The sequence below is a fragment of the Telopea speciosissima genome, chromosome 7 (assembly GCF_018873765.1).
Source record: "Telopea speciosissima isolate NSW1024214 ecotype Mountain lineage chromosome 7, Tspe_v1, whole genome shotgun sequence".
Lineage (NCBI taxonomy): Eukaryota > Viridiplantae > Streptophyta > Magnoliopsida > Proteales > Proteaceae > Telopea > Telopea speciosissima.
The window spans coordinates 60,989,021-61,123,939 of record NC_057922.1 but is presented as its reverse complement, the minus strand read 5'-3'; the positions used below and the strand labels follow the sequence as shown (position 1 = coordinate 61,123,939).

Below are 134,919 nucleotides of genomic sequence, written 5' to 3'. Positions count from 1 at the left end.
TCTCTGCTTACTTGCTGCCACGCCCGAGCGGAAGAACCGGTCAAGTTTAGTAGGGGTGGTCATTTTGCTCTTCCTGTGTCTCTGTCTGATGCAAGTGTAGATACAGGTGCTACGCAATCTTTTTCTCATAAACTTATTTATCAAATCCAGATTGGCTAAATAGATAGGCAGAGTGGAATCGTGAATCTAAGGACAATGGCATTGGGTCGGATCGGGCTCCCCTCTAGGGCAGGACTTTGTCCAACACACATCCGACGATTGCGAAGCTATGATGTGCGTCAAGATGTATGTTGGTTGCAGCCATTGGATGTGCGTTGGACAAGAGTCGAATCCCATTACGGTCTTGTTGCTTGTGTTGAATGATAGAGAATTGAAGAAGACAAGAAGGTGAAATATTGTTATATCCACTACTCCACTAGAGTTGATGTTTAAGTAACAAATTATATAGATGAATTTACAATTTTTATTTTTATTTTTAATTTCTTATTGAGAAAAAGGATTTTGTCCAGGAGTGTAGCTCTTGCACGGCTGCACCTAGACTCAATCCCTGGGAAATGACCATCCTACCCCTATGAGAAGTAGAATTTCTGCCCATGTTGATGCTTTCACGTGCGTTTCCATTAGCCCCACCTTAGTACTATAAAATATTAAACGGGACAGATAATATCTAGATTGGAATTGAAATATCTATATCCACATCTGATTAGTTTTCGAATGAATTCAAAATCGAAGTTTCAAATACGAATTCCCTTAAATGAATACAAACACAAATTGAATACTGAATTATGACTATCCATTTACATCTTGGAGTTTATCTATGTTTTAACACATTACAACTATAGTTCCACTTGCATTTGTTGATTACATTCTAAACACATTACAACTCATCACCTCTATCCATCCACACAACACACCACCTCTATCCACGCACATCTCCAGCCACAGTCCATATTTTTCGCTCCTTGATCTCTGTAACCATATTTTATCTTTCCTTTATTATTTTATTCTTTGATGATTCTTTGGAATTTATCTTTGTACTCATACATTGTGATACATGGGGAGGTTACTCTACACCCACACATGCTGGCGCACGATATTTTCTCACTATTATTGATGATTTTAACTGATGTATGGACATTTTTTATGCAATTCAAAGCTGAAACTTTTTCTTACTTCAAACACTTTTGTGAAATGGTTCAAGCTCAATTCAAAATCATATATAAAACTCTTTGTTTTGATAATAGACAGAGTTCCTCTCTAGCCAAATGCATAATTTTCTTTATGACAAAAAGAAGGTATTTTACATCAACAATCTTGTGTTGACACACCCCCAACAAAATAGGGTGGTAGAACGCAAATATCATCACTTGATTGAAAAAACATGTGCTCTTCGCTTTCAAGCAAGCCTACTCACTATGTCGGCGAGACCAAAAGCCACGAGGTTAGGCTGTCTTGTTTTATCTACATACTGGAAGCTCTGTTTGATTGCCATGGATCACTTGTTCCCCAGTTTTTCTGTTGTTAGGGAGGCCCTTGCACTCAAGATGAAGATGGATATTCAGTATGCTTTTCAAGCTAGTAAAAGTCATTAAATGGATAAGTCATCAATCCCTAAAATAGACTATGTAATGCACTTTATCGGGTGAGCTACAAACGAGCATTGTACCATAGGTTTCTATTGTATCAAGCTACTTTTGTTCTACTAGAATTTTGGGTTGAATTTAGGATACTGTTTTTGTTCACTCGTGGAAAAGGAATAATCTCCTTAAACTGGTGATTTGACCTTGAGATTGGACTCTTGTGTCATTATAAAACTCCTATCCCCTATTGTACAAGGTCGAAAATACCCCTCCTTAGTCCAATAAGACAGGATCGATGGTAGTGGCGAGAGGATTCTTCCTTCACTTAGGATGAAGGAAACCTCGGTCTTTGAGTTTTTAATAGACAACACTACTTTAATTCACCAAAGAAGTGGTTGCCTTCTTTTTTCTTTTCTTTTTTTTAAATAGGAGAAAGTTTTCCTTCACTTACGATTTTGGCTTCGCTTTGTCTACCACTATGATTTTATCATTACTCTCACCCCCGATGATGAAGGATCAAAATAGATCTCATCGAAGCAAAACCTACAAGTGAAGAGATTCTCTCTTCATCAAAGGTGACGGAAAACTCAACCGTATTTCAGCATGTCTATTATCATTGTTGACTTTTTTTATATATATTTTTACAAAACTATCATTGTTGACTTAAATCTAAGGTTCACACCATAAAAAGAAGCTCCCACGCCATCAATCATCATCCTTTAGCTTTTGATTTAGACTTTCATTTTTCAAGAGAGAAAAGGGGAAAATTTACCAAAAAAATTTGTTGATCATCTTTAAAAAAACGAAAATAGCTAGAAACCAATCACTTCTTAAGTGAATTATATTAATATTATTTCTATAAATATGGCATGAAAAGGGTAATCCTAGTGTTGCATGTTCAAGAGGGTCAACTTGTGCACCGGGGTGAATGTTCATATACGTGAGCATACGTAAACGACTCATAATCGTTCAAACCCCTCCGGTCTCCCCCTGGGGGGAAATTTCATTGAGTCTCATCGAGCAAAATTTGAATTACAATCTTTAGAAGATTCACAAATCAAGAGAACTCTCAAACACTAATAAAGTAACTCGCTACCCATTTAGAAATAGAGTGAGCTACAATGTTCTCATACCTATTAAAATGAATGAATGAATGAACAAGACTCAAGACATGCCTGAAAAAGCTGAATATCTATAATAATGATGGAGATCTCAAATGATGTTTAAAAATCATCTTCAACCAAACAATGAATCAGGACTTTGACTGTTCGAGTGAGAGGCAATATGTGAATTATAAACCTTAAGATTTATCTGTCCATAAAATTTTTATCCTATACGAATGAAGAAAGTTTTCATACATACCGTGTAAGCCGTGTATGTGAGAGGACACGCAACAAGCAATTTCGCAAAGAAGTTGAATTTCAAGGCATTAATTAATGGGTGGGGTTTATGACTTTCCAACTCTTTGTGAGAGGGACACGACGTGCATGCTTACACGGCCGTGTATGAAAACTTCCCCCTATACAATTTTAATTTTTTTTTTCCGATAAGACTATCCCATACAATTTGGTACATACTAGAACTAAGCATGCTTCCATAATTTCTATATTTAATGAGTCATATAGATAACCTACTCCCAAAAAACAATTTCTAAAAATGCCAATTGTTTTTCTTTGTGCATCTTCCATGTACTGCTTTTAAGTTCAAGACCCATGTTGATCTCCACTAGGTCATATTCCAATACATGCCTCCTAGGATGTGCCAATTTTCTTCTATAGTGACAGTTATTTTGATGCACTCAAATTTTTTTTTTAATTATACTATTATAAGCCACTTTAATTATATAATGAAAATAATTTTAATTATGAAAAGCATTTGTCAAAATTTAAATACTATTAAAAATTTTTAATTTCATAAATTTTTTTTTTTTGGTGAAAGTACCCACAACATTTCCCTTTTTTAAATGAATATAATATATATGCTTGCTTGAAAATTTGATTGTTAGTAAACTGCATTATACCAACCTTTCATAGATAATAAAAAATATTAAAAGTAAAGAAGAAATCCTTGAAACATATCAAAAAAGTAGGTATCAAATTAATCTCACAAATGAGATGGATACTAGCTTGCCTTAGGATATATATAAAAAAAAGGGAAAATTATTCTAACAATCCATCACCTCGAAATAGATTAATAGTTCATGTGTTTTTTGCCACGTGGAATGGTGATCTAGAAATTTTGACAATTGGATGTCTAGAAAATAATGTGGATTGATCTTATGTCAAATTTCAAAATGAAATTCAGTTTATGATCCTCTCGTACATAGGCATTCCCTCCTCCCATATATGCCCATGCACCCCTTGATAGTTCCTAATTTTTCAATATCTTGTTTTGCTATTTGATAAACTTAGATTGGATTAAAACTAGACAGGTGAGTAGAGGATTGGAGGGCGTGTTATTCAACTTCCAGGTAAAGGTATGTCATGCCTCATTCCCAAACCCCAAAAAGAAGAAGAAAAATGTTATTAAAAGAAGGGGAGACGTTCCCCACGATGCCAGGCTGTAGTTTTCAACCAATAGGCAATATGTGAATAGTCGTCCAATAAAGGGCATTTTTTAAGGACAGAGGGTGTGAGATCAACAGGTAGGATATGTGAGAAGGTGTACGCAAAAATCAACACATTGGCGTCATGCACTTCCTTTTTCCTTAAAAAGTCTATCAAGTTTTTGGATCAATGAATATAACATTTCCATATGGCGCATCCAAAACTTCTTGAATCTAGACCGAAAAGGCCTATCACACATATGTAAGAACATATATTGAAGGTTTATTTATGGGATTTTCTTATTGACACCTCCCAAGGTGTCTAAATAATTTTTAACCATATTTTTTTGGCCTTTTAAGTGCAACACATTTTTCCTTTCAACAAGGGTAAAAGTTTGTTATTTTACATTAGTACTCAAAAAGTGTGCTTGAGAGCCCTGAGGTTCTTGAAAATGAAATAATGATGAGCCACTTTAAAATAACTTTGAAAATCATCTTTTACCCTTGAATTAAAGAATTTTTAAGCATAAAACAAGGGATAATTAAACAATTCAAATCCTTTACAGCGCAGGTGCCCGTAGCGGCCGATGCGGCGCAGACTGGGTCACGCATGCAATGACCGCCTTACCCCTACTAGGGCAAAGAGTTTGGACAGGGTAAAACGGTCTTTGCGCACGTGGCTTAGTCTCGCTCAACGTTAGGCACCGCACTATAAAGGATCTGGGTCCGTAATTAAAAGAAAATCACATGTTCTAAATACACCTATAAATGATTCACTTAAACGATCTGTTTATTTAGCGATATGGCACCACCAAGGTAGGTTGACTCTGGATCCTAAAAAAGGTCCAAATAGTTTGAAATGAGTCATGCAGAAATATAGTCCACCAACTACCACATCATCAAAAACAGATTTATTAAGAGTACAATTTTCAAAATGACCCAAAAATATCTACCATGTGGTAGATTAGATGGGCCCAAATTTTGGGGCCCATTCTCACAAAAAATTTTAACTCAAAAAAAGATTTTGAAAAATTCAAGACTATGTGTCACAATAGTTGTATCCAGATCTTCTACGGCACACTGCTGTAGCGGTGCGAGCGGCGGACCGAATCACGGGTGCAAAGACCGCTACCCCTGCCCAAATGCCTTGCCCGAGCGGGGGTAAGGCAGTCATTGCACGTACGGTCCAGTCTATGCCACACAGCCCACTACGGGTAGCTGCACCGTAGAAGATCTGAATTGTGTGTCACAATAGTGGTAGTAATAGTAGTTCGAGTACTGCACCCGTACATGAATAAGTGCTGCTCTTGTTGCATACCTAAGGTGAAGAGATTCACCAATGGAGGTGATGAGATGCTATAATTTAACCCAGGGATCATCATTAACTACCAAGAATGAAAGTTCTCTGAACCAATTTTAAGGTAATGTATACATATATCTTACAGGAAAAAGGTTATCTAATATGTGTACAAGGCAGGGGCTGTTACAAACATATAGAACCATAAGAGGAAAATGGTGTCCTGCTTCCACATAAATTCTAATTAAAAGCAATGAGAAAATGAAACTCTCCTCTTCGGATGGATCCTGGAAGGATTAAGTTTTTCTTCACCAATGATGAGATGATGCTATGATTGGACTCTGGGTTCATCATTTACTCCCACCGCCCCTATTTCCTTCTCTATTCCAATCAAAGGGTTAGATGAGGTGGAAGAAGATATTTTCTCTTCACCATGGGTTGAGAGAAACTAGGTCCGATCAGGGAAATGCATTCTTGCTAGCATTTTGCGGGCATTGGTGCAACGACAAGGTTGTTCTATTGTGATCAAGTGGTCACAGGTTCAAGTCTGAAAACTATGACCCTCCCCAGACCCCGCAGTGGTGGGAGCCTTGTGCACTGGTTATACCCTTAATTTTATTTACACATGGTGTAACCAACACCCCCCCCCCCCAAAAAAAAGGATGTAAAAGAAAAGAGGAGAGGGCGGGAAAGGGTATTGGGAGGGTATTTTGGAATATACCGAAACATACTAAAACCCTAGGAGGGGTTTGTAAACCCTAGGAGGGGTTTGTGAACCCTAGGATGGTGGGTGAACCGTTCTCTATGGGTGGAGAGAAACTTAGTCCTAAAAAAATGGGGGAAAGGGGGGAAAAGGAAATAAAGAAAAAACCCTAAAGTTATGTCCTATTTTAACCTAACTTTACAAAAACTTAAAAGCTATCCTAACCTCACAAAAGAAGATGGATACAACATGTGGATCTTAAATTTTGCTACACCAGCTCTGAATTCTGGAAGCTCATTCCAGAATTTTGTCATTGAACCGCCTTCTGTCTCTCACCGGTATCTTCATGCTCAACCTAACACGGCAAGAGAAGAGTTTGAGGATATTTCAGTTGTAATAGCCATAACAAAACTTGATAAACATACACAGTATTACAATTAAAATGGATAGCCTGTCTTTTACATAATTCCAGTCATCAAGCACAGAGCAGAGCAAGTTGTATGATCATTAATAAAGTCTGTCGTAGAAGCTTGGTGAAAAAACAGGTATTATTTCAACTCAAGGCATTGCATACAATTAAAACTGGAAAATGGTGCCATAAAATCACACTCCACCCCCAACCTTAAAAAGCTATAGGTCTAGTTGGTAAGTCCTCTAGCAAAGATATCTAATATACCCATGGAATCTTCCACTTGGTTAGCTGAGTTGGTGCCACATGTTGGTCACATCAATTATCCAGTTGTGGAATATTTAAGCTTAAAAGCATTAAGTGTCATGCAAAGAATGGGAACAGAGGAGAGAATAGAATTCACACAATTCAGCAATGGATCTCCAGGAACCCACTTGGAGCAGAATGAATTCACCTTTCACCATAAATCCATAAGCAAGAGAAAATTAGTTCTTCAATGTCTATCTCTATTATCATGTCTAACTCTATTATTTAATAAGCAAAATCAGGTAGAGGCATAGAGCAAGTCCTCTTTACAAAGAAAATGACTAGACTCAACTCTATTCGAAGTCCTAACATGACTTGGATAACTAGAACCAGTAGAAGACCAGACATACAGGTCTTCCTTTTCAGAATTAAAAATTAGATCTTTTATAAGAAAATCCAATTATTACTTTACCAAGTTCATGTGTCCAAGCACAAGTTCAACCCTCTGAAAGTGTCTGCACCCATTATTTATCATCACTACCTCACCTACACCAGAAGGCCATACAAAATCAAGGTGGAAACGAGCAAGAACCAGGGGGAAACCCCTTCATCCAATTGCCCACCATAAACCACCAATAAAGATGAAATCATCAACCCACAGTTTCTATGCTCCACTGATCTCTTAATACCCATAGCCCAAACCGAACCTTTGGTTTTCTCATATCACCTGCATAAAGCCTCTCAGTTAATCCAAAGAGCAGCCCCAAAACCCCAACCACCAACCAAATTCATCATTTACTCCCATTTCCTTGAGTTTTCTATGATCCGGCATCAACCTTTCTCAGAATTTAGGAGTATGGACATCAATCTGGCTGCTATTCAGAGAGGCCTGAACTTTTGTATGGTGGTTCATGAGCTCCACGAGTTACAGGTCTAAAGTTCTGTTGTTAAGTGAAATCTATTCTGCAAGTTGCACACAGTGATCAAGCAATATAATCCAGGTTCCAGAGAAAAAGTTTGAAGCATGATGTATGATATGGTAATATCCAGAGGGGCTCATAGCACCAACCTGGGTTACCTCCCAACAACTAAACACTGACCTGCTCCCCTACCCCAAAATGAAAAGCCAAAATCAAGGAACTCTCAACCAATTATTGACAGAGAGTAGATATGTGCTAATTGGATGCACAGCAAATTCTGGCTCTGACCTTAATTGGCCTGCTTTTTACACATCTCCATACCAAATCCACTTCTTTGTGCTTCTATTGAATTGAAAAATACAGAATATAGATGGATACTGTCCAACTAAAACATAGGTAATCATGCCTGTACATTCCCTGCATATAGAATGTGAAGAATGTGACAGACTTTTACCTCAACGAGTACCCTTGCCTTCTTTTTCAATTTTGTACGCATTTCATCTTTCTCAAGCTCCACTGATCCTGAGCCTGTCCTCACTCTCTTTTGCTGAACTGTATCCATATCTTCATCATCTTCATCCATGACACCTGTATAGGCATTAAAATGACAAGAAACATGATTTATATCAAAGTGATGATAAAAGACATTAATGATCTCAAGTTAACAAAAACAGGACCCTAGATAGATAGGAAATGCCAAACAGGATTTGCATAGCTGACCCCAAGAAGTTGGGAAAATGCTTTAGTTGAGCACTGGGTGTAACCGCAGACATAAGATACTTTTAGAGTCCAGGGTATTTAGTAATTTCACACGATCTTTTTCCTATGTACTAACACAAAAGATATATCGCATGTAAGGATATTTTAGTCATTTCATAACCTCTGGACTGAGTTATTACCATGGGGGCATAATAAGTCCAATTAATGCTACCAAACTCATTCAGATGTATTGGTTTACCGATACCTTGAATTCTAAAAGAACCAACGAGTATGTTGCGCAACGGCAATGCAAATATAGTGAGAATGGAAAGACAAATACATCCAATCTGAGGATCACAATAGGAATTATAGTTTTAGTGCAATATACAAACAGCAATTACCATAGTCATCACCCTTGCGAGTCTCATCAATCGCAAGACTGCCAAAATCTTCCATATCTTCTTCCTCTTCAAGTTCATCATACCCTTCAACATATTCTACTTCAGGTTCCTGCTCAGCTCATATACAAATAGAGAGGCACTCGTTATACAGATCTTCAATAAGTGTAAACCATATACTTTTCCTTTAGTTAAGAAGGTGGGTTGCCAAAACCATACCATCTCGTCTTCTTCCTCACTAGCAATCTCTAGTCCTTCCATATCAAGAACTTTATTGTATTCTTTAACAAGATAATTGTATATGTCATCATAAACTCCACGCTTAAGACGCTCCAACAACTCTTTCTCGATACTCTGCAATAGAACCACCAGTTCCAGTAACAGCTTCAGTGAAAACTCAAAACTGGTGAAGCACATTCAAAAGATAATGAAGAAACCTTCCAAAACTGCAGCCTTTTCAGCTTTTTCCTCTCGCCTCGCCTCTCTCTTTTTCTCTTTTCTTGGTGTAATCATTATCTTTTCCCTGCAAAGACAACACAAACAAAATCCATCAGGAACGGATATTAAAAGTGGGGAATGAAAGTTTCTTAGTATAAAAATGGCCTCCATAACAGTCAGATATGGTCAGAATAACTAAATCATAGTGATTAACAATTAAAATCAAATGATTGATTCACATATGTGGCTAACAATTCAGAAAACCCCAAAAAGATCACACCAGGATGGAATTGAAGTTGAATTATAAGGTTCATAAATTGATTTATTAAAACATTACAATGATTTGGAAACCAAGAGGCAAAGTCTGTGGGTGCATGTGTATGATCTAATTAGTGCAAGTTTGTATTTATTTCTCAAAGTATTTTGAGGTTTTAATTTTTAACTGCAAAAAAAAAATGAGATTTATGATTTTGAACGGTGTTTATGCAGATAAATCACCTAAACGAGTTTATTTTATTAGAAATAAGCTTTGGGTTGGGTTATGTATGTCTTGGCCTTTGATCCTACGTGTTCTCATTGTAATGGGCCACTTTAATGGGCTTATAATATGGGTAGAGGCTAGGCATACGGGCTTAGTTAAGTAAATGTCTTTATTTCTTTAATTTAATTGTTATTAAGTGTTTTAGTTAGGCCTCCTATTTTGAGTCAGTTCAGTTTACCTTATTAGTTCAGGATTGAGTTAGGCCTTTCCTTTTTAGTATTCGAATCTATTTTTGAGTCTTCTATATAAGTTTGTAAAGGGGTCCAGCATTGTACATGAATTTTTATTAATGAAAAGCTTTGGCTGCTCTTTTCTTACATGAAGAATCCGTTGTGTTTGATCAAGGATCCTTCTGTGTGATCAAGGTGGTTGCTGTTTGATCCTTCCAACCATCTTGTGGCGAGCCCAGGTGTTCTTCCTTCTTTTCCTCCATTAATCAAGTAAGCTTTCTTCTGATTTTCTGCAACCCAAGTTCTGATCTGGAATTCATATGCAAGTGTTTTTTGACATGAATTACAGTTAAGGAAATCTGGCCAACAGATCAGCCTCAAATTTTTAAGAGTTGTTCTTAGACCTAAAAGAGACCTTTAACCAGAAACTCTGGATGATCAGACCTGCAGATCTGGAGATATTTTATATTTCCCATTCTACCCTTGTGTTCAGATTTGAATCCCTATTTGTCTAATTGCTGAATCGATTTCCCTATTCTGTTAAATAATTAATTCTGAGATTTATTTCATAATAGCAGTGTTTGTCTGAGTTATAATTCTACTGTTTGATCTTTAATCAGAATTGTGAATTGACTGATATACCCTTCTCCTTGTGCAATTAGATTGATCCTTAATTTCAGATCCACCCATCATATTGACTGAAATTTTCTGTAAGGGTTCCTTACCATTAGAACAGAACTTAATTGGAGTTCTGGTAATATGACCACCTGATTTTGTCATATCATATTTCTTCCTATTCTGGATTTTATTCTCTGAGAAAAGATTCTGTTTTGGTACTATTTTGAACATTCAAATTCAGTTTTACATTAGTTTTCCTTGAGAGAATTCAATTCTCCACTTGCTGCCAATGTCTGCATCAAAGTAGGATCAATTAATTGCAAAAGGTTCAAGATTTGGTGATATATGAAAACTCTTGCAATTAACAATACCATCCAGGATCCAAATTTCTAATTAGAACTCTCTAGGATTCACCATCTGATTTTCAGAAAACTTTGTCTGATGATGCTTTCCTGTGCCGTGTTACCAAATATTGAATCTTGAGTTGAGTTTCTATGTCATGGTTGTTGTACATGAAATATTTATTAAAAAAAGAAGAAGAAGAAGATAATTGACCACATGAGATGGCACTAACCTTGTTTTCAATGCAAGCTTCCTCATGCGTATCCGCATTTGAGTCATTTTGGTGAGCCGCTGCTTTGTTTTGTGTACAAGAAACTTAGGCCAATACATCTGGCAAATCCATCGTAAATGCAAAACAAGCGTAAGCATATCTTCCAAATTCATCACAAAGTAAAATAATTTTTAATCAAAATTGAAGGTAAAGTGGAATACCAGATGTTTGTCGATGATTTCAAGTGCCTTCTCATAATTTCTGGGCAACTTCACTCTCTCCCATAGTTCATTAGGCTTATGAGCTCTTTCTATACTTTTCATATACAAATAAAATATCCCTGCATATTACACCACAGTCAAAATACAGCAAAATTTTCCTTGCAAAAACACAGTGGTATGGAAGATTAACACTTTCAGCATCCAAACTGCTGGAATAACGAAAATGCATATAAACATTGAAGATTGTTCTCACATGTGTGCGTATCATGTGAGCATGGACTTTATCTATCTATAAATGCCATCCAAATTAACCTAAAGTCCATGATATTTATAGTTGTGAAGAATCCAAAGTCTTTAAGCCATTTTGATGTTTCACATTGCATAAAATGATGTGTTCTAAATGCACCATCAAAGGAAGTAATAGTAGAAAGCTTGACATTTTAACACTAGAACAGCTAACATTGAGCTAATAAAGAAGATAATCAAAGCATCACTAGGATTAGATCATGAAGAACTCCACAATTCCAAAAAGAAGCTTTTGAAGTGGAGCTGCGACATTTTAAACATTCTCCCATCTGACTTATGCTCTTGTGAAGTGGAAATGTGGAATGCATAAGCTCCTTGGGGAGCCCTAGTCTGGAGGAAAGTAGAGACTTGTGATGACAACTTTTTAGTATTCCTTTTCACGATTAGTTCTAAGGACCCTAAGAGGCATCAGATTAGAGCTCAAATATGCCGCAATGTTTATTAAATTGTGAATCCATCTCTTGGGTACAGGGAAAGCATTATGAACCACAGTTGTCACGATGCCTAGGTGAACCAAGGTGACGGGGCAAAAATTAATGTGACACCAGACGCCTAGGCGACGAAGGCGCCAATCCAGACAAAGCGCGTCCAGGCGTTGCTTAGGCGACGCCGTGACAATGATTATTTAATATGAACGTATCAATTCAAGTGGGACTTCCCCAATAATCTTCTCAGAAACATCTGAGAAGAGCTGATGAGCTTTCTTACTCTTTGGATTAAGGGCAATGAAATAGGAAACACAAAGCTAGCTCATAGGTAATTCTATCTCCTGATTCAAACAACTTGTTTTCCTGAATTCTAGTTCAAAACTCTCAAGTTCCCCTTGATAGCAAAACTCAAAGCAAATGAAAGATTGACACGAAAATCAGAACAAGCTCCTTAGCTTTTAAGCAGAAGGCCTTGAGCTTTGGTTGAACTGACAATTACAGAACAGTCAATTCAAGAAAGGGTGAGGGGGGGGGGGGGGGGGGGGGGGGGGGGAATCAGATTTAAGCAAGTTTGTACCATCATGGTCTCGGATGGTGGCGTAGCGACTGTTGGCGAGCGGGCAAGAGCTTCCATTGCAAATACCAGTCACATTATATGGGTTGCGACAGAAAACCCCCGTTGGGATTCTGAAACCAATCCAAATCAGATAGAGAAAGAAAGAGAAGGACATCAAGAAAAAGAGAGGCGTAACAGAAAATCGAACGAGTGAATTACTTACTTTGCCATGAAACTGCAGTTATTGTTGTGTCTGATGACTTGCCAAATGACCTCATCGTGCTGCATCTCGAATTCTACTCTGCTTCTCTTGGGCCGTAGCCGCAAATTTCACTAACAATACCACCCATACAGTCGACGTCGGGGAATTTGTACTACAACTTCTACTTCTTTAAACTTTTTCTCTTCCATTTTTGAGTTGTAGGGAGGGCCAAACTGCAGAGAACAGAAGGGCACACAAAACCCAGATGCCAGAGCAACCGATTCAGCCGCGCGTCTCTGTTACAGACTCGACTCGTGTCTCTTAGAGAGGAAGGGCACACAAAACCCTGATGCCAGAGCAGCCACGCGTCCTGTTCCAGTCTCAACTCGTGTCTCTTTTCTCTTCTCCTTTATCATTTGCCTGAAGGACTAAGGAACATGTCGGAATCGCAGTTGCAGATGGTCATATAGAAATAAGCTGCAGGGGAACCAACAAGGCAATAACGGATGTCGACGATGATAGGAAATAAGAAATCGTCTGAAATAACAAAACAAGAAGAGAGTAGTAATGTTAATGTTGATAAAATTGAATGATTTTCTGTGTTCTGCGAATTCAACAATGCGAAGCTTAAGAGGTAACCCATGTAGAGCTTGTTGGAGATGGAAAAACTATTGAACCATGTCAAGAATTCGGTGGGAATGTCCAATATCTGTAAATTTCTTTGTTCTTATATCTTTGCTTTCGTTACTGGTGGCTTAGATTGAAGGGTATTTGAGATTTCATGTCTGGAGTTTGCCTGGGAGAGGATGAAAACCTAATTTCAATAGAATTTGTTTATAATGGCAACTTCTTTTATTGATTGGTTTGTGTTCTCTGTTTTATGCAAATTCCTGCTGAATTGTTCCATAGAGTGGAAATCATGGGTTTTCTGGTAAACTAATGTTGCTCCTTGCACAAAGTATGCATACCATCATTAATAGAAAGGCTGGAAACCTGCTCTAGGGTGTGCAGATACTTTCAGGAATTCAGGGCTAGTGCTTTTGACCAGTTGAAGCAGAATGCAGCTAAAGCAAAGATCCCATTTTATGGAAGGTACTGTTTTATTGTACTACATCTTTCTGTTATTGCAGCTGCTATATAAGACTCTTACAGTAAAGGTTTAAAATCATTGATAATATCTGTCTTATGTTTGTTGATAAATGTTATTATATTGCATCTGTGCCTAGATTATATTGCCCATGTTAGTTGTGTTACTTAAATCAAACTGAGAAGCAATTAGCTTCATGTTGCTTGAGGTATTCCTTCTTCACTTTGATGTAACACACTTGAAAACGTAGCTTACTCGGGCCTGGTAAATGGAGGCTGGTGCTCTAGCCAATTTAACCACAGGTTGCCCCCAAGTCCTGGACTTGTCATTCTGCTGTACAATGAGAGATGGTTCTCTAATTAAGTATTCTCTGTGCAATTTTGGGCCAATTTCATTGAAGGAATAGGTAATCAAGAGATATGGAATTATTACCCAAAGTTGAAATTATATAGGTCTGTTTTTCCATTATTTTGCATTTATTTATGTGCTTGTTAGTACTCTATATGTTCTGTGTTTTCTTTGTGGATTTGACATCAATTTGGTTTTCATCCACATATATATGGAATCAGATCCTGTGAAAATTGCAGTGGAAGGTGTAGAAAGGTTTAAGGACAACTGCGAATCATTATGGACACAAGTGGGCACCACAAGCAGGAAGCTGCTCTCTTTGAAGAAATGAGTCTAGTGTCCGAAGCAACAGTACCAAGTTTGCTTTCTCCTTTTGTCCATAGTCCTTTTAATCATTTATTCTGTGTTTGTGAATGTTAAGGCTCTTTTAACTCAATGGTATGGAACCCCGACATGGTTATATTTTTTATGGGTAGCAGTATTGGTCAAGCTGCATTTGATTGAGCTCGAGCATTTAAACAAAGTGTTTCAGTTGGGGCTGTTATTGTTATACCAAAATGGATGGTCATGCAAAAGGAAGCTGTGCTTTTAGTATGTAAGTTTTGTTGCATTCGGAGCTACTTCATCTGCTTCATCTGAACACATTCAATAAAGGGAAGAACTTATTGTCACCAAAGCGGTGAACTAAAAAGTTGTAACCTCCTTTTAATTGCCTCTCGTCTTATTCCCAAAATTTATTTAATGCAGGGGTAAAAAATTTCAAAAAGTTGAAAGTCATTTAATGCAGTTTTTATGTGAAATGACAGAATTTACCCACATTGAGAAAAAAGTGTATTGTACTGAAAGGGAAAAAAATAAGGTTACAATCAACAAGATGTCCCTTCAATAAATGTGGTTGCATTTCACAATTTGCTGTAGTAGTTGCTGAAATCCTGTAGATGCTGTATTTCTTTTTAATTGTATAGCTAGTTAGCATGGTCTGGTAATTCATATCTTGTTATATCATTGTATTTTTTTTAACATATACCCTGACAACACCATTTAAGGTCATACGCTTTAAATTAGGTTGTTATGTATTCAATTTATGCATGTTATTGTGCTCTGTTTACATAACTATATCAGCTTAAGCATTTGATTAATTCTGTAAAGTTTTTTGTGTTGGCACTGGATCTGCAAGATGATACTTCACATGTTCTTGTTTATATTTCCTTGATTGTTCCATTGGCAGGAAGCAGATGCAATCATGCAAACCCGATATACATAAGTTTGTGCTGTCCTCCTATCTAAAAGGACAGATGACTGTTCTATATCATTCCCGAATCCTTTAGTTGTTGACTAGCTACCAAACCCATGCATCTCTTTCATTTGGGTCTTACTCTTCCCCTCAAGGGAGTCCAAAAATTTTATTAGCTTCTAGCCGTCAGATCTCTCAATTGTTATGACTATGTTTCAAAGTTGGGTTCCAACCCAAACACTTAATCATTTAAGAAGCTTTCAGACAGATTGCTTCTCTGTTTCTGGTCACCCTTTGGACTTACATAGCTGATCTAGATAGTGGAGTTATGGCTATATTGGTTGATGGATTTCTGTTTTCAGAGATGAGAAAGTAGAAATTGTTTCTTGAATCTGTTAAGGAATATGATAGAATGTTTCCCCCCAAGTAAGCTCACCAATAGTGTCTAAAGCTTTTTCTCTAACATATTTGAGGCTGGAATTTGGTAGTTCATTAATACTGTCCCTGCAACTCTTACTGTTAATTTGATATTGAAGATCACAAGATGTCTTTCATTGAAAAGGAACACAAGCAGATCTATTCCTACAAAAAAAAATAAAAAAAATTTATTTTAATATTTTCATATTTATGTGCAGCCTCGTAGCCACAAAGAATCCTGCATCATTCAATCGAACTGGAGAAAACATGGATGAGTTTGAAGTTTTTTATGTTAAACCATTTTGTTAGCTGCCTTTTAGGTTACTTCTAACTAGACTTCATCTTACTGTTGTGGCATATTTTGTTTGTAGTCATATATCAAAAGTGTTTGATTTGTCTTAAAATAACAAGTGAAATTTTATCATAAATAAGCATTATACAACTTTTGTTTCAACTAGGCATGGAGGACTGATAGGGATCTATGGACAAAATTCATGAAGTTGTGTCCAAGGATCAACAGCATGAGCTGCTGCAGAAGCTTTGTGAAGGGAATTTTACTTTGGGTATCATGTATGAGCAATTCCAGAACACCTCTTGATGTTCTTACCTACATCACAGACAGGGTAAGGTTACTGTGTGGTTATGGTGATCCGTTGTGGGATAATCAGAAGGGAAAGTAAAGATTTATGTCAGTTACGAGGGTTTAACAGTGAAGCACCTAGGATAGATGGGCAGTCATGAGTGACATTCAGTTTTTATTTTCATAGTTCTTGACTTATTTGGTTGTTTTTTAATAAGAAAATTACATGATCAGCTACTTTTGGGTTTTTATTTACAAAACTGTTCACCCTATGTTTGAGTTAACAAAAATAGACAAAAACAAGTTAAGGTTTATAAAACTGGACAAAATAGTGTCTCTCCCTCCCACACTTACTTTTTTAGACATTTTTACCCCTGTCATTGCCTTCTCGCCCAGACATCCTCCATTCCCTGCAACCCTACCCTTGTCCCAGCCACCGCCATTCTCTGCTACCCCAACCAACAGAGGAAAAAAAAAGAGATTTTTTCAGAGGGGAACTACCGAGGAAGGAAGGAGAGTCGTTGTTTTGTCCAGTTTTGTAAAACTAAACTTCTTTTTGTCTATTTTTGTTAACTCAAACATAGGGTGGACAGTTTTGTAAATGAAAACCCAAAAGTAGCTAATCATGTAATTTTCCCTTTTTTAATTTTGTTTATCTCTAGAATATGATTAGAAGGCTTGTTGAAGTTTTTGTTTGTTAGAGGGTTTTAGTGTTAAAGAGTCAATTAGGAGAATTAGTTTCTCACTTTTATAGTTAATTAGAGTAAGAAACCAGTTTTCTATTATTCACAATGTAAGCTGTCTTTGAGCATACTGTAGGATATGATTGAGTTTCAAAATAATTGTCCATTTCAAGTTTTTAATACATTAATTTTTATTTTTGCCCATGTTACTCCCCACATTTTTAATGAGGGTATTGCCAAGAATTCAAGTTGTAGCTGAAGGGTAAACTTGGAAAATGAATTATATAAAGTGGGACGCGATTGGTTCTTCATATATAAGCAAGTATAGTTCCTTTGTATATTGCTATCTTAATATTTACAGAAAGAAGCAGTTTCCCTTCACCCACGGCGAAGGAGGAATGGGTGTCAGTGCCTTGGGATGGGCATCGGGAAATATGGAGATAGGGGAGGGTATTATCGACTTCATGCGGTAGGGGTGGAGTACTAATGGACTTCGTGTAGTAGGAGTGGAGTATTAATGACCCAAGATAGGTGTACTTTTCCTTCACCGACAAAATGAGCAATATTTATGATAGGATATGTTTACCGTCTTCAATGTTTATCCGTGACATATAAGGTCCATATGGTTTTTCATTTTATTTCATTTGTGTATATATTTTTTATTTAGAGCTGAGATGGACTTTGTATTGTTAGCTTTGAGGAAAATCAGGAAGTCATTGTAGCATTTTATTTTATGTATCAACATTTCACCATATGCAATATGGGAAAAAAAACGCTAACCAGCCGTGTGATTCTCGTGTCTAGACATAGGATTGCATGAAATTACCGTTCAGTCCTCAGTAAACTAAAAAATCTCATTCAATCAAATGCTCCTGCGTGCATTCTTTTTGGCCCCCGTGCTGGTGCAAGCGCTACACGACCAGATAGTGATCTCTTGCCCAATATAATATATCGTAAATGGTTCCTAAATAGTTTACTTAGGGAGCCGGATACCCACATATCAAGTTTCAGCCCAATCTGAGTTTGCTTGAAAAAACTCTAATACGGAAAGATATTGTTTGGAGTAAAGTAACTCTTTATCATCATACATTGGGACGCAAAACATGGGAGTTTTTTTTTTATAAAATAAAAAAAGAAGAAGATAAATTAAAGGAAAGGAAGAAATAACAACATCAATGTTTTCAGAGGCTACCAGCCTCATCTTGGCATCAGGAGGGTATTTTGTTGAATCATTTAATTAGGTTTTGATGAAATTTGATCATGTGGTTAATCTATACGATGTCTTCTTTATCTACTACCTAGAATTCCACATCATTTTTTCATGTGGCAAAAAAATCTTAGATCATTTAGGAAGTCCTTTCAAAATGGAGCTTGTAAAGGTAACTTTTTTTTTCCTCTAGGCGTCACTATGCCTAGTGAAGTATAACATTTCACTATTTGCCATTTGGCAATACATGGGTTAATCTATGTGATAGAGGATTTGACATACATCTCAATGGCCAAATTTTAATCCAAATTAAGTAAGTAAAGTTGCTCAAATTCTGGTTTAAAGTTTTAGTAAAATTATAAAATTTCCACTAAATGGTGATGAATATAAAATACAAAAGGGTAAAGTACACGTACCCCCCCTTATAATGCACCCAATATTCCTCGTACCCTCTAAGCGTCTGATAAGTCCACGTACCACCCCTCAATATTCCATGTATTACCCCTGCTTTACCCCCCTAATGCTAGATAAGTCCAAACTGTTAAGTACCACCATTAAGTCCTAAAAACTTGACCATTTTACCCTTTGTTCCATTTTTATAAATTTGAAAAGACTTAATTACCCTCACTTAGGTATTGCCCTAACCTAATTAAAAAAGACCATTTTACCCTTTGTTCTATTTTTATAAATATGAAAAGACCTAATTGCCCTCACTTATGTATTGCCCTAACCTAATTGGAAAAGACCATTTTACCCCCAACTATTTGTTCTTAAAAACCAACCCAACCTAATATTACCGTTGCATACCCAGTGGAGAGAGAAACGAAAAGCTTGGGAGGAGAACCTGCTGCTCCAGCGAGGCGTCCAACTCCCTGCTCCCTGCTCCATCCACTTCCTTCTCCGGCGACGATCTAGGCCTGCAGGTAACTTCTTCTCAGCTTCTCCTTCTTCTACTTCTTCTATGCTCTTTCTTCTCTGCTCCTTCTCTGTCTCTTCTTCTGCTTCAATTCACATTCCCTTCTCTGTTTCTTCTTCTGCTTCGTCTCTGTTCCTTCTTCTGGTTCTTATCTGCTCCTTCGTTCTCTGCTCCTTCTTCTGCTTTCTTTCTTCTTCTACTTCGTCTCTGTTCCTTCTTCTGGTTCTTATCTGCTCCATCGTTCTTTGCTCCTTCTGCTTTCCTTCTTCTTCTCCTTCTTTTGATTTCCTTCTTATATTAAAGGGATATAATTTAGGGGAAAGAGACAACAGAATCTTCCAAGAGAAAGAAAATCAAAAAGATTTTTTTTAAAAAAAAGAGTAAAATCAAAGAGAAAAAAGAAAAATTGAACCTAAAACTAGTGATTGATCCTAGCTACTCTATCGAATTAAAACGATTGATTCTGCAGCCTGAATTGAATCGAACCCTAATCATTTTGGATTTCGGATTGGGGTTTTATGTAACTGATAGATCCTAAAACGAGCTGGACTTATCAAAACCATCAAAACCAGAAGAAAACCCAAAAAAAATCGATTCAAACTATTATTTTCAGTATATATATTTTTTTAATATATATGGGTAAAATAAAAACTTAACCGATAACAGCACGATAAGAGTCCATTAACAGTTTGATTTGGACTTTACCCATTTTCACTCCAAAACTGATTCAGAACCTTATCATAACTTGACCAAACTGAGTAATTGACACCCACCCCCAATGATCAAGTTTCCATAGCCTCGATTCTCAAACATCTCATGGTTTCACGAGGCTACCACTTCCCTAGCTGTTTGCTCAATTTGCTTTACTCTGTTCCGGTGAGAGTATCGATCTTAGCTAGAATTGTAATGTTAATTCGAATTCTAAAGTTCAGATCAGCATACCTCCTGAACAAACTTCCTTTCTTTTCCTTTCTTGGAGAATAGTAAAAAGTATTTAGAAGAGAAAGAGAGAGAGAAGATGAAGGGGAGCTCCAAACCTCCCACGAGTTCAACAATGGGGAAGATGAAAGGGGGTGACGCTGGTTCAGGGAGTTCAATCGTGAAGGGGGTGCCGCTGGTTCAGGGACTTTGATCGTGAATGAAAGAACACTGCTGGTTCATGGAGTTCGATCGTCAAAGGGGGTGCCGTTGGTTCAGGGACTTCGATCGTGAAAGTGCAAGGGAGATTAGGGTTGAGGGAGGTCGTTCAAGATAGGAGAGAAAGGGTAAAATGGTCTTTTCAAATTAGGTTAGGGCAAAAAGGTCTATTCATTTTATGAACAAATAAGTGAGGGTAATTAAGTCTTTTCAAATTTATAAAAAATGGAACAAAGGGTAAAATGGTCAAGTTTTTAGCACTTAATGGTGGTACTTAACAGTTTGGACATATCTGGCATTAGGGGGGTAAAACAGGGGTGGTACGTGGACTTATCAGACGCTTAGGGGGGTACAAGGAATATTGGGTGCATTATAGGGGGGTACGTGTACTTTACCCAATACAAAATGACATCTTTGGTAATTGAAGCTGAAATTATACTGATGAGATAATTGCCTGGTCCTATATCACATGGACTAACCAATGTACTGCCATGTGGTAAATAGTGAAGCGTTATATTTCATGAGCCATATAGTGACAAGGGAGAAAGCCCTAATTTTTTTTTATGCAAAGAAAGCCTTGAAATTAATGGGACAGCACTCTTAAAATGGTCTGTTTAGGAATCCTAAATGCTCCCTAAATTTTTCTATATGGTAGATAGAGGGGACCCAAAAATTTGTGCACGAGTAAAAACTCAAATCTCTTTCATGTCAAGTTTGAGCTCAAATGGAGTTTGTCAAGTAGCAAAATAGTATGTTGAAAATTCTAGGATTATAAGAGTGCATAGTCAGAGACTCAGAGTACCATAGATATGCATGTACAGGGATGCATACCGAAACATATATAGGATGTTAATTATTTGACTGAATTAGGGTATAAAATTTTGACATGTGACTAATCCAACCATGTCCTCTCTATCTAATGGTCAAAAGCCACATTATCTGTCCACGAGGTTCCATGAGAGTGGATGATTTAGGTAGCACTTGCTAAACCCAAAATTAATTTAGTCCATAATTTTTAGGAGTTCCTTCAGCTAAACCACCACATCTTTACCTTGTTTTTTTCAGTGGATTTTTCACATAAGTTCTGGGAGGTCCATTGTAGTACCAATGCTGAAACTTTATTTCAAAAACCTAAGGACTTTCCTAGCTAAAAAAAAACCTAAGGACTTCATTTCCTTCTTTTTTTGTTTTATGGTAAAAAAAAGATTCATATTAACAAAGGGAAATTAAAGTGTCTACAATATTTTCATAAAGAAACATATCATGTTTGGAAGAAATAACAAAATCCAAAACATGCATATAATGTGGATAATATTGTTGTCTGGAGTACAACATGTAGGAGTTCCCGAGACCTAAGGACTTCATTCTTGACGAAAACCGACTCCCTCAAAAAGAGAATGCAGCTCTGATATCAGATGTGAGAAGGCTATCGTCTTCCTTTGCTTCAATTTCTTTCATATGTATCCCATGGACTATCAATAGTTTAGCTAATGCCCTGGCCAGGAATGCCCTGTCACTTGTGTATATGACAGATTTGTCATTCTGTGGCTTCATAACTTTATTGTGAATGAAGCTATTGGCTGTACACACTCTCCTTATTAGTAAATTTTCCTATTATTAAAAAAAAAAAATACTAAAGCTTTATAGTCTTTACAAAACAAATAATTGTGTAACTAACTAAACTACATCTTAAATATGATAACTAAATTTTACATGTTATTGAAATTTTTGAATAATAATTTAGATGAAAAGTGAAATCTCCCTTAATTTGATTTGGAGTACCAAAAACAAAGGGTGGGAGGGAGAGAAGGGGGAAGGGGGTGGAGGCATCGATGATCTGAAAATAAATGGAGATTAAGAGACTTCCAATGTTTGACCTAATGAGGATTTTAAGTTCAAAGATGTCAAAATTAAAATTTCCTTGAGGCTTCATTCACAAAATGGATTTTATTATGAATCATTCTTTCAATTAGGGTAGAGTCCTAATTGTAACCAACCATGCTTACAATTTACACCTACTAAGACCCTTACTTTTTTGCATTTTTGGTATCACATGCACATTCTTTCAATTAGGATAAAATTCTGTCTATTTTAAGATTTGGGATCTTGGCTGAGGTCGATCCCAATTATGGTTGATCCGTATTGGATTTTAGGGTTAAGGTTTATTTTGGTCGATTTTGGTCCATTCTTGACTAATCAGACCGATTCCAATCTAATCCCAAACCGATTTGGATCTTGATTCCTTTTTTTAAACCATGTCTATCATTTCACATGTGTATTAGAAAACGTATAAAACAATGATAATTCTTGAAAATGAGAAAATGATACATTGCTTTCAAATTATTTTGAAAATCTTTTTTTTTTAATAAATTTAACCTTGATTAAGAAAACTTTAAGAATACAACATAGGACAGATGAAAAGAAAGTTAGAAGAGACTGTATACAGAATAAAATCCTCGAATTGCACCACACGGCACTTTTAGGGAATTGAAGAGGATTTTTTCCATGGATATACTACAACTAATTAGCCTTCCTTTCTTAGAAAACCTGTGTGGTACAAAATCTATGTACTCTGCTTACAATCTAATCTCACCTGTATCTTTAACCCTTGTGAAATCATATGTACTTCACTCTTACTTGTTATTATCAAATCTCATTAATTTTTTGTATGAATTGTTACTCTTTTTCTTCACATAATAATAAATAAGGCGTGCCCCAGTGCGCGAGGCTCCCACCACTCTGGGTTTGAGGAGGGTCGTAATGTACACAGCCTTATCCTTGCTTTCGCAGAAAAACTGTTTTCAGACTCGAACCCCTGACCACTTAATCACAATGAAACAACCTTTACCGTTGCACCAAGGCCCACCCTCAATTACTCTTTTTCTTCACATACATTCCATATAATTGGTTCTTTCCACTCAGTAATTCTCTCTACAGAGCCGCATGGATTGTGCAAAAAGAAGAGCAATGGGACTTGTTTTACACTCATGCTGTCCAGCTAGTGCTGTATCTTACATACAAAACAGCAAGTTGTAATGGAAAAGAGCAGAACTTGGAAATCTGAATCAGCAGACTCCACCCTTAGCCAATTGTTTGATCGACACATGAACCAGACAATACTTTATTAAAAGACAAATCAAACTTTTCTTGGCAATTACCAGTTGCCCATGATAAACACTTTTTCACTATTGTAATACACATGTAATCATCTTTTGCTTTCTACCCAAAAAAAAAAAAAAAACTAATCATCTTTATCTGATACAACAACGACAACTCAGTCTTATCTTAACTAAATAGGATCGGTTACATGAATTTTTTCAAATAAAGCAGGAAAAACTGAGGTCCTCATAAAGGGAAAGAAAAGTAAAAGAAATAAAGAAATGAGATAAGAAAAGTGAAAAATGAAAAATGAAATATGAAAGTAAGAGGAAATAGGATAATCAGCCAGTCAGGAAAATCTGAGCTACATGTTGTTGACAACATGGATCCTTGCCCTCCATTAAGCTCTGTTGTCATTCTTAGCACAAGATCCAGACTACACATGTCATTCTTCACAACCTCACATATGGTAATTTTAAGCTTGCCCCTAGCTCTTTTAGCTCATTTAGCTCCTTCAATCAGAATTAGATCACTCCTCCTTATTAGGGCGTCCCTATGCCTCCATTACACATGACCAAACCATCTCAGACGACATTCTCATAGCCTATCACTGATCGGGACAACTCCCACATTTATACGATCATCAGAATTCAGAATAAACAGATAAAAGCAACAATGATGAATGAATTAAGGGAAATTTACGCATACCCCCTTGAGGTTTGATGAAAGGATATTTTCACCCCTCAGGTTTGGAAAATTCTGCGTACCCCCCTGAGGTTTGCAAACGGTAACAGATAGATCCATTCCGTCAATTCATGACTAACACTGTTAAAAAATAAACTTGAACTGACGGATTTGCCCTTATAAGAAGAAACCAAAAAACAAAAACCTGCAACTCATCTTTCCCAAAAATCGATTGGGGAAGATGAGTTGCAGGTATGGGAACACCACTTTGTCGGTCTGAACTTGGAACAAGGCGTTAGCTGTCAATCCATGGCAAAGAAAGACCAAAACCGCCACTTCCACCTCTAACTCACCACTCTACACCATCAATAGATGCATCAGTTTAGAGGTTCCCTGAACCTTTTCTTCTAGCTGTCTTCATGTGCACATCCTACAGACCATAGCTTCCTATCTTTTTCAAGAAGAAATAAAGCAACGATTGAACTGAACCTCCAAGGCGGCCAGGCCCCATTCCTCCTCTCTCTCTCTCTGCAATCTCTGTTTCTCTATTTCTCTATTTCTCTCTATCCGATTGAATGGTTACAACTTCTTTTCGGCTCTGTTGTGGGTTTTCTTCTCAGGGAAAAAAGTGTTGAAGGAGATGATGGTTTGAGGACTGTAGAGTGTTTGAGAGGAAGATTGCTTGCAGAGAGAACAGCTTCAAAGGCTGCAAAGGAAGAAGCAGAGCTAATGAGTAACAAAGTCTGTTGCTTTTGCAATCTGTAGTAATCTTTGTAACCGTTTTGTTTGATTCGGTTGATTCTTCTCTCCCTAAGGTCCATGCGGTTTCTTCAAATTCCCAACTCGATTCTCCCCGTCTGCAACTGGACAACTCGGAGAATGTGTTTGCAGTCCGAGAAACCTGATTAGAACCTAAACCTTTAGGAAAAGTAAGGTCTTGGTTGTTTGATTTTGATCTCTCTGCGACGTCTCTGAATAGCTTAACGCACCTTAACATCAATATGAGTTCTGAAGATTTTTGGGTTGAAAAGAAAACTGCCCAAGTTACTTCGCCTTGGTCATGGAGCCGAGTTTGCTCCTTGTATCCTTTGCCCAAGTTATACATTTTATTGCAGTAGATTGAATATTTTATTTACCCTAATTAGATCTGCAACTTTTCATTGCTTTAGTTTGATTTGGATGCCCTTCCTTTTCCATTGTTGATTCTGTCTTATAGTTGATAGAGTTGGAGAAACACATAAAGGCAGAGATAGAGGCGAAGAACAGAGTAGGCGAGCCTCAGGCATAAGAAATTTGAGGCTATTGAGACCACTGACATACTCCGGCAAGGAACCAGAGATGACGATGTTGGAGAGAGCGAGTGATTGAAGCTCAGTAGCGTTGAACAATAAGACAGGTAGAGTTCCATTGAAGGAATTATTGGAGAGATCGAGATGGCGAAGGTGTTCGATCATGCCCTGGCCTTGTTCTTATAGTCCAACAGATTGCCCCATCTCACTCAACATCTGGTCGATAGATTGCCCCATTACAGGTGAACAAATCATAGTTTAGGATTAGGGTTTGATTATGAGGATCTTGAGGGAGATGGTGATGAGGGTGGAGCAAAGAGTGATGGTGAAGATGCTAATGATTCGGTTCAGGCAAAGACGTTGAAGAGGAGTGATTGAGTGGCTAACGTTTAAAAATCAAAATCAATGGGGCACTGGGATGGTTGCAACTCATCTTCCCCAAAATTGATTGGGGAAGATGGGTTGCAGGTTTTTTGTTTTTTTTTTTTTTGGTTTCTTCTTATAAGGACAATTCTGTCAGTTCAAGTCTATTTTTTAATAGTATTAGTCATGAACTGACGGATGGACCTATCTGTTACCGTTTGCAAACCTCAGGGGGGGTACGCAGAATTTTTCAAAGCTGGGGGATGAAAATATCCTTTCGTCAAACCTCAGGGGGTATGCGTAAATTTCCCATGAATTAACAGACAAAAGCCTTCTGTGTAAGGTTCTTATGCTTGTCCTCTGAAATTCTCTGTTGAATTGGAATGTTACCCAGTGGATTTCATCTGCCATACCTACCGGTTGCTGTAAAGAACTCAACTTCTACTGTGACAAAACCAATTCAGGTCTCTTAATTTTGGTTTATGGATGTAGTAGAAATAAAGATATTTCAAAAACAACCACAACCCATCTGTTTCTGCAAATGAAGAGATTCATATTAATTAAAGGAAAAGCCCCAAATTATTGGAAGAAGTGATTGGTTCTGAGAATCTCATTTATCCATCCACATGGCTAACTTTTAATCCTTATCTGTTTCTGATTAATCAGTCACTTTGATTCTTTTCAGATGATTCTAATCACAAAAAAGTGGAAAAGAAAAGTTGCCAAATGACAAATCTGCAGAGATATGGCCAATTACATCCTCTATGTAGAGATGGCTTTTTACAATTTGTAAGACGAAGAAGCTCTACAACGAAAGACACGAAAATCACATCTGGGCAAAATGGACTGCAACAGAAGCTGTGCCGTGCCGGCTTGCACAACCACCGCTCCTTCCTTCTCCACCAAAACCCCCGCCACAATCCTATCGTACCCACCTCCGCCCCCGGCCGCTACATACTCAATCAGCGCCGCCTGCACCGGCCCCAAGCTCGGGTTATACGCCGCCGATTCTCTGTACGACCCTTTATAGATCTTCCCCTCTACATCCATGAGCGCCACCCCAGATGGGCACCCACTGTAGGGAGCATGTGATTGGTTGGCCGCATCCAGGGCTGCGCATTTCAACTCTTTCTGTTGATCTGCAACATCGCCGTTACTGATGACGTCACCGTTCATGACGTTGTTCTTGTGGAGATGGTGGTGGTGGTGGTCATCGCCGTCGTCGTCGATGAAAACGAGAGAGTTGTGGTGTGGCTCTAAGAGCAAGGGGACATCTTTGTCGAGGAGATCGTCGGGGCCGAATCGATGAGGGAGGAAGGTGGAGAGAAGTCGGAAGGAAAGGGCTTCGTCGTCGTCTTGATGGTCTCCTCCACCGTTCTCGGTGGATGTGACGAGGATCTTGATCTCAGAGGCACCACGGATCTCTTGCATGAACTGGCGGCAATGGCCACATGGGGCGGATGAAACGGCGATGTATTTCAGTTGAGTCTCGCCATGGATGGCGGCGTTGGTCACCAAGAACTGCTCCGCGTGGATGGAATGATGCAGGGGAAGGCCTGAGAACTCGAGATTTGCACCCAAGAAGATCCGGCCATTAGAACCTAATCCGACAGCTCCGACATGATACTTAGAGATTGGGGGCCTCGCCAGCTTCTGCGCTGATTTCACGAGGCATGGAAGGAGTTGCAGAACGGACAGCCCTGACTCTTTCGCCATTGATTCTACTTCGGCTGCTTCGATCACGAATTGATTTTGCTCCATTGTGATACTAACCCTTCTCTCCTTGACTGTCTTGATCTCCCCCAAATGATGAAAGATGAAATTTTTATTGAAGAAGATGAAGACAAATTAAGGCTCAAATGAAATTGGGTTTTTGTCTACTGTAAAGGATTTCAAATTTGTGTTGCTTTCCTAAATAATGGAGCCTTGGATTGTAAGAGAGAGAGAGTTCTAGTTTTTGTTGTTTTCCTTTGTTGTAGGGATTTGGGACTTTTGAAAGAGAACCAGAGAGAGAGAGAGAGAGAGAGAGAGGGGTTCCCTGAAATGTGGAGAAGAGGAGGGGGAGACAGAAAGAGGGGGATTGCATGATATATATATTGGAAAGTTGAGAGAGAGAAGAAAGTAGTACAAATTTTATGGGCTCTTTTATTGGCTTAATAAAATATTGGAAGAGGGAAGTTCTATTTTGTTGCTTGAGCCATGCAGAGGTATAGTATGTATTATTTGGTGGGGGGCAACTTATTTGGATGTAATATAAAGTTTTAGCAAAAGTTTTCATGTATGGTCGTGCATGTGCATGATTTGCGTTAAATGTAGTCAGATTGGCATAAATGTCAATTCTAAAATAACATAAAATCCCTTGCACCTCTTATTTAAAGGAGTAGATGAGAGAATCTCTATTGTATGAGGACGGAATATAAGGAGTATAAGATACAATGCATGCATGCATCCATCCACGCAACCAAATAAGAGGTCAGTGGAGATAGGACTAATATTTACCAAAAATAAAGAGATTGGACTAATGGTGGGATCACAAATCAACCCATCAACCATCATTTTTTTTTGAATAGCCAAACTTTCTTTTAGAATATTGGATAAACAATTGTTTTTCCTTTTTTTTAACAGCTCCCTTGGTATCATCCTTAAAAGCGAATGGATTCAAAACCCAAGTCTACCAACCCTTGTTTTCCTAAATATAAAAATGGTGAGGGGCTTTATAGTGCAAGAAAGAATCCGCACACTACAATCAATAAGGAGTTAGAAAATAAATCAATAAGGAGTTAGAAAATAGTATCATCCATATGAGGTCGATATGGGTCTACATGATCAGAATAGGAGAGAAAAATGTGATTGTAAATTTAATTATGTGAGGAGGATATGAAGGAATTTGTACAAAGGCAGTGTAACAATATTTTTCCCATAAAAATATTTAATATATAACAATCAACAACAAAAATTATTGTCTTTTTCTAACAAAAAAGTTTTAGGAAGAAAAAATGGGACACGCAACTACATGTCCATGCCCCATCCCCTCTCACAGATTCTCTCTGTTATTGGTGAAGCCTAATCTCAGGTTAATCCAGGAAGTATTGTTGATTTTTCCCTAATATTGGGAATCATTTATACTGTGGGGGGTAATTTTGTTCTTCGAGGATTAAGGTTTCTTTATATTGAATTGTACGAGACGCTATATATAGGGTGTTATCTCGTAAGGAGGTGTGTCAGGGTTTTTGTAATTTCTTCATTAAAATAGTGAAAATTGTAGTTTATCTCTTGGCCATGGATATAACTCATCTTGGGTGAATGATGTATTATTTGTGTATAGTGTGTTATTCTTTTTCATTTTGCTTTTGCAAATTGTTGTTCTGTTGTATGATAAATTCTTAACAGTCTCTCGTTTTTCCTCCCTCTTTATTTAATGATGTGAGGCCCCAATATATGATTAACACCCATCCAAACTCATCTCTCCTTCTAATTGTGTATGATGTCCATATAAGAGAGCAAAGTTGTTGATGTATCTCCCCTATTTTATTTATAAATAGGTACTACTATTACCTCAAATCATGGCTCTGCTTTTGGACCAAGTGAAGGGTGGATCTTGAGGGATTTATGGTTGGATAGTTTGTATAACTCCTAGAATAGCCATGTCATATTCAGACTCCCATCCCAAAATTAATAAAGCTGAACTTTCAACAAGATTTTGAAGCTTTATATCTCCATATGGAAAAATTAGGTTGGAGTAAACTTAGTGATGATGTGTTCAATTGGTCAAAAAAACAATATTACCATGGAACAAGCATGAAAATTTGGGGGCACGCCACCTACTCCAAGTAAGCTAGAGGGTTGCAGACGCAAGGGAGGAGGTCTTTTCGCTAGGAGGGAGGAGATAAGAGGGAGACACAAGGCTGGGCACCCCAGCGGTGAGTCGAACCTTTTCTTTTGAAATAATTGGTTTTTTTTTTTTTTTTGTGGGGGTGGGGGGGAGTGATCCCAGATTAGATGAAGAGCATGAGGTCTCAAACTCGAAACCTCCTGGGGGCTAGGCTCTACTGCTCTAGCCCCAAACCAATTGCACTATCCCCAACATTTGGGTAGTTTGATTGATATGTTTCAATGGTAAAGTGTTTCATTTTACAGAATTAAATTGACAGCCCGGTTCCTACCCGTCAATCGTAGGAATTTGTTTTACATATCCATTTTAAGTACCAACAACTATCATATGATAGATCAGATAAAACCTAAATTTTGTGGACAGGTAGACTCTTTGGTTCTTCACTCAAATGTCAAGTTTTAACCCTATTGAGTTTTTCCACTTAACAACACAAAGCTGTAAAGTACCAACACAAAGCTGTAAAGTACCGTAGAATCATTGATGCATGGACATACATGGAATACCTGCCGATACACAAGGCATTAACTTGAAGAGAAAGAGTTCTCTAAACAAACGGCATAAATGAGTGCACGGAAGTGGATTGATTCCACCAATTCTGCCAATTCTAATCCAATTTATAAAACAGTGGGTGGTGGGTAGGCAAATATAACAGGAATCCAATTCCCTAATATCCATAAAGGTTAGAATGGTTGTTGATGCTTGAGGGGTGCTGTAGACGGGTGGCTCACCTTCTTTGTTTTTTTTTTTTTTTGGTGAAAGTGGCTCACCTTCTTCACTATTGACATCTTGAGATCTTGAGATCCCAAAAGTAAAGTTTCACACACGCAAGGATATATTTGCATTGGTAGATAAAGGCAATATATGCTTTTGCACTTATTGAGTTATGATTTATGAATGCTCCCTCCATCATGGAATATCAAATAGTTGCTGCTAGCTTGCAAACATTATTCCTTTTTTGTCAACAAGTGTTTAGTGCATTTGGTACCATGTGGTGTCTGGAAATTCATTGCTACTAGGAGGTATTGGGTTCAAGTTTTATCAAAAAAAATAAAAAATGTATTGGGTTCAAGTCTATTACGAGTCACATCTCTTCTTTTCTATAGAGTAGGATAAAGTAAAACCTATAAAAAAAATCTCTTGGTTTTTTCTTCACTCATGACAATTGATGAGAGGATTGCATTTATGGGTGTCAATCAATCGGTTAAGTCTGGTTGTGGTCAATTTGAATTGGTTTTGATTTGTTATTAGGTCAATCCAAACCAAATTATTTAAAAGTGTCTGAGTGCGGTTTCGGTTTGATTTGACATGATTTCTTTTTAGTTTTTATTATCGATTTGTAATTAGGTTACTATCGGGTTCATTTTGATTTCGAGATTTACATGTATCATAAGGAAAATAAATGGAAAACTCCTAGTTTTTTGGGGGGTTTTGGTTTCTTATCGGGTTACTTTGGTTTTTTGTCGGTGTATTTGGACAGCTCAGTTTGGTTTCTATCAGTTCCATAAAACTTCAAATTGAAACCAAATCGATGAGGTTTGATTATGTTTGGTCCGGATTGAACCAGTCTGTTTTGGTCGGTCTGACGATTTAGGCTGAACTTTAATACCCTAAATTACATCCATATAGTTTAAAAGAGAAAGGAGTAGGCAGCCTTTGAAATTGGTTGGGTGGTGATACATCCAATATTCATCGGGCCAATCAGTGGCCGCCACATGTCACAGGGCGACCCGCCTCCAACCAAGGGAAACGAACCAGGGTCCCAATACCCGGCGCGGCCAGCACCAAGGCGTGGCCTCCACTGGCGCAGCCTCACCTAGGCGTGGCCACAACCGAGGCCTCTCACCCAGCGCTGCCACACCCAGCGCGGCCCGCACCCAGACGCTGCCACACCCAGCGCGGCCCGCACCCAGCGGGCTTGCACCCAGCGCTGCCCGCACCCAGCGCTGGCTCGCACCAGCGCTGCCTCGCACCAGCGCGCCTCCGCACTCCAGCGCTGCCTCGCACCCAGCGCTGCCCGCACCAGCGCGGCTCGCACCCAGCGCGGCTCGCACCCAGGGCGGCTCGCACCCAGCGCTGCTCGCACCCAGCGCGGCCGCACCAGCGCGCCTCGCACTCCAGCGCGGCTCGCACCAGCGCTGCCTCGCACTCCAGCGCTGCCACCACTCAGCGCACTCACCAAGGCGTGGCACACCCAGCGCTGCCACACCCAGCGCGACCACCACCCAGTGCGGCCACATCCAGGAGCGGCTCACCCAGCGCGGCCTCACCCGGCGCGACCACATCCAGGAGCGGCCTCACCCAGTGCACGGCCACACCCAGCGGCCTCACCCAGCGCGACCTCACCTAGGCGCGGCTACACATCCGGCGCGGCCTCACCCAGGCACAAAGATCGTGGCACAAACGTGAGGTGGGGGCCACTCACCTATGACCCGATCGTATCGCTACAAGACTCATGTCACCACCAGGACTCTAGACCACCGCTTAGAAGTCACGTCATCCGCACGGATTCAAGCACCAAGGACGTTATCACCACACGCGGATATCTATCCACCAAGGATCCTGATGCCACCAGACACTCCTCCCCGCGAGATGGCCAATCGTGATAGAGCCCCGCTACCAGGGCCTCTATCCACTCAACGGCACAATCGTCAATCAAACGGGACTCTCCACACCGCCATATGCTACTATAAAAGGCAAGGTACACAACCCCATAAGGGGACATCTAAACTCATACTAATAATCACTATTGATCCGCTTTTGCGCCAGGAGATCTAACTTTGGCATCGGAGAGCCCTAGGCCGGACCACACCGGTTCTCTTTGATTGACCCCTTTGGTCCACTTGCAGTGACGGCACTCGCAGACCGCCGATGATTTCTTGACGCAATGATTGGCGCCGTCTGTGGGAACGACGCTAGCCATTACAATGCACTAGCTCGCTCCATACTCATTCAATGGCACGAAGCAAGACTACCACCACCAACAACGGAGCAAGGAATGGATCACCACCCCCGAGTGCTCTCGCCACAGCAGCCAACGACCAGACCATGTCCCTCCGGAGGAGGAGATCCCCCTTAATGACCAGCCGTGATCGCCGAGCCCAACAATGACGAGGCCAACGATGTGGTGGTGGAGGTGACACCGACCCCAATGCTCCACCACCGTGGGTCGATCAACGACCTGCAACGACAGATCCTTGGTGAACAACGACTCTTTCGAGAATACCCGACGCAGCGTGCGACATCTCACCGTCTGAGGACTTCACCAAAGAGCAGGGTGGAGTCCATACCTCAACAAGAGCCAAACCCTAGGAGATCATCTCCCGTGGGCGCGAGATCGAGAGACTGCGCGACAGGCAACCCCACTCCGCAGCAGGGGAGCCTTCCCAAGATCCCAGGAGAACAAGAGACCTCTCACCACGGTCGAACGTGGGAGGACGCCAACACCCGTGGCGAGGGTGTCTAGCCCGCAGAGATCGGTCCGGAGGTCTCGTGTTCGACTGACGACTAGAAGAAAGTCACATACCACGACGGCCGGACCTACAGAGAAGAAAACCCCTCACCTTCACGACAGGATTCATCACGGCGTGACCATTCCCCATCCTACCAACACTCAAGGCGGAGGGGACATCCAGGAGAGAGCGTGAACGAGGTCGCAGCGAACGTCCGGCCAGCGTGGGGGCGACACAGGACGAGGAGCTCGATCAAAGACTCCGCGACCTGGATGAGAAGTCGGAAGGGTTGAAGAAGCAAACCAAAGGCGAGACACATTCCATACCCGGACAACACCCCTTCTGCAGAGATCATGTCACCACACTACCTTCCAGGTTTCGACTACCCACCTTTGAACTCTACAAGGTACCACCGACCCTAATGACCACATCAACTACTTTAATGGCATGATGACGCCGTATGGGGGCCTGGACGTGGTATCCTGTCGGGCATTCCTCGCGCCCCTTAAGGGAGCAGCCACATCATGGTTCTCCGTGCTACGACCGAGATCTATATGCTCATTTGCGAGCTATGTGAACAGCTTCGTCACCCGTTTCCAAAGCAACGCACAAGGTAAGAAGACCACCGTCCAATCTACTAAACGGGTACGTAACCCTGGGAATCTCTCAGGGAATACGTTACCAAGTTCACCAAGGAGTCCCGGAGGTTCGAGACTTGGATGACCAGACACAAGCATGCAGCCCTAGCAGGAGGTATTAGGGACCCGGACTTGATCAAGGACCTAGCACGCAGTCATGAGACCAGGACTATGAAAGAGCTCCTGGAGCGGTGCAACGAGTTTGCAAATATGGCCGAGGTACTACAAGCTAGAACAAAAATAATCGAGGCCAAGCCACAGACAACAAGAGGCCAGCACTCGATGACCGCAAAGAGGGTAAGAGGTCGAGGACGAGCGCCGACAAGAGCAGAGCGATCGCCCATCCAGAGGACAGACCGCGCCTGTGAGAGAAGTGAGAGGGCAAGCACCCCCGAGTTCACACCATCAACACCACCAGGTCCCGTATACTCATGCAGATCAGACCGTGACCTACTCCATTGGCCACGACCCATGCTAGCAGCGCCGAGAAGCGAAACCCTAACAAATATTGTCTCTTCCACAAAGAGAATGGGCACGACAGAGGAGTGCTATCAATTGAAGAGAGAGATAGAACAACTGGTAAAAGCAGGAAGCTTGAACAAATATGTGAAGGGGAGACGTGACAACCGCTCGTGCCAAGGAGATAGAGGTCGCGACGGAGACAGAGTGGAGCCGAGACGAGAAGAAAGAAGAACAGACGAGAGAGAGACCGCCTGTAAGAGCGGAGAGATGCCACGTAACCTAGTGGCACCAAGGGACCTCCCATCCTCACCATACTTGGAGGACCAGGGCAAGAGTCCACCGAAAAGCTAAAGCTCATGCCAGGTTCGTGGGAGTGGCAGAGAAGCCCAAAGAAGATAGCCAAGACCGAGGCGGTGATCTCCTTCTCGATGAAGACTTGGAAGGACTAAACTTCCCGCATGAAGATGCCTTGGTAGTACAGTGGAGGTAGCCAATCGACCTGCACACGTGGTACTCGATAGACACAGGGCGTCTGTTGACGTACTCTCCTTGACGCCATCGACGCTCGGGTTCGGGACGACCAGCTCAAACCAGAGCCCACTTATCTCCATGGATTCTCAGTGCCACCGCCTCCATCGTAGGTACCATAGAGCTACCCGTCACCTTCTGGGTACACCTCAACAAGTAACCATCATGGTAAATTTCATGGTAGTCAAGTCCGTGGTGTCCTTCAACGGCCTCCTAGGGCGACCATCACCGACAGCCCTTAGAGGAGTTATATCACCAATTCACCTGAAGATGAAGTTCCCCACCGAGAATGGGGTAGGCGAAGTCCGAGGAGATCGAAGAAAGCAAGGAATGCTACGCCACCTTCATGAAAAAGAATAATGGCAACACCCGTGGAATGGCACTCGCCTAGAGAGCATGATCATGACTGAGAGATGAACTGACAGAGAGAAGGGGAAGGCCAGTGGAAGACCTCATCCCATGGCCACTCACCAGGATGACCCCTCCAAGGTCGCTCAGTGTCGGCTCACGCTAAGCAAGGAACAGAAAGAAGAGCTTGGACACCTCCTCCAAGCGAACATAGATGTCTCGCATGGTCGACCTCCGACATGCCAGAATACCACGCTCCATAGCGGAACACCGACTACATGTCGACCCACCAGAAGCCCGTTCAACGTAGCGGCGTAATCTCGCCTCGACCGACAAGCAAAGAATCAAGGAGGAGGTCGAGAAGTTAGCCGATCGTGGTTCATCGAAGGAGAAGTTCCCAACCTGGCTCGCCAACGTGGTCATGGTACCAAAGCCAAGTGGGAAGTGGAGGATGTGTGTCGACTACACCGACCTAAACAAAGCATGCCCAAAAGATGAATACCCACCGCCCGGATCGACCCATCGATCGACGCCACCGCCGGCCATGAGATGCCGAGTTTCATGGACGCCTACTCCGGATACAACTAGATCCTCATGTATGAGGATGATGAGTCTTACACCGCATTCCGGACGGACAAAGAGAACTCACTGCTACAACGTCATGCCGTTCGGGTTAAAGAATGCAGGGCCACCTACCGAGAATGGTCAACAAGATGTTCGAGGAGCAGATCTCGCGAACATGGAGGTATATGTGGATGACATGCTCGTGAAAAGCGTCCACACCAACCAACACCGACCGACCTAGAGGAAGCATTCACAAGATCGAGGAGGAACCAGATGAAGCTAAACCCTACAAAGTACGCCTTGTGTAACGTCAGAAAATTCCCGGGTTCATGGTCTCATCGTGGAATAGAAGCCAACCCATCCAAGATCAAGGCCATCCAAGAGATGGCACCTCCTCGAACGGTCAGGGAAGTGCAGAGGTTGAATGGAAGGGTTGCCGCCCTTTCCAGGTTCGTGTCACGATCGTGATAAGTGCTTACCATTCTTCAAAACATTGAAGAACCTTCAAGCCCTAAGGACTTCACATGGACGAAGAGTGCCAAAAGGCTTTCGGAGAATTGAAGGAGCACCTAGAGAGCCCACCGCTTGGGCGACCGGAACCTAACGAAGAGTTGTAGCTCTACCTCGGCCGCCACCCTGTCGCGGTCGCGCAAAGATCGCCAAGGAAGAGGACAAAGTCCAGAGGCCCATCTACTACGCTGCCCCATGTCCCGATCGATGCAGAGACCAGGTACACTAGGATCGAGAAGGTAGCCTATGCATTGGTAATGGCAGCCAGAAGCTACGACCATACTTCCAAGCCCATACCATCATAGTCCTCACGACCTACCCAAGAAGATATCGCACAAGCCGGACGCCTCCTGGGAGATTGATAGCATGGGCGGTGGAGTTAAGTGAGCATGACATCGTGTTCCAACCCGGTGACTGCCATCAAAGGCCAAGCCTTGGCGTACTTCGTCGTTGAATGCACCTTACCAGAGACAGAGCGCAGAAAAAAAAAAAAGGAAGAGAGAGAGGCCAAGTGGCTACAGCCTAAGAGGCCATGGCCAAAAGACCACGACCAAGAGGCCACGGCCAAAGGGCTATGGTCGTCACCTATCAAGAGAAAAAAAAAAAAAATTTTGGGTGCCATCCGTCAAAGGTCACTAAAAGCAAAGAAGAAAAAGAGAGAAGAAAGAAAAATAAAAAGGGGGTCTTTGGCCATGGCCAAGGGCCACAATCGACAAACCATGGTAGAAGTTCAAGGTTCGAGGTTCGAGGTCCAAGGTCGTGAAGTTCGAGATGGTTCGAGTTCTAAGGATCGAGAATGCAATCGTTGATGCAACCGTCCAGTGCTAGCCAATGATGAACTCGTAAACCTGGCCAATGCAAAGGTACGTGAAAATATTACATGAACTAACATGCCGAGAAGCAAGTTAATGAGATTGAGGAGGGGCCTAGCTAGATGGACCCTATACTCAACTACCTACAGTGACTACGCCTTACCAAGACAAGGCCGAGGCAAGGAAGATCGATGATGAGTCGCAAGCACACCGTCCTAGACGGGCACTGTATGCGGGGGCAACAACACCACTACTCCTGCCTAGGACCCAAGGGGGCGAGTACGCCCAGCCGAAGTCCATGAGGGGATATGTGGAAGCCACATGGGGGACGAGCCCTAGCCTACAAAATCCTCCGCCAGGGACTATATCGCCACGAATGCAAGAGGAGGCCATCCAATATGCCAAGAAGTGCGAGCAATGTCGCTTGTTCGCCCCAGACCCCATCTACCCGCCACCAAGCTGAAATCAATCCTCAACCCCATACCTTTTGCCATGTGGGGACTAGACATCTTGGGCAACTTCACCGCAGCACCAGGAAATAGAAAGTACCGGTCGTCGCGATCGACTACTTCACCAAGTGGGTTGAAGCTAAACCTTGCCAAGATAACAGACAGAGATGGAGAAGTTCGTCCGCGACGACGCCATCTACAGTTCGGGTACCACGGATCCTCGTCTCGCACAATGGAAAACAATTCAACAACCCTAAATTCCAAGCATTCTCACCGCTACAACATCGACTATCGGCCTGTGTGGTAGCATACCCACAAAGCAATGGTCGTGGAGGTCACCAATGTAACGCCACCGAAGGAGTCAAGAAAATGCTAGAAGGAGCCAAAGGCAAGTGGGTAGAAGAGCTACTGCAGCGTCCGTGGGCATACCGAACTACAAGCGGACTCCCACAGAGAGATCCCATTCCGCCTAGCATATGGCAATCAAGCATTGGCGCCGGTAGAGGTTTGCGCTATGTCCCATAGGGTTCGCACTTCAATGAACGCACTTATGTCGACGGACTGCGGCGAACCTAGACTTTATAGATGAGATCCGCGAAAGAGCACTACTAAGGAACGTCGCCACCAAAGAACGTGATCGCCAGGTACTATAACGCCAGGGTCAAGGAAAGGCTATTCCACCAGGGAGATTTAGTACTACGGAGGGCAAGTGCATCGCAGCCACGATAGGCGGGAAGTCACACCCAATCGGAAGGACCCTACATAGTCTCCAAGCGTATACGCCTGTGGACTTACCGCTTGAAGACTCTGTGGGGCAAGAAGGTAGACCGCACCGAACTCGTAACATCCAAGAAGTACTACCAAATAGAAGCATAAGCGAGTAGTGGTAGTGGTAAAGCGTAGCAGTGAGGAGTAGCAAAGAGACAACATCAAAGACAATGTGAATTTCAATAAAATAAAGAAATGTTGCAAGAATACTTGTCTTCTCCTACCACTCAATCGAATCACGGCCACTACATTAAGGCGGTATGCCAACATCGAGGCTTCGGGCCTAAGGCGGTATGCCAACACCGAGGCTTCGTGCCTAAGGCGGTATGCCAACATCGAGGCTTCGAATGCGATATGCCAACATTGAGGCTTCGTGCCTAAGGCGATATGCCAACACCGAGGCTTCATGCCTAAGGCGATATGCCAACACCGAGGCTTCGGCCTAAGGCGGTATGCCAACACCGAGGCTTCGTGCCTAAGGCGGTATGCCAACATCGAGGCTTCGTGCCTAAGGCGGTATGCCAACACTCGAGGCTTCGTGCCTAAGGCGATATGCCAACATCGAGGCTTCGTGCCTAAGGCGGTATGCCAACATTGAGGCTTCGTGCCTAAGACGATATGCCAACACCGAGGCTTCATGCCTAAGGCGATATGCCAACACCGAGGCTTCGGCCTAAGGCGGTATGCCAACACCGAGGCTTCGTGCCTAAGGCGGTATGCCAACATCGAGGCTTCGTGCCTAAGGCGGTATGCCAACACCGAGGCTTCGTGCCTAAGGCGATATGCCAACATCGAGGCTTCGTGCCTAAGGCGGTATGCCAACACCGAGGCTTCGTGCCTAAGGCGGTATGCCAACATCGAGGCTTCGTGCCTAAGGCGATATGCCAACACCGAGGCTTCGTGCCTAAGGCGATATGCCAACATTGAGGCTTCGTGCCTAAGGCGATATGCCAACACCGAGGCTTCATGCCTAAGGCGACATGCCAATATTGAGGCTTTATGCCTAAGGCAACATGCCAACACCGAGGCTTCATGCCTAAGGCGACGTGCCACCACCGACGCCGTATGCCTAAGGCGTCATACCAACATCGAGGCTCTACGCCTAAGGCGTTAACCCACCAAGGTCCAAGGATCACCAGGGCACGACGCCACTACCAAAATCCTATGACTATCAAGGGTCGTAAAGCATCAACGCGCAAACGATCACCAGGAGACAATGCAATCAATATCAAAGCGACAAGGATCAAACCATATCAACATCTAAAGAAAGAGTCAAGTACATACAAAAGCAAGCATCACAATCCAAAAGTTATCATCAAAAAAGTCAACATCCGTAAAGAACATCTATAAAATCAGGGGGCATCTAATGGAGGAGCAGCCTCGATCCGTATGGAGACATCATATCACCTCACCGACAAGCAACACTCTCCTCCGGTAAGACCGCACCCTCCTCTGTCACCACAACATCATCCTCAGGAGAGACACGAGCCACTATAGCAGCCTCGGCAGCAGACAGAGTGACCTCGTGGGAACCTTGAGAAGTCATAATCACGGGTCTTCTCCAGGATACGAACCGCCAAGTCCGAAGAAGTCAAGACGCTAGGAATGAAAGCCAACTTACTCCTAAGGTCACCAACGAAATAGAAGCCTGAGGCCCTACGACCCCTACTAGGGGTGGAATCTCCAGAAACCTCCTCCTCTCCTTCACTACCAACAGGGGAAGGCAAAAAAGAAAAAGTATCCGCGGGGAAGAAGACTCCTCAAGGGATCCAACCACGACCGCATGATCGATCGAGTCATTAGGTGATGACATGGATAAAATAATGAAGCGCACTAGCTACTTGCTCGGAGCAACGATCTCCCGCACAAGAAGCCAAGCAAGAAAAATGAAATGAAGACCACCTGCAAAGTATAAACAACAGATCCATCACGACAAAGAAGAAGGGGAGTGGACAAGCATGAGGGTCCATCACACCCACGCCGTGGCCACCATAGGCGGCCTCACACCACCGGGCACGATCAAGTAACAGAGATCACAAGAGGGAAGGCACTCAAGCCAAGCACCATTCAAGCTTTCCAAGCAAACCAAGGCACCAAGACAACACAACCTCAACACAAGGACCCAAAATCAAGCAAAATGGATACTAGTGGAGGTGACCCAAAAACAAGCACATGGTGGGCGACCAAAGAGAAGACAAAAGACAAAAAAGGAGAATTAAAGGAGAGCAAAAGGGGAGACAAGAAGTAAGAAAGAGAAATGAAAAGTGAAAGAAGAAGGGAGAGGAAGGAACATATACCTACAAAAACAAAAAGAAAAAGTGTAGGAGGTAAGGTTTGAACCCCCAACCTCTCCTACCTCATTACTAGAGTTACAGGTGCAAGCCCGCAAGGAAAGTCTGCTTGCAAGCTGACCCCTCACTATGTAAAGGCATCTACTCTCTTGGACATCCTATCCCAAGAGAGTGGGGGCAAATGATACATCCAATATTCATCGGGCCAATCGGCTGCCGCCACGTGTCACGTGGATCGACCCGCCCGAACCAAGGGAAACGAACCAGGGTCCCAATACCGGCGCGGCCAAGCACCAAGGCGTGGCCTCCACTGGCGCAGCCTCACCTAGGCGTGGCCACAACCAGAGGCCTCACCTGCGCTGCCACACCCAGCGCGGCCACACCTACCGCAGCCCGCACTCCAGCGCGGCCGCACTCCAGCGCGCCGCACTCCAGCGCGGCTTGCACCCAGCGCTGCTCGCACCCAGCGCTGCCTCGCACCAGCGCTGCCTGCACCCAGCGCGCCTCGCACTCCAGCGCTGCCTGCACTCCAGCGCGGCCGCACCAGCGCGCTGCCGCACCAGCGCGCCCGCACTCCAGCGCGGCCCGCACTCCAGCGCTGGCCTCGCACCAGCGCGGCCGCACCCAGCGCGCCACCACTCAGCGCGCAGCTCACCAAGGCGTGGCCACACCCAGCGCTGCCACACCCAGCGCGACCACCACCCAGCGCGGCCACATCCAGAGCGGCTCTCACCCAGCGCGCCTCACCCGGCGCGACCACATCCAGAGCGGCCTCACCTGTGCACGGCCACACCCAAAGCGGCCTCACCCAGCGCGACCTCACCTAGGCGCGGCTACACATCCGGCGCGGCCTCACCTGTGCACAGATCGTGGGCACAAACGTGAGGTGGGGGCCACTCACCTATGACCCGATCGTATCGCTACAAGACTCATGTCACCACCAGACTCTAGACCACCGCTTAGAAGTCACGTCATCCGCACGGATTCAAGCACCAAGGACGTTATCACCACACGCCGGATATCTATCCACCAAGGATCCCGATGCCACCAGACACTCCTCCCGCGGGAGATGGCTAATCGTGATAGAGCCCCTGTACCCAGGGCCTCTATCCACTCAACGGCACAATCGCCAATCAAACGGGACTCTCCACACCGCCATATGCTACTATAAAAGGCAAAGGTACACAACCCCATAAGGGGACATCTAAACTCATACCGAATAATCACTATTGATCCGCTTGCCAGGAGATCTAACTTTGGCATCGGAGAGCCCTAGGCCGGACCACACCGGCTTCTTTGATTGACCCCTTTGGTCCACTTGCAGGTGACGGCACTCGCAGGACCGCTCGATGATTTCTTGACACAACAGGTGGCTACAATATAATGGCTCGAAAAGGATAGGAAATCTTGGGTTCTATTTGTCCACAGATGTTGGCTTCCATCTGAACTGGCATGTGGCAGATATTTAGGTGTCTTTGGAGATTCCTTTCAAATGGACCATTTAGAGGATCCTCTCCATAAACATTATCAAGTTTAGGTTTGCCTAACCATTTTCAACATTATTATTATTATTATTATTATTATTATTATTAGGCATTTTAAAGTTATAATACTTATTAAAATCAAAGCTAACTGCTAGCTATTAGAGAAAAAGACAATTAGATAGAAGTAGTCATTTTCCTTACCATCCTTTTCATTGTCTTATTGTGTACTATTCACTTAATCATAACACTAAACAATAAGAAAACATTAGTATAATTAAAATTAAAAAAGAATAAGTTGAAAGATGGACTTAGTTATTCTTGGTCATATTATACTTATTTTTATACCTAATTTGTAAAAGGCAAACTACGCGCATATTCCTTTCAAATTCACTATCATTGATATGCTTGGTTGTCAAATAGAATTAAATTTGTTTGATCTAAAGTTGGGTAGCACCATGATTCTTTGAGATTTTATGGTCCTCGCTGAAAAAGGGTTCATTTTCATTAATCACCAAAATGTGAAAAATGAATATGAAATATGTATGTCTTTTATTGTAAACTCTCTATGTTGTGTAGTTCAATTCATCTTCTTTTCGTTCTCTTGTGATATATATATAAATGTTATAAACTAAAATTAATTATATATTTTTTTCTTTATGATCTCAACCCTAACAAGTGGAATTCATGTAGGAAACCTCATAAGAAGAATGAAGAGACAAATCAAATGAGAAGCACATGCTTACTACACCTTTCTAATTACGTTTTGCGAATTAATTTCTTATAGTTAATTCCAACATGGCCTAGTTTCTATCCTTGCAATCCAATTGATATCAATACATGGGATGATCTAAAACTTAAATTAGTGATGATAATAAAGTAAATACAAATGTCATTACATTTTATAGTATGATATTACTTGGATTAATATGTGCTTTTAAATTAATTATTCGAATCAAATTTAACTGAAGAGAACTTATACTAACTACATGGAATACTCTGTTTGGACATTCCACTCTTATGGCCTTGTTTATTTAATCATGGATTCTTGTTCTGTTTACTTCAAAGTTTTTCTTACTTTTCTCTTCCCCCCCCCCCCCCACCTCCTCTGAAACCTAATATAGTTTGATGGAAAAGGAATTTTTCTTAATTAATCTAGAAGAAAGATTCCATTATATAGCGTCTGTCAATAGACCATGTATCATGAAAAGAAATATTAAATTAATTTAATCAAAAGAAAAATTTATCTCCCTCGTATGCATGGCTAGTTTGGATGTTTTAACTAGATCATTAACGAAATGCTATCAAGATTTGAACTATTAGATTTATGCTAAATTTAATTCAACTTTCTATATATTTAACATAAATGCCTCTTTGATTCCAATCCTACCAAAAAAATGGTCCATAGAATCTCCTCATATTTCTACTTAATCAATACTCCTTTGAATATTCACTAGGTTTGTTGTGATGGAGATTAGCCATGTGTCAATTTTTTAAATTGGATAGCTATGGTTGATTCAAATACTACCAATCCATGTATTAATGTTTTCATTATAATACCAACTAATTGTTTTTAAGGAAGAGGTTGACTTTTCAGCCTTTTTTTGGAAGTGTTCTTTTTTGGTGTATGGTGATACTTTTGTTTTTTATAAGAGTGTATGATGATATGTAGGACTGAAACTTGGTATATAACTAGAGATTGGCATGGAAAATGGGTTACAAAGTTTTAATGTTAGGTGAATTAATTATCACGTGGTTTAAAAATAAAGCCTATGGACGGAGTCTATACACAATTCAAAAAATGGATTTCTTTCTCTAATTAACTTTTCGATTATTGTTTGTATATCAATGTTAAAGTTAGAATGCCTTGGATTACAAAGGGAGAAATACCTAAACAACTATCGCCAATGGATCTTCTTTCTCCTTTCACTTAGAGAATTCTCGCCCTACACATTATCAAGTTGAGGTTTGCCTAACTTTTTTCAACCCCATGCCTAAGGGGAAAAACAGGGAACAAATGGAAAAAAACATTTCTTTATTACTAATACTTTCTATTTAAAGTTAGCTTGCTTACCAAAATCAAAACTAACATCTTACTATTAGAGACAACCGACAATATATAGAAGTAGTCATTTTCCTTACCATCCCTTTCATTGTATTTTTGTGTACTATTCACTTAATCATAACTCCAAACAATAAGAAAATAATAAATAAATAAAAAATTTTGGTAATGAAAATAATAAAAATAACTAGTTTAAAGATGGATTTGACTTATTATAATTCTTTTTGATACTTAATTTGCAAAAGACAAACATTTCATATTCCTTTCAACTTTCACTATCATAGCTGTGCTTGGTTGTCAAATAGAATTAATTGTTTAAGTTTAAGTTGCCATAGCATCATGATTCTTTGAGTGTTTGTGGTTCTCACTAAAAAGAGGCCCAATTTCTTTCCCATCAACAAAATATGAAATGAATATGATATATATCTATGATCACTTCTTTCTTATTATTTCTCTCTGCCTTTCAATATATGTATAAATGTTATAAGTCTAAATTAATTATGTTTTTTTTTTAAGTTTGGTATGATTAACTATCCCAAACTTTACCAGTGGAACTCATTTAGGAATTTCACCTCATAAGAAGGAAGAGCTTGATGATCAGATAATCAAATACACATGTTTACTAGACCTTTTTATTTACATTTTGAGGATTAATTTCTTATATTTAACCTGGCCTAGTTTCTGTCCTTGCATCATTGATGCCCATACATAGGATGACCTAAAACTTAAACTAGTCATAGTATAATTAATATATTTATAATATAAATGTCACAACTTTTATAGTATGATATTACTTGGACGAATATGTGCTTTTAAACTAGGGAAATTTTTATTACGGGGAAGGTATTTGTACAGGGGAGATTCTCCCATCAACTCCTTCAAATACGGGTTGCAGGGGCTTTTATGTCATCTCAGATAGGATTTTATGCCAATCTAACTGCATTTAATGCAGGTCATGCATATGCATGAAAACTTTTGTCTTTTGTTATACTAAGGTTGGTGGAAAAAAAAGTTGTAATCTTATTTTTTTAGCCCTTCTAGTATAACTCACTTTTTTTTCCATGAGGATATATCCTATCATTTCACATAAATATTATATTAATTAACTTTCAACTTTTAAAAACTCTTCTTACCCTTCTATTAAATAACATGTGGAAATAAAACATAGGGTAATTAAAAGAATGTTACAACTTCTTAATCCACCACTTTGGAGGCACCAAGTTGCACCCTTTAAGTTAATTATTTAAAATAAATTAACTCAATAGAGCTTATTTGAACTATATGTAGTACCCTATTAAGCCATTCCAATCTTATGGTCCTGTCTATTTAGTTATTGGTTCTTTTTCTCATTATATCAAGGATCGAGTTTCCTTTCACCCATGGTGGTTGAAGAGAGAATCTCTGATCTATGACATCTAAACCTTTGATTGAATTGAAAAACAGTTTTGGACCTTAAAAGATAAGAGTATGATTTAATGATGACATTCACTATTCCAAAAAATAATTATCACCTCCAATTTGCGGGCACCTCCAATTCCTCTAAAACGGGGGAGTGGATCCACTTTGGGCAGTGTTTTCGGGCAGGGGGTAGGGTGATCATTTTTGCCCCCATGTGAGGAATTGGAGGAATTGGAAGGGGCAACAAATTGGAGGGGACAACGATTCCTATTCCAAGAGTGTGATCAAAATGTCAAGTTCCCCTAGGATGAAGAAATTCTCTCAAGACCCTCTGCCTTATATGGGTATCACCTCCAATTCGTTGCCCGCTCCAATTCACTCCAATTCCTCACATAGGAGCAGAAATGACCACCTTACCCCACCTTGGGCAGTGTGTTCGGGCAGGGGGTAGGGTGGTCATTTCTGCTCCTATGTGAGGAATTGAAAGAAAATGGAGTGGACAGCGAATTGGAGATGATAACGATTCCTTCTGCCCTTTGTGATAGAAAACTTTTGTCTTACTTCAAGACCTTACCCTCTTCTCTTTTCTTTATTTTCACAGAGAATATTAAATCTAATCTAACCTAAGGGAAAAAGAATCTTGCTTAATCAATCTCGAAGGAAGATCCCATGTATATAGGATCCATCAATAGGCCTTGTATCATGAAGGAAAATAGTAAATTAATTTAATCAAGAGAAGACTTGGTCTACCTCATATGCATGGCTAATTTGGACGTTTTCAATTGATCTTTAACGAAATGATGTCGAGTGTATGGTTCTATCAAGATTTGAACTATTAAGTTTATGCTAAATTCAATTCCACTTTCCATGTATTTGACATAATTGCCCATTGATTCCGATCTACAAATAAAATGGTCAATACTATTTGCCAATCGATGTATTAATGTTTTTCATTGTATTTTTAACCATCTAATTATTTTTAGGAAAAATGTTTTGTGTGTCATGGGCATAGACTGTGCCCAGACACATAGGGGTGGACAAAATGACTATCTCACCCCCTAAATGATGAAAATACCATCCAGAGACATAGCCTGCATTGCGGCACAAAAAAACATCATAAAGAAGTTGACTTTTCTCTGTGCATGAAAATCTAATGTTGGATTGAAACTCGACACATAACTAGAGGTCGGCATGAAAAATGGGGTTGGGGGGACAAAGTTTTAATGCTTTGGGTAAATTATCATATGGCTCAAGAATAATGACTCAGAAATAGATTTTTCTCCTTAATTAATTTTTCAATTACTACTAATATTTCAATGTTAAGGTTAGAATGCTTTGGACGGCAAAGGAGAACAATTAGAGCCAATAGGGTTATATTTTCTTTCTTCCTTGGGACTGTTCTTTATTGGATCTTTATCACCTCCGTTGCTGACCGCCCAGCTCCCAGTTCCTCTAACAAAGGGGGCTGAAATGACCTCTCTACCCATGCCCAAACACCCTACCCGGTGGGGTCCACCATCCCCTATTAGAGGAACTGGGGAACTGGGCCGGTCAGCAAACTGGAGGTGATAATTTTCCGTTCTTTATTATTACTAGTAGATACTTAGAGACACATGTGATGCACGTGGTTGTTGGGGTCAAAACGAATTGTTTTTTTGGGTGGAATGGTCAAAAAAAATGAAATTGACTACTTAGAAAATTGAGAGGGATTAAGGAGGGATTAGATCATTGCCTTGTGTGAATATTTTGAATAAGAAGCTTTGATTCCATGGTTGATATCTCACCACTATAAAATGATATGTACACATATTTTATGAATATTTTAATGTAACAACCACATTTATACCATAAACATCTAATACATTTTAAAATAAGATAAGAGGGTTTTCTGAGCAAGTGCACCGAGGAAGTGCGATGAAATGATGTCATACATAGGAGGGCAATAAGGTACTTTCATGTATAAAGAAAGAGAAAGAGAGAGAGAGGGTTTTCTAAGCAAGTGATATAGAGGGGTGCACCGAGGAGGTACGATGAAACGATTTCATGCATAGGAGGGCAGCAAGGTCATTTCATGTGAAGAGAGAGAGAGAGTGCTATTACCTTCCACCACCAGAGAGCCTTTTCTCTTCAAATAAACATGGGAGGGGATTTGCTGCCAGGTTGCATAGCCCTGCACCAGTGTTGACACCAATGGGAGTGTGTGCACGAGCACCCAAAGGGTGGGGTGATCATTTCACTACCTCATGTGAGAGGGCATTGGAGGCATTGCCGGACAACATTATTTTTCTCAATAAACATATATAAAATAAGGACAGGTTTCCTATGATGCCAAAGTGTAAATTTGTACCAATGAGAGGGCAGGAGATGGATTTTCTTATGGACGGGACCCATTTTTTTTGTCTCTGGAGAGAAAGAATCAATATGAGCCCTATGCCTTATTGTGTGAGAGACGTGGTAAAGAATACCCATTCTGACTTCGTGAGAATCTTTTTTTTCCATAAAATAAGCACTTGAGCCAAAAATTCAATGAAACAAATATCTAGCACTCCTTTAATCATAGATAAAAATGGCAAACATGAATGCTTTAAGCATGTTAAATGCATCAAGAGCAAAGATTGACGAAAGCTATAATCAAATGGGCATAAAGAACACTAAACGGTCGTGTGCAAGGTGTGGATCCTGCTTCTAGACACAGCTGGGCATAGAATGACTGCCCAACCCCCATGGAAAGGCGGAAATTCCAGGCAAAATGGTAGGGGGCTAGTCAGTAATTTTAGGCCCAGCTGTGTCTAGGTGCAAGTCCATGCCTTGCCCCGTGACCGATTAGCGTTCCTTTTTCCAATTAAAATACTTCAATCAATGCAAGAAAGGAACTAGGGATTGTTTGTTATCTTTCTTCTTCTGTGGGTTCATTTTTCTTTTTGTCGTTTTTTTTTTTATTCTACGATACTTCTATGTTTTACAGAACCATGTTAATATTTGGGGAGCAACTTTGGCCTAATAAACCTATGACCGCCCAAGCCCACCTTTAGCCCAACAGGGCCTAGGATGGACTTTTTCAGACCACAATTTGGGCCAAGGCTAAGATTTCCATGGGCCTGGCCTGGGTCTGGGCTGAGGCCTTGGAATGAACCTGATCTGGCCTAGTCTTAACCTGCTTTATAGAAATTATATATAATTAGGGAGAAACAACGCTACCTGGTCATTCACCGAAAAAAAATAAAAAAATAGAATGTTGTCATTTCGCGCGGCCTTGTGTCGGAGTGCAGGGGTCACACGCCACATACAACCAGGTAGCACTCTCTTTCCCATATAATTATATGGGGAAGCAGTTTTATGTATGGAAGTGTGGCCTACGCCAACACTCTCATGTGTCTATCTCTCTCCTCTTTAAAACAAGGGGGGCAGAGGTGTCTTTTCACATGGGGAGGAGAGAAATAGACTCATGGGAGTGCTGGCGTAGGCCACACTCCCGGACAGAGAACTTTTTCCCAATTATATATATGCAAAATATTATGGTCATAAGGGTTTGTTCTTTTTCCAAACATCACAAGATACATATTCTGCCACATGGACAGAAGATGTGTTCATTCTGATTTTTGTGTGCCAGTTGTGGGTCTGGGATCAGAAGAGCTCAACATCATCGCCTAAGGACTGGATGAGCTCAGTACAAATGTCGTTGGATAGAGTGCGCATGGTCCATATTAGTCATGTGTCAAATTTCTTAGTCTAATAATAGTAATAGGTCTAATCAAAATCAATTTCTTGGCTACAACCAAAAAAAAAATTGGATATTGGAGGAATTTGCAATTGCAACCATTATGGAAATTCTATTCCCACAGTGATTATTATCTTCCCTAGAACTATTAAAACCATGTAATTTAAGATCAATTCATTCAATAAATTTTTTAGAGGACCCCATATATTGACATACATTTCTTATATGTCCAAGCATGTGTACCATTACTTTAGTCATTACTGTGCACCCTCCCAACTTCGAGCAGGAACAAACGGTTTAGTTAGAAACCCCGTGAAAATGGACGACTAAAATCTTTCTCGTAACTTCTACAAACATCACAAACACATGTGAAATGTATGAGTGAGGGATCTATACGCTATCATCGTGTATTGGCATCTTTCTTTTACCTACGCATATATTGGTGACTTGTTTCTAGATCCAGTACCCAATTTAAAGTAATTTACATTATTTAAATAAATTACAAAACATTAAAGAGCATATATAGAATATTAGGACTAACCTAGGTTGAATACATAGAATCTTTCTTTCTCCCTTATTTTAAATTGTTTTTATTTCATAAATTAAAATATGAGCAGCCTCAGTTTTCTTTATTGGGCTTTAAAAATGTGTCTATTCCTAATTGGGACTAGAAATGTTAATTCGAATCGACAACCAAATTTGAAGCACATAAAATTTATTTAATCGAAACTGTTTATTAGTAAGTTTTGATTTGAGATATTAGAAACATTTTAATAAATGGTTTGATTTGGTTTCTACTCTTCATACTTTGAATCAAATCAAAACCGAATCGATTAATCGATACTGATCCGATTAATACCCTTACATATGTGGTGTTCAATTCATAGCATGTATTAAAGGTCTCCCCCATGTTTTAAATCATTAAATGGGTGTTAGGCCAATATACGACCCATTGCCCATGCATTTTTTTTTTTTTGGTAGGATAACGAACTTATCCATTAAAAGGGCGAGAAAAATACCTGAAATTTGAGTTACACAACCCAGTTAACCAAAGAGTGGTAACTGACCAGCTAGTCTTGCCTAGACAAGGTAGAAAATGTTCCTATTGTTCATTTGTCAAAATTTGAAGCTAAACTCAATTGTATAGTTTTCATGCATTCCCCCTTTTTTCTTGCCCTTTCTTAATTTGATTTTGAGTAATGTTAAAGGACAAAGCTTTTCTTCACCTATAGAGGACAGTTCACCCACCATCCTAGGGTTCACAAACCCCTCTTAAGGTTTTAATATGTTTCAAAATATCTGACTAATATGCGTGATAATTGATTAGGATAATAATTAATAGACGATATTTACCAGGAGTCAATTCATAATGTCAAATCATGATCTCACCCAAAAAAAAAAAATTAGAGTGTCAAATCATGATGGTTGAAGATATTCTCTTATGATTCTTTTCTGCATGGCACAGTTACTGTTTAGGTTTGAGAACTTGACACCCGAAAAATGTGACATTCAATGAAGATTAAAATCGTTCGCAGTACACCGATCTTGCAGTGCATTGTAATTCAGGCATGAGATGTGAAAGATGCTTCATCCAACGGTGCGTTAGTGCTGAGGTTGCCTTCTTGAATCTTGAATTCTTTATGGATCAAGATTTATACGATTTGCTTCTATAAATGGTTGCCCCCTGGCGGGTGACTTTCTTTCTTCTGCTACTAATGCTTCTGCTCCCAACCCTACTTCGAGAGTGAAAATGTGGAACTGCGGAAGGGGCACCTCGTCGCTTGGTATTAGGCTTTGGTGCCTCATTTTGGGTCAGTTTTTGAGCATGGCAGGGAGAGATGGACAATCTTTCTTGGCTTCTACAAGACAGCCAGGTGCCTCTTCTGTTGAACAGATGAACCCTCGTTCAAATTCCTTTCTTTTTCTTGATTTTAGCATCAGAGTTTTCTTAAATTTAAGACATATTACGGACATAATCAGTAGACACGAGAGTTTCATATAAAAATCAATAATTTCATGATTTAACAATTCCGCTTGAATGGTCTTCTCCTTGTATTTTTTTGCTTGCTGGGTTTCCTGCAACTTTTAGGTTTGGATGTTAGTTAGGTGCTTTGAGAATTGAAATGTTGAATGACCGACATAATTCCGGATAGAATCAAAATTTCATGACCTGGATTGGATACAACTTGTAAACATGAACATGTTTCAAGGTTTAACTATTATTCTTGCATACGTATGCGCTTCTTTCCTGTTCTGGGGCTTATCAGATTCTGAAGCTCAATGATGTGTTGGAGCTAAGGAATTAGATTTGCAATGGATGAATGTTAAATTTCCACTTTGTGTTCAAGAGCGAATACATTTGGCCCGTCATGAAAACTTAGGAATTCCACAGATTTCCACAGATTTCTACATTAATGATGGAAACCCTATCTGGCATCTTATTTCAACAATGTAATTTCTTCTGGAATATCACTCAATTTTTTTTATGTACTGCAAGTTTCTATATTTTGAAAATAGTTCTGCTTCATCCTCTGTATGACATTGATTGCTGGACAAGTAATTTGTTAAGATGATATTTCTTTTAAAAAAAATGAAAAGGAACAAAAGGAAGAAGAATAAGAAGGAAATTTTGCATTTTATTTTCTTTTTCCATGCATGTATTTAGAAAGTATTAAAATCCTCTGCAGTACTGGCGGGGCGGCGGTGCACATCCGACAGCACAGCAGAGGCCATGGGTGCCATGTGTGCCACCTGGACTCTGCTGTGCTGTCGGATGTGCACCGCCGCCCCGCCGGTACTGCAGAGGATCCTAATCTGCCACATATGTTTTCCCTATCTCTGAAAACTCTTTATGTTGTATTTCGGATCGCATATTCTTGTTGAACTTTTTGGGTTGTTAGGCATTTCATCTCCCCTCCCCCCCCCCTTCCCAAAAAGAAAAAAAATGGAAATTCGCAAGATTTGTGCATGTAACATGTGAATTCTCTCATATGGATTGTGTGTGGGCATAACAAGCTTGCCATGTTGTACAAGTATGTCTAACAGTTCCAAGTTGTCTATATTGCCAGTGTTGTTCCTGGTTATGCTTGCATTATGTTGAACTTGTGAAATCTGGAATGCCACTATAGTACTTAGAAATCTTCAGACTCAAGTGGATTCCTGATGAGTTGTTTTGGTGTTCCAAAGGTGCTGAAGAATGTAGAATGGCCAGAACAACTTCCCTTCAAGGAGGAGGATTTCCAGCGATTTGATGACTACCTGTTCTATGCTGATAACTTATGCTGGATTATCATATTAACTCATTCCCTTAACATATCTGTGTTACCGTCCTCGTATATGCTATTTTAAAAGTTTAAAAAAAAAATGATATTCTACATTTGGAGCTGCTTTATTTCTCTATTCTTGTTATGAAATCCCACCTTGTGTGGTTCTAAACCAATTACTTCATTAAGTAATGGCCTACAGTTACTACATTACACTAAGTGAGGGGTGATATAGAAAAGTAATAAAAAACTGTGAAAATACTAATAATAATAAATATTAAACAGATATATAACCAAGTTCTTTATTAATGGATTAAGGATCAAATTGAACGTAATATTCAACATCAAGCTAGCTAGAAATGTATATGTAAAGGTTTTCATCATTCTATGAGTTGATCATTTGAGTAGTTATGTTTTACTAACAAATACTATAGTTATAAATTTTGCATTTCTAAAACTCCACAGTTGACTTTGGTAGGTCGCCAGATTCTTTGTTCTGTGAGACTCCACGCTTTGTGACACACATTGATGATCCGGCCATTACTGCACTGACTAAGTACTATTCGTCCCTCCCAGTAACACTCCAGGAGTAAGTCTTCTGGATTTATGTAGCAGTTGGGTAAGATATTCATGATCTCCATACCCTATCGTTTCTTCCCCTCAATATGTCAAACACTAATAATAAGTAAAATTTGATAATATTCTATTTTGCATCAAGGTGAATCATTTTCCAGCAGTATACAAACAAGAGAAGATAGTAGCCTTGGGTATGAATGAAGAAGAGCTCAAGCAGAACCCAGTATGTGGATTCAATTGTTAGATATGCTCAAATTTGTCTTCCATCTGGTTGGATTTTTTTGTACTAATCATAGTTGTTAACATATGTGAAAGCCTAATCTATTATCGTGGTTTAAAAAAAAAATTGAGAAAATTTCTGAAACATCATCAATGAGATGCCTTTTAGTAGTACTAACTTACACCATATTGGTCCCCATTGATCTATTAATTGTTCTTCGTTTCACAAAAAATGATTTTCCATCCCTTCGTCAAATAGTGCTGCAACTCTGATGCTGTCTTGAATACATTTATTCCTAATTCTGTTCTTGTCTTCCATCATATTCTTCCCAATGTCCCATCTAGTTAAGCTCATTCTATGTATATGTTGTTTCTTTACATCACATTTTGAATAATTCTGAGTCTTAAAATCATCTTATAGAATTTACCCTTGAGTTAAAAAGAATAAACCCTCTGATCGCACGACACACCAGAAACTCCTATCCACTTCGCCCACTCAACTTTTGTGAGCAACATCCCCTTCATGCTCTTAGGCTCTTTTTGATATGATTTCAATTTCAAAATTTCATTGATTTCTTGAAATAATTAATCTTCAGGTCTGGTTCAAAAACCAAAGTGAACAGGAGAAATTTTATATCAGCAGATCAGAAGGCCTGATCTACACCAAACCCTGTTTGAAGCTCCCTTTTAAGGAGACCTTGAAAAAAACAAATGACATAGACAATCTGCTGGACAGGTCTATCTTGATCACCAATATCGATAACAGCAAAATCAAGCCCAGAACAGGGCTGCTGATGGCTGGATTTTAAGAGCTTCTAGAAACAGTATTTAATCAGTGATAACAATAGCTTAACACATATGGATCTCAATATCAGGTAACCCTCCAACAAACTTGAACAATTGCAATTAGAAACAGTACTTGCTTGAAGGGACAAATAGAGTATATAAAGAGGATAAAGAGCTAATAGCTTCCCACCAATAACCTGGATCAGAATCTCACTGTTCCCAAGGATCTCCCACCCTACATTGGATCTTACAGCAGCTCCTTTGAAGAAGACAATAAAACTTTTATTCATCAAATCGTGGGCAAGGCCCTTACAAGCTGTGCTTATATTGAAAAAGTAATTAAATAATCCTAATCTGATTAGGAATATAACTTCTACTTGCTAATAGCAAACATAACTCTATTAGGAAACCAAACTTAAAAAGGAAACTGCTCATGCAAAGGTGAGCTTGCTGGACTTGATCCCTGTCGAACTGGTTCTTCATTTTCTTGTGGGAGTAACTGAGATGCTCCCTGCCTGCATCACTTCCTCTACCAAACAAGCATTCAAATCTCCCAACCCAGACCAAACACACAGTGCAGTACACACACAGACACACACAGACCCAAGTTCTGAGTCCGATTTGCTGACCGTATGCTCATCAGATACATGGGTCTGTATCAATCTATTTTGCATATGTTGGAATAAAGGCATATTGAATGTTTCCGATATCCTGAGAGGAAAGAATCCATGGAGGCATTCACCCAAGTTCTGGGTCCGATGTGAACTGACCGTATGCTCATCAGATGCGTGGGTCTGTATCAATCAATTTTGCATATTTTGGAATAAAGGTATATTGAATGTTTCCGATATCCTATGGTGCTGTAATGGATCTTCCAAGAGTTGATCAGTGCTTCTGGAGAGTTGAGAGCTTGGGATTGCATGGAAGTGTGGACTCCTGGGGAGATAGAGATTGGTAGTCACTTGCAGGTAGAATCACTAGAGGTGAAGAAGGGTTGTTGGATTTAAAAAATGAGAGGGAGAGGGGTGGGATGGGAGAGCTGAGAGGGAGAGGGATGATATTTAGCATATGTCGTTCTATATCTCTAGTTAAGACTTGTTCAAAAGCATGATATTTAGACATCACTTTCTCAATTAGATTGTGGATGGTTAGTGTTGATTATTTGACCAAGCCAATTGATGTTTTCAAGGAGATGTGTCGGGTTCTTAAGCAATATGGTGAGGGCTCCGCGCTTGATCTACTAATAAGAATTCTTTGATTTGATCTGGAAATTCTATTGCTTGTTGGACTCAGATTTTGTTTAGAAATTAGTCCTTGAAATTTCCATTGGAATGACAGGATTTTGCTGAACTGCTTCATCTATATGTACTAATATGTAATTGAATAAAACATATCTGCCTTCATAAACTATTATAAAAGATATGCAACCTTGTTTTCAGGGCTAGAAGTCCCCCTCCCCCTCTTTGTTTGAATTTATGCTGTCTTACCATTACATGATTTTTCTGGAGAAAATTTGGGGCAAATGATACTAATGTAGTCCTAGAATAGGAGATAATCCTACTAGGAGCCAGGTAGAATTAGGTTCCAATCAAGTCTGCTGTTTGGGGCAGATTTGGGGCTGTTTAGGTCAAATATAGAGTTTAGGCTAGGGTTATAGATGCAAGTAATATAAGGTAATGATCAGCAGGTCTAGGGGGTTATTTTGGTATAAAAATATTGAGATTTGGATCAGTTTAAAATTCCTGCAGAATTAGGGTTAGGGTTTCGGGTTTTAGAAATTAGGAAAACTACTAAAATTAGGGTTTAAAGTGGGATTTAGGACCAGGGCTTGAGGTCGAGTGTGAGGGACAAGGGAATGGAGGTTCGGCTGTGATTTAAAGGAAATCTGATGGCTGAATCAGTCTAGACAGAAATTAGGGTTTTTTTGGGTTTTAATGGAGAAGAGGGATTAGGGTTTTGACTGTTGATCATGGGCAGCAGCTAGGGTCGAGTATAGGCAATAGTGAGGGGAGGCTATGGCTTAAGTTTGAGAGGATTCTAATGGAGAAACAGATCTGGACAGAACTGATCCTCCTAGGGTTTATGAAAATAAAACAGAAAAAGAAAAGGGGATCGAATGGGGAAGGGAAGGAAAGATAAAACAGAAAATTAAGATTCAAACTCACACTGGAATCCACCGGCAGTAGCTTGAATGTTTGAAGGATGAAACCACCTTCGAAGAGAGATCCTCCCAGCCGTCACGGCGTAAAGAGTCGCAGGAATCCACCCACCCTTCCACCTTGAAATCCACAAGGATGCATACACTCACAAGGGAGCAAGGAACAGCAGCAAGCAGCCACGATATCTGTCTTTTTTTTAATTCAAAATTCTGTGGGGGAGCCTCCCACGGTTGCTTTATTTATAATTAAAGGCCAAAGGCCAATTCCTACTACAACTTAATGTCTCTTCCTTCTAAAATCGTGGAAGGGAGAGATCTAATCTAACTTAATTAAATTAAAACAGTAAATTGTCCTAACTACCCCTATTAACTTAAATTAAAAGACTTTAACTTAAAACAACTAATTTAAAAGAAGATTCCCTATTAGCCAATAGGATATAAGGACATATTAACCAATAGGAACACTTCACTTAAATTAGACCCATTGAATTAATTGGATGCAACCAATTCTAAACCGGTTCAATCAAAAAACAAGAAAATAAACTAAGTATGGAAAATACTAATCCTAATCTATGGCTCCCTATTCAAACCTTAAGTTCAGGGTTTCTTCTTCTTCTTCCTTCCTTCTTGGAGCTGCATCAGATACACACTGTTTATTTTCATTTTGGTGTTTCACAGTCATCCAGCTTCACTTTTGTAACGAGAAGTTCATATATCTCTCTCTTAGTTCAAATTGATGCTGTCTTACTACTACAATATTTTTATGCCTATCAGCTTTTCAAACGGTTGGTTTTGGACGAAAGCAATCTCTATATGGAAATCAACTGTTGATCATGTTCTGATTGTTGGATCCTATTTCCATTATGCTGGAGGCTTTGAACCTCCTCAGGTATGTAATGTCTAAAAATTTTCTTTCAATAACCTCATATTTGTAAAGTTGTAGTGTTGTAACTGTTAGCAATCCTCATCTTTGGTGATAATGTAATACAGTCTAAAAAGCTCAAAATCTCCTTAACTCGATATTATTTTAGAGATGGCATCGATCAAGTAGTTTGAAGAACCATTTACTGACACAGTAAAAGATAGGTGGGCTAGATACCGTTCTAGCACAAACGACCCTCAAATCCACAAGGTAGAAGATAAGGAAAAAAATGTCAATTTCCAATAGATTTCAAACTCAAGATTACAAACCCTAAAGAGACCTTATATAATAGGTCAAATACAATTCGGAATTCAAAAAGTGTGCTAAAATTCAAAATTCAAATATTGCGCCAAATTTCAAAACTTCGGCGGGCTTTGTTGCCTTCGAAAGCACCTCGAGACCTTCGATTTGATGTATGATTTGCCCCATTTTGCTGTAATATCTCTGACCACTCCGGGTGGACTTTTGCTGATTCAACCGGCTCAAATACTCGTCTGAAATCTCGTCTACATCATTTACCCACTAGTAATGTCATAGCATTTTGAATTATGCCGTCCATTAGTGGCAGTTCGAATTATTTGAAGACCTCAATCAGCTGTAGATCAATGCATCTTTTCTCTTGCACCATTTTGTCAATCTGATTTCCAGCATCTGTTATGGACCTATCTCCTGAAGCAGTCCTTTTTTTCTCTAGACCAGGCATGTAGTTGTTTCAGACATTTCAGCATGGATTAATGCCATTGCAATTTAGATTCGGTACAAAATCCAACACAGTTGAGCTCGACATTTTCTGATCTTGTTTCAACTTTATAATTAATGATCGCAGGTTTTATTAAACAAATGGTTCCAGGATTTTTTAAACTTCTTAGGATTGCTCAACCTATTTTAACTGAATCACCACCAAAATGTTAGTTTTCTTTGTTGCCAGGGCATCTTCTTTTGTCAGTTTGCTATTGGCCAGTATTTTATAATATGTATGGTGACTGTTACTAGAATGTGGCCTTGCATCAATGCACACTTAAGTACTTTTTAATTCCTTCCATCTTTAGATTTTCTTTAACTTATAGACTAAGTTTTGTTGCAAGGGAAATTAAAGGGAAGGGAAGCGAAAATTTTCAAACCCAAAAAAGAAATTTTTGTAATCATTACCCTATGTGATTGTATACATAAACTACCAAAATTTCTTACCATATTTAGTAATGATACATTTTATATATAATTTTACATTTTACATTTTAAACCAAAGGAAATTGGATGCAAAATAAAGTGGAATTTAATAACCAAATATGAAATGATTTGGAGTTAGTGATATAGTCAAATGGGATAATGATTACAAAAGTTTCTTTTTTAAGTATAAAAATTTCATTTCCCTTCCCTTTAATTCCCCTTGCAACCAATTGAAGCCATATGGCAATTTAAATTGATGAGATAAGGCTTAGTTGAGTTCGAATTGTTGTAGGAGCTTGAATATGTATCTGGAAGTTGTTCCACTTCATTCTGTTAAGTCCTTGATGATTGGTATTTTACATAGTGATCACTCAATGAGGAGGTTTTATTTTCCAGTTGAACCAGTTGAGTAGAATCAGATAATTGGAATGTCAGCATGCTTGCATAGTAAAGCTTCCTTCTGTGAATAAACTATAGATTTCACAGTATAGAAAAGTGAATATATTTGATTGATGTATTTACATTCTCTCTTTCAGGCAGTGGATATATCTCTGAATCCTGATCGTTCAGATCCAATGTATACTTTGTATTCTAGAAAAGTTGCTACTGCCTAGGCATATATGCTTTAGTGCCTTCACTTTACATAATTTGGAGGAAGTTCTGCGATAATGTAGAAAGGGGCATTTTAACTGCATTCAAAACCTTGTGATATTAATGAAATGAATTATTTGTGACCTAGTGGGTACAACACAGTTTCGATTAATGGTAAGAACATCTTGGAAACAATCTGTACCCAAGTGGGAAACAATCTGTACCATGTTCCACTTAATTTGTTGTTGAAATGTTTAATGGGTTAAAAGATGATTAGCTATCCTCTGTCAGCTAGTGTTTTTTTAAAAAAAGGAGGGGGAGGAGAAGGTGCTTTTAATATTCATGTACATAATAATTGAGGGAACATAGAATCTTCCTATGATTATAATACCATTATAAATCTAGATAATAAATGTGGTCCATCTCCATTATTCATTTGTTTATGTTATGGTTGATTTGTATGGATTAAGGCAAAGAGGTTTCAAAAATTGGCCGGATCGGTTGATTCTGCTTGGAATAGGCCGAGGCCGATCCCTTTCTAATTCTTAAAATTAGGGTTAGGGAATACGTAGGCTGATTCTTTCTAATTCCTCACTGGTCCTAACCGATTGATCGAGACTGATCTGGATCCCAGGTTTTTACACCCGGATTAGGTTAGTGAATGACCAGTGAGTAAGGGTGTTAAACAGTCCGGTTTCGGTGTTAAATGATTTTAAATGGTTCTAAACGGTTTGAAAAGGTTTTTAAATTCTTTATTCAAACGGTTTCTTTTTCTTTTAATTTTTTTATTGAAATAGATGTAAATTTAACATTGGATTTAATTGGTTATTGTTATATGTTGTCTTATAATAATTGTAATGGTAAAATTGTTTATATGTTTTAATTTTTTTATTCAAATATATGTAAAATTAACATTGTATTGGTTATTGTGATATGTTTCTTTATAATAATTGTAAAATTATAATTATTTATATATCTTAATTTTGTATTCAATAGGTTTGAGTGTCTCTTATTTTTTAGTGTGATTTGTTTTTTCTTATCATAGTTGTATTCAAAAGGTTTGAATGTCTCTTATTTTTTAGTGTGATTTGTTTATTTTTCGATTAAGTTTAAACCGTTTAATTAAACAGTCTCATATTTGAAATTTAAACTGAACCATTTATTAAACAGTTTTCCGGTCACTACTTTCAATTTAAACGGTTTGATTGGATTTAGACTTGGTTTTGACACCCTTACCTGTGAGGTGGCTTCTGTAATGTCAATGATGCCAAAAACACCATTCTCTTAGATCTATGGTAGCTGGTGGCATCTTCAGTGTAAGTAATTCTCTACCTCCCAACCCCTCACCCCAAATGAAAGATAGAAACCATAACACCAAGGGGGTGAAGAATCACCACAAGAACTACCACACTGCTGTGTTGGGATTTCAGTCATGGTTACTTAAACCTGAGTAAAGATGACTGCAAGGTAGAAAGTATGAACAACCCTTCTCTTGTGCTAACAGATACAAAGAAACTTTTAATTGGAAACCTTCTTGAACACCACAAAACACTGGTTCAGTGGTTCTTGGTTTTCCAAAGGTCAGTGATGTCGGTGCCCTGTTCCACTCAATAAGCATTTTCAAAAACCTCTAATCGTAGAGTACTAGAAGAAGTCTCCCAAGCTTTTATCCTATCTTAGTATGTAAGGAAAGGTGGATGCCAATGCCATGCCACACAACAAACGGAGAAGAGTGAAAAGCAGAGAATTTTTATTACAAATAAAGGAATCAACCCAAGAAGCAACATTGGCTACAAGCATGAAGAATCATATTCTATTGAAATTAAGATTCACTTTTCTCTCTCTCTCTCTCTCTCTGCTGCAAGTCTGCTCTGCCTTTCACAATAATGGGAGAAAAGGAATGTATTCATCACTGGAAGATCCTTACACACCAACTTGGATCAATTCGAAATCCAAAAATTCCCAAAACTACAGAGCACTAAAAAGCAAATGATATGTACACAAAGTGATGGCTATGAAAGAAACCTCCATAATTTTTATCATTAATTTAGAAGGAAAAGGTAACATACAAAGAAAATCCTAAAGTAGGTAGAGAGGAAAACCCTAAGCCCAACCCTGTTTGTAACGGTTGAAGAGGTCTTCAGTCTGGGCGTTCTTGAAGGCACTGCAACCGATGAGGTACACCCAAATCAAAGCGACGGTGGTGATGATGAAGATGATGTTAGCTCTCCTCCATTCCTGCCTCAAGTTCCCCAAAAGCCCTCCCTTGCAGGCGTTGCAACTGTAGCACAACTGCGACTGATCGTTGTTCCACAAGTAGCAGTCAGAATCCGCAGTTGGGTTCGTTGGGTTTGTCCACACCGTTGGGTTCACGTAACCATAGCCGCACACCGTAGGAGGCTTGCAACATCCTGACTGTAGAATCAACAATCGAAGAAATGTAGATGATGAGGAAAGAAATTTAAAAGAAGAATAAGAATGGGAAATTGGGAATTGAGAAAGGGAAATGCCTGGAGAGGAGAGATGTGAGCCATGAAGAATTGATCTGCGGTGATGTAGTCCTGGGAGAGCTTGGAGCAGACGTCGGATTGGGAGAGGCAAGTTCTGATCTTGGGCCAATTACCAGAGTTGGTGACGTGTTCTTGGAGCCAGGAAGAGAAGCCATAGAGTCGATACTCCTTGTATCCACGGCCTGGGACAGAGTAGGAGCCGTCGGGTCTGGTGACGACGAAGGCGAAGACGAGGAGGATGAGGAGGAGTGCGATGAGGATAGCCATACAGAATAGGTAGAAAGCCAGCAGTCCTTGCCTGTTCCAGTAAGCCCCGACGAAGCCTGCCAGTGATACCATCAACATCAGGATGCCGAGCAAAACCACCGGCCACCGGAATAAGTGGACACACTCGTTGTCTGGCTTCGATGCCAGCCAGATTCCGGCCCCGATTATGGGGATTGAGCAGAGGAGGGCTACGAAGTTCACTATGGCTGTGATGCTGTTACTCACTGCCATGGCTGATGATTCTCTCTCTCTCTCTCTCTCTCTGGTTTTGGTTTATTTAGCTTTGAAATTTAGATAAGAAGCAGAGAGACACAGTGAGAGTGAGAATTGGGGATCTGAGAGGTGTGACGAACAAGTGAAGACGATGGGTGAGGAGTGAAGACTTTGGGGGGACCTCTTGCTTTCCGCTACGCGTTCTCTATACTTTCGTAGAGGAGTAGAGATTAGAGAGATTAGAGAGACTAGAGAGATTGGGTCTGAATGACTCCTCACTGCTTGAGAGAGCGGAGGAGAGTAGAAAACTAACTAGTGGTGTAGTGTGAAAAGAGGAATGGGCGGCGTTCGTCGGTTCGTGTAATAATAAATCAATCCGATTCCGTCATGCTTAACGTGTTATTCTCATCATTACCCTCTCTCTCTTTCACCAAAAAAAGGGCTGTTGGGCCCCGTCCACCAACCGCATCACAATCCAGTAATACACTTCCACTTGCTCACTACTATTACAGTATTACTACTAATGAAGCACTGGGGTGGGTTTAGTGGTTAACTTTAGGTCTTTAACCTCACAAGCGCAAGGTTTCCACTTTCCACACCATCTTAATTCTTAGCCCACAAGATCTTTTAATAAAATTTACATTAGAAAAAGATTTTAGGGCTATGTTTGGTATGCATTCCCATTCTGAGAAAATGCAAAATGTATTCTTATGTGTGAATGAGACAACATTGTTTGGATAGGATACATGTTCCACTAAAATAAATTCTTGATTTTTATAATTCTCACATTCCTTTCCAGCATTTCATCGAACATAACGTATCGTGATTCGTGAGCAATGATTTTGCTCTGAAGATAATCAAACTCGAGCAAAGAAAACTTGATACAATAGAAGTCTGCAACTAAAATAAAAACTAAAGAATGTATCGCCATGATTGGACAAACAAGTTGACACATAGAAAAGCAAATGTTTCAGTTCTGACTTCTACCGCCGACCAAAAACATGAAGAAGACGATCACCACCACCTTGACAACGATGAGGAAAAGGATGATGAATAAACACACACACACAGAGAGAGAGAGAGAGAGAGAGAGAGAGAGAGAGAACAAGAAGAAGAAGTTCATTGTAGCCAATGGAGCGACCATTATAGTACCATGAGCTTTGATTCCAAATCTGACAACAAAGAAGATGAGGGAGATCGAAACGAGCTGGAGATCAGAGATTCATTATAGATCAAATTTTGGATCTTTCAGTTCACATTGAGACCATGGCCCCGATCGTGACTTCATTGGAAGAATGAGAACAGAATGGGGAAAAAGTCCATTATAGAATGAGTTGGATCATATCAACCCTTTTAGAGTGCAATTTCACATATAGTGAATGCCTCTACGTCCTAGGAAGTTTGGATGACTCTTGCTCGCATCTTTGCCCTTTTGTAGCTAACTCAACTCATGTATCTCAAAGATTGCCTTTCTTGGATTCAAAAAGGCTCCGACTCTATTGCAGAATATCTCCTCTTAATTCAATCCATTGCTGATACTCTTTTAGTCATCGATCAACCTGTGAGTGATGAGGATTTGGTATTACCAATACTCCGAGGTCTCAGCCTGGACTACTGTGACATTGCAACAATTGTTTGTCTGCAAGCTCAACCAATCATGTTTGTTGAATTTACTCGTCTATCACAATCATGGTGTTCTGTTATATTTTCTCATTTACATGGATGATCTTGTTGTCACTGGCAGTCCTATGGTTACCATTGAGGCTCTGATTTTCGCCTTATCATCCACCTTTGCCTTGAAGGAGATGGGTGACATATACTATTTTCTAGGCATCAAGGTCTCCCAGACTTCGTTTGGTACGTTTATTTCTGGCCAACGCAAATATATTACTGATCTTCTTCAGTAGAGTGCTATGGATGGTACTAAGCCAGTGTCAACACCAATCTCAACGGCATCCCCTCTTTCCATTACTTCTAGTGTGCCTCTTCCAAATGGCGTTGATCATAATATCGCCATGTTGTTGAGGCGCTACAATACTTAACTATGATTCGTCCAGATATAAGTTTTGTCATTAATAAAGTTTGTCAATTTATGCATTGTCCCACGGGTATTCATTGGGTTTCTGTCAAGTGTATCCTTAGATACATAAAACACACAAGTTATGATGGTCTCATGCTTCCCCAAACTCCTATTGCAACCTCTACCAGTCTTACTGCATTTTCTGATGATGATTGGGCTGGATGCCCAGATGATCGGAAATCAAAGATTAAGTTATGCTATCTTTTTTTGTTCTCATTTGATTTCTTGGAGGTCACGAAAGCAAAATACAATTTCCAGGTCCTCCACAAAAGCCGAGTGTATAGTTAGGCTCGATCCTTTGAGGACTTTATAGAATATTAATCGATGACTGAGAGACTTACACATTCATCTCCCGCCCAATTTCCCGCGTATGATGTATCTAATTTATCTGATTTAGATGCATTAATTACTTTTGCTAATAGTATTTCATTCCTATGTTTAAATTTTTCTGTTTTGATCTACACAAGAATATTTAACCCAGGTTTAGACTTTTCTGGTTGGACATTATGCATTTTGTTAGAAGGGGAATTCATTTTGGTAGCTGTAGGAATTCTAACCATTAATCATTTTTTTGGAACTGAAGGTGTGTACTATAGCAAGAGGTCTTGAACATGCTTCTAAGTTAGGTTTCAAGAAGAAAGAAGTTTGGTGTACCAAGAAAGTGATTCCAAGCTTTCTTCATGTACCTGCTCACACAGCATGGTCGTGGCTTCTAATATCTCCGTTTTTTAGGATCAATGATTTGTCTGATGGAATTTCTTTTTCGGTTCCTAATGACTCTTCTATGAATTCTTTCGCTGCTAAAATAGCCCAATTTGCATTAGGTCAAAGAAAAAAAAAATTTATGATGGAGACCATGTAGATATTTCTATTTTCTTTTATTTAATTTATTTTTTTCTTTTATAAAAAATGCGGTGGATCCCACCATTTTTTTATATTTAAAAAAAAAAAAACAATCTGGTCGCGTAGCCACTGCGCCTGGTTCCATAGCCCCTAACCGTTTTTGTCTGTGGCTTGTCAATTTGTCATCTCTCATAGTGTGAGAAAGGAACTCGAAGAAGATGACAATGGAGAAGTGGGTTCCTCTATTTGACATCTTCCTTAACTCACCTTCTCCTGAAGGAGAGGCATCTCTGTGGTTGCAACAGTCTTTCGACGCCTCAGCACCCACCTCCACCATCACTGCCAACTCTTTCCTTTCGCTGCTCTCGAAGCCCTGCGATACCACCGTCATCGACCCTTCTCCTTCATCTTCCGCACCTTCGTCTTCCTTCCCCTCCAAGAGGTAAAACCCTTCAACCATTTCTCCTTTTTTTTTTTTTTTTCATCATTGATTTTATCCATTAGCTTCAAATTTATATTCTACCGATATTAATCGTGTTTGTCCACGACAGAGTTATGTGGATTCAGACTCTCCCCAATGCGATTCAGTCCCGAATCCTTTCTTTTCTTGCCGTCGAGAACCGAAGATTCTGCGCCCGAGACCTAACTGCACTTGCCACCAACATTTTGGAAGGACACTCAGAACTAGACTTTTGGGTCAAGAGAGCTGCCCTCAACCTGCTCGATTCAATTACTAGCTTGAACTCCTGCTCGAGTTCGTATTCTGTTAGCGACACACTAGAAGAAAAGGAGTTCCGGGCTTTACCCGATTGGCTTCAGGATATGACTAATGCCACTGGTTCATTGCTTCCATGGCTCCCTCTATCTCCTGCTGAGTTGAATTCAACAACTTTGTCCCGCTGTTCTGCTGATGGGAGTCCAAACCAGGATGAAGATTCGTTTATTAAAGTTGATGAAAGAATGGAAGAGGATGGTTCGAATGCGATCCAATCGTCGGCGGGAATCAAGCTTGTAAGTCCAGCAGATGCTCCTCTAGACCCTGAAATTCAAAAGAGAGCAGCTTTTTTTAAAGCCCGGCTCTTAAACTTTGAGTCTACATCAAAGACAGTAAACCTCGCTAATGAAATTCGTCAGCTCTATTTCGATCAAGGGGGAGGAAGAGTTTCCTTAACGGTTTTGGGTATAATTGAACCTTGGGAAGCTGATGAAGAGACTGCTTCCATACTGTTATCGCACCTTTCAAAAGGGGTGGATGAAGACTTTGCTTGGTCTGGCCAGGTTCTTTGCTCTGTTGTTCTTCCCAAGTTGTTGGTTATCAATGAACCTGCTTCTCGTGTGCTGGTAACTGCAACCATTGAGTACTGCAAGCTCCACCAGAGGGCTGCTGTTGATGCACTCTTATTTCCGTTGATCCTTTGCAAGGAAGGGATCAACTCCCCTATCTGTGATGTGGTCACAAGGATCATCAGGGAGTGTTTGCACCCAGCTCATGTATCTGCCGTCTGCCAGAAACTGCTCTGCAGAGAAGAGGACGCAAGACAGTTTGTCTGTCTCCCCTGCCATCGTAGTCTAATATCCAACAAATTGGTATGGACTGAACCGCTGTTTACATTTTTCCAGAACATCCTGAATCACAATGTTCATTTAACACAGGATTCTGTTAATCATCTTGTTTCTGTGGTTGGGGAATTGGCTGATGGATTTTCAAATTCTTTGAAGTTTGGGAACTTCTTGTTATGTTTGGTTACCAAATGTGCTCATTTACTAAAGTCTCATAAGGTTTTGTTGATTGAAGCAGTTGAATGTACCAACACTTTTATGACCAAATCTATATTATCAAAATTGGCAGGGCTGTGACTTTGATATATTTCCAAAACTTCCATTTAATTGTTTTGTGGACTTTCTGAATTAGTTGCAGATACTCCAAAACTGGTTGTGTCTGTCTTCTAAACACTTATCCATTCTGAAATAGCTCGGATCACTTGTGGAGTCATTGACTCAGATATTGTTTTCAGAGAAAAATTACGTAAACCTCTTAAGTGGTTTCTAAAATCTCTATTACATCCCTTGATTTAAAGGGTTTAACATTTAGACCTGGATCTATATTCCATGTAGAACACCAAACCATTTATGATCTTTACAATAGAATTAAGCAAAGACTGATGTTGCATGCTTCTGGGCAGTGGAACCATGATGGTGACCAGCTCAGAAACAATATTTCACATATATTAGTTCGGATTTTGGCTAGATTTAGATTCCTTTCTTCCTAAACAGATTGAAACTATGGTGTAGTAAGGCTGCAATGACGATTCACAGGTAAGGATTGTATGGTTATAAGTATAAATGAAATAGAATTTTCATAAAAATACTTCCAAGAGTCTTTGGTTGGAAGTAAAGTTGATGTAAAGTACTATGAAAAACATGTGGGCCTCGGAACATATAGAAAGTTGTTGGTGAAAACTTTTGGTGGTATTTTCAGCAGATATGAAAAGAGGTCATTTGAGGTCAAATGTTTGCCAAGGAGGGAAAAAACCTACTCAGGGCCCACAAAACTTTGCATTGCACCCTAGAACATGGAAATTTTAATGTAAATTTTATTGATTTTATTTCAATTTTGACCATTTTCACTTTGTCTTTTTTTTTATAAAGCCATTTTCACTTTGTCACTCACCCAATTTCATTCACTTTTAGTTTTTTTTTACTTTAGCATCTAAATTTTTCATTCTACTTTCATTATCTAACCAAGCATAGCCTAAAAAATACCTCAAACTGCTTGGGGTTGGAAATTTTGGTCTAGGTGGTTAAAATAAATACAAAGACCATGTGACTAAATCAACTTATGTTGGCTAACCCCTGTATATTTTAATTTTTTCCTTGTAATAAAATTTATTCTCTTTGCCTTGCAAGAAAAATCTGAACATAGAGAGCTGGGCTAGGGCCATTCATGAGGAAAAAAGATTCTCTTTGGCTTTTCCTTGAAGTACTTCATATCAGAATTTTGCGTAGTTGAGGTTACACTTCATTTCGTTTGGATGTCCTCATAGATTGCAACCTTATAAACTGCTTGAAGCCAACAGGATTGGTTGTGTAACTTATCCAAAAAAAGGAAACTAGAGGAGTATCTTTGTTTTCTTCAACAAGCTCATAGCATAACAATAAAATAGGATGGAGTGTGGTGGGGAAGGAAGAGACATGGAGTGAGAAATATTATTTACTTTTCTGATGAAATGAAAAACTACATCAGTCACAAAACTCATAAATAAGCAAAGTAACACATATATGTAGGACTGAAGGAGAAGCCTCCATCAATGCCCTTCAAAGTGGAGCCTATAATCCAAGACATTATTTATTTAGCCACCAAGTTTTCCAGTTGTGTATTTTCAGTACATTCCCTGAGAGGCTAACTGTGTAGCCCAGCCCCATACTTTGGCTAGGGAGGCCCTGTCTGAGTGATACGACAGTTTGGTCAAATTCCATTCCTTGGCTTCACAATCTATGTAAGTGAAGCCTTGTGTCTTAATCCTCATTAGATTTCTTCTTACCCAAAAAAAAAAAAAAAAAAAAAAAAACAACACACACTTATATGTAGGAAGTAACTGTTACTTTCAGACAAGAAGACTATGGTCCCCCATTGGCCATCTTCTTCATGGATTCCAGTCTGGGGCCCTTATCTGAGAACTTGGTCGTGGCATAAAGATCGAGGTAGTCTTGAAAACGGTAGTGGTTGGGATATAGGAGCTTGGGAGCTGGAGAAATTATCGCATCACCAGTAGGGTTGTAGAAAGAAGCAATGGAGAGTCTACTGCCATTCTTGTCAGCCTTGACACAGTGCAAGGCACTCTTATATCTGCCATTGGTCAACACTTCCACCTGATCACCTGTGTTTACGAACATGGTATTGTTCTTGGAAGGTGGAATCTCTACCCATTCTCCATCTTTCAAGAATTCAAGACCCGGGACTTGGTCATCTTGGAGCAAGAGAATGATTCCTCCTGCATCTGTGTGCTCCCGGAGTCCCTTTACAAGTTCAGGTCTAGGACATTCAGGATACTTTGCCACCTTTGTCCCCACTGAAGGACCTGCAACTCCTGAGAATGCCTTCTTAATGTAGCTGCTTTCCAAACCCAGATTCTCGCACATGAGTTCTGAAAGTTTCTCTGCGAACTTAATCACCTGGATAATGTATTCGTCCATTGCTTCACTGCAGATTTGCATCACTCGTCTGTCAGTATATATGTTACAGTCATGCAATTGAAGTTATGTTGAAAAATAAGTTTGCCATGTACAAATTACTGAAAATTCGATGAGTGACTAAGGTGATGATATTCATAAGATCTTTCTCATACTGCAAGTGAGTATAGATAGCACTCAGCATTTTAGATTTATGAACTTTAGGAATAGGGGGACTTAGATGTCTTCATATACCAGTTGGGTCTCTCCACCTAATAGTTTGAGTTTTTGGGTTGGACATTTCGATATATATCAGAGTACCAGATCCATCATTAATGATATATCCGTGTATGGCCACCCAAAAGAGAGACCACACATGACAACTGTGCTGCTACTCAAAAGAGGGGCAACATGTGAGGGGAAGTGTTGGGAACAGTGGAACCGTAGATGTCTTCGTATACCAAGCCTCTCGATCTAATAGCTTAAGCTTTTGAGTTGACATTTCAACAAACTGTACATTCCATTTTCTGCTTACAGACAAGACACAGAATATGGAACTGAAATATGAAACTGTTCATTGTTATCTAGAAAATATAGAAAATAAATCCTCATGGATAAACATTTTTTATACTCACCAAAGTTCCTTTGAGAGGTTTGGAAACTCATCCATGTTTGATGTGGGCCTATGCCAAATGAAAAAACTGCTTTCCCAGTCCATTTCTGATGCTGTACTTTGGTTGTCCAAGACCTTAGCCATCTCAGTGTCATAGAAGCTTTTCTTCATACACTTCTCATAGTGCAAATTGACTAATTGCTTCACCTTCTGCATCAGTTGCTCGTTTATTCCATGGTTTGCTATCTGCACATATTTAAAAATTTGTTGAAATGAAAATTAAGTTCACATTAATTAAACTGCAAGCCCAAGCAATCGAACAAAGAAAACCACAAGCCTTACCATGAAAAACCCAAACTTCTCACAAGCCCGGTGCAATAGCGCCATTGTTTCACTCCTCTTCTCACCATCTAGCCCATTAAAATCTATCACAGGAACCTCCATATTTTCTCCTCTCCCTTACTCAGAATGATAAACTTGGTAACTGAGTAAAGTATATATATAGGCTTGCAAAGATGAGTGGAAAGGTTTTCTTCTCCAATAATTTGTCGTTGCAGTAAGTAAAACCATAGACTTCTAGGGAGTAGTGGAAGCATAGTAGGGTGGGTGAGTGGGTCGATGAGACCTTGAGAAGGAGCGTTTATGAATAAGAAAATGGGTCCATGTGGGCTCTTGCTTGGTCAGTTTATATTCAACTAGTCTCTTATTTTATCAATTTCTTTTGTTACAACATTCTGTAATGGTTAATGGAGTCAATCCTTGCCTTGGAATTTCCACCCTTTATTAACTAAAAGGTCAGTGGCGTATCAAATGCGCTGTGCTTCCGGACAACCTAACAAGATCAGTGGGGAAGGACTCTCACCATTCTTCCAATGGGCGCCTCTGGATTGTGACTTCTTGTCAAAATAATGGAATTCCTGCGGTGGACAGGTTTAACCTGTAAACCAGAGAGAGAGAGAGAGTTGTTAGCCCATAGACTCCATAGTCCATGCTGAACTTGCTGAGCTTTTCAATGAAGCTGGGCCTTTGATTGGTCAAAAGTAGGAGGTTTTGGATCGGAATTGCCGGATCAGTTTGAAATTGGAAAGAAGAAACAAATATTTTCATAGATTTGAAATTTTGGGGGTTTTTTATTTAGAATTATAAAAATTTTATTTTCATTAAATTTCTGCTATTTTATTGACTACAAAGTTGAAAAAAATAAAAAAAATAAAAAAGAAAGAGGGAGAAATGAAGATCAAAAAGAATTTGGGTAAATTATACGTCACCCCGTGGTTTTCAAACGAAACTCAGGTCACCTCCTGGTTTTTGAAAATACTCAAATCACCCCCTGGTTTAGACCCCAATATAACAAATTAGTCCCTACAGTTAGTTTTATGATGTTAAGTGATGATGTCAGCCAGTTACATAAATTTAAATCCCTAAACTACCCTTGACCAATGTTGAAGATGAAGGAAGGGTAGTATTATAAATTTAATTCTAATGTTTTAGTACAAGGGTAAAATAGTCCTGTCACACCAATAACTAACAGCAAACTAACACTGTTACTGTAGAGGGGGTGATTTTAGTTTTTTCAAAAACCAGGGGGTGATCTGAGTTTCGTTTGAAAACCATGGAGTGACATGTAATTTACCCTAAAATGGATTCTAAGAATGCATACCAAATGCAGCCTTAATTTCTTTTGGTAGTAATTGAAGCAAATAAAACCAAAAGGAAAAAAAAAAAGTGGATCTTGCCAGTTGTTATCCTATAGCATCATCCAACTGTTACATTTCCAAACTATTTCCATGTCTAAGTAACCTGGCAATCTGGTGGTATTTCTTTGCTAGGCTCTGCAGATATGCAAGGTCTAAAATGAGGAAACCTTACAGGAAAGGACTGCAGTAAATGATGACATCTTGAAGTCTATTGTGCTCAAGATTTTTCTGTACTTAGTCTGCATAGGAATTTCATTTTTTGGTTGAGGACTTGTGGTACTGAACCTTTGAAATTTAACTTACCAGCATGCTGTGGAAGGTCAGCTGTGCTTACTTATTGTTCTTTTGTTTTTGTTTGATCTGTCCTATACTCTTCTCAAGTTTTAAAAACAGAAATTGAGTACGGGATCAGTCTCCCTCGATTCTGTTTTGGTTTCAATCTGAATCGTTTCATAGTCGGCCATACTCAGTAAGCAGAAGAATCATAGTTCATTACAATAAACTAAGCCTTATCCCAATTTAATGGGGTCAACTACATGGATCCAGTCAAACAAAGTAGGTAAAAACTGAGAAGTGAAAGAGAAGAATGGGAAATGAGATGAGAAGTGAAAAATAAAAAATGACAAATGAACATCAGAAAATAAAAGAAAAGTGAAAAAAGAAAGAGGCACAACCCAGCAAGTCAGGAGAATCTCAGCTAAATAGGATCTGCTATATGGATCCTTGCCCTCCAATAGACTCTATCCGAGGTCATACATGGCACGAGACCTAGACTATATGCATATCCGTTCTCACAACTTCTCCTATGGTCATTTAGGCCTGCCCCATGCTCTTTTAACTCCTTCAATCGGAATTATTTCACTCCCCCTTATTGGTGTCCCTAGGCTTCTATTGAACATGACCAAACCACCTCAGACAACTCTCTCGGAGCTTGTCATTGATCGGAGCAACTCCCAAGTCAGCTTTGATACAGTCATTTATTACTTTATCCTTCCTTATTTTTTCACACGTCCATCTTAACATCCTCATCTTTGTCACACAAAGCTTCTCAATATTACATTTCTTAACTGTGCAATTTTCTGCCCCATACATCATAGCCGGTCGAACAACAGTCTTATAGGACTTTCCTTTAAGATTTAAGCGAATACGTCAATCACACAACACTCCGGACGTACCTCTCCACTTCAATCATGCCACTTTAATTCTCTGCGAGACGTCATCTTCTATTACTTTCCTTATTTATGATTGACCCTGATAAACCATAAATACTCGGGGCCAACCCCGATCCACCATGTGGCATGGCATGAAGAGAGGACAACCCAGACCCGGATACGTCAAATATCTAAAATAGTCACTTTGCGGTATCTCTCTTTCCTCAATTCTCACCATGTTAATATCCATTATAGTGTGTCTAAAATTACATATCAATACTTTCTCTTTATTCTACTATTCTTAAAATTTCTTGTTTCCATATAAAATCATAGTTCATTGGAATCTAAAATTCCAAATCGAATCCATTGATTCCTCATATTCCGATCCATTTAATAAAACCATGTCTATTCTCTCATTCTCACATGAATCATGTTTGAAGATTTGGTCTCTGATGGCTAGGTCTTCAACGGCACCTGCAAAAACCAACTTCAGATTTGATTTTCTTTGGTACCCCACCCCCACCCAGCCCACGCCAAAAAAAAAAGGGATAAAATGATAGATGCAAAGCTGAATACAGTTAGGGTTGGGCTGGCTATTAGTCCCTTGGAATTTTTTTTTTTGTTTGGTACCACACCTAGATTCTGAACTATTAGTCTGTAGGTAACGACACACTCCTGTTCAACATCCTGCCCGGGATGCACATGCAGCGCCGGTCACTGTGAGGCGAGAAAAGACCGCCTCACCCCTGCCCGAACACCTTGCCCAAGCAAAGGTGAGACGGTCTTTTCACGCCTCACTGTATCCAGCGTTGCACATGCAGCCCGGGCAGAATGCTCGACAGGATCTTTTTGGCAGAAATTATAACCAAAGTAGACATCTTAACCATATGATATTTTTATTAAGTGGAAACTTCTATTATGGTCAACTATATGATTTGATGCTTCAGCGACCCCATGACCATGAGCTTACGTCAATTTACAACTACTTTTTAGTTTGTAATTCATTTACAGCCGAGATAATAATATCAAAAATAATAATTAACAAGATTTTCCCAACAACAATAATTAAAAAAAAAATTCCACAATACTAAGGGCAAAATATATATGGGAAAAATCTTTTTGTAACCAGGGATTTAGTAACGGTATCGGATGGGGTATTGGTCTTGGGCCGATATTAATCCGGATTGGTTTGTATCAAATGGATTTGTCGTTGATTTTATTTAAATTTTTAATTTTTTTTTACCATTTTACTATTTGTCCATATTGATCCATTGATACAGAATTGATCAAAATTGGTATTGGTCCTTATTCATACCGATATGAATTGACCGATCCGATACAAATCCCTCAAACCATTGTTGGTAAAAAAAATTCATAACTTTATTATTATTTTTTTGTTTTTATATTTTTTTTAGTATAACATAGATTTTTTTCCAATGAAGGCAAACTCTATCATTTCACATAAAATATAGTATTAAAACCTTTTTTACCCTTGTATTAAATTACTTTTGGGAATAAGATAGAGGCAATTAAAAGAAAAAGGGAAAGAGAACCGTCATTTCACGCGACCATGTGTCTGGGCATAATGGCCGCGTGCCGCACGAGATTAGGTAGTGTTCTTTCTCCCAAAAGAATATTACAACTTCTTAATTTATAATTTTGGTGACCACAAGTTGCATTCAATATGGGGCAATTCCTACCACTCTCTTATACTTAGCCTATATTTACTGATACTCCCTTGCCTTAAACTTTGTTTTTGATTCCCTCAAAAAAATGAACTTTTAACTCTCCTTTTACCCTGATGTTTTAAAACCCCTAAGTTATCTCTCGGCCCAAGTAAACCTATCATCCCTGATCGTCTACCCCCATCACCAATTGTCCCCATCCTCATCCTCCTGAAACAACTACAACTCCAACTCTCAATCCCCCAATTAAATGACTTCTCTACCTCCTATTGTTTAAACCGATAGGGGGCCTGATTGACTCTTGTCGGGCTCACGTAATCTTTGCTATCAGATGTGATAAATCTTCGCTAATTAAATATTCATTCTTAAGCTTAAAAATAACTAAATATTTATCTATAAGTATCCACATAAAAATATGAACGGAAACAAAATATAAAAAAGAAATCTCTATTACTAAGCATACCCATAAATTTAATTTTTCAAAATCCAAATCATGAACACCAGATCAATAACTTAATGGATGGGACAATTATCTCGGATCTAATATAGTTTTTGGTTTTGGTTCTAATATAGGAAAGCTATTTGGAAATTGGACCAAAGGCTTTACTACATTTGTATGGATTAATTAATGTGGCACACTTATAAAATGAAAATTGAGAAAACCGAAGTTCTCTCCACCCATGGTGAAGAAAGAATCTCTTCATCCACCTTATCTCTCACCCTTCAATTGAATTGAAAAAAGGTATTTAGGACCATAGATTCAATCATGCCATCACAACAACTATTGGCAAAGAGATTCTCTCTTCACAGACGAAAGAAAACTGAAATACTTGAGAGTTGAGATATGCTAAGAATCAAAAGGCACAATATTTTTTTGAGGAGTGAGGATTCTTTACCAGTGGAGCCTGGTTGGGCAGATTCCCTTTCACCCTTAATCCTTAAATGCAGCAAATTATAGTTTTAGGGCAGAAAGTATTCCATCCCTAATCATTGTCTGCCACTTTTATTTTTTATTTTTAGGGGGGTAAATAGAGGAACTTTATTAAGAAGTATCATACTATCATGCTACAACTCAAGGTTGGAGGGCAAACATAAATCACGCAACCAAGGAGAGGATACAAGCCAAACTGTCGAGCATGTAAGCGACATAGCCATCTGGGCTAGGGAGTCAACCACAGTATTGATCTCCCTTGGAACAAAACGGAAAATACAAGATGTGAACAGAGATGATAAATGAGAAATATCATCAACTACTGTCTGCCAAGTGTTTAATTATCAAATCAATTAGATATTCTATTTTGCTCCCTTCTTATCTTATTTTTTCACTTTTTCGAGGGAAAATAAAAGCAATCATCTAACTCATTTCGTTCCTCTCTCTCTCTCTCTAGGTTTAAAAACATGAAATTGGAGATTCGGCGTTTTACTGTCGTTTAGGGTTTTTGTGATAGATTGGGCAGCCTAGCATTTAGCATAGGAGGAGATGTCACACCCCAAACCCACCTCTTGGGAGGATTCGATGGCTGACCCGAATACCCTAAGTATTCGAAGACCTCTAGGATCCAGATGCAGTAAATACACGTCAGAAGCACCACACAATATCGAGATAACAAGTGTTACATTGATCAAAGTATAAGAAAAATAAATACTTACAAGTCCTATATATATTATTGACATTAAAGTTCCAACAGCTCGATATTCTCAAGTTCACGACTATTGGGTCAACACACAACTATTCTAAAATACAAACAGTGAAAATTCTTCCACCAAAAAAAGATGGTATTTAGCAAAAGAGAACATAAAGATAACACCACGTCATCAGTCCTTGTTCTCCAAGAACACCTTAATCGTCCGCATGATTGGGGTCACAACCCTATTTGTTTGAAACCAGCAAATATACCATTACCGTAAATCTTCTGCCTCGAAGTTATCCTCCTCGCCACCATGACATCCACTTGCAGATTCATCTAAAAAGGAAAATTCCACAGGGGTAAGCTCCACTGAGCCCAGCAAGTAAAGGATAGACCACACACACAAGCAAAAATCCTAAATGCATGGATTTAGTTTTAATCCTAATTATACCTAACAATCAATGCCTAAGTCTCTAGGTTAATGCTACGCCAACAACTCAGGAAACAATCTCAGTTCGTTCCTATTTCCCTGAGATGTACCTCAATTGTTGTATGGGACCCACACCGGTCGTTGGTATTATATACCTCCCCATGGGCAGACTCCAATAATCATAGCCTGAACCCCATCCCGGTATGTACTCCTTAGGACTAGGGGCTATGATCACCCAACACCTGAACCCCTGCTGGTAAGGGTTGTAGCATTAAGGAATGATATCAGTAGCCATATGCAATCTAAATGGCATAGTACGAGGTGTACAGTGCTTCCGCATCCCATACTATGACACACCATACCACTCGTTTCCAAGTCGACTACGACATCTATTCTAACACAAAGATTCATATTACATATCATTCCACATCACATCATTCACGTCCATAAGTCATAAATAATGAAATTAATAAATATCATAAATAAAACAGGAATTTAAATATGCGAATAATTCCTAGCAAATACATCTAAGAATGAAATAAACACTCTTAAAAGAAATCAAAGCCTACCCCCACTTACTTTGTTATAATTGTAGTTGTGAAGTCGGGTTATGCTTCAAGTCGGTTGCCGATACGATTCGACGATCGAAAGGTAAAATCCTAAGAATATTTAACCACACACAGTGTTAGAAGGTGTCTAAGTACTTGTGGGGTCCTAGGGTTGCTTTAGGGTTAGGTTGGGTAAGGTCTAAGACTCATACACAAGTTTGACAGCAACCCAGGATGATGATGTAGTTGACCAGGACATCATCCTGAGATAGCAGTAAGTAATATGACTGAGACTGCCTTCTCTAGTGGATGAACCAATCGACCAGAACTCCCACAAGAGATTTTGCAACAACACAGTAGGGCTGAAAATCAGGGTTTTGATGGGGTTTTTGGTTGGATCTCATCCAATTGATCATGGGATGATGTTCACATGACCATCATCATGAATTGGAACCATATTATGATCCACTTATATGAGAAATTAGGGGTTTTGAAGATGGGTACAGCTGTAGCTGAAATTCTTTGATTTAAATTGGTATAACAACCACATATGGCTGAAACAAGAATCCATTGCTTCAATTTCAACAGTAGGTATGTGAATTTGACAGTAAATAGGCTAACATAGGGCTAGGGTTTAGGTCTTGGTCAAGTATGTAAGCTTTGGGGTTCAAAGGTTATGAATTCCCAACCAATTTGCATCTAAACATGGATGATATTGAATAATTCATGGTTTTAACCATGAACACATAGCTTAGGAACAGACTTGGATGGTAGGGTTTTGAACTAAGGTCAAGACTACCTTGAAGATGTGAACAAGAGATGGATTCACTTGACTCCATCAACAAGACAAGAAATTAGAAAGAAACTATGATTTCAGAAAAGGGTAAGGCATGAGAGGATGGTTTAAGGTGATCAGAGGATGATGAAGGCGATGAGCTTTACCTTAGAGTAGGGATCGATCAAGATATCAGCCCCTTCTTCAGCCTTCCTTCCTTCTTCTTCTTCTTCTTCTCTTCTTTCTTCGTTTCAGTCGGTTAGGTTTGTAGAGAATTGAATAGGAATTAGGGTTTTGTCTATATAGTTAATTAAACAATTGTTATAATGGTTTGTCGGTCAATGAGTTAATTTGTAATAAATCATGTTTAAAGCCGACACACGCACATGTGGACTAATTAGTGGGCCCTGTGTATCCACAATGTTGGGAAAACATTCTAACTAAATAATTGGGACGCGGCGGCGAGATCCCCGACTCAAAACACTGGGTCCCGCACTCCCGAGACCAAAATCTGGGGTGACAGCATTCTCTGGTCGATGTAGTAGTCGACTAGTGCCATCAACTAGTGTTTGCTGTCCTTGTTATCTTTGCTCCGGGACACCCGAGTGTCGGTGTTTTCTTACGGACAAATACAATTCTAGCATTATTTATATGCCCAAAATACCCCAAGGTATGATTAGAGTCGATTACCATAATTTATACTTTAAATTGTAAATCTTGAAATTGTATGGGAGAGGTACGCGTCGTTTTGCCGGCAAGCGACGTGTTACCACCGGGATTCTTTCTTCATCTTCTACCCATTCAAACATCAAATCAATACTATATAACGTACACGGTGCCACGACTTCGGGTTCCGGATCTACATTTGAATTCGGGTTAGGGTTCGGGTAAAAAATATGTCAAGCCGTAACAGGAGAGGTTAAATCTAGGGATGTAAACGGATATTTGAAAAATGCATTTGCTCCGCATTGGTATCCGTTTAGGAGAATCCGAATCCATCCGAAACTAATCGGATACGAATATGATAATCCCCCTATTCGATCGATTATTATCCGATTCGTTTAGCAAATCGACGGTGATAAAATATCTGAAAAATATCATGTGTTTGTCTATCCTTTTAAGTTACCTTATTGGATTTTGTTATCATATTTTTATAAACTTATAAGATAAGATATTGTGAATATTTTTCTAGGTTTACTATTGGTTTATATATATTATTTTATGCAATGTGATACATGGAATCACATATCTATTAAAATAAATACAAGATGAAATTAAAAGTAAAAAACGTAAGAAAATCAAAGACTAAGAAGAGTAGAAGAAAGGATAGTTGCTGAAATCTCAAGTCTCAACCCTAACTCTCATCATAAAAACGGTAAAGATGTCAACGAATAGGCGAAAATTCGTATTCGATCCATGTTCATATCCATTTAGGAGAATCTGTATTAAAAAAATCACTATCCAGAAATGATCTAAATCTGTCAAAAAACTAATAGGATATTATCTGAATCCGTCCGAAAATAATCGGATACGAATATGATAATGCCACTATCCGATTGAATTCGATCCGTTTACATCCCTAGTTAAATCCATCAGTTGTAGCTTTTGACGTATGGTTCAAGACTTCAAATACTTAAAATTTGGTACCGATCTCTTACCAACAAAAAAATGGTATCGATCCAGTGTATGGATGCTAAAAGGTTTGATTTAATGCATTCTATCAGTTTTGGAACTTTTGATGTACCAGGCAAATACCTAATAGAGATGGAGATCCATTGGATTTGAGATTAGTCTAAGTTGATTCTGATCCAACCAATCGGATCCCAATTCTTAATACTATGTCAGCTTTTCTCTTTTTTTTTCTTTTATTATTATTATTAGGAAAAAAGAAGCCTGAAGGCAGCCTGCTGCCCAAATAGGAAAGGATGAATGACTGCCCTTCCCCATGAAAAGCTGCAGACATCCCCTTTTATTTTATTTTATTATAAGCAAAAAGTTCATTAAATGAAAATATCAATGTCTTCGGTTACATCTGCCTTGATGCAGTGTTGTCGTGCAGACTGTGCGAGTTTGTGTGCAATGTGAATAACATGTCTAGACTTTTTAATAATATAGACATTGTCAAATTTGGATAAGAGAAATTTGATATAAAAAAGGATTGAGAAAAGTTCCCAAGGCCAAGGATAATCCCGGTGGTTCGCTAACCAATGAACCAATTCTTTCTAGAGAATCCGTCCATATCTCTACGCTTTGTCTTCCCATTGAAATTGCACTTGTGACGCCTTGTTGGAGTCCTCTAGCTTCTGCTTCCTATGTTGTACTTGTGCATCCAAAATCCATTTGTGTAGAGATAATGTTATGATCAGAATGAATGTGAAGGTATGGAACCTTATCAGAAGTTGTCTTTGAAGGTAAGGGGGTAGTTGTGATGTTAGAAACTTTAGCATTAGGCCAATCTGGGAACATCTCAATTGCTTTAGGGGGGGGGGGGGGGCAACAACTTTAGGTTGGCGAAAAGCAACAACATTTCCTGGGTATTCAAGAAGACTATGGGTTTACCACATCAAAAACAGTATAGGTATGTTAGGCTAGAGAGAATAATGGCATTTGTATTGATTGTGTATCACACTTACAAGTGTTTACAATGGTGTATAAATACATGAACGAATGAGAAGATTCTCAGCTGTAATCTTACTATACAGGTTTACAAGGAATAGTAGGAAAGATATTGCTGGTGATAACTTGCTGCATTTGTGCTCTCCACCTAAGGCAAATCCGGTTAAGGAAGATTCTCAGAGATTCACAAGGCTGGACCGAATATAGCTTGCCATTTGTGGCTTTGCTATATTTGGCTGATACACCCCCTCAAGTTGATGATACGATGGGTCGGATCTTGAGCTTGAACTGGGTTGAGGACAATCCCTTAGTAAAGATGATCGCTAATTGGTATGCCGTTGAGATGAACTGTACTGAAAGTTCTCGTCGAGCAACCTTTTCGTGAATAAAGTGAAAGTCGATCTCAATGTGTTTTGTCCGGGCGTGGAAGACCGGATTGGCTGATAGATAGGTGGCTCCAATATTATCACACCAAAGGGTGGGTGGGTGTGTCACTGTAACCCAAAGTTCTTTGAATAAGGCCACCAGCCATGTCAATTCGGCTGTAGCATCAGCCACAACTTTATATTCGGCCTCTGTCGAAGAGCGAGCCACCGTGCGTTGTTTGCGAGAAGACCAAGATAGTAAATTGCTGCCAAGAAAAATAGCGAACCCACCTGTAGACCGACGATCAGTACTGTCACCAGCCCAGTCAGCATCCGAATAGGCCTGAATATGTGAGTTGGGCTTCTTGTCAATTAGGAGACCATGAGATTTTGTGCTTTTTAGGTAGCGTAGTATACGCTTGACCAGGGACCAGTGCTCATTAGTTGGGGCATGCATGTGTTGACAGGCCCTATTTACTACATATGCGACATCTGGGTGTGTGAGTGTTACATACTATATAGCTCCCACAGTGGAGTGATACAATGTGACATCATTAAATTGTGCACCCCCTGTCATTGACAGCTTACTGGAGACCGGTACAGGTGTGAGGACCGGCTTGCAATCTGTCATGCCAATCTTCTGCAATAGATCCAATATATATCATTGTTGAGATAGGATAAGCCCCTAGGAATGTGGTACTGCCTCAATGCCTAAAAAATAGTGCAGTGGGCCTAGATTTTTTATAGAAAATTCCCTGGACAATTGGTCAAGCAGGGCTGATATGTGTATTGAACGGCTGGTCGTGACCAAGATGTCATCCACATAGACCAAAACATAGGTCGTAGTCCCATTATCAAGATATATAAATAGGGACGGATCTGTGTGGGAGGCCTGAAAACCTGTGTGAATAAGAAATTGAGACAGCCTATGGAACCAGGCACGGGGGGCTTGCTTGAGCCCATATAGAGACCGATGTAACCGACATACATAACCAGGGCAAGTGGGGTCCTCAAACCCAGGTGGCTGAACCATGTGCACCTCCTCAGATAAACTTCCATGTAGAAACGCATTGCTTACGTCTATCTGACGTATGGGCCACCCATTTGTTACAGCCAAGGAAAGAACCGTTCGGATAGTTGTGGGTTTCACCACTGGACTAAATGTTTCATTGTAGTCTATTCCTTGCTGTCGATGGAAGCCCTTTGCAACAAGACGGACCTTGTAGCGCTCGACTGACCCATCCGCCTTCCTTTTTATCCTGTACATCCACTTACAGCCAACAACATTAAATCTGGGGTTGGGAGGTACAAGGGACCAAGTTCCATTTTGAATCAATGCATTAAACTCATCCACCATAGCAGCCTGCCAGGCAGGGCTGCGTTTGGCTTGAATGTAACAGGTCGGTTCAGCATCTTCGGTTTGGGTTGTAGTATAGAGGGCTTGTGGGCTAGAGGGCTGTGGGTATGGAATGGGTTGGGTTGCTGCATAAAGGTCTGATATGGTTCTGGTTTTTGGGCTTGGTCGGGGAGCCACATGGTGATGTGGCGGGCTGGTTGGTGGAGTTGGAATGGGGCTGCCTGGCTGTGTAGGTGTAGGGTTTGGTGATGGTGAAGGTGGGCCTTGCACTTGTGGGTGAGCCTGGATTTGTGGCTGTAGAGGTGTAGAGTGTAATGGTCCAGTCGGGTGATGCGTAATTGGTACCAATGCCCATGGTGGTGGTGGTACGGTCGAGGGAACCGGGCCAAGGAGAGACGGTTTTGAAGAAGAAAAAGGAAAGACCGTCTCATTAAAGCGCATGTGCCGTGCAATGTATATTTTATGGGTGACAATATCCATGCAACGGTACCCCGAATGAGAGGGGCTGTACCCCAAAAACACACATGGAGTGGATCGAAAACCCATTTTGTAAGAATTGTAAGGTCTTAAATTTGGGAAACACAAGCAACCAAAGACAAACAAAAAAGTGTAATCAGGAGAACGATTATGAAGAAGTTCAAAAGGGGATTTACCTCCAGTAGCACGAGACGGCATTCGATATATAAGGTAAACCGCCGTATCAAACGCACAATGCAAATAGTGATGAGGCACCATTCCTTGGGCAAGCAAGGTCAACCCGGTTTCAACAATGTGGCGATGACGCCTGTCGACGGTGCCCTGTTGCTCATGGGTGTGGGGACAAGCAACTCGGCGTTGAATCCCGAAGGTGGCCAAAAAATTGGAAAAGGAACGAAACTCCCCACCCCAATCTGATTGGACGGACTTTATTTTTTTGGAAAACAAGCGCTCTACAAGCGCTCATCAAAGGCTTCGGAGTGACGCACTAACGGGTAATACCAAATGTAATGGGTATGGTCATCAACAAATATAATGAAATACCAAAAGCCATTAACAGAATTAAATACGAAGGTCCCCAAATGTCCATAAAAATTACATCTAAAGGAAAAGAACTGCGAAATGTAGAGGAATGTAAAGTTAGCCTGCTCGATTTTCCAAGCTGACAGGCCGTACAAAGTGGGTTTAAGCTGGAACTAGAAATAGGTAAATTGTGTTTACTAATAATAGTTTTAAATACTTGGGCATGAGGGTGGCCAAGGCGACGATGCCACCCATCAGAAGAGGTACGCTTAGCAATATTGGCAAGTAGCGCTGAATGTGCTGTTGAAAAAATGTAAAGTCCATTATTGCTCGGATCGGAAAGTAGAGTGCGCTTGGTTTTCTGATCCTTCACAAAAAAAGAAGACGGGTGAAACTCAAAAAAGACATTATTATCATGAGCAAAACGTTGAACAGAAACTAGAGATTTTTGCATATCAGGGACACAAAGAACATTTGAAAGATGCAAAGAGCCAGTAGTAGAAGGAATTGAAGAACTACCGGTATGAGTAATGGACAGACCCTTACCATTCCCAACATGGAGTTGATTAGTACCTGACAGGGCCTGCAAGTCTGGTGTAACATGGTGAGTAGCACCAGTGTCAGGGTACCAGGTGGCATGAGATGGAGTGGACATGGAAGGGTAAGATGTGTAGGACGGTGGGGAAGGATGGTTGTTAGTCGGCCAGGGCTGTGAGGGCTGATATGGGTATGGCGGTGGTGGTGGGTAATAGGTGTGGTATGCGGATGGATATGTGGGTGGTTGTTGAGGTTTAGAGTAGCAGTTGGCTGTATTGTGTGTGTTGCGGTTGCAAAAAGTGCACCACAATCGTCCCTGTTGATTGGAGCGATAGCGACGGCCACGACCACCGCGACCACGCCCACTTCTCCCTCCCCTAGAAACACCCCGATCAGATGGGGCACGGCTTTGCTGATTAGATGAAGATCCATCACGGGTGGCAATATTGGCAGTAGGAGTCGTGGTGGTGCTGCTAGCAACAACAAGTGACAAATTTTTCAATGAAGCGAGGTGTAAAAACTCATGAGTCACAAGCTGGGAATGCAAGTCATCATAAGGTATAGGGGTCAAACGCCCTGCAAGTGTAGGTATGATATCACGAAGGTCTAATCTCAGTGATCGAAAAATGTGGATGTTAAAATCTGTAGTTGAAATCGGTGCTCCGACAGCGGCAAGATCATCGGCAATGGCTTTAGCACGTTGCAGAAAGGCAGTAACAGATTCTTCTGGCTGATGCACAAGGTCTTGGAGTGCAAGATGCAAAGAGAGAATTCGGGTAGCAGAAGCAGATGCGTAGGCCATGGTGAGGGCGTCCCAGATATCCCTGCTCATGGTTTTCCCAATGATAAGGGGAAAGACTTCCTCTGTGAGAGAGGAGAGAAGAAGACTGTGGAGAACCGCACTTGTTGACGCCATGCTGCTGAACTTCAAGAATCGGCAAGGCAGGGATTGGTGCCATCGAGGAACCCAAAGAGATTCTGGCCTTGAAGGAAGGCTTCAATTTGTGTATGCCAATATAAAAAAATTTTGGGTGAAAGTTTAATGGAAATATAATGGTGGGCATTGGGAACCGATGGAGACAATTGCTAGTGAAGGCTGATAATGGGATCAGTTATTGTGGAAGAAGTATTCAGCAATGGAAGAGGGGAAGAAACTATAGAGGTGATGGAGGCAGAGGCTTGCAGCAGATCTGTGGTGCTTGAAGAAGCTGCCGTGGATGTGTTGGGGTCCCCCATGGCGATGGCTGATCAAGAGGCAAAAAAAGAATGAACTCGTTGGAGATTTTTAGGCTGGCTGTGATACAATGTTAGGCTAGAGAGAATAATGGCATTTGTATTGATTGTATATCACACTTACAAGTGTTTACAATGGTGTATAAATACATGAATGAATGAGAAGATTCTCAGCTGTAATCTTACTATACAGGTTTACAAGGAATAGTAGGAAAGATATTGCTAGTGATAACTTGCTGCATTTGTGCTCTCCACCTAAGGCAAATCCGGATAAGGAAGATTCTCAAAGATTCACAAGGCTGGACCAAATATAGCTTGCCATTTGTGGCTTTGCTATATTCGGCAAAACAGTATAGGTAGACCTCGTACTTTACCAGGATGTTGTGTGAAGTACCATCCGGGCTTGAGATGGCAATGAATTGAGAGATCGACTTGGCATTATTTGGGGTAGAGAAGCTTAACTCTGGCTGAGTAGGGTGGTAACTCAGATTGTTCCGAACTCATATTTACCAGTAAAGGAGAACCAATGGTTGAAGCAGCAATGGTGATACACTTCATATTAAAACACTCAGTGGGGATGGACAACAGTTGTATCCAAATAGGAAATGTAATGCAAAAAGTTTTTTATGGTTGGCACCAGAGGGAGGTTCACGAAAGTTTGAAGAATGAACTTCTGAAACCACCAAGGGGATGCATCCAAGATTTTCTTACATGCACTGGAGTTGTGAAAAGTGACTTCGAACGTTCCATCGCCAAGGACAAGGACCCGTCGGATATGAAAATCCTCCCAGAGTGAAATCAGGTGCTGGCCAAGGTTTGTACGTAGATGGTTGTGAACATCCAATAACACACCCAAAAAGGGTATTCTCCAACGAATGAAGTTGGGGCCTCGCATTGGAGGTAGAAACCGAGGAAGCCCTCCCTTCCTTGCCAAACTGAGGATCCTTTAAAGTATCCAAGCAGAAAGTGACAGATTTATACAGAGGAGACAGAGAGGAAGGAGAGGGTGGTTTCAAATGCTCCTTAGAATGAGGAGTTGTCTGCTGAGTGCGTGGCATGGTTCTCCACACACAATAAGGTGCAGACATGACAGCCAAAAGGTACGAGAGTGATGGAGGGAGAGAAATGATAGAAAAGGAAAGTAACCCAAAGTGGAAAGATGGCAGTAAGAACCCCAGGGTAGACATGTTTGGTAGAAATAGTTGTGGGTCCCAAAGTGGAGGAAGTAGATTTCCGCAATAAATTAAAAACTTACCATTCATGGGAAAGGAAAGAGGAGGGGATGAACCTGTGATGTAATCGCAGGGGAGTAGATATCGAATTTAAGATGGGTTTGAAAAGGGAAAGTAAAGAAGAGAAAGGAATTTGTGGTTAGGAAGGGAAGATGTGTAGGAAGTATAGTGAAATGTATGGAAAGGTGATATAGTAAGGAAAATAAATGAAACATAGAAAATAAATCAGATAACAATAAAGGAGGGAGATATAAGTAGAGACAAGCACGAAGAAGCCCAAAAGAAGTATGGGAAAGAGTAGGGTTGGATAGTGAAAAGGTAGGTCCCCTTACAGTCGAGAAAGGCAATTGATGGTGAGACAGAACTTCATTAATGAGACAAGAAGTATCTAAAAGAAGTGGGTGAAGACACAGGGACACCTGGGCGTCCAATCTTCCAAACCATAATAGAACCTGGGAAAACAAGATGAATATACAAAATAATTTGCAAATGGATTACCTGGTTTGTTGAGTGAGTTCTTCAGCCAGCTGGCACATGATCGTAGAGATCCAGAGCTGCCTTAGTGCCTAATAGAGGAGAAGAGGAGAAATCTAAGATGGGAGGGGAGGGACGGTGGAAGTTGAAGGAGATGAGGGAAAATGAGGAGGAGGAGAAGAGAAGACATATTGACGTAAACATCCAGTTTGTTGATGCTTCCAGTTACTCTTCCATTGATTTCCATGTTTGTGCAAGAACCATGCCACAAGTTAGCGTTCTTTTTTCCTATTATTATTAGGCACCGTTTGTTTAGAGGGGAAAGTTGGGTGGGATTGTTGGGAAGATGAGATGGGACCCACATGTTGATGGGGTTTTGTTGGGATGAAAATGTTGAGGTAAAGTTATTTTTCCCATTAATAGTAACCAAAGTCCCATCAATTTGGTGGGACTATGGATAGCAAACGGGTGGGGTTTGAAGTGTCACATTGGCAAACAAAGTAATTAATGATGTTCCCCGAGCTTTTGTAAGTTCACCACCCCAAATTAGGTAACAAGGTTGGAGAGGGATTTTGAATTGCCACATGAGTCACATCAATATCTTCCCACTCCACCTAAGTCCTCTCTAAACAAATAGGACCTCAAGGAACCCTACACCTAGACACAAGACTACATGAAATGATCGCCGCACCCTCAAAGATCTCCGTCTTTCCACAACGATGTGGTAGTCATTTCGTTTGGTCCTATGCCTGGTAGAGGGACCCTGCACCACATGCAACTATGTAGCATTCTTTATCCCTTATTATTATTATTATTATTGGTATATAAAATAAAATAAAATAAAAAAAAGAGGAGGAGGTGCCCCAACTCCCAAGGACGCGAGTGTGTGAATCTGCAAAAGAGGAGGAGGAGGAGGATTCACCATTTGGATTTGGTACTTCACGAGAGATGTGCCTTTGGGAATGGGAATGGGATCCATCCCACATTACTTATTAGCCCAAACGGCCCAAACGACCCAAACCAAACCAATTTAATAAACAAATTAACAAACAAAACAGCCATCACTGTTCAATCGAATCCATCCATCGATCGATCTTAAAAGCGACGTTCACGTAAGCCGTAATTAAAGAAATGAAATAAAGAGTAAACTTTGTCCAAATCAAGACTCACCCATTACAAATTCCAATTTTCAACTCTCTCTCTCTCTCTCTCTCTCTCTCCCATTACTTCTCTCTACTCTACTTTCTCCGTCATATATATATATAATACAATCTAAGAGAGCAACAGAGAATCAAATATCAACCTCCTTGGGTTACTTTTTCTTCTCTTTCCCCTGAAACACAGGGGAGGGACAGAGTCAGGTAGGAGAAGCAGAGACAAGCATTTTTCTTTGTCAACAACGACCACTCTCTACTCCTTCATACACCTTTCTATTATTCTGCCTTCGCTTAACCTTATTCAGGGTTTGACGGCCGTCGATCTCCTTTTCCTCTCTTTCTGCAATGAGGAAGAGCAACTCGTTTGACTTCCCATTCTTCTTCGTATCTCTTCTTCTTCTTCTCTGCTTTGCTTCTTTCCCTTCTCTCTCCAACTCTCTTGTCGATACTGACTTGGATGTCTCGTTAAACTCCAATGCCACTGATTCTAATTCCTCACTTGCGAGATCCAGAGAGGATAGCTTCGCTGGTATGATCGATCGCGCATTGGAGAAAGAATTCCCAGATAATGAACAGTCCGGTGCAGGTTTGCAGATCTGACCTCTCCTCCTCCTCCTCTCTTTCTCTCGCCCCCTTTCTAATTTCATTCACAATTTTTCTTTTGATTAGATTTGGTTCGTCTCGAGCATGAGCTAGGTCTTAGGTTTTGTGGCTTTTCTCTATTTTGAGTTGGTGTACCCATTGGCGCTAATTGAAGCAGGAGTATGAGACATTTCAAAGCTCGGATTTGCGAGGTGAAAGAAGGAAAACACTCGGCCTTCAACAAGAGAGTCTAGTCTAGACTCTAGTACTATTGAAATTCGATTTTCATGAATAATGAATTTCAAAGAACATAAATAGGATCAAAAGTCATTACGAGATCAGCCCCATATTTACCACACACACACACACACAAAAACACAAATGATCTCTCCTCCCTCTGGTTTGGGTTTCCGGGTTTCCCTCATTATTCTTTTGATATTCCCGCTTAGCCAGTAGCTTATTCAAGTTTAGTAACACCAATGATCCCTTTCTCTGAAATCTAGCAAATTCACTAGCTTCAGACAATAGTGACAATACAATTCACGTTTTTAGTTATTAGTTTACTAGAGCATGTGTTAATGAATATGTATGTGAGTTTTATGCTTTGCCTGGATTCACGTTGCTTTCAATAGGCTTGTTCATGTACTATGAAAAAATAATTATACCTTGTGGATCCTTACTGAGTAAATGCCCCTTTGAAACTACCTTCTACTCTTGAAAAACAACAACTACAATAACACCAAGCATTACTACTTGTAATAAATGATTTTAATAATAATAATGAAGTGAAATTTTGAAGAACCTGAATTGTTGTTTATTTTGCAGATACTGATGCCGGCAGCTTCAACAACAGTGTTGCTGGAGAACAGGTTCGTAAACATATTCGTTGAGGATTGTTATCAATTTTTATAGACAGCATGGGAACAGTAGTTTATTTTTTATCCTCCTGACTTTGATTATGATATACTGAATGCGAAGTTGGTCCTTTGCATCTTCGAGACACTGGCTTCTAGATGCAATTACTCTTCTTGTGATTGTAATCATAATGATAATGTAAGACTAGAACTCAGAATAAGTCTAATCCCAGGTAGGATCAAATTGGAAACCTTTAGTGAACAAGAAAGAGAACAATGGGATCTCAGATTGGTAACCACAAGTGAGCAAGAGAATTAATAAATATAATCCCACAAATTAGTAACCTGTTGAAGCTGCAATTATAGGGCTGATTAATCTTCTTTAAAGTAGAATGAATCCTCAAATAGAAGAACTCGATCAGAACAGGGAGAAAAGGGATCGAACAGCTTTAGGGTTTTGGGAAACCCTAGATTTCCTTGGATCGATGATGGGGTTGTTCCTGCTGGTTTGGCTGATGAAGATGGACCCTGGCAGCAAGGATATGATGCTGAAATCCCAAGATATTAATGAGAATGATTTACAGAAAAAATCCGAGCAGCTTGTAGAACTCTTGCAGTCGATTGGACAGAATTATTGTTTTAATGCAGTCTGAAAATCCAGATTAAGGATCTCAGTTGCAAGCAGGCCCAATAATCAAATCTGTGATCATATCTGATATAAAGGAAGCAACTACGTTGTTAAGGGAAGAAGTCAGGTTGATGGAAGGGGAGGGAAGAGAGATGAAATTGATCTTCTTGGGAGAAAGAAGAGAGAAGAAGAAGAAATCAGGTTTGGGATACCAATCCCATATACACTGCTCAAGAGCACCAAAACTCTTAGAATAAACTCATATGCTTTACTCAAATCATCTCTAATTGTGAGGGATGTATTACATATAAATATATAGACCTTCTAAAATTCCTAATTTGACTCATAAAAGGACTCCTAATCACTCTTATACACTCAATAAAGTATATAAACTCAAAACAGAATTTTATCTAGCTATTAAGTATCCTAATCTAACTCTAACACTCAATTTAACTACTAATCCCATGTGCTAACATTATCTCCACTTTATAGGCTTATAAATTAGGCCCATTACATCAATAAACCCAAAAAATAAGAAGCCTAAGGTCTATAGAGCCCAACAATGAGCCAAAAATAAAGTCTTATGTATCCCAATTGACCCAATTGGACAATCTTAACTGCATCAGATTTGGAATCTATAACCGATGGAAGGGGATGGGGGAAGGGAATGGGTATATCACCTATCCTCTCTCAGGATTTCAACAATTGCTCAAAGCAAATTCTGTATTCATTCAATCGTGGGCTCTCAAGAGCTGATTACAATGTTTATATAGCCTAATGACTGAGACAAAAATAGAAACAAGAGCCTAACTATGTTACGGGCTTAACGTATATGGCATCGGCACAAGAGTGTTGCATGGATTCTAGGTGGACGTGGGAGCCTAAGATGTAGTAGTATTTATCTAACTTATGTTTATTTAATTAATTATGTTTCTTTTAATTATGTAAGTAGTTATACCTATTGGGAAGTTACGGGAAGTTACCAAAGTAAGAACATTAGGAGTTGTGCTATTGTGGAGGAGTATTAGGAGTTGGGAAGTATAAGGGAATGTGGGGTGGTTACAATGTAACTTCTATTTCTATCTAATCCTATTTAATAGGATGGAAACTAATGAAGGGATACGAATTATTAACCTAAAATGATCTAAAACTTGTTTGAGACGAGGGACTGGCGACCTAGTAACCATGCCATTGATTATTCAATTACTTGCTGCTTGTTATCTCCTTTTCTCCATGATAGGTAGTAGACGAGGAAAGTCGGTGCACCTACCAGCCTGGTATCAAAGCAGGGATGTGGACCAATGGGTAGAGAGACTTGAAGATGACGTGAATTTGCTTAACAAAGGGCAGAAGCAAATCCTTCTTGAGCAGAAGCAGATCCTTTCCAAGATCAATGAGATCTTTGAAAGATTCAGCACGTCATCCCCTCCCAGTCAGAATGAAGTTGGTGAGAGCTTCGATGCAGCTGCAAGCTATGCGACCTCTGAACAACAACCCAATTCAGCGCTCTGCTACTTCACAACATACATTCACCCCCAAGTTGGTGAAGCTGGATTTTCCGCATTACAATGGAGAAGAAGATATTGCCAGTTGGGCCTATCGGGCTGAATAGTATTTCAAGTTTCACCAAACACCGATCGAGGAACGAGTGGCTCTGGATTCTTTCTACTTGGAAGGAGACGCGCACATGTGGTTCCAGATCTTTAAGCAAGATCAAGTAACGCTGGACTGGCACACCTTCTGCGATTGGTTGCATTCTCGATTCGAACTGACTCCCTCTCAATATTTTTTTTGGGGAGCTCGCCGAGCTGCAGCAACTTTGTATTGTACGCGACTATCAATCCTGGTTTGAAAAGCTCCTCTCCAAAGTGGGGCCTCTTCCACCACACCAGCAAGTGAGTTTTTTTGTAAGTGGACTAAATAACTAAGTCAAGGCCGACGTCCTAGCTGGTCGCCCCACAACCTTATTTGCAACCATTGGATTGGCTCGACTGTACGAGGCCCGTGACCAATCACTTGCGAGAAAGAGCATTCCACCTGCTGAAGAACCTCTTCCCATTCGTTGACTCAAGTCATCGGAGATACAAGAAAGGTGGGCTAAGGGACTTTGTTACAATTGTAACGATTAGTTCGTGCCGGGACATTGATGCAAGAAATTATTCTTGATCAAGGGTTGTTATGAAGAGGAGGATTGGGATACCCTGAGTAGTCAGTTTCCACAAGTGGTCTTGAGTACAAGACCAAAATCTAGTAGGAAGTAGTTGTTACAGGCTTAACGTATATGGCATCGGCACAAGAGTGTTGCATGGGTTCCAGGTGGATGTGGGAGGCTAAGATGTAGTAGTATTTGTCTAAATTATGTTTATTTTAATTATGTAAGTAGTTATACCTATTGGGAAGTTACGGGAAGTTACCAAAGTAGGAGTATTAGGAGTTGGGAAGTATAAGGGAACATGGAAGGGTGGTTGCAGTGTAACTTCTATTTCTATCTGATCCTATTTAATAGGATGAAAACTAATGAAGAGAGAAGAATTAGTAACCTAAAATTATCTAAAACTCTTTTGAGACAGAGGGACTAGCGACCTCGTAACCACGCCATTGATTCTTGAGTTTTTTTTTTTTTTGGTTGTGTTTTTTGATTTTTTGGTTAGTATTTTCTATGCCATTATGGTGTTGTTTTTGTTGATCATACTTTTTTAGTGACTAAACTAAAGCCAACTTTGACCCCACAAATAAATTATAAATAATGAAAAAAAAAGCAGTTAAATACCCCCGTAAATAAAATAACAATTCTGTCCATTTTTAACAAAGACAAACTCTAAACTAATGGAAACAAATCCAGGCCACAGATCTGGATCTTAGAGTGGTACTGCATCACATATCCTAACTTGCTAATGTTTGTTGAGCTGCTTGTACAGCAATGGTGGAGTTTCTTAAGTTCGTACATCATACTTATCATTTGTATTTGTGAATCAAGTTAAAACATTTTGTTTGATAATGCAACTACTCACTAAGGCCTATCCCATCTACCGGGGGCTGCTTAGCAATTCCTGTTCGTCACTTTGGCCTTTCCACTCGATGCACAATTTGTTTATATATCGTGAAGAATGTATGCTGATTTTGAAATGTAAAATGGATCTGTAATTCAAGGCTGGTCATTATGGGTTGAGACTTTTGAGCGCATGCAACACTAAATCATTTATTTTTAGAGGGGGGGGGGGTTGTGTTTTTTTATGTTACTTAATACTATTTTTGTGTTTTTGTTCATCAGGCGGTTCTGGAAACTGTTGCTAGAGTCAAGCCCAAGAAAAATGAAACCAAGGAAGAGAAGTAATTCTTTTCATCATGTGAATAAATACAATGATAATGATAATTGGTTCTCAGTTTAGATCATTTCTGTTTTTTATTAGCATGTGGGGAATTTGAATTCATTTGAAATGTTCTGCCTTCCCATACAAAATTGAACTTTCCCATCTTGGTGGTTCTTATGTTAGGTCATTTCAACTGCATGATGTTTTTAATTTGGATAACGAGAATCGAGCAGAAGATATGCCAACCTTGATAGATAGAAAGGTATGTTCCATTTTCTTTGGCCTGGTTACTTTTTGTTGCAATGATTTTTGGAGTGTATCAAGTTATGTTGTCACGCATGCAATACATGTATTTAGGCAACTTCAATGGTTAACAGATTCTTATGATGTTGGCTGCATTTTTCAGGACAACGTGTTTATTATTTCTAATCCCAAATCAAAATATCCTGTGCTACAGTTAGACTTAAGGTAAGGTTATCAATTTTGTACTTTCTATTGTCATCATTGTTTTCTTTTCACTAACATTAACTTGCAGCTTTTTCAAACTTTCTATGCAGATTGATATCAGATCTTGTAGTTGTCATTGTATCTGCAACCTGTGGTGGCATTGCTTTTGCGTGTGCTGGACAACCAGTATGGGCATTATTATTTCTCTTGCCTTTGTTCATTATTAGTTGCAATTCTTGAAGGAACTATAACGTATTACTTGAATTTGCTAGATTTACCTTTTCTTAATCAATAAAATTTAGTTAGTAAGAAACAAAAATTTGCAGGTTATTACTGGATATTTGCTAGCGGGATCTCTTATTGGACCAGGCGGGTTAAGTTTTGTCAGTGAATTGGTGCAAGTATGTTGCTTTTCTTCATTAGAGCTATAACCTAAGCCTTCTGGGTGTTTGTTCTTGTACTCTTGTCTCGTGGTCTTTGGCCTCTACCATATGCTTGGTTGTTTATGACATGATGGAAAAGAAGCATGTGTAACAATTCAATGTCTTTATTTTTTCTTATTGGATAATTGTATGCTTAATTTGTTATTTTTGGTCAGTGACAGGAAAGATTAGTTAATGTTTACATAGAAGGTACACATTCTTGCTGTGTTTAGCATTTCAGTTAAATTATTCGTGAGGTGTTGCTCTATTTTGCTCAAACAAGAATCTAAATGTTGGTTTTGTTCATTATTTTGGTCCTTGTGGAAATGGGGTATAGTTTGCCATGATATAAGTTTCATAAGAATTATTGGAAACAATGAAAAGTTCGTCGAATATGTGGAAATTGTAAAGTTTAACGAATGCGAATCGGGGAGCCATATAAGAAAAGCAATAATTTATAATGCTTTAAGGAGGTCAATACTTACTGAGATTTGTAGTAATTTGAATCTGAAACAAGTTCAGTTCACCCTCTCATTCTCAATACAATCAAGGTTCAAAAACTCGGGTCTCGGAGCCATCTCGGCCCAGCCAAAAACCGAGTTGGGCTGTGATCTCGACGAGTTTGTGCACTTTTTTTTTTTTCCGACTCGGAAGCCCATCTCGGTGGGTTTTAGACCTCTTTTGGGTCTGAAAATCGGTATACAACCTATTTTAGGCCATTTAAACACAATGGCATTATCAGATTTTGCAAAAACTTTGTCCAAATAGGACTTTTACATCGGACCCTTAGTTGGTAGGCGAAGACGTATTAAAATAGCATACTATATACATTAATGACATAATTTATGTATATAGGACTCAAACAAAATATTCAATTAATAGGAAAACAACTTAATTAGCATTACAAATGTTAAAGTGAATAAGTGATACCACTGATACATTAAATTGCTCAAGCTTAACAATGTTACAAGTTACAACTATCATCACATAAAATTAGATTGAATCACATATTCATTCCCCATTTGCCCCACATAATCTTCCCATGACATATTGTTGCTCCACTGTTGCATAAGGGTGTCAAACGGTTCGGTTTCGGGTATTCGGTTCGGTTCCATGACTTGAGGGTGTGACCCGAAACCGAACCGAAAACCAAGTCGGTTCTGGGACCACCAACCGAATCCGAACCTGCTCGGTTCGGTTCAATTACGGTTCTAATTCGGTTTCCAAATACGGTTCCAATTCGGGTCTAATTCAGTTGCACACTTGAAGAGTTGAAAAAGGAAATTGAGAAAAGGAAATAGAGAAAACCAGGAAAGTGGACTATGAAAAGTCATTAGGTTAGATGGTTACCAAAAATTCAAAGAAAATTCATAGAGTTTTTTATTTTACCCTGTGAAAAGTGGCATATAAATTTCATCCAGTTGGATAGTTACCTAAAAAACTCTTACCAAAAAAAAAAAAAAAGTTACCTAAAAAACAATGAAAACATAGGAAAGTGGAATATTTAAAGTCATTTGGTTAGATACCAAAAAATTTAAAAGATACATGGCTTTGGATTAAGTGGTTTATTCGGTTCGGTTTCGGTTAAAACCGACGGGTCTTGGTATGAAACCGAACCGAACCGAACCGAATTAGAATACCATATACCAGAACTGAAACCAAACCGAATTAATTCGGTTCGGTTAATTCGGCTCGGTTTCGGATTCGGTTTGGTTTTGACACCCTTACTGTTGCATATAGTTCTCCACAACATTCATATAAGAATTCTCATCCACATATGCCAAGATCCCTATCCTAGATAGCTGTTCTACAGTGGCGTTAGACCGTTGCTGTGAAGGTTCATATCCACTATTTGTGCTACTGTCATATTGAGGAATGTATGGGACTGGGAATGTGGACCCAAAGGTGGACCCAATGCTGGACCCAATGCCAGACTCACTGCTTTGATAGTCATCCGCATGTGTTGACTGGCCAAACTGACCATAGGCACTATATTCAGAACCGGTGCTCTGCTGACCATAATCTTAGTGCTGATGAGGTTGCTAGGATCATATGATTGCCACGACTGATGCTCACTACCAGTATCCATAGTCATGCTTCCAAAACTTGCTAGCATGGTGTTCATACTCGTGTCATCATACTGAGGTTGGTTGTGTTTGCGACCCGTCCTTCTCTTGTACGTCTTGCTGTGGTCACCATGGTTTTGATCTTGTGTGGCATGTGTAAATTGAGACTCACCTGTGAAACGCACAGGGTCCTCCTGGGTTTCCACTTCATGCTGGTATTGCTCGCGCATCCCCTCATGACGATCATTATAATAACCACCACTCTGCATGCCACCAGTACCACCACCACCACCACCACTACCACCAGCATCACCACCAGTAGGGTCATCACCACCAGTAGGGTCATCACCATCACCATCATCATCAGGAGCAGTTCCTGTTGCATCCTCAAAAGGTCTCTGTGACTGAGAATGTGCACGCCCCTCTTGTGACATATAGTCGTTAACATCTGTACCGATTACGGACGCAATGGTGGAGTCGGGCCTACCTCCAGGCTCATCCATCTCTGGTGCACCGCGATCCCTCACCCACTAAAATAGGGGATCCTCATCATCATCAGAGTCCTCCTGGAATATGTTGGCTAGCTCGATGGGATCTTTGTTATTGTTCTCAAATTCTTCACGTATGTGCCTCATCCTTAGTCTCATATTATAATGCACATACACCAGCTGCTCCAGTCGTTGACCACCCAATCTGTTCCGCTTCTTTGAGTGTATCAATGCGAATGTACTCCAGCTGCGCTCGCACCTAGAGGATGAACAAGTTTGTGAGAGCACTTTGATTGCTACCTTCCTCAGGTTGGGTGAACTTGTACCATAAAGCACCCACTAGTCAGCTGCATTATAAACATAGAATATTAAGAATATGTGCATTGTAAAGGGATAAAATTATAATTCATAAATGTAAAGTCATGCCACATTGCCATCTACCAGGGTTTGACTTTTGTTTACCCTCCACTGCAGTTTTTCGACTGAAACTTACTGAGGCCTCTCTGAAGAATTTGATCTATTTTCATTTTAAATTTCAAACAGTGTTAGAGGCATTAGTATTTGCTATTTAGTAATTACATTCCTTTACAGACTACCAATGTACCAAAGTCCCAAAGTCTCACCTCATCATTGCAGTCAGATTGTGTCTTGGGATTGACCTCCAACTTCTCAATAACAGCTTCAACTGCCAGTAACAAATCCGTGTCCAGCCCAAGATTATGCGAATACTGGTACTTTGGATTCAAATAGTATGCTAGTAAAGGGGAAACCACAAATATAAGTTGTTAGTGACTTAATACTTTCGAGTTTTGAATATGTAAATGTAAAAACTCATATAAAGTGTAAAGTATGTTGAAGTGTTGAACTCACCAGCTTTATGCAAGGGATGACTCAAGTGCTTCTCCCATCGCTCATCAATGATGTTAATGTATGAGCAAGCACTTCGGGGTATTGCAGCTCAGACCATTTCCTTCATCTTCTGCAGGGCAACATATATGTGGGGCAAAGTAGGCTTCTTCTCCGTGTCAACCATCCTTAATACTGCCACCACTGGCTCTAATATGGCAACAACTTTATACAAGTCCTTCCAAAATTGATCGCTTGCAATGGTCTCTTGTGCTACCTACCCTTCTTCTGTCCTAGAACCTGGCCAACTAAACTATTGCTCACTTGCAAACATTGACCTCAGACCTACCACCTTCGACTGAATGCTCTTTAATGCAATCTAATTGGTGGCAAATCGAGTTACACCAGGCCTCACTAAATCCCCCTTGCATTTTTCCCTCATCATGGCTAAAGCATAACCGTGGTTATACACAAAGGTGGTCACTTGCCTTGCCCTATTGACCACACCAGTCACCAAAGCTTTTTTCCCCATGTCCTTCAGCATTAAATCAATAGAATGGTCTGCACATGGAGTCCAAAAGAGGCGGATCCTCTTACTCTTCTTGTTCATCAATTTCTCTCCAGCCTTCTTAAAATTAGAACCGTTATCCGTCACAATTTGGATAACGTTCTTTGCTCCTATATCTTCCTCCACCACTTGCTTCAGTAGCTTATACAAGTATGATGCATCCTTGACATGCTTTGATGCATCAACAGACTTCAAGAAGACAGTCTTCCCATTACAACTCATCATGAAATTTATAATGGACTGTCTAGTAGGTCCAGTCCAACCATCAGCCATAAGAGTAACCCCATATGTGTCCCACCTTGGCTTCAGACCCTCTATGTACTCTTTCAGCTCCTCTACCTCTTTCGGCAAATATACATTATACAACTCATATGGTGTAGGCCCCTTCCATCTTGGGCCAACCCTCCCTGCAGCGTCAAGGAATGCATTATAATATGTTCCTTGTGCTACATTAGCTGGAATGCCATTGTATAACATGAACTTGTTGAAGGCTTTCCGTGCTTCATCTTGTTTACCATCAAACACTTGCGGGATGGTTGGCTGGAAGGCATCTTATTGCCTAAAGGTAGATGGATCTTGCTAAAAAATGGTATCTGGGGAACGTGTTCGGGGTTGGGCTTGGGGCCGTGAGATATCTCTTGTGCCAGTGCTTCTCCTCCTCTCATCTTGTTGCACTGGTGCAGCTGAGCCAGATCCACCAGCTCCTCTTGCTTGCTCATATGCTCTTATATTCTCAAAATGAAAACTTTGCCTACTCTCTGCAGAAGTCTGCTGATAAATCCTATATTCAGCCTCTGATTCGAACTCACCAAGTGTAGGCCTATATTCAGTATTATCTCCTACTCCTCCAAGGATGTCTACACCAGGCCTCTCTAGAACTGCCTCATCGAAAGCTATTTGTTGTCTTTCCCTCTCAACTTTCTTTGTTCGTACTCCTCTCAAGTTTTCTCCCATTGCCAGTTTCACTTGGCTCGGAACATTTCGGCATTTGGCAACATCCTTGCCCAGACCAGACAAATGTTCTTTTAACCTAGTTGCTCCACCAGAATTTAGAATCTTTCCACAGTAGTTAACTTTGACTTCTTTTTGTCCTCAGACATTGGGACTCCATGTAGCCATGCTATATCCCCCATTGTGTAAGAAATATCTTATTTTTTATACTGTTATATAAAAAAACGTGTATTAGTAACTATTACAGACCATAGTTGTCACGGCGATCCAAGTCGGTGGAAGGTGTCACGTCGATATATCGACATGTCGCCCGCCATGGCGTGGCCATGGCGAGCATGTCGACCATGTTTAATTTTTTATTTTCTGTATTTTTAATGTCATTTAGTATGCTATAATATATGTCCTATAACATCAAAAATCAACATGAAAGTGTACTACACTACTACTAATATACTATGCCACTATGGTTTAATTCATGAAAGTGTAACTAATATCCATTAGTGTATATGAAAGTATGAAAAATTGAAAATATAGATTAACCTGTCAAATAATTGAAAGCAATAGTAAAAATCAAATGATAGGCTAACCTGTTTACTGAAGCTTGATAGCAATAGTCTTTCTTCAATGTGTGTGATTTGGAGCAAAGCATCTAAGCTATTAAATGGTTTAAAAAAAAAAATTTAAATCTAACTTTTATATGTACAAATATCGGCCGATATGCCAACATATCGTGGTATGGCGTCCATGGCGTCGCCATGGAAGCCATATCGAACGATATATTTACATCCACCATGGTGTAGCTCGATATGCCACCTCTCCCAGCGCCAAGACACCATGGCGGCACCATGGCGACGCCATGACAACTATGTTACAGACTTAAAGTAAGGTATTAAACACTTAAAGTATTGTATTCATAACTATTAAACATAATATGAAGCTACTAGAACAATCAAATACCTATCTCTTATTTATTCCCTAACTCTAGCATTTATTTATTAATTAAAAATAATATTTACAATTGTTATTATAAATAATTATACCTTCAAATATAAAATATTACAACATAATGATGTATTTGACATCATTTGAAGTTGGACATTATGTACAAATGTTGTGCATAATTTTCCAACAAAAACATGTATTTTTTCTTAATTTTATATATATTTTTAACTATTTTAATAATATTATTATTAAATCTGAAAAATAAAATAGTTTTTTTAGTGGGTGAAAAAAAAAATTGACTCCATGAGGCTGTAGAGCATGCAAACTAGTCTAACATACATCAAGATCACATCCAAACAATAAGTATTTATCCTATTTTTCTAATTTCTTTTTTGAAAAAATTCTTTTTTTTTTTCCATAAATTATAATAAAAAATTTAATAACCCAAAAAAAAACCGGCCTCCATCAAGTGATAGATCGGCCAAAGTTGTGTAACATAACTCAAAATCACACCCATCTACCAAGATTTCATCAATTTTTTTTTCAAAAAAATAGATTTAGGGAAAATGGGTTACTTTTCAAAAATCCTTCAAAAACTTGATCAATCTTGCAAAAGTGAGCTTCAATCTTCAGTTTGGCACCAAAATCAGCTTCCAAAGCTTTGAATCCAAGCAAAAAATGAAGAAGGGAAGAGAAGAATTGAGACTTTGAGAGAAAAAGAGAGTTAGAGAGAAGAGAGAGCAAAATAGAGAGGAGTAAACACCATTCTGTCGAGATGGGGGTGTTTAGAATCTTTAGATAGCTTAAATGAAGTTAAATGGGTCAATTGACCCAAGCCCATACCTGAAACCAGCAACTCAACCCGAGATCTCGCGAGAAAGTGCACTTTTTGGTTTTGTAGGCCATCTCGACTCAGTAAATGAAAAAATCGAGAATCTCGGCGAGATCTCGCGAGATTTCGGACTATGAATACAATAATGCATTGCCGTAATTATCATGTAGTCAATCTATGGAGTTCGCTACACGAATCCTGTAATCCTGTTTCATCATTCAACTCTATTTAATGTATTTTTGTTGTTAACCAACTCAACTCAACTCAGCCTTATCCCAATTAAATGGGGTCGGCTACATGGATCCTATTTCTCCAATCAGCTCTATTCAAAGCCATACAAAATTCCAGTCCTAAGCTATTCATGTCTTTCCTCACGACTTCTTCTATGGTTATTAAGGCCTACCTCTAGCACTTTTAGCTCCTCCAATTTAAAATAAATCATTTCTCCGCACTAGAGAATTCAAGGCCCCCGTTGCACATGGCCATGCCACTTTAGACGTGTGTCTCGCAACTTATGCTGAACAGAGGCAATGCCTAGGTTTGCTCTAATTTGTTCATTTTTTAATTTATTTTTTATAGTTTTACCACTTATCCGCCGTAACATCCTCAATTCAGCCATATTATGTTTGTTTAAATGTTTTTTACTCCCCAACATTTAGCCCCATACGTCATTGCTGGTCGTATAACTATTCAATTCTCTTTGAGTTTTAAAGGGATACATCGATTACACAACACTCTGGATGCACTGATGTAAATAAGTCAGTTAAGACGGCTTATTTTATTGGAAATAAGCTTTGGGTTAGGTTATATATGTATTGGGACTTTTATACCATGGGTTTACTTTGTTATTGGCCAATTTAATGGACCTAAAATATGGGTAGAAAGTAGGAAAACGGGATTTGATTCATTAGTTTAGTTAGAGTCCTGTTTTGAGTCTGTTTTCTTTATTATTTTACTTTCCTAGTCAATTTAGGTTACCTTATTAGTTAAGATAGGGTTAGGCCTTTCTTTTTTAGTGTTTAAGTCTATTTTCGAGTCTTCTATATAAGTTTGTAAGGGAGACTAGCATTGTACACGAATTTGAATGAATAGAAAAGTTGCTTATGCAATGCTGAAATCTTGAGATAGGATAGGTGAAAGGCCAAAGGTGAGATGCCCATTCCATTCCCCCATCCCATTCTATCGATTTTTTCATCAACAAGACCCAATTCTGCCCTAGCCTATCTCTAGAAGAATTGTTCAAGTTTGCTGAAAATTCTCTGCAAGTTGTTCACATCAATCTCTTGGTTATTTTATCAATTTCAAGTTGCTGCCAAGTCCAAGATCAGTCACCACTGCAGCTTCGACAACTTCAACAGGTTATTACTTTGTAGGATTATTTCTTTTGGTTATCTTTTGAGATCTCATCAATCTCTTCCAACCAATTTGAGAACCCATTGTTCTGGTTTTATTGGACTGATCTTTTGGTGGGAGATGTTTTCATTTTAGATAATGAAACTATTTCATTACTAGCAACCCAAAAAAATACAACCTCTCTGAGATATACGGCAAGGTACTAAAACTCGGGTCTTGGTACCAACTCGGCCCTTGGAAAAACCGAGTCGAGTCGAGATCTCGCCGAGTTGGTGCATTTTTTTTTCCGACTCGAAGCTTCAACTCGGTGGGTTTTAGACCTAGTTTGGGTCTGAAACTTGATATTCAGCCTATTTTAGGCCATTTAAACACAATGACACTATCAGATTTTGCAAAAACAAAGTCCAAATCTGAGTTTCAATTCGGACCAGAGGTTGGTAGGCGATGACGTACTAAAATACCTTACTATACACATAATTTAGTAATAGAAAACAAGCAAAACATTCAATTAATAGCGAAACAACTTAAATAAGAATTAGAAATGTTAAAGTGATACATCAAACTGTTTAACAGTGTTACAATTATCATCACATAAAATGACTTTGAATCAAGTATTCAGTCCTCGCTAGTGTCACATAGTCTTCCCATGACATAGTATTGCTATAATGTTGCATATAGTGCTCCACAACAAGCATATAAGAGTTCTGTCGAGTTAGGTAAGTAAATACGTAGTAGATGGGTCATTTCCATGGGTCAACTCGAGATCTCGACCTGAGATCTTGCCGAGTCGAGACGAGTTTTAGAACTATGATATACGGTTCATGTCTCTTTCTCCTAAGACTTGGGAGGTTTTCTTTTTTATCCTGCCTGGGATTGGACGTATTAGTATTCGGGTTCTAGTCTTACATTATGCACCCCTCCATTTCATCCACCTTATTCTAATTCTTTGTATAATATCAGTCTCTATTTCTCCTCCTTTATTCATGATTGAACCTAGGTATCTAAAATTATCACTTTGTGGTAACTCCCTATCATCAATTTTCACCACCCCATTCTCAGTCCTATTGTTATTAAAGTTGCACATCATATATTTTGTTTTTGTTTTACTTATCTTAAAACCTTTTGATTCCAAGGTTGATCTCCATAAATCCAACTTTGCATTTATCCCAACATTTGTTTCATCCACCAAAACAATATCATCTACAAAAAGCATACACCAAGGGATCTGATCTTGAATGTCTCTAGTCAACTCATCCATGTTTAGTGCAAACAAAAACGGGCTTAGAGCTCCTTGGTGTAATCTACCTGTTATTGAAATTAACTACTCTGTCCCCTCACATTTCTAATGCCAGTCACTACATCATTATACATATTTTTAATTATGTCCATGTATTTATTCGAAACATTTTTCTTTTCTAAAACTTGCCAAACTAACTCTTTAGGAAGTCAATTATAAGCTTTTCCTAAATCAATCAAAAGATCATGTGAAGATCTTTTTACATGCTCTAAATCTTTCCATTAGTCTCCTAAGCAATTCCTCTATATACAGCTTTGAATATCACCTTTATTTTTATAAATCGGTACCACAATGCTTTTTTTCCATTCATCCGGCATTTTCCTTATACTCAAAATCTTATTGAGTAACCTGGTTAGCCATGATAATTCACAAATCCGTATACTCTTCTAAATATCTATTGGGATACCATCTGGACCAACTACCTTACCTATTTTCATCTTTTTTAAGGCATCTTTTTTGTTATTAACAAAGGCCATCCAAATATTCTCACCCATTTCTCTCTCTTTATATATATATATATATGTGTGTGTGTGTGTGTGTGTGTGTGAGAGAGAGAGAGAGAGAGAGAAAAGGCTCTCTAAGCCTAAGGCATATACTACGCCTCCTCACATGTATTATATTATAATCTTTTTAGTGAGAAAAACAATAATTAAAAAAATAAATGTGAGAGGGCTGAGAGTACCCTGCGTGCTCAGAGAACCCTATATATAAAAGAAAAAAGGAAAAATTACTGTCCCCTCCCCTACATTATACCTTAATGACAGTCCCTTCCCCTGTATATTGAATAATGACACTCCCCTTCCCTAAAATGGAAAGATTCTATCAACCGTACCCATATTGGCTGACAGTGTTAGAAATGCAATTTAACAGACAATAATACGCTCATCTCTAACCTCATACCCTTCTTTCTTCTTCTTCTTCCTCTTGCAACCCTACCCGCCCCCACCCCTCTGCACCTCTGAGTGACCAAACATTGCCACCCTCACCACTAGTATTGCCCTTGCTGACGTCAGAGCACCATCGCCTACCTGTTAGTAGCACCGCCATGTTCAGTGTTGATTCTCATGTCCTCAGGGGTAGCCATGGCGACCAAAAGGATTGCCTTCTCCGTTCCAAAAGTCTCATAGGTCCATGTCATGACACTACGCATAAACTTCACTACTGCCATTCCATTGTTAGCGATTAAGATACTGTGGATGCGATTCTTCCCACCAAGGGCATAGCAGAACTCATCAACCTCGGTTGATGTAGCTGGATGCCTGATCGGGACTGTTTAATTTGTTACCCCATTCCCACGCAAAATTCAAGCCATTGGAGGACCCTATTAGGATTCAGACTTGCTGCAAGAACAGAAAATAGTCAACAAATCCAATTCCAAGTTAGGAAATTCATTATTAAATTTGATACTACTTTACTTTATTCCCATTACAATTTTGTGCGACCATCTTAGTCAAAAGTTTATTAAGTTCTAAATTTGATGCTGAAGTGAGGCTTTGCAATGGGTGAAGTTAATTTAACTTCGGCTACAACAGTCTCACCCAAATCAGCGAAAAATAGCAGAGCTTCGAAACAGAGGTCATAATAAATAAAGAAAACAAAAAATTGAAAAGACAGGGTAAGCCGGTAAGACCATCTCCTCTACTTCTGTTCTTTTTCTTCTTCTTTAATACACTCCGCTTCTGTTCTTTTTCTTCTTCTTTAATACCCTAAACCTGTAAGACCATCTCCTTCTCCATACGAAACTGAAACCCAAGCCCTCATTTCCATCTCCAATCTTCTTCAACCCAGCAGAAATTTATATCTCCTTCTCTGATCTTTTTTTTTTTTAAAATTTGCTATACACTGCAACCCAGTCCTAAATCCCAAATCCATCGAAGCCCATTTTCTATTCTCCATTTTCCTTTCTGAAACAACCGCCCCTGTTTCCATGTTCTCTTTTTTTATTTTCCTCTCTCCCTCACCTGCAACTCATTTTTCTCCTCTGACACTAGCTGCTGCATCCAACCCTGTAATCGCAGCCAAGCTCCTCTGTATCGTCGTGTTCAGCGGCAGCTTCATCAGCCTGGCTGGCATCTCGTGAAATTTCTGCCATTTTCCAGGCAGATCCGGGACAGTCTTCGGCCGGCGAATGTCAGCCTCAATCACAGGGGTTCGCCGGAGAGAGTTTGAATGAAGAAGAAGTTCTTCATTTCTTAGCTCTCTTATTATTAGGGAGGGTAATCTTGGAATATCACGCTATATAAGGGTATTTTTGGGTTTAAATGAATATATTAAGGCTGATGTCATCATTTAACAGCGTTTTTTCACGGAATGGGTACGGTTGATAGAATCTTTCAATTTTAGGGGAGGGGAGAGTAATTATTCAATATGCAGGGGAAGGGACTGTCATTAAGGCATAATCGAGGGGAGGGGAGAGTAATGTACCCAAGAAAAAAAATACAGGATAAAGCAAAATTTGTATATCGGTTAGGATTTTCTGTTGGTTATTTCAGGAATTTAAGTATGTGAATATGTTTGGGAAAACCTATAAACAGCATTTAGAGCCATGGGTATATATATATATGTGTGTGTGTGTGTGTGTATTGGGGGGGGGGGGGGTGGGGGTGTGTGTGTGTGTTCTAGTGTGGAAATGCAAATCAGTTGAAATAGTTGCTATTTTTGTCCATCTTTATATTGTTTTGTGCTTGTAGGTTGAAACAGTAGCTCAGTTTGGGGTGATCTTCCTTCTTTTTGCATTGGGACTGGAGTTTTCTGTAACAAAGGTTCGTTTGTGCTTATCTTCATGCATTGCCATTGTCTCATATTTCGAATTTTGAAACTTGTAAGTTATGTCCAGAACTGTGATTCAGATTCTTCCCTTAACGTTTGCAGCTTCGAGTCGTTCGAGCCGTTGCTGTTCTAGGAGGCCTGCTCCAAATTTTCCTATTTATGTGCTTGTGTGGTATAACTGCCTCGGTGTGTATAGTTTCTATCAATTACTTTGGGTGTCTTGTTACTAAATCGTACCATGCTTAACTTTCAAGTTTCAATCATGGAGATTGCTGACACTCCTGAGAATTGTCTAGTTATATCCCTAGGCAGAGTACTTTTTAATTACAAACAAGATTTTATTTTTCATCTTTGTGAGACCACAAGTTATCGCCTTAAATGTAGGTAAATATGAATTACAGTTATTCTTACTATCCATAAATTGCTTATTAATGTTTTTACTGGAGGATATAGAGTTGGCTCTGCTCTGCAATCAAATGCACCCAATCATATTCTTTTAAACATGAAGAAATCAACCGAACTGTAACCTAGGCTTCACAATTTGGTTGAGCAGATTTGTTCATTACCTATTCTCCAAATGCCAAGTTTGAGACAAGGAATTTTGGTGCAATCCGGGGTCTTTAAATCTGGTTCGAATCACTTTTGGATTCACCTAACTAATGAATAACTCATTTGAAGTTTGTAATGGCAATCTCGTAAATAGATGGAAGTGATAAGTGAAGGGAACAAAAGGGGAAGGGAACGTATAAGGTGTGGAGGGGCAAACTTGGAATGGAAAACAAATAAATGACAAGACATAATAAAGAAGAGAGGGAGGGGCAATATGGAAAGTATGGGTAGGAATTAATAAAATCTGTTGAGATATGTTGCTATAGGTGCAAAACAGCCCTTGGTTTTATTTTTATTTCTGTTCTCTGTTGAGTCGGTTTTGTAAGGGCATAATTGTCCTTTTGTTATTTTTATTGATTCTCATATAATTATATATAGGGAGCAGACCTGCGGCAGTCTATTTAATTCTGTCCGCAGGTCCTCTCCTCTCTTTGGACTTGCGTGGCTCTTCTCTCTTCTCTTCTCTCCTTTCTTCTTCTTTTTATTTGTTATCTGATCTGATTACAAGATTCTGATTAACTAACATGGTATCAGAGATCTTTTAATCAGATTAGAGTGCTCCCCACAATCTTCTTCTGATTCCCCTTTCTCGAGTTTTCCTTGTGGTGTGCAGCCACCCATAGCTGCTCTTCTTATGGTTTAAAAACACTCCTTCCTGTAGATTAATGGAGTGATTTCTACTACGTTATACCTATTATTTATGGCTGATTGGATTTGGTTAAGTTTGAAAAATCTGCAGAATTAGGGTTAGGGTTTCGGGTTTTAGGTTTAAGGATCTAGGCTGAAAACTAGGGTTTAGATGGTCAGATGTGACTCAAATTGGGATTGAGTGTAGGAGGGAGAGGGAGGGAGGTTTGCTGGAAGTTTGGCACAGATCTGATGGTTGGAAGGTGAATGCTTGGGGATCAAGCTAAAATTCAAAGGAATAGTTGCAGGTTTAATGGAGGGGATGGAAGGCTGGCTGTAGTGATCTGATTGGGTCGATGGGAAAGGATGGACTAGGTTAGAGGATGAAGGGGGGAAGGACATATGCAGGAAACTAAAATTACTTACTGGTTTGATCTCCTTCAGAGGCAGCAGCCGTAGCTTGAAGAAGCTTGAATGAAGAAGAAGAAGAACCTCTCGGTATTGGACAGACGCAAAGAGTCGTGAGATTCCGCTCACCCTAGCACCTTGAGATCCCCAAGCCAACATTCACACAAAGGGAGCAATGGCAGCAACAAAGGCGGCAAACACAAGGTTCGAAAACTCGGGTCTCGGAGCCATCTCGGCCCATGAAAAAACCAAGTTGGGCCGAGATCTCGCCAAGATCTCGGCGAGTTTTTGCATTTTTTTTTTGTTCGGCTCGGAAGCCCATCTCGGTGGGTTTTAGACCTCTGTTGGGTCTGAAAATTGGTATACAACCTATTTTAGGCCATTTAAACACAATGACATTATTAGATTTTGCAAAAACAAAGTCCAAAGATGACTTTTACATCGGACCCTTAGTTGGTAGGCGGCGACGTATTAAAATAGCATAGTATATATTAATGACATAAATTATGTACATAGAACTGAAACAAAACATTCAATTAATAGGAAACAAGTGAATAAGCATTGCAAATGTTTAAGTTGAATAAGTGATACATCAAATTGCTCAAGCTTAACAAATAACAATGTTACAAGTTACAAGTTACAACTATCATCACATAAAATGAGATTGAATGACATATTCATTCCCCATTTGTCCCACATAGTCTTCCCATGACATGTTGTTGCTCCACTATTGCATATAGTTCTCCACAGCATTCATATAAGAGTTCTCATCCTCGTATGCCAAGACCCCTATCCTAGGGTATAACTATTCCACAGTGGCGTTAGACCGTTGCTGCGAAGGTTGATATCCACTGCTTGTGCTACTGTCATATTGTGGAATGTATGTGGACCTAATGCCAAAGTCAGCCTCACTGCTTTGATAGTCATACGCATGTGTTGACTGCCCAAAGGCCCCAAACTGACCATAGGAACTATATTCAGAACCGGTGCTCTGCTGGCCATAATCATAGGCATAATGAGGTTGAGATGATTGCCACGGCTGATGCTGACCACCAGTATCCATACTCAGGCTTCCAAAACTTGCTAGCATGGTGTTCATACTCGTGTCATCATACTGAGGTTGGTTGTGTTTGCGACCCGTCCTTCTCTTGTAAGTTTTGCTGTGGCCACCATGATCTTGATCTTGTGTGGCATGTGTAAACTGGGACTCACCTGTAAAACATATAGGGTCCTACTCTGTTCCTACTTCTTGCTGGTATTGCTCGCGCATCCCCTCATGATGATCATCATAATAATCACCAGCAGGCATGCCACCACCAGTACCACCACGACTACCACCACCACTACTACTAGCAGGAGGGTCATCACCACCAGCAGGGTCATCACCATCACCATCACCATCACCATCACCATCACCATCACCATCACCATCATCACCATCATCATCATCATCCGGAGGAGTTCCTGTTGCAGCCTCAAATGGTCTCGGTGACTGAGATGTGCACGCCCCTCTTGCGACATATAGTCCTCAACATCTGTGCCGGTTACGGACGCAATGGTGGAGTCGGGCCTACCTCCAGGCTCATCCATCTCTGGTGCACCACGATCCCTCACCCACTGGAATAGGGGATCCTCATCATCATCAGAGTCCTCCTGGAATATGTTGGGTAGCTCGATGGGCTCTTTGTCATTCTTCTCAAATTCTTCACGTATGTGCCTTATCCTTAGTCTCATATTATAATGCGCATACACTAGTTGCTCCAGTCGTTGACTACCCAATCTGTTCCGCCTCTTTGAGTGTATCAAGGCGAATGTACTCCAGTTGCGCTTGCAGCCAGAGGATGAACAGGTTTGTGACAGCACTTTGATTGCTACCTTCCTCAGGTTGGGTGAACTTGTACCATACAACACCCACCAGTCAGCTGCATTATAATCGAAGAATATTAAGAATATGTGAATTGTAAAGGAATAAAATTATAAGTCATATATGTAAAGTCATGCTACATTGCCACCTATCAGGGTCTGACTTTTGTCTACCCTCCACTGCAGATTTTCGACTGAAACTTGTTGAGACCTCTCTGAAGGCCTTGATCTATTTACATTTGAAATTTCAAACAGTGTTTGAGGCATCAGTATTTGCTATTTAGTAATTACATTCCTTTACTGATTAGCAAAAGACCGAAGTCCCATAATCTCACCGCATCATTGCAGTTAGATTGTGTCTTGGAATTGACCTCCAACTTCTCAATAACATTTTCAACTGCCAGTAACAAATCCGTGTCCAGCCCAAGATCATGCGAGTACTGGTACTTTGGATTCAAATAGTATGCTAGTAAAGGGGAAACCACAAATATAAGTTGTTAGTGGCTGAATACTTTAGAGGTTTGAATATGTAAATGTAAAAACTCATATAAAGTGTATAGATGTTGAAGTGTTGAACTCACCAGCTTTATGCAAGGGATAATTCAAGTGCTTCTCCCATCGTTCATCAATGATGTTAATGTATGAGCGAGCACTTCGGGGTATTGCAGCTCGGACCATTTCCTTCATCTTTTGCAGGGTAGCATATATGTTGGGCAAGGTAGGCTTCTTCTCCGTGTCAACCATCCTTAGTACTGCCACCACTGGCTCTAATATGGCAACAACTTTATACAAGTCCTTCCAAAATCCATCACTTGCAATGGTCTCTTGTGCTGCCTTCCCTTCTTGTGTCTTAGAGCCTAGCCAACTAAACCATTGCTCACTTGCAAACATTGACCTTAGACCTACCACCTTCGACTGAATGCTCTTCAATGCAATGTAATTGGTGGAAAATCTAGTGACACCTGGTCTCACTAAATTCCCCTTGCATTTGTCCCTCATCATGGCTGAAGCATAAACATGGTTATACACAAAGGTGGTCACTTGCCTTACCCTATTGACCACACCAGCCACCAAAGCTTTTTTCCCCATGTCCTTCAGCATTAAATCAATAGAATGGGCTGCACATGGAGTCCAAAAGAGGCGGATCCTCTTACTGTTCTTGTTCATCAATTTCTCTCCAGCCTTCTTAAAATTAGAACCGTTATCCGTCACAATTTGGATAACGTTCTTTGCTCCTATATCTTCTTCCACCATTTGCTTCAGTAGCTTATACAAGTATGATGCATCCTTGACATGCTTTGATGCATCAACAGACTTCAAGAAGACAGTCTTCCCATTGTAACTCACCATGAAATTTATGATGGACTATCTAGTAGGTCCAGTCCAACCACCAGCCATAAGAGTAACCCCATATGTGTCCCACTTTGGCTTCAGACCCTCTATGTACTCTTTCAGCTCCTATACCTCTCTAGGCAAATATACATTATACAACTCATATGGTGTAGGCCCCTTCCATCCTGCGCCAGCCCTCCCTGCAGCGTCAAGGAATGCATTATAATATGTTCCTTGTGCTACATTAGCTGGAATGCCATTGTATAGCATGAACTTGCTGAAGGCTTTCTGTGCTTCCTCTTGTTTACCACCAAACACTTGCGGGATGGTTGGCTGGAAGGCATCTTGTTGCCTAAAGGTAGATGGATCCTGCTCAAGAATAGTATTTGGGGATCGTACTCGTGGTCGGGCTTGGGGCCGTGGGATATCTCTTGTGCCAGTGCTTCTCCTCCTCTCATCTTCTTGCACTGGTGTAGCTGAGCCAGATCCAGCAGCTCCTCTTGCTTGCTCATATGCTCATATATTGTCAAAATGAAAACTTTACCTACTCGCTACCAAAGTCTGCTGGTAAATCCTCCATTCAGCCTCTGATCCGAGCTCACCAGGTGTAGGCCTATATTCAGTATCATTTCCTACTCCCTCATGGATGTCTACACCAGGCCTCTCTAGCACTGCCTCATCGAAAGCTATTTGTTGTCTTTCCCTCTCAGCTTTCTTTGTCCGTTTTCCTCTTATATTTTGTGCCATTGCCAGTTTCACTTGGCTCGGAACATTTTTGCATTTGGCAACATCCTTGCCCAGACCAGACAAATGTTCCTTTAACCTAGTTGCTACTCCAGAATTTAGAATCTTTCCACAGTAGTTACACTTTGACTTCTTTTTGTCCTCAGACATTGGGACTCCATGTAACCATGCTATATCCCCCATTGTGTAAGAAATATCGTATTTTTTACACTATTACATAAAAAAACATGTATTAGTAACTATTACAGATTTAAAGTAAGGTATTAAACACTTAAAGTATTGTTTTTATAACTATTAAACATAATATGAAGCTACTACAACAATCAAATACCTATCTCTTATTTATTCCCTAACCCTAGTATTTATTTATTAATTAAAAATAATATTTACAATTTTTATAAAAATAATTATACCTTTAAATATAAAATATTATAATATAATGATGTATTTGACATCATTTGAAGTTGGATATTATGTACAATTGTTGTGCATAATTTTCCAACAAAAACAGGTATTTTTTCTTAATTTTATATATATTTTTAACTATTTAAATAATATTGTTATTAAATCTGAAAATTAAAATATTTTTTTTAATGGGTGAAAAACAAAATGACTCCATGAGGCTGTAGAGCATGCAAACTAGTCTAACATACATCAAGATCACATCCAAACAATAAGTATTTATTCTATTTTTTTTAATTTCTTTTTTGAAAAAATCATTTTTTTTCCCAGAAATTATAATAAATAATTTAATAACCCAAAAAAAATTCGGCCTCCATCAAGTCATAGATCGGCCTAACTTGTATAACTTAACTCAAAATCACACCCATCTAACAACATTTCATCAATTTTTTTTCAAAAAAATAGGTTTAGGGAAAATGGGTTTACCTTCAAAAAACCTTCACAGACTTGAGCAATCCTCCAAAATTGAGCTGCAATCTTCACTTTGCCACCAAATTCACCTTCCAAATGTTCGAATCCAACCAAATAATGAAGAAGAGAAGAGAAGATTGAGAGAAGAAGAGAGTTGGAGAGAAGAAGAGAACAAAAAGGCTCTCTGTCGACAGAATAGCCCCAAATGAATTAGAAGTTCTAAGAGTTTAAGTTAAAACAAGTTATTTGGGTCAAAATGACCTAGACCCATAACCGAGACCCATATTCGCCCCTGGCGAGATCTTGCAGTTTTCCTTTGATTTTTTCCTGTTTTTTCAACCCTCTTCGAGACGAGATCTCGCCGAGATCTCGCCAATAAATTGACTTTTTCCTGTTTCACCATGCATCTTGTCTCGGATTCCTGGAAAACCAAGAATCTTGCCGAGATCTCGCGAGATTTCGGTCCATGAGCAAACATAAAGCTGAGTTTTTTAAATCAAATTCGTGTTCAATGCTGGCCTAACCCTATCCCTAACCTATTAGGTAACTTAAACTGATTAGGAAACTAGAATACTAAAGGAAATAGACTCAAAACATGACTGGACTTATAGAGTCCTAATCCAGCCCAATTTACATCACATGACCACTTAAGTTGTCACATGACCACTTAACCAAGTCACATGATCACTTAAATTGAACTAATTGGACGCAACCAATTTGAACTGGTTTAATTAAAAAACATAAAAATAAACTAAGTATTGGGCTAATCCCGTATGCAACCTATATACCCCTAGTTTAGGCTCATTAAAGTGTCCTAATACATAGAAAACCCTTGGGAACAAAGGCCCAACATGTATATAACCCAACCCTAGGCCTATTTGTAAAGAAATAAGCCAATTTCTATGATGAACCTGCATCACCCTGTTTTGTTTCCGGATGTTTCGAGTTTTACCTTGCCACCTCGTGTGTTTGGGTGTGTTTGTTTTGTTCTTAATCACCATCTCTATGGTGATAAATTGGACCCTCGGTCAACCAAGTGTATCTTCTTGGCTTACTCTAGGACCCAGAAGGGATATAGGTGTTATCACTCTCTTATTAGAAGACAGTTTGTCAGTGCTGATGTCACCTTCTTTGACGGTACATCCTATTTTTCGGATCAGCTTATCGTGTCTAGTAACCCATTAGCTGTGTACTGTGTCTGACCCTCCTCCCATTCCCGCCATTGTTCCTTTGTCTTCTCCTCTACTACAGGTGTACTGGCGCAAGAGGCACATTGGGCAGCTTATTTAGATTAGACTGGCCCTTCTGCATCGCTTCCTGTATCTTCCTCAACCTCTTCCTGCCATCCCAGCTGATCCGGGTCCCGATGACTTACAAATTGCCACTCGGAAAGGTAAACGTTCATGTACTCAAAAGTCTTTAGTTGCCTATCCCATTGAGAAATTTGTCTCCTTGTCCCATCTTCCATCTGTCCTCATAGTCCACTACTTCCTTGGGATTGAGGTTATACGAAGTAAAAAGGGAATTAGCCTATCCCAAAGGAAATATGTTTTAGATTTCTTGACCGAAACTGGTATGCTTGCTGCAAAGCCAGTAGACATTCCTATGGATCCTAATCACAAGTTTGGTTCTGATGATGGTTGAGGGTCTTAAGGATGTACATGCCTACAGAAGTTTGATTGGAAAGTTGCTATATTTGACAGTCACTAGGCCAAAAGATATCCTATGCTGTTGGGGTTAGTCAATTTATGCAATCTATGTGCAAGTCTCATTGGGATGTAGCAGTTCGGGTTCTTCGGTACTTGAAGAGAGCCCTTGGGAAATGATTGATTTATCGTCCAAATAGACATATGGAGCTTGTTGCCTATTCTGATGCAGATTGGGCAGGTTCGGCTAGTGACCGTCGGTTTACTTCAAGGTATTGTACCTTTGTTGGAGGAAACCTGGTTACGTGGCGAAGCAAGAAACATACCACTGTTGCCAGGTCCAGTGTTGAAGCGGAATATAGGGCCATGGCTCATACTACTGCAGAGTTGATGTGGATTAGATCTCTCCTTCTTGAGATAGGGTTTCCCGTTCCAACCCCTATGAAGATGTTTTGTGACAACCAGGCAGCCATCTATATTGCTAGTAATCCCGTCTTTTATGAGAGGACTAAGCATATAGAGGTGGATTGTCACTTTGTTCGCAACGCCGTCTTGAAGAAGCTTGTTGAGACTCCTTTTGTCTCTTCGTCTGATCAGATTGCTGATGTGTTCGCCAAGTCCTTGTTTGCTCCTGGTTTTCGGTCGTGTTGTAACAAGTTGAGCATGGGTGATATATATGCTCCAGCTTGAGGGGGAGTGTTGAGATATATTGCTATAGGGGCAAAACAGTCCTTGGTTTTATTTTTATTTCTGTTCTCTGTTGAGTCGTTTATGTAAGGGCATAATTCTCCTTTTGTAATTTTTATTGATTCTAATATAATTATATAGGGAGCAGATCTGCGACAGTCTATTCAATTCCGTCTGCAGGTCCTCTCCTCTCTTTGGACTTGCGTGGCTCTTCTCTCCTTTCTTCGTCTTTTTCTTTGTTCTCTGATCTGATTACAAGATTCTGATTAACTAACATCGAAGGAAGGGAGAAGTATCATCTTCAACCTCTAGCACAAACCAGAGGCGGAAAACCAGTCCCAAATCAGATTGAGTTTTCTCCTATACCACTAACCTAATTCCCATGAAATTTCAGTCGAAAAATCAGACTCCAAAAGCCTTCCTGAATCCTACTAATATCAGATCCTAATAAACAATATGTTTGAATCAATGGATGGCTGCAACAGATCTGGTGGAAAGGGTCTCAGAACCAGATCTGATTTCTGGTTGTTTTTCATAATAGGTAAGCTGAAAGGGGTAGAGAATCTATTGTTTGAATCACCCAGTGTAGGGGTTCCTTCGACCCTAATCTCAGGGTGAAAAACAGAGCGAAAGAGATAATGAAGGCCAAGGGGAGGGCCTGCTGTTACCACCTGGAACAGAGAAGTAAAAGTACAAGAAGCAATATATAAATATATATTTATATATATATTAAAAAAAAAAGAGATATAAAGAGACTTTCAATTCATTCTGTTCTTTCAAGTCTAATTTCTCCATCTGATTACAGCCATATAAAGAAAAGCTCCCTTGCATGATAATAGAAACCCAATAAAAATGGAAACTAAATAATTTAGGCAAATATAGAAACTACCAAAATAACTCCCAAGTAGTCTACCCACCCAAATAAAACAAAATAAACTTAAAGATTGCATCCTATGTGAACTACCAACCCCTTTTAGAGCATAAAACTGGGTTGGGTCATTCTCTTCTTTCAAATCTAATGTCTCCATCTTATTACAGCAATATAAAGAAAAAATCCCTTGCATAATAATCGAAACCCAATAAAAATGGAAACTAAATAATTTAGGCAAATATAAAAACTACCAAAATAACTCCGACGTCGTCTACCCACCCAAATAAAATAAAATAAACTTAAAGATTGCATCCTATGTAAACTTTTGTTTTGTTTTTTTTAACCCCCGAATATTTTCTGGGACCCGGGGGGGCTCTGAAAAACTTTATTAATGGAAGTGGAGTTAAAGAAACAAATACAACCAGGGGGCAAACGGGGGGGGGGGGACATTGCTGCCGTACCCCTACCCCTACCCAAAGGAGCGAAAACTCTCAACCACTCAAATAGGGAACCCCTACCTACCCCTTACATCAGATGAAAACAAAGAGAAAAAAAATTCAAAATCTACCTTTTTTCTAAGAACTGGTAAACCATCCTTGTCTTCCCCGAAAATGCGCCGAAGCTCCCCCGTAGGCTCTTCCCCAAATTGGAAAACTTTGTTGGATGCCGTTTCGCAAGCAAAATTGGCAAGCCAATCAACTGCTCTGTTAAACTTTCCCTAAAGGCAAAATTAATCGACAACCGAGTTGAGTTACAAAGCATCAGGATTTCTTGAGACCAATACCATCCCTTCCAGAGATTACACTTTTTCTGGTTGATCACTCTAACCGTAGTAGTAGAATCTGAGTTAACTACAAAATCCGTGAAGCCCAGGTCAGAACACAGTTTCAAGCCATCCCTCAATGTTCTTAATTTTACCACCAAGTTCGTGTATTCCCCATAGAAGTTAGAAAAAGCTGCCAAAACTACACCGTCCTTTTTTCTAATGTCCCCTCCTCCACAACCTAAGCCTGGGTTACCTTTACATGCACCATCCACATTCAATTTCGCAGAGGCAAAAGGCGGACACCAATAAATCGGACTGGGGGGTTTTAGCCTCAGAGGAGTAGCCTGTAAGCCAAAACATCGTAAAATTAAGGATTCCCTTGACGTATCTGAATGGCTAAACTTGGAAGGAGGAATGCATCTCACCTAGTCCTTGATTTTTTCTATAATTGTACCCGCAGTGCGATGGTTTTCCCCATGTCCTCTATTATTTCTCTCCTGCCAAAGCTCCCAAACAATAAAAGAAAGTAGCAAGCCAGTAATGACGCCACAAAGGCTTTTGTAATTAGCTAAATTCTGCCAAAATAAAATTCGGTTCCGCGCCTCCTGGGCATGAATCAAATCTACATCAAATAAGTTTGTAAAGTAATTCCATACCTTTGCTGTGGTTCTCCCTCCAATCAGACAATGATTTGTCGTGTCCCTCCTTGGATTACCGCAACAGAAACATTTTGACACCAAGGGGATGGCAATGGATATTAAAGAGTCATCTGTAGGAATCTTGCCGTTGAGGATCTGCCAGGTGAAGAAAGCTATCTTCGTGGGCAGTGACTTGTTCCAAATCCATTTTGTGTAGGGAACCCTAGCTGCTTGTTGCCTTACTTCATTCCAGACAGATTTTGTGGTGAATTGACCATCTCCGGAAGGAGTCCATACCAATTTATCACTCTTGTTAGTGACAGCAACGTTACCACCAATGATGCTGTCCCTTTTCTCTGTTGAGTCAACTTGGTCCAAAATAGTTTGGTTCCACATGCCATTCTCATTCACCAAATCTTTCACATGCAGAGGAAGGTCTACTTGAAGAGCATTATCCACAAAGTCAATAAGAGGGCCCACCCCTAGCCAGTTGTCAAGCCAAAACCAAACATTACCAGAGCCGATTAACCAGTTGGATCTGGCCAGAATGAAATCCTTATAATCCAAGTTGCTTCTTCAAGTCCAGGACTTTGATCCAATTCTACTCGGCCCTGCCAACACCATATGAGTATTTTAAAAAATTATGCTTTAAAAAAAAATACTCCACAAAGACTGCTCAGACAAAACTCGCCATATGCCTTTTAGCCTCAGGGAGAGGCTAATATTTTCTGAGCCTAACACCAGTCCTCCTTTAGACCATAAAATTGGGGTGGGTCATTCTATTCTTTCAAAACTAATTTCTCCATCTTATTACAGCAATATAAAGAAAAGCCTCCTTGCTTAATAATAGAAACCCAATAAAAATGAAAACTAAATAATTTAGGCAAATGTAGAAACTGCCAAAATAACTTCTATGCAGTCTATCCACCCAAATAAAATAAAATAAACTTAAAGATTGCATCCCATGTAAACTACCAACCCCCTTTAGACCATAAAACTGGGTTGGGTCATTCTATTCTTTCTAATCTAATTTCTCCATCTTATTAAAGCAATATAAAGAAAAGCTCCCTTGCATAATAATAGAAACCCAATAAAAATGGAAACTAAATAATTTAGGCAAATGTAGAAACTACCAAAATAACTCCTACGTAGTCTACCCATCCAAATAAAATAAAATAACTTAAAGATTGCATCCTATGTAAACTATCAACCCCCTTTGGACCATAAAACTGGGTTGGGTCATTTTATTCTTTCAAATCTAATTTCTCCATCTTATTACAGCAATAAAAAGAAAAGTTCCCTTGCATAGTAATAGAAACCCAATAAAAATGGACAATAAATAATTTAGGTAAATGTAGAAACGACCAAAATAACTCCTACATAGTCTACCCACCCAAATAAAATAAAATAAACTTAAAAATTGCATCCTATGTAAACTACCAACCCCCTTTAGACCATAAAGCTGGGTTGGGTCAACGTAGTCTACCCACCCAAATAAAATAAAATAAACTTAAAGATTGCATTCTATGTAAACTACTAACCCCCTTTAGACAATAAAACTGGGTTGGGCCGGTTGCGTCTCGGTTTAGGCCTCCAAAGAGGGTCGTTCCGTTCCAGCCAGGCTAAGGCAACTGTGTCAAATTTAAAGTGGTTCTAGTGTTCGTTCAACCTTTTACCAAGTTTTTACTGGGTGGGCTGGTTGCGTCTCGGTTTAGGCCTCCAAAGAGGGTCGTTCCGTTCCAGCCAGGCTAAGGCAACTGCATCAGTCGTTCTAGTGTTCGTCCAACCTTGTACCAACCTTTTACTGGTTGAGTGATCTATGCCAGCCCATTCATGCAGATGAATGATGGTCTAATAGAATTTGCATAATGTTTTTTTTTTTCATTATCCTTTTTAGCACCTTGTACCTTGTCACCATAGTTGTCAAGGTGGCAAGGCAACCCAAGGCGGTGGAGAGGTGCCTAAGCACAAGTTTTATTTTTTATTTCCTCTCTTTTCCAACATTATTTAGTATGTTACAATATATACCTAATATAATAAAAAATGAACATTAAGCCAAATCAAGTCATCAAACCTGCTTCGCCTTTGTTGTAGACAAACCTTCAGACCTCCCTCGAAGTTCTCCCCTCCGCGAGACCTTCTCTCTCATCTGGTTCTCCCTTCTCCTCTACGACTTCTAAAAGTGCCTTGCTTCTTTCTCCTTTTGAGTCAACTCCTCTTAACCCCACCTCCCGTCCTATCTCTTCTCTCTCTTCCACTTGTCACCCAGTGGCCCCCACTTCTAAGCCAAACTCTTCGATACTTGGTCCTGGCCCCTCTTTCCCTTTTCCAGGTTCTCAGGTCGTCTCCTCTAGAAACCTTTTGACCCTTCAAACCCAAAACCCTTCTAACCCGAAATGTCCTCCCCGGGTTCAAGCCATCTCTCCTTCTGACCTTGTGACTCCTCTTCCCCAGCCCCTACGGCTAAACCATCCCCTGCTTGCTCTTACCATCGACGGCACCAAAGCTCCTCTCGCCCATGTCCTTTATTTCCCGGCTCCGTGGGCCTTTGATGCCTTTGCCCCTGTTGTCCAAATGAATCAAGGTATTTTCTGGAACACAAGGGGCCTTAATTCCCCTTCAAAGAATGCTGCTGTTCGATCCCAGATTAGGCTTGTTCATGCAAGCTTCTGTTGCTTGTTAGAAACTCATATCAAAGAGTCCAATTCTTCCCGTATCTTGGCTTCCATTGCCCCGGGTTGGTCCATTTTTTCAATTACTCCCACCATCCAAATGGTCGAATATGGGTATTATTGGACCCTTGTAAATACAATCTCTCTCATTTCCTCTTCCTCTCAGTTCATGCACCTTAACTTTCTTGACAGCCTTAGTCAATCAAACTTTCTCTTCACTTTGGTTTATGCCTCTAATTTCCTACTCAAAGGTTCTCTCTTTGGACTGATTCACGTTCCATTGCAAATCAGATTGGAAATGCCCCTTGGGGGCTTGGTCGAGACTTTAATGTTATAAGATACGGCCATGAGAAGCTGGGGGGAGATCATTTAAGACATGGATGCTATGAACTCTTTCAATGATTGCATTGATTACATTAGGGTAAATGATCTAAGATGGACTGGTCCATCCTTCACTTGGAACAACAAAAGATCTGGCAGAGCTCGCATTACTTGCAAGTTGGATAGAATTCTGGTAAATGAATTTTGGTTTTCTTCCCTCCCTTCCTCTCTTGCCACCTTTGATACGCCTGGAATTTCTGATCATTGCCCTATCACTATAGCCATCCAACCCTACATTTTCTTTGGCCCAAAACCTTTCAAATACTTTGACATGTGGTCATCTCACCCCACTTTTTTACCCACTGTCCGGGAAGCTTGGGACAAGCCTGTCCATGCTTTCTCCTCTCCTCTTGTTGCTTTTGCCAGGAAGCTTCGCAATGTCAAGGATGCTCTAAAAAATTGGAACTCGAACTGCTTTGGTAATATCTCTTAGCAGGTTTTGAATTGCAAAGACAAGCTCTCTGCTATTCAGATGGAGCTCCAATCTGATATCCTAAATGTTACCTTGGCTGAAGAAGAAAAAGAGGTTTCCCTTGAGCTTTCCTCCCTTCTTTCTCAAGAAGAAAGCTTCCTGAAGCAGAAGTCCATGATCAAGTGGTTGGAATTAGGAGACTCAAATACAACATATTTCATTGCTCCTTGAAAGTTGGGGCAAATACAAATTCCATTCTCATGCTAAGGGCCCCTGATGGCTCTATTATTACTATAGTCAAAGATATAAAAGATATGGCTGTGAAGCACTTCAAGGATATTTTCAATGGTTCTTTGGATGATCTTGGCCGTTCCCCTAGCAACTTGCTCAACAAGTTCATCCCTGCTGAGCTGCTCCTCTCTCTTTGGGCTATTCCTGATGAAGCTGAAATTGAGGCTGCTATTCGATATCTTAAAGTGAATGGGGCTCCTGACCCAGATGGTTTCAACATGGGCTTCTTTTTGGCAGTCTGGGATATCATAAAGAATGATGTTATCAAAGCCATTCAGAGCTTCTTTTTCAATCCCTGCTAGATCAAAGGGGTGAACCATACTTTTCTTTGCCTTATCGCAAAAAGGAAGGTGCTTCTGTGATGGCAGACTTCGGGCCCATTGCTCTTTGCAATCTGATCTACAAGTTCATTGCCAAAATCCTCGCCATCAGACTCAAGGGTGTTGTGGACTTACTCGTTAGTGAAAACCAGTCGGCCTTCATCCCGCGTAGAAGTATCTCGGACAACATTCTCCTTTGCAATGAGATTGTTAAAGGTTTTGCTAGATCCAGCCATTCCCCAACAGCTCTTATGAAGATAGATATTCATAAGGCTTTTAATTCTCTAAGATGGGATTTTATTATCAATGTGATGACTAAGATGGGATTTCTTCTTGTTTTTGTTCACTGGATCCATGCTTGCATCTCCACTCCAAGTCTCTCTGTTCTAGTTAATACCAGCTCGACAGGCTACTTCTCAACATCTAAGGGAATCAGACAAGGGTGCCCTCTTTCTCCCTATATCTTCACTTTGGCCTGGGAAGTTCTGTCAAGGGATATCCAAATCTGCACGGATCAGAACCTCATTTCTCCCACCCCCAAGTATAAAGCACTCAAGCTCTCCATTTGGCTTTTGCAGATGACCTCATGATCTTCTCCAAGGCTTCCATCAGCTCCTTTGAAACTATTATGTCTTGTTTACAACATTTCCAAAAGATCTCGAGTTTGTGTATCAATCCATCAAAGTCTCTTCTCTTCGTTGCTGGGGTTTCAGACTTGGATAGAGCTGCCCTTATCGAGAAAGTTGGTTTTTCAGTTGGTCAATTGGCCAGTTCCTTGTCAAATATTGGGGCCTACCTCTTATTCCTGCTAGGCTCTCTGCGCACCACTGCACTCCTATGTTGGATCTCATCAGGAAAAGACTTCAATTCTGGAAAGGCAAGCTTCTTTCTTATGCGGGTCACTTGGTTCCTATCAAATCAGTGTTGGAATTCTCTTACATTTTCTGGTATGGTATTTATGGGCTGCCCCATTCTACTATTAAGGCTTTGGAATCCCTAATGGCCTCTTTCTCTGGAAAGGCACTAACTCCACTAGATTCCTCCATCCTGCTAGCTGGACTTCAGTCTGCCTTCCAAAAAAAGAAGGTGGCTTGGGTATTTGAAGAATCAAAGAGGTTAACTTGGCAGGCATCATCAAATTGATCTGGAAGATTGCTTCCAAAAGGAGAAGTATTTGGGTTGATCGGATCTACTTGAGGCACCACATGATTCTTTATGGACTGTCTCTTCGTCTCCTGATGCTTCTTGGGTATGGCGTAAGATCTTAGCTGCTAGCTCCCTAGTCCAAGGGGCTATCTGTTCTCGCATTGGAGATGGCATCTTTACTTCCCTTTGGCTGGGTCATTGGCACCCTATGGGCATCCTTCTCCATCTGGTTAGCCCCATAATCATATATAGATCGGGGGCCTTCCTCGGCATTCTCAAGTTGCTGGTATCCTAGACCCCATTGGGTTTGGGCTTCGCCACCTTCCCTCCACTAGACTCTTATCAACATTTGGTCCGCTCTCCCGTCCATCACTAGAAGCCCCTTTGGGAGAGGTGATTGCGTTATTTGGTCGCCTTCCTCGACGGGTTCCTTTAGTGCTAAAGCTGCCTGGGAGCATATTTGTTTCAAAAGCCCTCTAGTCCTCTGGAGAAATCTTCTTTGATTCAAGCATCACATCCCCCGTCATTGCTTCACAGCTTGGAGAGCTCTCTCCAATTGTCTTCCAACGCAGTCTTTTCTCTGCCATCGCCAGATTGCGGTCTCCCCTTCATGCTGCCTTTGCTGGAACAATGTGAAAGATACTGAGCACCTTTTCTTTGCTTGCCCTTTCTTTTCGGCTATTTGGAAGGGAGTCTTAGCTAAATGTTGGCCTAGACGTCGAAGAATTCTTCCCTTCATGAGAGAGTGGCTTTGGCTTGATATGACTTTTTTTGGATCTTCTATTTGTGACATGTTGGAAAGTTGGCTTTTTGTGCAGTCATCAACCACATCTGGATGGAGCGTAACCTTAGGAAATGGACCTCCAAATCTCGGTCTCATCAGCAGATTTGGGATTCCATTTCCTTTGAAATCAAAGCTAGGCTCTCTTCGGCTCCTCCCTCTTTTTGTAATGACTCCCCAAGGAACAGACTTATTGTTGCCTCTTGGGGTGTCTCCTCCATCTCTTTCCAAGCCTCTCCCGTTTGAGGTTTTGATTCTTTTCTTTTTATGTTTCCCTTTTTGCTCCCTAAGGGGGACTGTTGTAGTTCTCTCTTTGGTAATGAATTTTTTATTCACCAAAAAAAAAAAAGTCATAAAAAATCAACATTAAGTCTCATCAAGTCATAAAAAATTGATATTATGTCGCATCAAAGTCATAAAAAATCAACATAGAACTAGAATACGACAAAACTAAAGAAGTAAGCTATTGGAAGTTTTTAACAATCAAAACATACAGTTGGTTTATACTGTTCTTGGAAGTGGTCATTCTTATAGTATACCTAGTCTCACATTTGGTTTGTACAGTTCGTAGAAAGTATGATCTAATCTATAAGTAATTAAACTAGAGAAATGTTCTTGTTCTCTAAGAAGTTTGACTGGTCAAATGATTTTATTTTTACATGAGAGTTTTTGTATTAGGTAGAGCACAAAACCAGCTTTCCAACAAATCCAAGATTGCTTAAATCCGATTTATATTGAAAGAGTATTGTTCTGGTCAAACCTTATTTGGTGTGCGCTAATGTTGTCAAAATTACTTTGAAGGAAAATATTTTTTTTAGGGGGGGAGTGTTCTTTGTGGGGGAGCGTAGGGGCCACGCGCGTGCGCTGGCATCCCGTCCCCCCCCCCCCATAGAGAACATTTTCCCTTTTTGAATATTTTACCGTTCTTTTGGTTTGTAGCCATATTTTACAATATTAAGATTTATTAAATTTGTAGATTTGAGAAAAGTGCCTGCACAAGAAAGTCGAAAATTTCACCTATCGCTGAAAATCTAGTTTTTGTAATTGAATTAGGGGGGGGGGGGGGTTGACTTTTTCTCCTTTTGGAATTTCATTCTTAACTATTTTTATTGGATCCAAATAGGGAGGTATTTGCTTATTTATGAATGATATCTTAAGTACATGAAACATTTACTTAAATGATATTTGACATAAATAAGAACCAAGGCATTCAATACCACTATGGCGACAACTGCCTAGACCCCTAGAAATCCGCCTGGACGCGTAGACGACGCCTTGACAACTATGCTTGTGACAAATTACATGTCGTGATGTCAATTACTCTTTTTTCCCTCATTTCTTCGCTAAATTTTTTTGAGTTGTGAGGTATTTGTTCATTTTTTCCTGCCTTTATAACCCTCAACATTGGTCTGTAAGGCATTAAATGTTTCTTATTTATATTTTGTTCTTATATCAACTTTTTAACTTTCCAAGCTTCTGGAAAGTAAATTTGTTTTTTAATTTTGAGTTTCTAATGTTCGAAGAATATTTGAAGAACCATATTCTGCTTTCTTTTGATTTTCTTGTTGTTTGCAGTACTGATTTAGGCAATTGCATGCTTTCTGCAGTTATGTGGTGGTAAACCTTCCGAGGGGGTGTTTGTTGGTGTATTGTTATCAATGTCTTCAACAGCAGTGGTAACTCTCTACCATTTTTCCTACATTCCTGCTAGTTTATGTATTGCTCATATGTATTCTTGATTAATGAAATGGTTTTGGCAGATCTTTGACATTACTTTGCACATGGAAATGTATCTACATTATGGTGGTTCAAATCCGAATGCTCTCTGTCCAATTCTTAAATAATAAATAATTCTTATATACAAGTAATCTCTTCTAACCCTTATCCGAACTAATTGGAATTCACTACATGGACGTTTCACTATTTGGCTCCAATTAAGGTCATAGTTATTATTTACCAGTTCCAGCCATGGCTCTCACCTTTTCCCCCAGGCCATCATTTGACTAGTTTTTTACCATATCACGCCACCTTACTGGTGTATGAGTGGTTACAGAGATCCTCATATGTATTATTAATATATAATTGCACACTTAATATAAAAAATGATATATACCAGGGATAGTCATTGAAGGAAGGATACCTTAGGGCTTACTTACTTCAAGTCTAGCCGCTGTACCATTCACTGTTTTCTTGTATGACTCACCTAGTTAGCGGTGATTCAGATTGCCTTATAATAAAATGATTTCTTGTTCCATATTGTATTTCCTAGGAAGCAGTGCCACACCATTCTTTTTCACCTCTTCAGGATTGAATTCTCTGACTAATGGCAGAAATGTACCACTCTGACTGAAATGATGCAACAATTTCTTGACAATTTATCAATTTAATGCCTGAAGCATCAAATTCACTTGATTTAGGTGGGTTTTTCTCTGTGGTCAACATGATCTATCCTCTCAATCTTGTAAGTCTAGAACATGGTATTGGGTGTCTGTGCACAGCCACCCGTGTAAAGTGTGGTAAAATTTTATTAACTCATGTTCAAATGGTTTGACCAAAAGTTTAATGCATCCTGCTAACCTGATGCAACATTCCTTTGTTTATGCTTGGGACTAACACTGCAAAAGCACTGGCATTAGTTTAATGTTTGTCTGAGTGCATATTACCATTAAAGTACCAACTAGGTTATTTGGCATTTGTTGTTTCTCCTGTACATATATTAACTAGAGAGCTTTTGCGCTGCAGCTCCCAAGCCCATCAGAGGTTTGTGGCAGGTCCATAGCCAACACTTAACCTTTGGCCAAATCATGTGACCACAATTTTCAAACTCACTTTTCAACCTTGTGCTAGGGCCTTCCCTGGAATTTATGTCCTGTATTGTTCACCAAACTGTAGCTAGAAACAGTTAAGGTTAGTGCGTCCCTTTAATTGACACCAGTCACATAAAGTTAGCATCCGATTGCGTTGAAAAGTAAGCTAGGGTTAAGGTATAGGAGTTTTGAAGACATATTAGCTAGTTCAGCAGAGTAGGACCGACTCAGTAATGCGAAATGTAGTGATCTTGATATATAGGAGTATGTAACTAATTCAAGAAACATCTGATATCTTATTTGGCATGCAGGTTTTGAAATTTTTGATGGAAAGAAATAGTATCAATGCCCTTCATGGTCAAGTCACAATAGGCATCCTCATTCTGCAGGTATTTAACTACTTACCCAAATCTTCCAGTGGATTTCATTCCTTAGAAGTCCTTGTAGATGTCACCATGGATGTGGACATAGGCTTGTCACCACTTGCCAATTACCATATGGCAGACGTGCATGGTTCCAATCTACAAAGGACTCCAAACCCACCTCAGTGGTCAAGCTTCTGCCCCAAACAAGGGGAAGTGCCACAAAATGGAGTTAGAAGTGATACAAAGTTACAGAAATGCCACTATATTCCCTTTCAGTGAAATGTCATTCTTGTAATTTATGAAATTCAATCACAACACTTCTTTAACCTCTTTGGGTGCTGGCTTCAGATGGAATACGACCAGTGAGAATTTTTTAGGTTCCTTTTTCAGATGGAACTGTCCACATCCATCCATTTATGGCATATGCCTAGTGGTTAGAACTCGGAACTCAGAATTCTGCATCTCACCAATTGGGGACACATTTGGAGTTTCTCTAAAAATATTCTTACCAATGTCTAGAAAAATTGTTTTTGGGATTGGGACGATTCATGAACCATCAGGCATCCCAAGTGTTCTGGACCCATTATAAAAATAAATGTGGGATGGCCTGGACAACTGCCAGGCATCTCAAGTGTCCTGGACATCCCTTTAAAACACTGATTATCATTGGCCTTCAATTTTTATCTTTCATTAGCTGGATCATACAAATTGGGTGTATTTGTTGATCTCTGTTAGACCAAACACGTATAAATTATGTCATGCATGAGTTCTAAGCTTTCTTTCTCTGTAGGATTGTGCTGTGGGTCTGCTATTTGCGTTGCTTCCAGTTTTGGGCGGTACTTCCGGGATTCTTCAAGGAGTAATGTCCATGACTAAGTCGTGAGTAAAAAAATCTGTTTATCCTCTCATTCATTCTGTGTAATTTATTTTTCGCTCAATTAATGACAACCTTGGTCCAAGACAGTCGAAATGGTATGAAGGGACTAACCTCCCTCTTGTGCAAATGTCCCATAATTATTACTTAATTTCCTTCCACAGCTCAGTGAATATGAATCAGCCTTTACAGTGTTTGAAATAGAAAACAATTGTTCTATGTTTATTTTTGTGAGGAGATGATATAGCTGTACATCTGTATTTTCTTTTGGCAGTTTTCTACCTTTCCATGTTTTACTTTCTTGTTCGAATGTACCTTAACTGAATACATGTTCTCACCTGTTTCCCTGAGCAATATCGGTTTTTGTGACTATGTGCTTTGAAAGCAAATTTCTTTTGGGATGATTCCATGATTGGGATTGTTCAGTATACACTATGGCCATTTTTTTTCTGGGATGATAAGGTGGCTTCCCTAGTGCATGGAGGGGGAACTTTCCATGTTCTGCTGACTTTGTCTTAAATTGTTTCTCTTGAAATTCCTTTTGTTATTCTTTTTTCTTTTGTTGCCTTTTGTCTTCTGTTTTTTATTAGCTTCAGCCTGGTTAATAACACCTCTTCAGCATGGTGATTGGACTGATTCTTCTTTCTTATCAAGCTCAATGGGGCTCTTGTTTGTTGTATCTTGAGGGGTTTGTATTTTGGTGGTGCTGTTTCTGTCTTTTGGGGGGAGGGTGGGGAGAGGAAAGGTTGGGAATCTGCTCTGCTCCTTGACTGGTGGAGGTTTTTTCTCATTAGCTAGTATTAGGTTGGTACCATGCATAAAACCTTTAGTCAAGCCGATCTAAACATGAATCCTCTTTACATATTTTTCTCAGTAGCTATTTTTGTACAAAATAGCTGCTGAGAAAAATTAACTTTTTGTAAGCATACACATTTCGCTGCTTATTTTTGTGGATTTAATTAGTACTCGCAATATGTTGTCCAGCACTTGCAATTTGTTGTCCCTATTAACATTTTCTAAGGCGAATATAAGTAAGCTTTCTAACTTATTTTTATGTGGTATCTGAACTTTCTGACTTGAGATATTTTAGTGTGACGTTATTCCGTGACAAAACAATGTTTATTAGAACTTATCCTTCTTTTTACCAGGTTGGTTCTCTTGATTACATTTCTGGCAATCTTGTCGATATTATCTCGTACTTGTCTACCTTGGTTTCTTAAGCTGATGATAAGCCTATCATCGCAGGTATGGATTCCTGGGGTTAAATTTTGGAATTATGGAACTAAATGCACACACACACACACAATGATTTCTTGTGATGCTAAATTGCTGTTTGATGTTGTATGTAATGTCCTAACATGGTTTTGACCATTATCTCATGGGCAGACCAATGAACTCTATCAATTGGCTTCAGTTGCATTTTGTTTACTTGTTGCTTGGGTAAGTGTGCTACTTCTTAGTACTTTCCTCCTTTAGTTTTGCCTTGGTCATTTACTTTGTCCGCATTTTTGCCCCTTGTCTGCATCATCATTTTGTATTTCAAGGCACTGGTTTTTCCTGCTCTTCAGAATTTCTTGGGTTTTAAGATTGTGATCCTCTTGCCCCCATTTTCATGTGTCCCTTTACCATTTGGTTGAAGTGGGGTAAGTGGAAATAGTCGAGTGACTTAAAATCAGCATATTTTCTGTTGGTATGATTGTTTGCCCAAGGTAGAACTTGGAGATGTGGTTGGTCAAGACTGCAGGACTGGATTTTTTCTTAGACTATGAATTGATCATGTATTCATGTCTGTGAATGCAAAATTAAGAAAATCATAGATATATGATTAATGGATGAAGTAACTTTGTTCAAATAGGATTTGGAGGTGTGGTTGGTCAAGACTGCAGGACTGAGATTTTTTCTTAAACGACTGAATTGATCATGTATTCATGTCTGTAAATGCAAAATTAAGAAAATCATAGATATATGATTAATGGATGAAGAAACTTGTTCAAATAGGATTTGTTGCCTGTATCATTCTTCTGTGAGCTAAGATTCTTTCATCATGTTGTATCCCTTTCACAAAATGTTCTTTACCATTTCAGTGCAGTGACAAACTTGGTCTAAGCCTTGAACTGGGTTCCTTTGCTGCTGGTGTGATGATATCAACAACTGATCTTGCGCAACATACACTTGAACAAGTAAGACCTTTTCCTTTTTGTTTTGCCATTAAAGTAGTGGTGATGCCTGTTGACTTTTACTGATGCAATTATCTGTTCATATCTATCATAATTTTGAGTTTTTTTTGGTATCCTACCTTCATTTATTTTGTAGATGGTAGGGTGTTTGCAGCAGTTATATACTTTCTGCAGGGTAGCTGAAGAGGCAATTTTTATAAAGTCATGTGCCTTTGTTTCATAGTTGTAGTAACACACTTTTTCTTCTTCTTTTATTTTAATCTTAAATGCTATTTTTGTCTCCACAAATATAGTAGTGCTCTTAATTAGGGTAGATTACAAGAACAGGGAGAAGAACAAAGACAGGAGATGTAGTGATGTAGGACAAAACATGAAGAAAAAGAGGCCAAAAACACTGTTCATGTGAACAGTGTCACAGCCCCTTGTTTTTGGCTTGGTGAGAATATTCCTTGAAGAATTGTGAGGGCAGATTAGTCTTTTAAGTATTAGTGGTTCAAGTCCTTAAGTGAAGGGCAATTTTGTCATTCTTCTAAAGCTAATAAGTTTAACTGATGGGGACCACAGGGTAGAGATTTCGGCTGCAACAATTAAGTCATCCAAGTGGGTCCCACATGGAGATTTGAAGACTTAAGAAGATTTAGAAGATTTTATTATGTTTCTATTTTATTTCAGTCCTAGTTAATTAGAGTAGTTTCTATTTCTCTTCTTGAGGTGCAAGTATAGCCCTCTTTATATTGTAAAGGCTGTTAATGCCTCCCCCACGATTTACATAGTTGAATGAAGATTTGCTTTGCTGCAAGTATGATTCTCTCTCAAGTTGTGTGTGAGACTTGAAGGGCTGAAGGAGCCTGGCTGTGAGAGCCTAATCCATCTATCCCCTAACCTTCTATTTTCGATCTTCTCCATCTATCTCTGAGTGCTGCTGTGATATTGTGACTGCCCATTGAGGAGACCATTCGAGTGCTACTGCTGCTCCAGTGCTGCTGCTGTCCTTCAGTTATGGAGATCGAGCCACTTTGCTGCTGCCCCTGCAATTCCAGATTTGGTGCTGTAACTTGTGGAGGTCATAACTCTACAAGCAACCATCAGTCTTAGTTAATTTTTGGAGCACACAACCTCCCCACTGCCTCCTCCACTCGACCCCAGTTTGAGAAGATTCTGCTGGCTGGTTAGACCTGTAGGCCATAACCTCCTAATTTGGGAAATCTTTCATATCTCACCATTCAACCGATACAATTGGCTGAGACTTGCAGCAGAGGGTTATCTCCACTCCTTCACTCGATCTGCACAGGAGTTCAAGTCCAGCACTATTTGGAGGGTTTTCCATAACCTTCTATTTTGGTGTTTCACTGATATCTCCACATCAAGCCATCAGAATGGAACCAAATTTAGATTTAAGCATCCCCCTAACATCATCTACACTCGATCCAAGTTGGGTGTCCATCACTTGGCTGGTTTGACTAGAAACCCTAACTTTTTATTTCTGAGTTTGTTCTAATTTTTTTCTGTGGGTTTTTTGGGACTAGTATTCTGGTCTTACATTATGTAGAATCAGAATTTGGGATTTAAAGAAGGAAAAAAATTAAAGAGAAAGAAACCCGATCGAAGAAAGGGGAGGGGGGGAGAAGAAGAAGATTCAGAAATTTTTTTTTTTTTAATTATCTATACCATCATTCATCCCCCTTAAAGAGGCTGCAGTAGCCCTTTTAAAGAAAATAAATGTCTACATGTTGTGGGGTGGTTATAACTGCCCACCTCAATACACTAAAAATGAAAACTGAAATACATGCAAAAAAAAAAAAAAAAAAAAAAGGAGAAACTGCTCTTATCAAATAAACTGAAATAAAAACTAAATGCAGGGCTGGTAGGGCTTGGGCCTGAGATGGTATTCCTTGGAGTATCTAATTGGGCCTGGGTTAGGGCTAGTAGGAGCAGCCCCCAAATGTCCTGCATCAATCCTAGTCCTACATGATGGATGAAGAGGGGGCATTTCAGTCAGATAGTAATTACCAAGATCACTGTATGCAGTCAGGTACATTGTAGATGAAGTTTATATACGAAAAAGTGATGGTAAGATTCCCAATATATAGAAAAGCTCCTACAAAACCTACAGGGACACGAGATCTGACCAAAAACAAGACTGCAAGTAGAGAGAGAACACATGAAAATCTGTCTAGTCTCGATTAAGTCTAGAATTGCAATTGATTGAAAAGTCAATATAACAAATGCCCTTCCATTCATTGAGAATAGAAAGCCAAAAGTATAGGAAGTCAAAGCTCTCTGAACCTCCCAGGTAGATAGCCAACTTAATCCCAAAACTGATTGCAGTTTTTAACTTGTGAAGTGGGCGCGCCCAAGCAAATGAACTTAGTATTCCTATGGTATTGAGGTTGATTTCTCTTATTTTTGCACAATTTATACAATTTTTTTGCTGCTGTATTTTCTATTGTAAGTTATCTACGTGAATATTTAGCTGCTTTTAGCTGAGAACTCTGACTATTACATGTCGAATTGGGATGAGAAGTGCACTAATACCTACTGCATTTGTTTTCATAGGTTGAACCAATTCGTAACTTCTTTGCTGCCCTTTTCCTTGCCAGCATTGGAATGCTGATCCATGTCCATTTCCTTTGGAACCATGTGGATATTTTACTGGCAGCTGTTATATTGGTGATCGTAATAAAAACATTTGTGATTGCAGTAGTTGTCAAAGGATTTGGCTATGGCAACAAGACCTCACTCCTCGTAACATTTTAACTATATATTTTATAATTTCTTTGCTTCCCATGATCCATTTTACCTTTGGACAAAGATTCTCAGGTTTCAGGTTCTCATGTCTGTGTAGGTTGGCATGTCTCTGGCTCAGATTGGGGAATTTGCTTTTGTTCTTCTTAGTCGTGCTTCTAATATTCATTTAGTGGAGGTTGCTCTCTCTCTCTCTCTCTCTCTCTCTCTATATATATATATATATATATATGCAAACACACAATTGGTGCAAACAAGTAACATGTGCTATCAAAGTTGGATTTGGGGTGCTTTTTGAAAACTAGCGATCCTGACCATGTTTGTTCAGTCAATCTTTGTGTGACATAGGTATTGGTATGGTACCAGTGCCCTTGTTGCATTTGTAAATATAAAACAAGAAGTAGAATTCATGAGCATATGCAATCAAATAATGATAAACTTCATTGTCGTTATCATGAACTGCGTAAGTTATAAAAACAGGGTTGGCTTCATATGGTATGAGAGTGCAACCTAGTGCACGAGGCTCCCGCTACTGCAGGGTCTGGGAGGGGCAAATGTACACAGCCTTACCGCCTGTTTTGTAGGAGAGGTTGTTTCCAAGTTTTGAATTTGCAACCAACAAGTTGCAATAGCACAACTTAACCATTGCGCCAAGGCTCGCCCACTATGGTATACCATAACTAAAATGTTTTTATGCACATTTGATGCATTCAAGACATAAATTGATAGGGTCAAGTGCTATGGGTTCTATTTTCGTAAGTGCTCTACTCAATTGGATGATATTTATTTTCATTTTGCAGGGTAAGCTATATCTGTTGCTTCTTGGTACAACGGCTCTTAGTCTGGTATGTTGCCCCTTTCTTAATCAATTTTTAACTGTACAATGTTGATTGTGTCTGTCCTGGGAAGCCTTTAATCATGATAAAGACTTCCGAGATGTGCTGGTCCACATGGGCTAAGTAAATGGGCACCCAGTTGTGTTTTTTGTGGTGCTACAAGGGGGAAGAAGGTGTTATCGCCAATCTCTTTTTAGGCATTTGTTGCAGTGGGGCATGTCATCAGTCTATTAATCTGCACTAATAGTTCTTCCTTGAAGATGGTATTCTCCGATATGTCTGATGAGAGTAAATCCTTATCACATTCTTCTGGATGTAATAATTTTAGACGTGGCTCATGTGCCAATCTCTTTGTAGCCATTCTTCTGAAGTCTTTCTGTTCAGTCATTTCAGTTTGGAATTATTTTTCTGAATACTCTGCCACTGCTGCCACTCGTTCAGTCAGATATGCTACTGAAGCAGTGGTAGTCTCCACGCCCTTCCTTTAGTAATTCAATGCGCTTACAAAGAGATTGTGGAAATAGGCACATGAGCACACTCAAAATGTGTGGAGGGACACTTGGGAATCTGTATATGAGTACAAAGCATGCATCTTGTCCATGGTTTTGGGCTAGAGAGCTTCTAAAATTCTTGGAAAATCTCTCAAAATTGAAAATTTTCATAGCATATATGATCAGCCACAAGAAATAGGATTGGTACTGTCAATGAGGCAGTTTCTTACTGGTGTTTGTGACTTCTCTATTGCGGAGCTGTGTCGTGCAGTTAGTTTGTGTTTTGTGGCCCAAGGTGCAGATTACTTACCAAATCATTAATGCAGGTGACTACCCCATTACTTTTCAAGTTGATACCTGCTGTAGTACATCTTGGAGTGTTATTACGGTGGTTCTCTTCCGATAGTAGCCAAAGCGAGGTATTCAATCTGTTCCCTTGTGTCCGGTTTCTGGTTTTTTGGCTGTTTAGGATTTCAACTTCTGAATATGATTTCGATTTCCAGATTGGGTTTAAAGGAGAGAGCCTTCGTGCAGACACTGCTAAGCGTATTTCATTGATGGTCCAAGGCTCTCACGATTCATGAGTTTTTTTAAAAAAAAGAAGAAAAATAAACTTTAAAAAAAATGGAATTTCCAGATTTTCCTGATGGGCTTCTTGATACTATTGGAGGACAGGTAGCCAAGAGTGCAAAGGAGGTAGACTGATTCACAATTTTCATTTATTATAGAAAGCTCTTAATGATGTCGGTTACACCTACGACAACAAACTTTTCAAATGAGGCAGTCTCTGCTTGGAAAATGAAGAGCGTGGAAGAAGGGATTCAAAAGAACAGGATCCAGAGTTGTCAATGAGCGTTTGACACATTTGAAGCTTCACCCTCTGATTCTGGCCTCCTTGCTACTACTAACCCGTGTGGTCAATTTTGTGTAAAATAGTTTCCACCATGTAATGTAATTCAATTTGACTTTTTGGTCCCTTTTCTCACTGCGGCCTGTTTGGAAAATGAAACCGGCTTTGTGGCTGCTGAAATGTAGAATGTATCAATTCTCCTCTAGTTCATTCCCAAGTTTTTGGATGAATTGCTTTGTTTCTCCCAAGTCACTTCCTTGAATGTGGCCAAAGATTTCTTTCTTCTTTTTTGAATTTACAAATGTCAAAGTAAAAAAATCATGTTTATTACATTTTCTGCTTGAAAAATTGCTATGGCCATCAAGTCATGTTGGTAAGGCTACATTTTGGTAGGTGATTTTTTTTTTTTTTTTTATTTTTTTTTTTAAAAATTTTAGGAGATCGTGAATTAGATTAAAAGGAAGTAGAGTTGAACAGAGTTACAATACCATCTAACACATCACCTCGTAAGGAGGATGTTTGAGTTAAACCCGGCTAGAAGATGAGACATACTGTCTTTCTACTTTCTTAATACAGACGAAATCAAAGTGCTTAAAAAGTTCTTGAATATCAAAAAGGAGAGTGAAGAGTCCCCTGGCCATGGATTTTTATCAGGTTGGAGCAACCATTGGACCATATTTAGTGAATCTGTCCAGATTTTTATTCGTTGCTTTCCCATAGGAATTGAATCAATGAGTCCTTGCTTGATGTCTCTGACTTCTGCTTCTTGTGCTGTTCCTGGGCAATCAAAGTCCATAAAGCCATGATTGTAGATGGGAGATTGCAACCCATCCATATATTTTTTT

The 134,919-nt window shown here is 39.8% G+C and overlaps 6 protein-coding genes, 2 long non-coding RNA genes and 1 pseudogene across 11 annotated transcripts; 4 read left to right on the top strand and 5 right to left on the bottom strand.

Annotated features, from left to right (window-relative positions):
• Positions 1-6,304: 6,304 nt before the first annotated feature.
• On the bottom strand, positions 6,305-12,936 carry LOC122669170 (protein MAK16 homolog). Its single transcript, XM_043865855.1, has 9 exons — positions 12,852-12,936; positions 12,650-12,759; positions 11,339-11,457; positions 11,139-11,236; positions 9,245-9,320; positions 9,017-9,181; positions 8,801-8,909; positions 8,155-8,288; positions 6,305-6,480 (listed from the first exon to the last, which is right to left on the bottom strand). Exons 1-9 carry the CDS (start codon positions 12,914-12,916, stop codon positions 6,436-6,438), a joined length of 921 nt encoding a protein of 306 aa, XP_043721790.1. The 5' UTR covers positions 12,917-12,936; the 3' UTR covers positions 6,305-6,435.
• An 832-nt stretch (positions 12,937-13,768) lies between these two features.
• Positions 13,769-16,514, top strand: LOC122668753 (annotated as a pseudogene).
• Positions 16,515-26,615: 10,101 nt separating this feature from the next.
• LOC122667977 (cytidine deaminase 1-like) lies at positions 26,616-27,716 on the bottom strand. The gene has a single exon (XM_043864482.1). It carries the CDS (start codon positions 27,633-27,635, stop codon positions 26,655-26,657), a length of 981 nt encoding a protein of 326 aa, XP_043720417.1. The 5' UTR covers positions 27,636-27,716; the 3' UTR covers positions 26,616-26,654.
• Positions 27,717-57,065: 29,349 nt separating this feature from the next.
• On the top strand, positions 57,066-58,950 carry LOC122667979. The gene is made up of 2 exons (XR_006333886.1): positions 57,066-57,135; positions 58,872-58,950. It is a non-coding gene; the product is annotated as an uncharacterized LOC122667979 (long non-coding RNA).
• A 2,032-nt stretch (positions 58,951-60,982) lies between these two features.
• LOC122667978 (tetraspanin-2) lies at positions 60,983-62,029 on the bottom strand. The gene is made up of 3 exons (XM_043864483.1): positions 61,988-62,029; positions 61,437-61,939; positions 60,983-61,341 (listed from the first exon to the last, which is right to left on the bottom strand). The coding sequence occupies exons 2-3, from the start codon at positions 61,932-61,934 to the stop codon at positions 61,030-61,032; spliced, it is 810 nt and encodes a 269-aa protein (XP_043720418.1). The 5' UTR covers positions 61,935-61,939; positions 61,988-62,029; the 3' UTR covers positions 60,983-61,029.
• A 2,999-nt stretch (positions 62,030-65,028) lies between these two features.
• Positions 65,029-66,699, top strand: LOC122666882. Its single transcript, XM_043862976.1, has 2 exons — positions 65,029-65,281; positions 65,391-66,699. The coding sequence occupies exons 1-2, from the start codon at positions 65,058-65,060 to the stop codon at positions 66,694-66,696; spliced, it is 1,530 nt and encodes a 509-aa protein (XP_043718911.1). The 5' UTR covers positions 65,029-65,057; the 3' UTR covers positions 66,697-66,699.
• A 1,731-nt stretch (positions 66,700-68,430) lies between these two features.
• Positions 68,431-70,141, bottom strand: LOC122669381 (1-aminocyclopropane-1-carboxylate oxidase 1). Its single transcript, XM_043866134.1, has 3 exons — positions 69,965-70,141; positions 69,645-69,868; positions 68,431-69,040 (listed from the first exon to the last, which is right to left on the bottom strand). The coding sequence occupies exons 1-3, from the start codon at positions 70,064-70,066 to the stop codon at positions 68,458-68,460; spliced, it is 909 nt and encodes a 302-aa protein (XP_043722069.1). The 5' UTR covers positions 70,067-70,141; the 3' UTR covers positions 68,431-68,457.
• A 17,693-nt stretch (positions 70,142-87,834) lies between these two features.
• Positions 87,835-134,317, top strand: LOC122668944 (K(+) efflux antiporter 4). Of its 4 annotated transcripts, none has more exons than XM_043865538.1 (20): positions 87,835-88,092; positions 88,914-88,957; positions 92,842-92,900; positions 93,065-93,143; positions 93,288-93,349; positions 93,439-93,514; positions 93,655-93,729; positions 105,784-105,855; positions 105,965-106,048; positions 124,537-124,605; positions 126,048-126,125; positions 126,892-126,980; positions 128,124-128,220; positions 128,362-128,415; positions 129,060-129,155; positions 131,709-131,897; positions 131,998-132,075; positions 132,698-132,742; positions 133,551-133,643; positions 133,953-134,317. In XM_043865538.1, the coding sequence occupies exons 1-20, from the start codon at positions 87,852-87,854 to the stop codon at positions 134,001-134,003; spliced, it is 1,731 nt and encodes a 576-aa protein (XP_043721473.1). In that variant the 5' UTR covers positions 87,835-87,851; the 3' UTR covers positions 134,004-134,317. The 4 variants fall into 4 exon arrangements, with proteins under 4 accessions (XP_043721473.1, XP_043721474.1, XP_043721472.1 ...); XM_043865539.1 differs by having other exon boundaries at positions 133,900-134,317; XM_043865537.1 differs by lacking the exon at positions 133,953-134,317 and adding an exon at positions 133,728-133,811 and having other exon boundaries at positions 87,835-88,087; positions 88,912-88,957.
• On the bottom strand, positions 95,782-100,890 carry LOC122668945. The gene is made up of 3 exons (XR_006333937.1): positions 100,694-100,890; positions 98,652-98,655; positions 95,782-95,792 (listed from the first exon to the last, which is right to left on the bottom strand). It is a non-coding gene; the product is annotated as an uncharacterized LOC122668945 (long non-coding RNA).
• Positions 134,318-134,919: the final 602 nt, after the last annotated feature.

What these genes read in the sequence shown, in the direction of transcription:
- LOC122667977 (XM_043864482.1), bottom strand. Translation starts at nt 27,635, where the DNA reads ATGGAGCAAAATCAATTCGTGATCGAAGCAGCCGAAGTAGAATCAATG.
- LOC122666882 (XM_043862976.1), top strand. Translation starts at nt 65,058, where the DNA reads ATGACAATGGAGAAGTGGGTTCCTCTATTTGACATCTTCCTTAACTCA. An exon ending in TCTTCCTTCCCCTCCAAGAG is followed by an intron (nt 65,282 to 65,390) that starts GTAAAACCCTTC and finishes TGTCCACGACAG; the next exon opens with AGTTATGTGGATTCAGACTC.
- LOC122669381 (XM_043866134.1), bottom strand. Translation starts at nt 70,066, where the DNA reads ATGGAGGTTCCTGTGATAGATTTTAATGGGCTAGATGGTGAGAAGAGG. An exon ending in AGAAGTTTGGGTTTTTCATG is followed by an intron (nt 69,869 to 69,964) that starts GTAAGGCTTGTG and finishes AAATATGTGCAG; the next exon opens with ATAGCAAACCATGGAATAAA. An exon ending in AACCTCTCAAAGGAACTTTG is followed by an intron (nt 69,041 to 69,644) that starts GTGAGTATAAAA and finishes GCAAATCTGCAG; the next exon opens with TGAAGCAATGGACGAATACA.
- LOC122667978 (XM_043864483.1), bottom strand. Translation starts at nt 61,934, where the DNA reads ATGGCAGTGAGTAACAGCATCACAGCCATAGTGAACTTCGTAGCCCTC. An exon ending in CTCACATCTCTCCTCTCCAG is followed by an intron (nt 61,342 to 61,436) that starts GCATTTCCCTTT and finishes TTGATTCTACAG; the next exon opens with TCAGGATGTTGCAAGCCTCC.
- LOC122668944 (XM_043865536.1), top strand. Translation starts at nt 87,852, where the DNA reads ATGAGGAAGAGCAACTCGTTTGACTTCCCATTCTTCTTCGTATCTCTT. An exon ending in TGTGTGGTATAACTGCCTCG is followed by an intron (nt 106,049 to 124,536) that starts GTGTGTATAGTT and finishes TGCTTTCTGCAG; the next exon opens with TTATGTGGTGGTAAACCTTC. An exon ending in GTAATGTCCATGACTAAGTC is followed by an intron (nt 126,981 to 128,123) that starts GTGAGTAAAAAA and finishes TCTTTTTACCAG; the next exon opens with GTTGGTTCTCTTGATTACAT.
- LOC122669170 (XM_043865855.1), bottom strand. Translation starts at nt 12,916, where the DNA reads ATGCAGCACGATGAGGTCATTTGGCAAGTCATCAGACACAACAATAAC. An exon ending in AACTGCAGTTTCATGGCAAA is followed by an intron (nt 12,760 to 12,851) that starts GTAAGTAATTCA and finishes GATTGGTTTCAG; the next exon opens with AATCCCAACGGGGGTTTTCT. An exon ending in AGGCAAGGGTACTCGTTGAG is followed by an intron (nt 6,481 to 8,154) that starts GTAAAAGTCTGT and finishes TTGCCGTGTTAG; the next exon opens with GTTGAGCATGAAGATACCGG.